The sequence below is a fragment of the Aristolochia californica genome, unplaced genomic scaffold (genome assembly GCF_029961685.1).
Source record: "Aristolochia californica isolate CCGP_79_NKW_82.1479 unplaced genomic scaffold, dmAriCali1.0.hap1 SCAF_9, whole genome shotgun sequence".
NCBI classification, from domain to species: domain Eukaryota; kingdom Viridiplantae; phylum Streptophyta; class Magnoliopsida; order Piperales; family Aristolochiaceae; genus Aristolochia; species Aristolochia californica.
In genome coordinates, this window is record NW_027182290.1 from 29,446,671 (window position 1) to 29,561,054 (window position 114,384).

A 114,384-nucleotide genomic window follows, 5' to 3' on the forward strand; every position below is an offset into this window, starting at 1 on the left:
TGCTGCCAATTTCGGGCCATGTATATCATTTATAACCCTTTCGCTTGACCCATGTCTGATTAACTTCATCATTAAATTGATAAATCTTTCTACGCATGTTTTGCAGGTCCTCCTGAAGCTTAAAAGGATGGATGGTCGGGCCAGTGGGAAGAATAAGTTTAAGCAACTAAGAAAATGTTAGTGTCCTCGAGTATAATCTGTAGTGAGTGCAACGCTTGGTTTCGTCTTGTTAGTTGGCAGAACGGAACCATGGAAAGATTTCCATGAATTGTAGTCTGATAACTGAAGTGGGGGAGTTGCAGATTGTCGTGTATTCAACTCCTTTGGCAAGAATAAAATTGCACCCCTAAAGCTGTGTCACATCGTCAGCCTGTTCACTTATGCTACTTTCTGGCCATTTAAAACTCAATTTAGCCGAGTCTGTTGCTTACCATTGGACATTGCTAATCACAAATTTGTAGTTGAAGACTAGCTAAGCAAGCTACAGTTGAGGAGGTTGGGCCAAGGATGCAGACATAGTGGGGATTGATTGGATTTCCAAACCTTTCAATCGATTTGCAAGTCGGATTTACAACGTGGGCTCAGGTTTTAAAAAACCTAGCCAAACCTGATCCGTGCCTCGCCTTTTAAATGCACATGATAGATCACTCCAAGTAGCAAAATGTTTGCACATATGACTTATGAGCACTTAAATCTCTTCTAGATGAAGTCTGTGAAATGAACTAGAGAAGATTGAGAAACGAAAGGGAAAAAGAGAAGAAGTTGCTGGAAAGGAGAGTAAAAGAGGTCTCTCGTTAGGGATCAGAAATCGATCCCCATATCTCTTTTATACACTTAAGTGAGAGTTGAGTGTAAATGGCTAATATGCCCTTCATACACTTGACTGCTTGTAACTCTCTATCCACACCTCTAAATTACATGAAAATTTGACCATAAAGACATCTAAACATGCTGAGTTAGATAGATAGTACCCTCACTAGAAAATACAGATCATATAAAAGGATAAAATTGCCCCTTATACTATTTTCTACCACTCCCCCTTAAACTGCAACATAGATGTCTAGAAGCCCCAGCTTGTTACAAAATGCCCCAAATTTATATTTACCCAAAACTTCAATAAACATATCACAAACTTGATCACTAGACTAAAGATATGAGATAACAACTTTCTTCCTCATCACTGCAACTTGAATAAAGTGGCAATCATCTTATATATGTTTGGTCCTCTCATGAAATATTATACTTCCCATAATGAATATAGTTGTCTGATTATCACAATACATGGTCATAGGATTGGCAACTTGTAGATTGAACTCTTGAACAACTTATCTCACCCACATCAACTCACTAATAGGATGAACCATATCTCTATACTCAACCTCTGTATTAGAGTAGGCCATACCGTTTTGCTTCTTGCTCTTCCAACTTATCAAATTTCCTCCTAAGAATATACAATAGCCACTGGTGGATTTTCTATCAAGTTTAGATCCACCATTATGAATTGGCTAAGCACACTAATAAAAAAAACATATCAGAATGAGTAAGTGTGGCATAAATTAGTTTCCCCATATATTGCTTTGTACTCAAGTTCATAATTACTTTCATCATGGAGGTCATAACCAACTCCATGTCTCTCCACTAGTTTTTCACCTAAGAGGCTATATTCTTATAACATATTTGTAGTATACTTCTTTTGTGTAAATACAAGGTCTACCTTGCTTCTAGCAAACTTCAATTCCAAGGAAATATTTTAACGAACTTATATCTTTGATCTTAGAATGTTAACAAGGTACTCATTTACCTCATCAATGCCCATTATATCACTTCCTAATAAAACAATATCACCTACATACACTAGTAATACTACAATCTGGTATGTCAGCTTCATAACAAAGAGATTGATCATAATGGCTTCGGGAGAATCCAATACCTCATTGAACTTCTCAAACGAAGCCCTAGGGCTCTTTTTAAGGCCATATATAGACTTCTTAAGTCTACACACCTTTCTAGTCTCCCTTTGACTAACATGCCCAGTAGGTTGTTTCATATAGACCTCTTCTTTTAAGTCACCATACAAGAAATCAGTTTTAATATCTAGTTGAAAGAGTGAGCAACCATAGTTAGTTGCAATAGACACTAGAATACGAATCGATGTCAGACTAGCTACTGGTGAGAAAGTCTAAAAAACGTTAATGTCATAGGCTAGCGTGTATCCTTTGGCAACCAACTTAGCTTTATATTTCTAAATGGAACCATCTTCTCTATACTTCAATGTATACTTAGTGTCACCTAACAATTGTAGCTCTGGAAGGCATATCAAGAAAACCCTATGTACCTTTGTCACAAATACCCTCCATTTCAACATCCATACCTTGTTTCCGCTGAAGAGATAAGAGAACATCCTACACAAAAGAAGAAATAATGCAAGAAGACAAGGACAAAGGAAATTGTTTGTACAATTTAGATAAATAATCAAAAGATACATAATTAGACATAGATATTGAGTAGACTTACAAAATACTTTTTGAATAGCAAGTGTAGATCAGTTATCTTTGGATCTTCATGTGAAGAGGATTCTGTAGTGGGCAGGAGAGAAAGAAGTTGGGCTTGGTACTTAGTGGCACGCCTTCGTTGATACACTTGCAAGGGTTTTTCTGCATAAGTAGCCTATGAGGGACTATGAACATCCTCCACAAGAATAGGAGCAACAATTTTTGGACTTGTGAAATGCAGAATAACATCCGTAGGAAATGAAGAAAAGAAAAGAACATCTTCAAAAAATATCACATCAATAGATACAAATACATTTGATTGCACGAGGAGATAGACTATTTGAAGAAGAACCAAATACATAGGTAAAACAGACAGGCAAAACGTGAGGGGATAGAAAAAACAAAATAGTAGATGTAATCAACACTTGCATAGGAATTTTACCCCAAAAGCTAATGAGGGCATCATGTTGATAAGAAAACAAGTAGTGAGTCTACACACAAGCAGTGAGTACACTCACTCCAATACGACTTGGGAATATTCATAAGAATAAAAGTTGTTCATGAAACTTCTAAGAGATTACGGTTTTTATATTTAGCTACTCCATTATATTATGGAGTAAATACACATGACGACTAATGAATGATGCCACTACTCTAACAGAAATTATCAAAAATTTACTCATAAATTTTAAACCGTTGTCAATGCTAAAAGTACGAAAAAAAAAACATCAAACTAAGTTTTGATTTCATTGTAAAAGTTTTTAAATATATCAAATACTTTAGATTTCTCCCGTAGGAGATACATCCAGGTAGTAGGATTAAAGTTATCAATAAATGAAATATAATAAATATAACAAAAGATTTTGGAAACAAGACAAGGCTCCCATACTTTTGAATGAACAACCTCAAACAAACTACTACTCTTTGTTTGTCTTAAAAGAAACGTAGTTCGATGAATTTTGCCCAATTGACATGAGTCATATTAAAATGATAGACTTGAAGGAAAATCAAGAAATAGTTGAACCGACTTTGTAGGGGAAGGATGTCCTAACTATAGGTGCCACTAGAAGGTCAAAACTACAACATGAAAAGCATGTGAAGGAGGTTGTGAATGGTCTTCCAGGTGATATAATTTGCCTCTCTCATGCACAGAACTAATCATTCTCCTCTTCTTGGGATCCTAAAACACATAATGAAATGGATAAAATGTTAGTGAATAATTCATAGATTTTGTAAGTTGATTTATTAACTGTTGGAAGATAGGGCCCAAGCTCACATGACCAAGGAAGGCCTACATATCCAAGTGTGTTGGAAGATGGTCCTAAGCCCATAAGACCAAGTGTGTTGGAAGATAGGCTCAAGGCCGACATATCAAGGAGATGGCCCATAGGCCCACATACAATGATGGTAGGATGGTAAATAAAGTGTCATCTCATAAAGATGACATTGATATAATTAGATTAAAGTTCAAGGGTCAAAACCCTAAACCCTAAACCCTAAGTTTAGGGGTATTATTGTAATATAGTAGTATTATTAATCTATAAATATAGCTTATGGGGGAGGGTTAGGAGATCCAAGTTCATAACTTCTTCTTCCTTTGGTTTTCTCCCAATGGCTCTCTCTCCCTTTTTCTCCATGAGCTAAATCCATGGAGTCCTGAAAATCAACATGGTATTAGAGCTTTGATTTTCAAGACTTGGAGTATGGTTTTTCAAGATTCCAGAAATAAATTAGTTTTCTTAGTGAAATTCGTGTTTTTATTTTAATGGTACTGGTTTTCTTTCTTCAGTTTGTTTCCTACTAGAGCCTGATGAGATCGAGGTCAATTTTTTTCCCTCCTTAATCTGCCGTTAGTGTTTTTAAACTACTACTTCCTGATCATCACCTCGATAAACCGCTTCATGTTGGTTTGTCGTGGAATGCCTTACCCTCTATTTAGCTTCTAGAATGCAGACGTGGGGGAAGAAGATGACTTAGGTTCTGTTTCTCGTGCAGAGATGAAAAATTATTTTTTTGTTGTTGTCTGGAAGGTTGCCATCCGACGACTCTCCGTTTATTTTCAGAAGGTCCCGATTGCTCTCTGTCTGGTCCAAAGGAGAAAATGCACCGAAGCCAGAGAGCAGCCTTGAGCGAGTTTTGGCGTCTCAACTCTCTGTTGTTCTGTTGAGCAACATCTCCAAACAGAAGCCATCGTCTGGGAATGCCTTACCCTCTGTTTAGCTTCTAGAATGCAGACGTGGGGGAAGAAGATGACTTAGGTTCTGTTTCTCGTGCAGAGATGAAAAATTATTTTTTTGTTGTTGTCTGGAAGGTTGCCATCCGACGACACTCCGTTTATTTTCAGAAGGTCTCGATTGCTCTCTGTTTGGTCCAAAGGAGAAAATTCACCGAAGCCAGAGAGCAGCCTTGAGCGAGTTTTGGCGTCTCAACTCTCTGTTATTCTGTTGAGCAACATCTCCAAACAGAAGCCATCGTCTGGGACATGTATATTTTCCTCTAGTTGAAAGATTGTTGTCGCCAACCAGTTTTGCGATCGGTCTCCTTCTCTGTCAATAACAACTCTGACCAAGTTCCAAACAGAGTTGACGTCTTTCCAGCAACAGAGAACTAACTTTCTTCATTGTCGATTGTTGCCTTCAACAGCATGAAGGATCTTCTTCATTGGCGTCGACAACAGGATATCCTTGGTACACTCTCGAAAAGTTTCCTTCCTCTGCATTTCCATATTTGGACGTCGCTTCAACAGCAACACCAGCGCACTGTTCGACGCCGAGAGGAAGAAGAAGGAATTGTTGCCTTCTCCACTGTTGTTGCCTATTAAATCTGCTGGTTCATCCGAGTTATTTTGGCAGATCTTTTATTTTTGGATATTGTTGATCCTTCGCAGGTTATTTTTGAAAACTTTCTGATTACCGCGATTATACATATCTGCATCTCTGGTTTTCCAATCTCTTCGGTGCTAGGAAGAAGACACTGTAGAAAAATTATATGTTTCCTAAGTTAGGAAACCAGAATGAACCAGTGTGGGTTCAACGTAGCCCGCGCCCGATCCGGTCCAACTTAGACCGGTCGCGTTTCCATGTCAAACCAGCAACCAGTATTCCGAGTTAACTCGGACCATCTCAGACTGAGTCAACTCAATCCGGGTCAATCTGACTTAGCCCACTTATTTTTTGCCTCAGTATATGTGCCCAAGTTTTATACATATTTCGGCGCAACTCGGTAAATTTTTCTCTGGCTCGATTATTATTTTGAACAATTGATAGATTATTCCTTGGTCAACATATTATTTGCCTTAGATTATTTTATGGGTCAATTTTACAAAGATTATTTTGGTTCGTGTTATATAGGCCCAAGACCATTACAATTGCTGCTATTGTGTCTCTTTGGATGAGATGTTATTATTGAAGGTGAGGTGATTTCAATATCTTTCCTCATACCATAATTTATTTGACTCTCAAAAATATTGCAGTTGGGACACTATGAGAGTCGGTGCCCGGATTTGGACACCATCATTTATTTTTTACTTTAAAAAATATTATGGTTGGGACATCATTAGTGTTGGTACCCGAATTGGGACACCATGATGGATGAGTTTATTACAACATATCATTTTATTTCCCCCCATTAATGTCTTTTATTACTCCTCCCGCTTGAGAGATGTTGTCCTATGGAGGGACATAGTGATGGAGGAGTTTTTTTTTTACCCTTCAATGTATAGACCCACTACCTACATTAATAGGAGTAGCACTACCTACAGAAGATAGGAGTTTTTTTAACATCTAGCATAAATTATTTGACTGGATTAAAGAGCAATGTCATAAGACTTGAAGTGATGCTACTCTCATTTTTTTTTATGTCAGCTAGACCTCATGAACGAGAGCACCAGTGTAAGGGGGAGTGTTATAAGGTATGGAGGATTGGCATTTTATATAATAAAAAAAAAATTATACATCATTTACAGCAAGCTAGGAGTTCATAATGTTCTCTCACCCGCAGCTTGAGGGGGAGTGTTGTTAGATAGGGCCCAAGCCCACACAACCAAGGAAGGCCCACATATCCAAGTGTGTTGGAAGATGGGCTCAAGCTCACAGATCAAGGAGAAGACTCATAGGCCCACATACAATGATGGCAGGATGGTAAATAAAGTGTCATCTCATAGAAATTGCATTTATGTAATTAGATTAAAGTTTCAGGGTTAAAACTCTAAAGCTTAAACCCTAAGTTCAAGGGTATTATTTTAATACAGTAGTTTCATCAATCTATAAATAGAGTTTCAGGGAGAGGGTTAGGACATCAAATCCATAACCTCTTCTTCCTCTGGTTTTCTCCCAATGGGGTCTCTCTCCCTTTTTTTCCATAAGTTAAATCCATGGAGTCTCTAAAATCAACATTAACAATAAATTAAGCGGGAAGTTAGGTACAAAAAATACAAATTGAGGTGACATGAGTAGAGAGAGGAAAATATTGTCCACTCCCTAAACTAAAGACATTGACCAATCATTGAGTATCACTTGTTTAACAATTGAAGACTCCTTTGTTGATTTTCAGGACTTCATGGATTTAGCTCATGGAGAAAAAGAGAAACACCCATTGGGAGAAAACAAAAGGAAGAAAAAGGGTTATGGACTTGAGTCCTAACCTTCCCCTGAAGCTTAATTTATAAATTAATAAAACTATAATATTATAATTATACCCCTAAAACTCAAACTAATTATATCAATGTCATCTCTATAAGATGACTTTTTATTTACCATCCTACCATCACTATATGGACCTATGGGCATTCTCCATGATCTGTGGATCGTGAACCTATCTTCTAACACACTTGGATGTGTCGGTCTTTCTTGGTCATGTGGGTTTGGGCCCATCTTCCAACAAAAATTAGTAAATAAGGGTGATATGCCTAACATATTAGTGGATCCTAAGTCAAAAACCTAGGTGGATGAGGGTCGCATGTGTAAAGCTAACATACCAGAACTGGTAAGGGTAGCAATAAGAAGTGTAAGCTGAGTTACATATGTTGAGCAGAAGGATGTAGTGGTCAACTGAGCAACACGCTAGGCAAACTAGTGTAATTCATCAAGTGCACCAAGTAGAATACCTTCCACATAAACAATAGAGGCCCCAATGCTATCATAAACCAAGGAATTTGCGAACTTTAGGAACGTTGTCAGAAATCCTCTTTATTTGGCATTATCTTGGAAGGACTCGTCTATACCGCAATTTTAGCTTTGCAAACAAAGGAAAACGTTAAAGCAATTTTAAAAACGTAAAGAATGAAAAATCATGATAGAACAATGGGAAACAAGTTTTGGTATTAGATTGCAAAATTCAAAAGACAATTTACAGAAACTATGTCAACACTAGAGAAAGCTGTGGGAAACAAACACGAGATACATCAAGAAGAACAAGAAAGCCAACTAAAAGACTGCTTAAGCCCTCTCGCCACGGATCCTACGAGCAAGCTGGATATCTTTGGGCATTATTGTAACCCTCTTGGCATGGATTGCACACAAATTGGTGTCCTCAAATAGTCCAACGAGATAGGCTTCAGCGGCCTCCTGCAAAGCTGCCACTGCGCTACTTTGGAACCTCAGGTCAGTCTTGAAATCCTGAGCAATCTCACGAACCAGGCGCTGGAAGGGAAGCTTCCTGATGAGGAGCTCCGTGCTCTTCTGGTATTTCCTGATCTCCCTGAGAGCCACTGTACCGGGCCTGAAACGATGTGGCTTCTTAACACCGCCGGTCGCCGGAGCCGACTTACGAGCGGCCTTAGTCGCCAGCTGCTTCCGTGGAGCCTTACCTCCAGTCGACTTTCTCGCTGTCTGCTTAGTACGAGCCATCGGATCTCCTACAAAGGTGCTTTCAAGTTTCAAAGGCAAATGCTCTTGCGAACGGAGACGATCTTTCGCAATGCAATAGCGCCAGCTCTTGCGAACATTTATAAACAAAAGAAGGCGGGTTAATTTGAATTTCGTCAGGAGAGCGAATCTCGGGCCGCTCGATTAAAAACCGAGATCGAGATAGGAACGGTAGCGATGTGTAAAAGAAGACGGACGCGGATCGCTATCCGTGCAGAGGAGGTTTCCACCGACTTTTCGCGTTTTCCTCTCACAACACGCGAAGCGGAACTTGTGACTCTTGTTTCCTGGGTTCGGACTTATGTAATAACTTGAACATGTTTTTACCACAAAAAAGAAAAAGAAAAAAATTGTATACAAACATGTGGATTTAGCTTATGAAAAAGATGACAAAATAATCTTCAAAGGGTAAAAAACAAGAAAACATAGAGATGACATAGGAAATAAGAAATTGTAGTGGAGAATAATCAAAATGAAATGAAAATTAATAAACCCTCTTCAAATGACAAAGGTGGTTCTAGCTCTGATCTTCCAATTGATGACTACTTAGATGAGTTAGATCTCCTTGATGATTCCTTATTTGATTATATGTCTTTTGAATTTTCTAATTAGTTTGAGAATATGGACTATGATCACTTGGGTGAACTTTTTGAATTAGACAATCGAGTATTTAATATTCCTCAAAACTAGAATGTGAGTAGCTCAAATTTATTTTGACCTCACAATTGACATGGTCTAGATTGAGATACCCTTTCAAGGTTATTCTGATACATGAAGTCAAAAAGTTGGTATTTCAACTTAGAATCGTAAGTGGGAAAAGAGAGTCTTTCATAGCTACACAGAGAGAGAGTCCTCCCTCTCCTCTCCCTCTCGACCTTCGTGGCGGAGCACAGGAGGTCGAACATCTATTGTAGAGCTTCTCGGCCTCCCTCTCAGTGTACCGTCGGAGTGCCGCCTCTGTCGGCGTTGCCCGCTGGCTCGTCGCTGAGGAAGACGACGATGGTTTAATTTTTCTTAAGTTAGGAAAATTACTGGCTCGCTGCTGAGGAAGACGACGATGGTTTAATTTTTCTTAAGTTAGGAAAATTAAATTATCGTCATAAAAATCATTAATTTATAAAAATAATTATTTTTATTTATTTAATATATTTATTTTATAATTATTATATTAAAATAGTGATTTAATAGTCATAATTAAAATATTGTTAAAATAAATATTTGATAAATTATTTTGGCATAATTATCCGATTGCTATAGTTAATTAAACCAATGGTTTTAAATTTTTTGATAATATATTATTAATTAATAATACATAAAATATATTATGTACAAATATATAATGTGTTAAAGTTATGATTAGATCAATTTTTTCTCTTAAAATATTTATTTTTAGGTTAAAGTATATCATATGTTATTAATAAATTAATAACTCGACGTATTACTTTCATTTTTGTTATTTATAACGTTATTTATTTATTATTTATAATTAATCATGTGCATATTTCATTGGCTCATGTAATTATCATATTAATGCACAATAAAATATCTAATTCAATTAATATATATATATATATATATTAATATATTTAATTATACATTAAATAACTTATTCATGTAATAATGGTTGTTTTACCTAATTTGAGGTTTAAGGATTATGTTGTAATTAAGTGTATTGTAAGGGTTTAGGGATTCTCTTAATTGTTTATGTTTTTCTCATATTAGGGCACTAATATTGGAAACTGTTTTCCAGTGCACATGAAGTCGTCAACACTAACACTAAATGCGAAGATGATCTTCATGTACATGACTAACATAAGACATGAACTTGAACTTCAAAAATCCATTTGGGAGACTAACCCCCCCTAAATTTGCTTGGTACAAGCAAAATAAACTGACTTTCTCATTAGTTTCACCTAAATAGTGGAGACTAATGAGTCACTAAAACTTGGTGAAGCTCATGAAAGACATTTATGTTAAGCTAACCTACATTGTAGAATCAAGGCACTTATATTCCGGCTCTTTACTAAGATCTTCAGGATGACATCTCATGGCAATTGAATCAATCAAGGTTCATAAGGAGATACACTTGAGAATTTGATTTGACACCAAGCTAAGTTCTATGGTTTATTCATTCCCATCCTTGACTTTTGTTCTAGACATTAGAAATAAATGTCTAGTTGGCTATGGTAATTCAATGAGAGATTTGAATTCACTTAATACAATCCTAGTTTGTTTACCTATACAAAATTAGAACTTAGTATTTGCCCTTCATAGAAATACAAAACACGTGAAGGTACATAATTTAGCACAAAGCATTTGAGACTCTCAACCAAACTCAATATGAACAAACATGTAACACTTTGGCTAATCTACTTGATTTTTACCCATTTTCAGGTTCCAGTGGAAGGAGTAGGTCCAATCGAACCCGATTCAATTAGTTGGACCAGTCCAAATCCGATCATACTGGTTCTCGAACCCAAAAGCCATCAGCCAACAACTGTAGAAACAAGAACCTTTAAAACGGATATCTGTACATGAAATTGCTCCATGTGTTCTCATCGGCTGAAATCACTCAGACCCAGTTACTTCCCTGTGAAAACTCATGAAACCTGAAAGACATCTGCCCTGCAGTATCTCGGTCGAGTCTAGGCCTGCTTTCATCAACCACACCCCTGCCGACGGTTGAATATTCCGTTGTCTGAGCCATCGGTATTACACTCGTGGGCACAAGTGAAGGAGCCTGACTTCTCGTAATCACTTCGTTGTGGGCAGCGATACCCCTGTCCCACATGAGAATGTGGAGATGTATTGGCCGGAGAGCATGTCTGTGTAGCGAGAGCTTTTGGCTGAGGGAGACGGTGTCATAGCATCGTATGGCACCTGTGGGAGAAACCATCCATGGAAGAACCTTTTCGTTAGAGACTCGAGAGATTATCAAGAGCTTGGACGATCGTACTGCTTCTCTGTACAATTCACCCAGACCAGATCGAGATGAAGCAGCTTCATCGTCGTCGTCATCTTTTACAGAAGATATGTAGATAAACCCCTGAGGAATTCCAAAATGCATGCTAGAAAGTTATTTCAAATATGGTTATGATCTAATCTTGATAGTGGCCTCTTTATCATTTTTTTTCTTTCCGCATTTTAGATTGCCAGAAAATACCTCTTCGGTTCGACTAATGGCGAAACCAAGCCTTGAATCGCTTTCCTTTACTTTGATCTCTATGGGAATTTCTCCAGCAACGGGGGCGTACCAGAGACGAACAGCTCTCACAACTCCAATGTCAACTCCGTGATAATCTTCGAAGCCATAAAGACTTGCATTCGCCAGGTTGGAGAGATCAGACAGGGATCCTGCATTGACGGTCGCAGACGCTGTTTCTCCTGATATCTGCAACACAAAAATAAATTGTTCAAATGGTGATATATCTAAATGTTAGCAATGAGGCTAGTACTCCTCCAATCATACAGACCCATAATAAAATTAGGGGAAATTAGAATATTTAGTGAAATGAATCCATGAATCCACAGTTCAGTTATTTCCCAAGATTCACCCATGATATCTGAAAAGAAAAAGGAATTAACAAATCCAGTTACCTCCACATGTTTGAAGTAAATTTTAATTCTCATATTAAACCTAGACAAATTAATTTTAATCAAATGGAGAAATGTGTCGTATTCATCCTTTTCAAGTATTCATTCTCTCCGTGTGTTTTACCCTATACTAGAAGATGTGTACTTCCATTTTCTTTGAAATGTAAAGATTGAGACTTGAAAGGTTTATCAGTTTATATTATGAACAGCTCAGAGATTAGTCCAAAATCTATCCTCGAGGCATAAGAATGGAAACTTCTGGTTGATAAGGTAAGGGCCCAATGAGCTCACCTTGGTAAGTAGGGCGTCTGTCTGTATGTTCATGAAGATGATGGGCACGCCGGACGCTTGAGATGCATCAAGCCAAGCGTTTGCCCTTGCCAAAGTATCCTCCAGGTCATTATATCGGTAGGCAACTCCATGGGACGCCTTTGGAAGGAATAGCAGGGAAAGGAAGCAACTTGAGTTAGGGACGGGTAACATCTCCTTCATCTTCTTCTCCCATGGATATGATACGTAGCCATCGTGAAGCTGCGCTTTGCTAAGAGCGCAAACGACCCTGGAACTCCTTGAACCTATTATTTTCAATCCAAACAAAAAATGACTAAGTAGAATCCACATCATAACAAAAATAAGAAAAGTCTGTTTGATTAGCTTTTTACTGTATCATTACAGACGATACGATCAGGTGTGAAAGGTACACAGAAAAGATGATGGTAGTGATGTAGATGGACGGCGACGACAGAGGTAGTGGTGTAGATGGTAAGCCGCCCTTTCCCTTAGTCTACCGACAACCTCTTCATTCCAGAGCGCAGTAGCTCATCATGGCGTTGAGGCGGCCACCGACCCCTTGAGAGTCATGTCAACGGAGAGACCTGGCCCCCAAGAACGACCCCTTTTAGGTTGGAGCAATATTGGACTTTTTATAACAGCTAATCGAGCTTGCTTAACTCTGGAATCTTTTTGCAAAAAGCTTCTAGGAATAAATGCTCTCCACCAACAGCGAAAAAGACTATTATCTTACAAAATTACAGTCGAAGGGAGCCGTCCCCAAGGGACAGATCTTAGAACCTCAAGTCTAAACCCTAAACCTCATCCATGGTTTTACAAATTATTTTGATACTATAGAATCTTAGATTATCGACTGAATATATCTTGCCATTACCTAAAAAACGAAGAAGAACAGGTAGGAAACATTGAATAGCCCAAGCTCAAACTGTAAACGCTGCCGAGACACCAAATGCTAGCCAACGGGCCAGCAGAGGAATTGGGAGAAAAATCAAAATCTGGATTCAGATCGACACGCGGAAATGCTAAAAAGACTAGGGAGGAAGGGTCGTTGTACCTTGAAGAGCGACGCACTCGCCCTCAGTTCGGTCTACAAGACCAAAGGCGTAGTTGGGGTCGTGGATCGACCGCAAAGTATACTGTTTCCGGCCGGCGGATTCGTACGGCACGATGCAGGCCTGCAGCTCCACGAACTCATCTCGACCGCGTCGGACTCGAACCTTTATCGATGTCTCGTTTCTTCTGAAGGAACTGTGGAGTAGCTTCTGCACTCCGCTTTTCCCGTTCTTAAACGGTGATCGGATGTGTGGGGAATTGCCGATCTTGAGCTCCTCCACTATGTCACCTGTTTGGAGCATTTCGCCATTCCACTCGTCGGCTTTTGAGCTCCCAGTAAAACACTCGATGGCAACCACCGGAACTCCTTTTGATTCTCGAGCTTCTAAGGAATAGGATCGATCCATTGGCATGTTTGGAGAATTTCCCTCAGAGTTTTAACTTGAACATATATTTCATTGAGGTACGAGACCGCATAATTCTCCAAGAATCAAAATTATCAATCAATAGCTGTGAAATTCATGATTTCTCCTCTGCAAAACAGAACCCACATAAATTTAGGATCTAAAAAACAACGGCTAGCTGCTTCATGATTTCTAAGAGAAAAAGATAGATTACTTACGGACATAGTATTTGTCTTCATCCTCGTTTAGTTGAAGTTGTTTTTCTCTTAAAATCCTGCAGAATCTCTAGACGTGCTCCGCTGGCTATATTCCGGCAACTGCTTCTAGATGGAGGCAGTCAAGAAATAGACGAGAGAGGAAGTTTCCCTACTGGTGTCATGTTTACCGTGGGAACTAGGAAGTTTCCGGACTCGTAACTTCTCAAAAGTTTGGGGAGAGGACGAGATCTCCTTCGATATGTAACGAGTTGTGAAAAAAAGGGCGAGAGTCTCGGGCTGATCCCAGAAAGTCTCAAACTACTCTCCCACAAAGAAAAACACATAAGAGGTCAATCGTCGCACAACAAAATTTCAGCAAAAGGATTCTTTACTCCTTGCAACGGTTCAACACCAGACATCCAGAGCAGAGATTTGACAACAAAGACGATCGGGTCTGGTTTTATCGCAATCATGTAGGAGGAGAAAAGAGGAGGTGAAAGGAAAGGGCAATAGATTGAAGAAAAGGGGGAATTTAATAATACAAATGGGAGGGGATTGCAGGAAGAGTCGAGCTTTGAAAAGTTAACGAAACAGCACGCGCGTTCAAAGAAAACGAGAGAGATGAGAGCATCTCCTCCACACGCCAGCCTTGGGTTCCTTGAACAGTCCCAAAAGCCATGAACAGCCAATCAACCCACAACCAACATTAATCTTAAATTCCTTTTCCTCGACACCTGTTAGCAAAAACAAAAAAGTCTTCCCAGTGACTTTCGGCCTTCGTTGGCTTACGGAAGGGAGGAGAATATACTTGTCTTGTCGCGAAAACAATGGAAATGAGAAACTGAAAATTAAGAAATCGAAGAATCTGGAACGATCGATTTGAATAGTTGAAAAACCTGGGGACAAAAAAAACTAGATTCCTCCTTTCAATTGCGCAGCCACCATACCCTTACCTGGAACTCATTCGTGTTTTTTACAATTTCAAGTTCTTTGGTATGAAAACTCTATAGATATGAGGTGTGACAGAGCCATGTAACAAATTCCATCACGGAATATGTTGGGGAGGAAGGTCACAATACCACTCTCCAAGGTTAAAAGTCTAAGTATTATCGAGTTTAAACAAAGTGATGTCAAACCGTCTCAATCATTACCTTCAACTCGTACATAAGAAATATATAACCCCAATATATATCGACTTATGGCAAAAGTTGGGTGCAATTTTGTTGACGGTAAATTTTACGAAACAACCCCAATTAGCGGTTTGACATTAACACCAACTCTAAAGGAATTGAAAAGAAATGGTATATCATTTTGCATGATCGACATGGTATAGGATTTGAGGTACAAGAACCTATTTGAATTTATGGGAAAGTAGCGACTATACACCTAGCGTCTGTTAAAAGGCGCACACATAAAAAGAATGGCGATTCTTTTCACAAAATCTCGGGGTTTGACATTTGATCAAATTCGCATTTCATAAACATGTCTTTCAGTCTTTACACAACTAAGTGATGGGAGCTCACTCAAACAACTCTGCTGTCACAAAAATTGTGTTCCAAAGATTAGGAGATGTAAAAATTCTCGGCCACCGAGTGGCTGTGAAGAGAAGCAAAATGTTTCAACGACCCAAAAGGCCGTTTTTCAACGTTTGAAAAAAGGATAGTCAAGTTAAGAGCAAATAAAGCTAGCGATAAGAAAGACTATCTTCTAAAGACTAGGGAGCCCAAAAGACTTTGGCCTAGAGGAAGAAATAAACATGTGGAAGAAGAAGGGATCTCAAAGTTTGGTACCGTCAAGGATGAAGCAGAGGATCAAACTCAAAGTAAATGTAAGCAGCCATTGGTAGTCAAACCATGGATCTTGATTATCACCAATCTACCAAAAAAAAGGGAACAACCGAAGCAGTTGCATTGGTTAACCGCACTTCAGGGAAACAAAGACCAAAGTTGTCTTTAGAACCAAAATGCAAGCTTCAAAGAAACTTGGGAACAAATCTCCTTCATAACTTTTTTAAGCTTCAAGCATAACAAGGCAAAAAGTTCTCCTTAAATAAAAAATCCAAGTTTCAAGGAAACTTGGGGGAAAATCTCCTTTAAAAATTTCAAGTTTCTAGAAAATCTAGTGGTTTGTCCTTCAAACCTAAGATTCAAGCAACTTGCAAGGTGAAAAACCATCTTCAAAATTCTAAACTTCAAATGAGTAGGGGCAAAATTCTTCCAAGTATTGGAGTTCTTTGAGAACTTTGACCTCTGAATAAATTCATGGGCAAGAAATTACCTCACAATTGGAAAAGCTTGCAATAAGTTTCAACACAATTTGTCATGTTGTTCAATGGCACCATATCAAGTTTTGGCTAAACCTCCTCATAGTTAGAAAAAGCCATAATGAATTTGGCCTAAATCCATCACGTTTTTCTTTTACAATTTTTTTTTTTTTTTACGAAACCACATTACAACTAGAAAAGTTTCAATTGAACCACATCGATGTTAGAAAAAGCTTAAAATAAGTTTTCACATAATCTATCATACTACTCAGGGACAGCCAAAACCAGTTTTGGCTAAAAAACCTTGCAAGTGGAAACCTCACAACAAGTTTTAGCTAAATCTTTGTTTTCATCAGTGACACCAAAAATAAATTTCCACAAAACCTTCTCGTGATTGGAAAGGCGTCAACAAATTTTGGCAAAATTTATCATTCTGCTCAATAGTAATCTTGAACAAACTTGGCGTGAACAATATAGTTAAACTTTGACACAAATCAGTCTCCCAATAAGTGAGAGGCAAATAACAAGTTCCTCTAACATGGTGATCTCCAATCCAAGACAAGTTGAGCCAAGTTTTTGAAACTACGAACTTAGCAAAAATAGGCTTGAATCCAACAAGAACATCAAATAGTAATCAATGCTCAACGTTGAAACAAATCAGTGCCCCAATGACCTTCAATCCTAAATGGACTCAAGCACAAAAATCTCGAACAAGACTAGGCCGTAGAAGTAACAAAGGGTGGAGAACTCTCATGGACGCTTTCAATAACTTCAAACAGCATAGGGTGCAACAACCTCAACCAGACCAGTCATAACAATAACAATCTCAAAATGTAGCAAGAACATCAAACAATTCCCAGTGTGCAACCTCGAACAAGTTGTGTGAGCAATGCGGTCAAACCTTGATGCAAATTGGTGCCCCACCTACCTTCAATCCTGAATGAATTTAAAAATGATCACATTTTTTTGTCAGTCATTATCTGATGAAGCACAAAGAGTCTTCACGAATACATTCGATGAACCACAAGTTCAAAAAACTATTGACGTGAACAAGGATCAACAAAGAATTATAAATAACAACAAGTGTTGCAACCTTCAACAACTTCAAATGGTCTTGGATGCAATGACCTCAAACAGGCTTGAAACTTTCATCATAGTGAGTCAACAACATTCCATCCCTCCCATAAAATTAGCAGCACCCACGAAACTTGGCGACAATCGTGAACCAACAAGCAAGAAGTTACGATCTCGGTGAGGAACAATGAACAACAATAAGGGGTTCTTAAAGTAGCAATAGCCATGAATGAACAAGCAACACTCACAGTCTCTACAACGAACTATGAATAACAACAAATGGTTGTATGTAATACATAACTTCAGTGTGAATCGATAGTCATCTACTCTCTTCAGTAGCACCATCGAGCCAAACCAAGGTGATTGCTCACATTGGTACCAAAGTCGGAAGACCATCTATGTCAATGTTTGCAAGTTGAGGCACCAAAATATTGAACTAGTTGTACAACGACTCTAAAGGTGAAGAAATCATCTATTCTCTTCAATAGCATTATGAATGTCAACTTGTGTCAAGTCTCTAGTCCAAAGTTGAATCTTGATGGTTATGCATGTCACTTTAGATCCTTATTGACACCAAGAATCACTACAAAAAAAAAAAAAAAAAGATTGTCAAAATGCTAGCAGCTCTAGGAGGAATCCAACACCTTCAAGAAGCAAGTACTATTCAAGACTCAAAACATAGTTGAATCAGGAGTCTAAATCATAAAATCCAAGGGAAAACAAGGATATTAAAAAAATAAAAATAAAAAGCTCATCCTAGGAGGTGGCTTTGATAAAAAAAGTGGCAAGCCACTTCCCGAAAAATCCTCAAAAAGTACAGTTTCAAAGAAGACCAAGACTGGCGACCCAAAAAATAATGAAATACCCATCAATTAAGGAGAGGATTGAAGAGTTACTTGGCAATGTCTTTGCACCACAAAGCATCAATTGTAGACCGACAACTGCAACAAACCAAGCAGCAAAAACAATAGTGGGTCAAGAGTTCAGCAAGAGTCGCAAGCTCTTGAGTAAGTAGTAGATTGAAGAGGAATGATATTGGTGGCTCCATTGAAAGAAAAAAAGGCTCTAAGCTGAGGAAGAGACAAAGAAAGAAAAGGCTCTATGCTGAGGAAGAGACAAAGAAAAAAAGGTTCTATGCTGAGGAAGAGGCAAAGAATAAAGACAATGAAAGGGAGAGTTCAATTGATGCTGAAATTTAGTTTGCAACACAGATTATCCTCTTTAAATGACTTCAGACGATTACTATTTATGAGTACGAGTTCGAGCGTCCAAGAACTCTTTCTTAGCCCATCAAACAACGAAATAAAATGGGCCCATCAAACAACGAAATAAAATGGGCCCATCTATAGCGCAAGTTTCCCGCTCACTCAAAATTTAAATTTCGAAATTTGAAAACTGAGCCAAACGTCTCCCAGACTCTCACGCTACTCGACGTCTCACACAACACAAAATATTTCGGAGAAGGCCTCAGCCCTCCCAACTGTAGATCTCATTCTCTCCGATGCAAATGCATAATATGCTGCTGGAAACTCTCTCAGTTACCGGGGCACCTGAAGAAGCTCAAGATTGAGAAAGCTTCAATCTGATCAATCCGGAGAAAGACACAAATCCTTATCTCTTTCTTTGTCGTCTTCAAGTAGGGATCGTTTTCCTTCTCGTCCTCCCTCTTTTGGGTTTAGATATAATGCCGGAAGCGAGAGACAGACTGCCTGGACGTGGTGTCGTAGATTCACCTTCTGCTTTTGGGATTCGACCGGCTTATTATGTTGCCGACAGATCGAGGAACGAAAATGAAGTTTATCGATCTGTGTCGGACAATAAGGAGAACATTCCCCCGGAGAGTTCCAGATCGAGGCGTCGCAGAGCTCGGCACAAGAAAAGCCCATTGCCATCTTGGTACCCGCGTACTCCACTCCGTGATGTTACTGCTATTGTAGCTGTAATATTCTCCACCTCATTTACCTATTTTCTTAGTTTCTAATGTCTTTTGTCGGTTGGATAGACACCCTGCAAAAGAAAATACAGGTCACCAGTATTTATGTAAATTTCTTTGAGGTTTTCTTCGTTTTCCTGATGCAATTCGCTCCCTGTATTTGGACTTCCTTTTAGTCTTACTGGGTGGAGCTGTCTGGCATCAGTTTGGAGAGAATTACAAAGCTGTAAAGGTTTTTCAGATGTCACTGAGCCATTCTAATAGCCTCCAGTTGATTTTAAATTGAATTGTTCCCTCCTAATTTCCTATGTTTTGTGTTCCGCTGGTAGGACCTGTCATTTGGTCTTATTTGATCCTTTTCAGCAGGTAAATAGGAGATTCAGATAGCTGATTTAGTGCTCTGCTGTGGATGGTGTTCGGCTGATTGTGTCGTTTACTTTTTATTGAATCCGTTCTTCCTCTGTCTTCTTTTTTCGTTTCTTCGATTGGACATGATCATTCTCCAAGTGTATTTTTTTGGTGCTACTTTCGCTGTTTTAGTCCTCAATCATTGCTCATTCTTACCCAGCTGTGTTAACATCTTTGATGTCGTATAGTCAGTACTTTCATATTACCTTGACTGATGGCCAATCCACGCTTCAATCATGTTATAGGCCATGGAAAGGAGAAGAATTCGGCTGAGAAATGAAGCTAAGATGCGAAGGAGAACCCAAGAAGCACTGAATTCTCCTCGAACCCCTGCACGTGTTTCTAGTCCGTCAGCCGAGGTACCGATTGTTTCTGAAGATGCTCCACAAACCATTCAAGCAAACCAGGAACCGAGTGTTTTTGAAGAAACCCCACAAACCTTTCAAGCAGCCCAGGTACCGATTGTTTCTGAAGATGCTCCACAAACCATTCAAGCAAACCAGGAACCGAGTGTTTTTGAAGAAACCCCACAAACCTTTCAAGCAGCCCAGGAACCGAGTGTTTCTGAAGAAACCCCACAAACCATTCAAGCAACCCAGGAACCGAGTGTTTTTGAAGAAACCCCACAAACCTTTCAAGCAGCCCAGGAACCGAGTGTTTCTGAAGAAACCCCACAAACCATTCAGGATTCCGTATGTAACAACCTTGGAATCCTGGAAGACTCTATCCCTGCAGAGAGTTCCCCACAGCGCGTCAAGGATCCAAGAAACGAAGCCTCTCTTGTTTCCATAATTTCCACCAATGATGTAAGTCACATTTCCATTCAAAAGAAACAATCAGATTTCAAGGAAATTCAGATGGTTGTGAAGAATAGTTTGAAGGAGTCGAAGAAGACCCAAAATCAACGTAACAGACAATCCAAGAGAAACACTCTTATGTCAATGAGATGATAAAAACGGGTCAAGCCAGGTTCAGAAGAAGGATAAAGATAGAAGGCAGGCTTTTCAGAAAAGATTGCACCCTCTAATGACAACTTTTACTCCAATTGCTGGTTGCCGACTTGTTTACTCTGCAGGTGAGCTTCTTTGCTCTGGAATCTGTTGTTTCCCTTCCCCTATATGCCTTTTCCCTGCCTTTCAGTTTAGGTTAAGTGTACATTTTAGTATTTTTACTTTCTTCGAGTGTTTTGTTTTTTTTTTCCACCCAATATCCAAAAGGCAGCTAATCAATTGCAAACTAGGCTGTTTAATCTCTATCTTATCTTCCTATTCTTTCCAAACCTTTGGTCACTATGATCAACACTTCATTGCTATAACTCCAGCTCGAATATACTTGTCATAACTCATTTAAATTGGTTTCTTCCTTTCCTTGCAAATTGCTTCCTCAGGTTTCCAAGACTGGTTTCTGTATTAGCAAAACACCCATGGGCATCAAATTCATTCTCCAATTGGTAGGCATTAGTAAATGGTAGAATGGGTATTTTAGTCATATCATAGTGTATGATAACTTATAAAAGATTGTGTCATTATTTTAAGTTAATATGTACCTTATATAATGATGAATAATAAGGGAATGAGTGAGGTATTTGAGTTTTAATTAAACCTATCATATATATAATTTTGTCGATGATTTTTGGTTGCAAAAAGAATTAGATCACTTATAACTCATATTGAAAGTTTATGAATGATGTCACTAGAAAAAGGGATACCATGTTGGCTTATCAAACTTAATGTACAAAGATAACTATAAAAAGTGAACATATAAATTTCCGACAACATATTTCACAATTGAACAAAGATAACTATGAAAAGTGAGCATATAAATAAAGTTTTACTTATATTGCAAAAGATATGGGAGATAGTTAAGGATGGTTGAAGAACTAGCTAATTATCAAAGAAAGGGCACACCTATTAGTTCATGAGAAGAAAGCTTTAAATACTTTCCATAAGAAGGAGACTTTCTTGGATCCTTCAAGCAATTAAAAACATAAACTTTGAGAAAATTTCAAATGCCTAAATGTTTGTTGAATCGTAGGATTCCATTGATGCACCTTAAAGATCTTTTGATGGAAGAAAAGTAAAGAGAAGGAAAGAGCAGAAAGAGTTGAAAGAGAGAGAGATGAGGAGCACATGAGTGAAGATGTGGGGTGAAAGATGAGGGTTCGAAGTGAGACCCTAATCCTTCCCCTTAGAACTTTTATAGTTTTACTCAAAAGATAACAAATTACATGAATGCCCTTCATACTGACGGTTGATGATGAAGATTGAATTTAAAGGCAAATTACGACTATACTATCTTCCTTCTTGTCTTTTAACATTCTCCCTCAAGCCAGGGCAAAAACATCATGAAGTCTATATCTGCAACTTAACCTTGAGATGAAATATACTCAAAGCTTATGATACCAACTTGTAATTTTTCTTTGATAAAGTGAAGATCAACCTCAATGTGCTTTGTTCTTTTATGAAATACCGGATTGGATGCAATGTGAATTGTTGCTTGGTTGTCACAATGAAACTTTACCTAAGTATCCCTATCGAACCCCTATTCTGATAAAAGGGATTTGATCAATGTTCAGTTTACTTCTAACTTGTGCCACAACTTTGTATTTTGAAGTAGATTCCCTGCCATTTGGAGAGCTTGCCCAGTCAAAATATGCAAAACCGTCAATATTAATATGGCCATGACATTTGTATAGGAGAGGATGTCTAAGAGACTGCTTTAAGTACTGGAGGATTTGCTCCAAAGCTTGTGATTGAGAACTTTGAGGTTTATGCATATACTGACTCACGACACTAACTGTACAAGAGATATCAAGATTGGTAACTATAAGGTAAATCAATTTTTCCACCAACCTTTGATATTTTCCAACATCTACTTCATTTCCACTACCAATATTCTTCATAACTTCACATTAGTATCCATAGGAGTGTCTGCACGACAACACCCCAACATTCTTGTGTCACCGAGTAAATCAAGAATGTATTTGCAAGGTGATAAAACAATACCATGCCTTAATTGCAACACCCCAATCTCGAGAAAATATTTAAGGAGACCCAAGTCTTTGGTCTTGAATGCTAAACACAACTCTCCTTTAACTAGTTGATACTTTTTGAATCGCTTCATGTTAAATAATATCATGCACACATATAGCTAGGAGAACAATTCCATTGTTAGTATGTCTAACAAACGAAGTGATCTATCATACATCTACTGTGAACTTATCAAACCATGCTCACGATGATTGTTCAAACCATATAAAGATTTTTGTAATTTGCACAACCTCCCCCTCAACCATAAAACTAGGTGGTTGATCCTTATAAATCTCCTTTTTAATATCACCATTAAGAAAGACTTTTCTAACGTCAAGTTGATAAAGGGACCAATTTAAGTTGGTAGCAAGGGTTAAGATGATTTGTACCAAATTTAATTGAGCCATTGGGGAAAAAGTCTCATCATATTCAATATCATAACATTGTGTATATCCCTTACCTACCAGACAAGCTTTAATTATTGCCATTATGCCATCCCAAATTATGTCTGACTGTCAACACCCACTTGCATCCCGCTGATTTTCATAAAAGGTTGCCATATCTTTTTCCTTAGCTTCTCTACTTCGTGGATGCTAAAGGGTCTTCTCATAAGACCTAGGAAGAGGTGTTAAGGAAAGAAGCAAGAAAAATGCAATAACTAGAAGATAACCGATAGGTAGATATAAAATTAGAATTGGGATGAGATGTAGAAAGCTGAGTACAAGACCTAGGTTCCTTGTGGATAGCAATAGGCCTAGTATCAAAAGGAAGACCAAACACAATAGGAGAAGAGGGAGAGCTTACCTAGAGAGGATCAATCTCCGCGAGAGAGTGGTCAACCAATGCAGAAGGAGGCTATAGAGGAGGATAAGCAATGGTGGAACCTAGTGGATATTCCAATAGTACCATTGGTTTGGGAAAACTTGAGAAAGGTGAGAATCCTAAAGTGTAGTAAGGCTGCTCTTCAAGAAAAGTAATATCAACATATACAAATAATTTTTTCAAAGGGGAGTTGTAACAGGCATATCCTTTTTGGGTATGGGAGTATCTAAAAAATGCACTGAATAGAATGAGGGTCTAAGTTTTTAGAACAAGGAGATGTATCATTAAAAAATATGTGCAACCCAAAACTTTCAATAGAAGAGGAAAGGCATTATTATCAACAAAAACAACACGAAGAATGGGGACTTGTGGTTAAGGACCAATAAGGGCAAGCGATTAATAAGAAAACATGCAGTCAGATGGGCATGTGGCCAATGGAAATGAGAAATATGCATACACTGTAGTAGGGCTCTAGCAACTTCAACTAGATGTTTCAATTAAACGACTCCATTATGTTGTGGAGTGTAAATATATGAAGTTTGATGAATAGTCCCATATTTACTACAAAAAAATTGAAACTCAATAAAAATATATTCTTTGGCATTGTTAGAATGAATAATCTTCAATTGGGAACCAAACTGAGTAGACACCATAACACAAAAATATTTAAAAATAGAAGGCACCACCCAACCTCACCTTTTCACCACTTTAGCAACAAGGATAATCAACCAATCAGAAGAATTTATCTGATTTGAGCTATCTTAGCACCAACTTGTTGACTTATTCCTTGCAGCCTTTATATAAGATAAGCAAAAAAAAAAAAAAAAAAAAAAAAGAATTCTAAGACCTCTACTCTGATACCATGTTGAATCTTAGGATTCTATTAATGCACCTTAAAGCTCTTTAGAGGGAAAAAACGTAAAGAGGAGGGAAAGAGAGAGAGACAACTGAGTAGAAGGAGAGAAAGACTTAAGAAGGGAGAGAGAGATGAGGAGCACAAGAATGAAGATGAGGTTGTGAAAGATTAGGTTCGAAGTGAGACCCTAATCACCCCCCTTAGATCTTTTATAATTTTACTCGAAAGAAAACAAATCACATGAATACCCTTCATACTGAGGGATGAATATAAACATCTTCCTTCTTGTCTTCTAAGAAAGTCAAAACATAATTTGGAAAAAAATGATGGTGTATGAGATGAGCATGGTTCAATCCATCTTTCCAATGACAATAGTATGCCACTTGGAGGGTTTTTCCTCTAATCTACAAGGACTAAGGAGGAGGCAGAGAGCCCCGTCTATGTCTCCATTAGGATGATTATAGTATAAACCGTTCTCGACCCCGCCCGCACAAACCGTTGGTTCATTGCTCACGTGGCTACCTGCCAATGTCTTTGGAGCAAAGCCATGTCAAAAGCGCAGCTCATGCAATTCTTCCGTTTCTCCCAGCCTTCTTTCCTCTCTCACGTCTCTGACTTTTGAAGTTTGAATCCTTCGCCCAAGGAAAAGCGAAACGAGATTGAGAAAAGAAAGGAGGAAATTTCCCGTCTGTCTGCTTCTCCTCCTAACGTCAGGGAGGTAAACTCTTTGAGAGAGAGAGAGAGAGAGAGAGAAAACAAGAGAAACTTTGATCGGATGAGAGGTTTTCTCGTCTCTCATTTACCTCGACCCCCTTCTGGATTCAGATAATGTTTGATTCCACCTGATTCTATCTCTTTTTCCATGTCCTCGATTCTTTGAACCCGCGACTGTGTGTTTGAGGGCGGAAGTGGGGCACTTGGAGATTGGGGGATTTGTCAGGAGAAATGTCGAAGCTATACGGAGATTTCAATCAAAAAATTGATTATGTTTTCAAAGTAGTTTTGATTGGAGACTCTGCTGTTGGTAAATCACAGTTGCTTGCTCGCTTTGCCAGAAACGAGTTTAGTTTGGATTCTAAAGCCACGATTGGAGTTGAATTCCAGACAAGGACACTCGTCATCGATCACAAGACAGTCAAGGCACAGATATGGGATACGGCGGGACAAGAAAGGTTGAATTTGGTTAGATTTCATGCTGGGATCGTATTTATGTTTATATCTCTTAAGTCTGAAATATTGTCTGTTAGCTTCGGAGTTGTTTGCTTAGCTACGGATATATCTGGATCTGAAACTGTTAAAATAGTACTCCGGTATAATCACTTTCAATATCTATTTTAATAGAAACATTTTTTTTTTTTGGGTAAAAATATTAAGGCTTGACTGATTTTTGTCTTTCTTCATTTCTTTTACTGGGTTAACATTGCTAATACCTTTTCTGGAATCGATCCATTTTTGTGCCAATGAGAACCTTGACATCAGTTTTATTTTATTTTCTTTTCATTCATTTGAATCGTATTGTAAGGCAACCTGTCAATTTCTTCATGTGGTGTTGAATGTTGAGCTGGACTTAATCTTCGAATCTCGTCGTGACTACAGCTAGTTTCATTGGTAATGTGTGTGATCTCAGTTGGTTGGAACCACAAATCTATCACTTGTCATTGAGTGTTATAGTCTTTTAGCATAGTGTGAATTGGAATCCGGTCAATTGTCGTAATTTTCTAACCTGTTCATCCCTTTTTTCTAATTTTGCATAGACTACAAACTCTATAGGACTTTTCATTTTCGCTATCTGATGAGAAACCAAGAGAGTTAAATGCCTCATTCATTGAGCCTTTCACTATCAGGGATTTGGAAAGGTCGTATATATAGGATTCTGAATTAATGACTCAGCCCAAGGTATCTTTCCCTGCATGATTTCTTTGGTTGGTTTAATGGTGCTCCAAAAGAAGTCTTGCCTTTTGTTGGATGATACAGGAATACTCCAACCAGGTCAAAATCATTATGTCCAATCAGCAGCATCTAGATTTAAATTAGTCAGGCTAATTGATTAACTTTCAATTTGGAATTAGATTTTGGTGAAATATTTGTTGATTCTGTGTTGATTTTTCATTAGTTTCTGTGAAATGAACTTATATCTGTCAAAGGAATTGTAGGACTGACAAAATAGAGTGATATTTTACACTGGGAAAGTAACCTAACCAACATAACTCAAAAGAAAAGATCAACTTATTAATTTTTATTTTAGGTCAGAAAATTGAAGCTAAAATGGGGAAACAAACGAAGCACTGCTGACGCAACCCCGATTGCAAATTTCTTAGATCCATGCATCAAGCAATACAAGTTTAATGTTTCCAATAAAAGGTCAAAGTTTTTGTATAATAAACATTCTGAACTGCCTCGAGTGATAAAAGAAATTTTATTTTTAATCCTTCCTTACTCTGTCCACACATGGGAATGACTGATAACTGCCTGTTCTTAGATCCATGCATCAAGCAATACAAGTTTAATGTGTCCAATAAAAGGTCAAAGTTTTTGTATAATAAACATTCTGAACTGCCTCGAGTGATAAAAGAAATTTTATTTTTAATCCTTCCTTACTCTGTCCACACATGGGAATGACTGAAAACTGCCTGTAGTAATTATGCTGTTCTGCACTCAATGAGAAAACCATATTTTAAGCAGGGTTGCTTGTGATTTTTCTTTTATACCATTGAATCAGCTTCTAAAGTGACACAAAACAGTAGTCATGGAAGAGAGGAATTTCTTTTATGTGCTCAGTACAACTCTAAGTACCGGTATGTGTCTTTACAGTCAACACCAAAACAGCTCTTATTCTGCAAGCCTATTGCATATTGGCTATTGATGCTGGTATATTAGCATGGTGTCCTCCGAGCTCGTCAGCCCTTTGTTCCAACCTTAATAGAATCCAATAACTCGCCCAGGTCCTTAAGTGACAGCCATGCAAATGTGTTTTTATTACAGCATTTACTGGGCTCTTCCTTACTAGTTCTTTCTTTAGAAGTTGGTCTTTGTTGTCTTATGTGTTTTTGTTCTTTGGAGGGGTAGCTTTATATTGATGGATGTACACTTGGCAACCCAGGACCCGCAGGTTTCGGAGGTGTCTTTTGATAGCATGATGGAACCAGTCTTGCCACATGCACTGGACCTCTTGGTACTTCAGATTCCTCTGCAGCGGAGATTCAGGCCCTTCGGCATGATCTAGCCATCTTCAAGTGTGTTTTTTGGGGTCAGTTATGAATTGAAGGGGTTTCTGGTGTTGTTATTGGCTGGTGTTCTGAGTTAGCTGAAACCCCCTGGCATCATTGGGACATTTTCCACAGCAATATAGATATTTTTGGAATGTTTCTTTATATTTGGAGTCATGTTTCGAAATCAGCTAATCAACAAGCTGATTTTCTTGCTAAGCAAAGGGTATTGTCGAGTCTCTCATTGTAATGTTGCCCCCTTCCTAATTTTGTTCTAGCTTTTCGGCTTTAGAATAAAACTCACATTTGTCAAATAAAAAAAAAAAGTGTTCTGCAAGGAACCCATTGTCTTTTGGAGTCAATTGTGTTGTTCGTCGTTCTTCATGAAATATGAACTGAATATCATTTTCTTAAGTCTCAAGTTTTCTGCAGTGTCTTGTATAATACATGGCTTTGAATTTCGCAGGTCCACCCCATAATCTTGGCATTGACAACTATTCTATTCGTTATGCATCAAATTGGTCATGTCCATTTACTTTCTATGCACTTCAATTCATGTACTTTTTCTAGCTGAAACAATATAAATCTTAATTCAATTCTTAGATTCATATTTCATTTGACATTTATGGATAGCTGAGTGTACTTGTTTCAGGTACCGTGCAGTTACAAGTGCTTATTACAGGGGGGCAGTGGGGGCCATGCTAGTGTATGACATGACCAAGCGCCAGTCCTTTGACCATGTGGCAAGGTGGCTGGAGGAGCTTCGTGGCCATGCCGATAAGAACATAGTGATCATGCTAATTGGCAATAAGTCTGACTTAGGGACACTGCGAGCAGTTCCTACTGAAGATGCAAAGGAGTTTGCACAGAGGGAGAATCTTTTCTTCATGGAGACATCTGCTCTAGAGGCCACCAATGTTGAGACCGCATTTCTTACCGTCTTGACAGAGATTTACCGTATCATCAGTAAGAAGGCCTTGGTTGCCAATGAAGAAAATGAATCTGGGGGGAATTCAACTCTTTTAAAGGGAACAAAGATAGTTGTACCTGGCCAAGAAGGACCCACTGGGGGGAGGAACTGCTGCTCCTCTTAAGAGTGCTCTGAATACTATCTGTCGAGTGACATGTCTGTCTCTGTTACATTTCTTTTGCTTTCCGCCGGAACCCTACTCTTTATCTTTTTCTGGTTGTAAGGCCTTCCAGTTTTAGGGGGTAAAGTGTATGAGAGTTTTTCCTTTCTTCTGTGCTCTAATGAAAACCATTTGGATATTTTATGAGTTTTTAGGCATTATTGAGCCTTTGGTTATGTAATTCAGAGTTGTAATTCATAGAAACAGTGAATTGGCAGTTGTTCTGGACGATGAAATCTGCGGCGCCAACGCCTGGAGAATGGATAGGATGATCAAAGAATGATTGAATAAATTTGATAAAAGCGAAGGTAAATTTTGGGCAGTTCTTCTTCTAAATCCTCTCCAATAAACTATATTTTACATTCAATTTATGTAAAACTTTCCCTTACATAGCAAAACGTAAATTAGATACGAGATTCAACCAAAACCAAAGTTCGAACTGCCCTCCCTAGGAGCTTTAGAGGGGATACTAGATTAATTTTGTAAAAGCTGCAGATAAATTATTACCCAGATAACGATCTATTGCCATCTCTTGGATGGAGTGTTATCCTTAGGATTTGGAGCAACCCGCCTCCTATGCCTCTTAGGATCACCAGTCGCAGACACCGATTGCTTTGGTATAGAAACCATGGGACGATCAACAACATGGTTCATGTTTTTCTCTTTCAGAGGGCTCATGTTTCGCTGCTTGAGATTCCCATTTACATGTCCCGATACGGAGGAACCAGGAGGCTTCCCAGCATTTCTGCAGCTTCTTGTCACACAAGCATCATCTTGATGCATAAGGCTCGCCTCTTTGTCTCTGTCAGGGATGTTTGGCTTTCTGCGAACCAGTATTTTTGATCGATGCCCTCCAAGTTTCGCAGGGGCATCGGAATCTGAAGAAGACGGGCTGGTGCTGCTGTCCAAGTCGTAAAGAACATTGGGAGCCATTGCGGGTATCTTCATATCATTTGAACCGGAAGCTGAATAAGACGGCCTTCGAAGCCTGGTCAGCTGCTGCACCTACAGGCAAACGCATAAAACTAACATTTTAATTGCTTCGTCTCGGACTCAGCGAATCAATGCTAGGTAACCCTTTGCGATCTACCAAAGACTCACCTTCTGTTCGAGAACAATCATGTCCTTCTTCAATTTTGTAATGATCAAGTTTTTCCTCCTGATTACTTCTTCCAATTCCGCGATCCTCTGCGACCGAACTAACAATGGGTAAGAAAATGCTTCTGGGTTTTGCTAATCACTGAAAGTAGATAAAGAAGTACCTGTGAAGCAGCAGCATCAGATGCCTCGGCAACAGCTGCAAGCTCCTTTATACTGACATCCTTTTCTTCACATTCCTTCCGGAGGTTGTAGATATCCTGGTCCACAGCTGGTGAACTAAGCTGCATCAATTATAGAATTTGCAGAGTTTGTGAGACAGAAGAGATGTTCTTAGCTAATTCAAAAATAAATAGTTAGTAATATTCCTGTTGCTCAGTATTAGCTTTCCAATAATCTGAAGAAGAGGGTTACTCCACATCTAACCACTAAAAAATTGTTTTCCTTTTCTTACTTTATCGATTTCTAGAGGTGCCGGGCTAAGTGCTCAATGATTTTTTAAAGCAGAATTAACTATCACCCATCTCTGTTACTGTAATCGTAATGTCTACAAGTCCTTGAATTATCAACTGAACAAGCTTTGATAAAACTGAAATGCCCAAGGAACAATTGTTGTTGGAAATGAAAACTGTAACTTAAAAATCTCCATACCTGGATTTCAGCAGAAGAGGTGACACTCGAACACCAATCTGATAATTCAGACATGCGGCGTTCCTCTTGCTCTGCTCCCATCGGGCAGCCTTGCGGCTTCTTGAAAATATCGTCTTTATCAACTGCTCCCTTCTGGTCCAAGTCAATAAGGCGTTAAGCAACATAATCATCCTGTCAGGGATATGAAAGTGAATACCTTGAGATCAATTGAAGGTCGGCGTGATTCGCAAGTCGGGTTCTTTAAATTACACCTTCCATCGTTTTCACCAAAATATAAGGAAAACAAAGTTTCGGGGCAAGTTTCTGTTCTATCCTTCATCATGTTAATCTGTTCACACAAGTCATCGAGCTTTTGCTGCATGTTTGCAAGTATCTCGTCCTGGAAAGTACAGGGATGCATTAAACCAGAATAAAGAATTGGAAAATTGAATCAGGGAAGAAGAATCGACGTATGTTATAATGCGGATGAATAACCCATGAAAGGAAAAATTGTTCAGAATGTACGCTTCGTGATCAAGCATGCGGAAGACAGGAAGAGAACTTGTACTCTTCTTCAGCACCAAAAAGTCCAAAGATGTTAATAAATCTAGCAAATCAACAATTAGAAGAAAGCAAGAAAACAATCCCCTGTTGTCACAAATCTAAAATAGTCAAAAAATAAAAAATAAAATCAGTGACTAACCCTTATTTCCACCGAACGCTGTAGTTTCGCAACCTGACGAGATTTCTTCAAGTCGGCAACGGCAACGGCGACGACGGCGACGATGAGGACACGCTGCATGGGGGTAAAGACTTCCCATGCCACAGCTTCCTCCGGGCTCAAGCCGCCTCCTATAGCTTTAGCAGAGGTAGCCTCTGAGGCACCTACTAGCCGTCCCTGAAGCGACACCCAGGATAACCGCCGCGACGAGGAAACCGGGCGGCTGGGCTCGCAGAAACTGCTGGAGAGCCGGCGCGAAGAGGGAATAAATGGAGTTAGACTGACGAAAGGCGGAAGCGGCGTATCAGCCGCACTGAAGGCGAAATCAGGGGAAGCTTGGTCGCCCTGCATGGAGACGCAGCCGGCGCAGAGAGCAGCCTTCCGGCCGAATTTATGAACCGTAAAATCCCTTTTCAAATTTCAGATTGAGAGGGAACGCGTGAAACGTGGGGCAAGAGAGTTCCGTAAGCCCATTCGTAAAAAGACACGTGGCGAAGTGACCTGTATGAATTGGAACCTAGCCGTTAGATTTCCGTGGTAAATGACCGTAACGTCCTCACCTCAATGGTTATTTTACGGGTGATAAACAGATGAAGACAAGGTAATGGTGGAGTAATTTAGTGATTTCAAGTCCAGTTTGAATTTCGCAATTTGAACTGTTTTTTTGCTAACGTGTAATTTTGCGAAAATGGTAAAAATAGTAAAAAAGAACAGGAGAATGAATCAGGTTATTTTGGGAAGAAAATCCTCCAAAACAGGAAGACCCAAATTGTAAATAGAATGATTGAGTGAACCATGAGATGAACTAATTGAAGGTTAGTTTGGGAAGTGATTAGCGGTGGCATCGAGCGGGCTTGATTTGAATACTTTGAATTTTTAGCTTCCGATTTGAAATTTGAGGCAGTTTAATTAATGATTGTATATGTTATATTCGGCATTAGACCACGCACTAAAGAAATGTCACATTCTTATACCATACTATGTGTGTACATGCAATACCGGGGTATTAGACCACTCACTAAAGAAATGTCACATTCTTATACCATACTGGGGTATTGGACCACACACTAATGAAATGTCACGTTATTATAACATACTATGTGTGTACATGCAATAGTGGGCATTGGACTACACTTATGAAATGTCAAGTTACTATACCATACTATGTGTGTACAATAAATAGGACAATGACCACTTGATAGAGTAAATTGACCATTAGTTCTTCCTTTGATTTTAAAAATTAGCTTGATTTCTATAGTGGAAATAATTTTACAAAAATAAAGTACTCATCTTAAGGGTTAAATTATAATTTAAATTTTAAACTTTATAGGAATTGAGCTGTGGATCCCACTTATAGGTGTCATATTTAGAATCAAACTTAATGTCAAACGTATAACCAATACAATCCAAAAGACCAATCTGTTAAATACGAAAAACCAAGTACAGAATACTTAATATGTTAAAGGATGACGCATTTATTAAGATTTATGTCATTCATTTAAATTTAGTCTGTATATATTAAGTTGATTGAGCTATAAATAAAGAGAAGGGAAATGCTATACCTAATTGAGAAAGCACTTTACAACGTGCCCCCTACTCGCTTCTGTTTCAATCTTCTTTCTCCTTAGATTCATAGACCTCCATCACGACCATGACTGGCCTGTGCTGAACTTTTATGATTGCGGTGCTTCCATTTTCAATCTAGTTTAGAGTTCGACTGCTGCATAAGATTTTCTATTTCTTCCAGAAAAGCAAAGCGATGAAGACGCAAACCAGAAGACCGAGAGAGGCTGATCCAGGTCCGTAATTAATTGTGTGTGGAAACCAGAAAACCCCCATTAGTTGTGGTAGGATATTTGTAATGAGAAGGGGGATGAGTCAGATGGCAGTTGCTCCATCCATCATTGCCATCCCCGAGTCAAATCTGAACGGTTTCTGTTCTTTATCTCAACAGGGAAATCGCAACCACCATCGGATAAGTGTATTAAAGCTTGTCTATTCCATATTTAGTATCCCACACCAGCGGTTGGTACCTGGCGATTCCTCGTTGATCATCCCGACGGGAGTAGTTCCGTCTCTTACCCGGAAAAGCTCGACGACAGATTCTTCAGAAAGAGGAGAAGGAGAAGGAGAAGGAGAAGGAGAACCGGGTTCGAATCAAAATAAGAAGTTTTGACTGTGAGATACGGTCGCCGAATAAGAAGGCAAGTTAGATAAGGCCTAACCTGGTCGGTAATTCAGTGCCATAGATTCATGGCCCGTAAACCTCGCATGAGTTTACTGGAAGCAGTACAGGAGTAGAATCAAACGAAAGGCGGACCACATGGGGGAGAGATAATAATAATGATGGCGACCATTATGGATGCTCCATTTTCGTCTTGTTCGTGTGGCGTCTTGCGTAAGGGGGAGAAATTCGGAAGGCCGCAAACTGGAGACAGGCGGACCCCAGAAACCTCAAAGTGTTATCGTTCTCTTCTTCTCCATCGATGACGATGAGGCCTGCCGCACAAGCAACTCCATGCTTCAATCTTCTGGTTTTTCGTTTTTTCTCTTCTGATCGGTACTTTTAGTACACCATTTTAATCGGGACGGAAACCTCCCATCAATGCCTATCGTCTTCTTACGGCTTCTATGTCCCTGACATCATTACTGACGTGGGTGTCACTAGCTTCCGCTTTCCAATAGCCAGCACGAGCGCCCGTTTTGGAGGATGCGCAGCTCGTGATCGTGATCCCCTTTTGATTGGATCCAGCTGCCTCGTCACGTGAAAACTCTCTACCTCTCTTTCCCAAACTAACCCTCCCTTTTACACGGAAAGTGTCCCTTTTTGTCATTAAAAAAAAAAAAAGGACATGTTTGGCCGTTTTAGTCTAGAATCTTTTGGTCTGGCTTCCTCTTTCGTTCGCTCTGACTCTGAGGGTGAATGAACCCGACCGCAGAGAACACTAGCTAACTTCAAATGGTCGTCCAACTCATCAGATGATGATGATGATGATGAGAGAGTAAGGTAAAAATGATTTGCTTACGTGGTATCACAATAATTAAACAAAGCCTATATATTCCACATACAAAAAAGTAAATATTCTATACACTCGACCGCCTCGATGGGCCATGTCTGTTCAAAGGACAGGGGATCTTTTTCCCCGTTTCCCAGTGCCTTTCGTTTTTTTTTTTTCCCTCGGTCACCGGCCACCCTACACGCTTTTTCACCGTAGAAATCTCATCTTCTCAGGCCACGAAAAGAGAAATCACCTTTTTCTTTTCTTTTTCTTTTTTTGTTCTTTTCCCCCTGATTTATTGCCTGTACATTACGGCAAGTCACGCCGACGCGGGAGTTGGATGAGGCTTTGGCTTGTTCGAGCAGGTACAGCTTGCACGATTTTCTGATAGCATCTGCGGTTACAAATCTAATGATTTTAGCACAAAAACCAAAAGTTGGACGCGGAGACGATCGACGGCTAGGGGAAGAGGAACCTTACGGTTTTTAGCTTTTATATACCTTGACCTGTTTCTGGAGATCCTTGATGTAGTCCACTGCCAAATCCAGCATATCCGAAGTGTTGGTTTGCTGACAACAATTAACAGGTTTTTTTAAGTTTTCATCTTTTAAAAGCAACACAGAAAGACATCGATCTTCATTTGTGAGAGACATTAATTCACCTTATCCATGTTCGGAACAAGTTCTTGCAGTTTTCTCATCCGTTCGCTTATCTTTGTTCTTCTTACCTGAGAATCCCAACCAAATTAGTACTCTATAAACACTATTTCTCAGACTTTAGATTTCATCTTTTTACAAACCAACTTAAAAGAGCCCAGTACAGTTGGCATGAAACAAAGAGTCTCAGCGCCATGAACAGGAAAACCCAAATTAATCTCTTTAAGAACAGAACGACGATGTCTCACCCTCTCCGCTATGCTTCGGGGGTGGGTGGCGCAACCCCGCTTCGCTCTAATCTTGCAAGGCACCGAATCATGTAACTGCAGGAACTTTTCTACTGTTGTCATCTCGGAGGAAGTCTTTGGAAGACTGAACTGATGGCTCAGACCCCCCGCTTCTCCATTCTGATCGAAGGACAATACGAAAAACAGTTCAAGTCGAGAGACAACATGTGGCAGACAGCTTTATTCAGCTTGGAATAAAGCAAACCCTGTTAGGGTGCAGACATTACCTGAGAATCGCAAATCATTTTCGAATTAATATCTCTGACTCGCTTTAATCCGGAGAAATTTTCTGAAACGAGCGAAGTATCGTCCCAAGAAGACATCGGGAAGCTCGGCATATAGCATCGGCCACCGTTGTTACCACTCCCCAGGTTCCCATTTTCAGAATTGGGACCAAGGTTTTCGCCCCCCATCTCTGAAATTTGGGACTGGGACAAGAGACCAGGAGCAGAAACTTGCCTTGATGAATAGTTTATTTGACTCTTCAACCTGCTAGCTGAAATAGGTCCTTCGGCGTTCGCACCACTCCCACCTCTGTAATTGGGGACACTTCTCATTACTCCGTACCCTGTTATGACCAAAAATTTCAGCAACCCCGTTACTCTTCCCGCTAATTAAAATGAAAACCCAGCACTAGACAGCCAAAACGACATGAATAGGTATGAACTTTCGGATTAAAAAAAAAGGAGCTACAGCTACAAACTGCTGAAAATCCTGGCCCCAACCTCCGAAGGAAAGGAAAAAAACACAACTCCTTCAGGGGATGAGAAGCTTTCAATCCAAGAAAGTACATAGACGTAATATGCTACAAGCTACAATCTCCTCGGAAAAGAAAATATATCCACCGACAATTCTATTATTAGGGAAGGAAAATCAGCAATTGATAGGAAAGTACAGGAGACAGAGTATACCAATCGCGCCCTGAGTTGTCTGCTAAGTAGTTTTTTTTTTAGCTTGCGGTAATCGTGTTTTTCAGACGAACAAGGCGGGCTAACTTTCATTGATTCCTGTACCACTATTAAACGTAATCCTTAACTTCCCACGAAAAGGAATTTTTGAAAAAAAAATTCTGAGAGTAACTAGTAAGCGTCTGGGTAAAAGAAAAAAACAGCTGAAACCACGATCTGTTTTCCCCAAAAAGATAACCAGAGAGAATTGGAATAACTGATGCAGAGAGAGAAGCCATACCGTCCATTACGTTTGAGAAAAGTCCAGCCGGAGAGCTACTGTGCCTGATCAGATTAGAGCAATTCCCACTACTCTTCACCGGCGAGGAGTCGATCGCCATCGAATTCATTCCCCCAAATGAATTATCCATTCCCGAACTATGAGTGGGCATCGGAGCTGGCGGCGGATAAATCATATGTTGAGCAGTCTGATGAAATCCGTTCTGTTGCGTTACTTCTGGTTCCATGTACTGAGAACTTCTTTGATTGGCCGAAGGTTTGTCAGCGATTTCGTGAAGATCTGGTGAAGCCGAGGTCGACATGAACCTTTCAATAATGGCATCCGTCTCTGGGGAGGAAGACCTCGGGAGGAAATCCTTGCATCCCTCCTCCAAAAACTCCGCCAGGAGAGAGCTAGGCGCCGACCGGAACCTCGTAAGCTGATTATGTCGATGAAGCTCGGAATCCATGGTTTGTCTGCTTTTCTCGAACTCGTCCTTTGCTTGCTTCAAAGGTGAATGAAATGAGTGGTTCAGATCATGCACCGTAACTTGAGAATTATACATATCAACTTACTACGTTTGCTTTATCTCACTTTTTCTCCCTTTTCTATAGTTCTCGGCGGGATCAAACTCAATCCTCTAAACAAGCTATCAAGCAGCGGGAGGTAAGCACCAGAAAGCACCGAGAAATTCTATTTCCACACTGCCGACTGAAGAGCACTCGAAAAATCCAAGCGGTTCCACGGTATTCGCTACTCTTAAATCACCGTTTTCAGCTCCCAGAAGCAGATCGATCGAAGCAGAACAGAACAAAGACCGCAGCTACACATCAACCGAAGACCCCGTTTGATTGCTTCCGTTTCCCATTTAAAACGATTCTCCCAATTGCAGAAGCTCCAACGACAGACTTCTCCGACTAGGATGAAATTCTCCCGATTTTATGGATCTACGGATGAAATTCGTGTCCAACCGAACGATACCGTTGAATTCCTCCAGAGACCTCAGAAAACAGGAGAAGAGATATGGCTACAAGCCTACAACTCGATGTTGAATAAGAAAAATCAACAGAAACGAACCCGAGCGGGATTTTCTCTTTTTTTCCCTTGATAAAAAAACACAAAAAAAAAACTAAAGGGGGAAAGCACCAAAATCAAGAAGCGATTTGGCTTTAATATAGGTGGAAGCTACGGGTGCTGGAGCTGTTGAGGCACTGAGAAGGAGCGATCGGTCCTCGAAGTGGAAGAGAACGAGAGAGAGGAGTGGAGAGAGCAGGGGCTGAAGCATTCCCCGGGCTTTCTTCTCTTCGTGAATTTATTTTCCCCTAGGCAACGAACATACCCACGGTTCGCGTCAATACTTCCAAAACTGCCATTGAACGGAGAGAAATGGCTCGAGGATGTCGGCTACCACAATGCCCTCGCAGACTTTGACGTAATCCCAGAGTCGCACCAAGTGGGCACCCTGTTTCGGATTTCGGCTACGCTTCGTGGTCAAGCTAGTTTCAGTAATCCGCACCGTGGTCCTCTACGCTTTGATGTCACGACTCGCCAGTGTCTTAATCAGGATTACTGAAGAAATCACGGCTTTAACGCATCTGATCGGAGTGGCGCAATTGTGACGTCACTGATTCAAACCTCAACCTGAAAATAATAAGGAGAAGGAAAAAAAAAAGAGGGACGGGTGGGTGTGCAGGATAATAACTTTATTTATTAATTAATTAATTTAATTAATTAATAAAGGAGATTTTCACCAAAAGAAGACACAAGGACGCCGAAATACCTATCTTATCTAATCGAGTGGTGGAAAATGGAGGATTTGCCACGCAGACCCGGGGTGGGCCCCCCATGTATCGGAGAAAGGGAAGCCAGGGACGTCGGCAGCATGCGGGTTTCCAGTCTCTTCCATACCACGGAAGACGTGGCGAGACATTTCGGTAATTTGGAAGGATTATTAAGGTTGGAGTAAGGAATTTAAGTGGTGATGGCTGACGCAAGGCTCCACGGCGAATCGGATCCCGTTACCCGATTTTTCGAGGCCACTCTCAGGGGAGTATCCGATTCGGTGGCTTTCCGTTAACGGAGCATTTTATTCACGGAAAAGGTACAAAAAAGTATTGGGAGAAAAAAAAACTACGAAAATGCCACGTGTGTATTAATTTATTCATTATCTCAAATCTGATCTTTGCAAATATGGACGGACCAAATGGAGGCAGTGGGCTCCACCCAGACAAGAGGAAAAGTCCACCCTGGGTGATGCCAAAAACGGAAATATTAGGCTCCAACTGTAGGCCTTTTGGAGCCCTAAGTACGGCAAAGGCAGTAAATTATACGGGTCCAAAAGTATGCAGTGGGCCTGGAGTGGGCTAGTCCAAATCGAATTTTTGGTGAAAAAGGCTTTGTATTTTTAAAAGGCAGAAATTCAAGCAAAAAGAAAAACTCTTCTGTGGTTGTAGATCAGAATGGGCTCATGGAATCTTCAAATTACAGCGAAGAAAGGTATATTCTCTATACCGGATAAGCACAAAATAGATCCTGATGCCAGAATCACAACGGAATTATTGACATTGTAAATATTTGATCATCATTCCCCCCCCCCCCCCCCCCCCCCCTACTGTATTTTATTCTGATTCTAATTGTGTCCACTTTGATAGAAATTCGAAAATCTGTTCGAATAACCAGTCATGAATTCTCTGGTTGGATTTATGGAGATAGTTGAATGGGAGAGTAGGTGAAGGAAGGGGGGTGCAGAGACGTGCAGTCCAGATTCCAGAAAAAAAAAACAAGAAAGGGTCATTAAAGGGATGTCGACTTCGTACAGAGTTGGTGTGGTTTTTACTCGCATCGGATAAAGAAAAAAAACTTGATGCAGAGTATGCGCCCGGTGTTTATGGTGATGGCGGCCGTCAGCCTTGACGGACAACGGTTCTGGTCCCTACCCGTCTCTTATTTTTTTCTGATCGTCAACCCAGGGAGGATGGAGGAAGTGGGAAAAACAGGGCTCTTGACTTCTTGCTGTCCGTGCGCTCTCAACGCATCGTCGACATGAATTTGGCCAGCCATCCGTGATCCGACCAAACTAACAGCTGCAACATAAGATATTCGATTCCTGTTTTTGGACGCTAACCAGACAAATTCTGTTGATTTTCTTTCTCCTTCTGATTGGGACTGCTTTAGCCTCTCACACACTTACAGCATAAAGGAAGTTTAGAAAGAGAATTTCATCAAACTTCCCAAGATAAGACTCTGTAAGTCTGTAATCGTAAATAAATCTGCGAATTACCCTTTATTCCTGCAGCTGCTGTTGCTGCTAAAGATTAAATAAAAAGAAGATACGTTTTTACGATTGAAGTGAATTAGTATTTATTGGTGTTTTGAAAACTATTCGGTCAACAACAGAGAGAAAGAGAAAATCGCTACGAAGATTGTGCGATTGATATAATATTTTATATTATCAAATTCTAAATTTCTTCAAACGACGCCATGGATAGACGAGTCAATGGGACACGTTCAGTCGAATTTGAAGAGGAGAAGTTATCAGACCTCTTCTTCTGGGAGAATGATATTGGATTAAAAAATTTTAAATAAATAAAATCTCAAGCAATAATGAAGCTTAACCAATTCAGTAACGAATTGAAGAAGAAAAATCACCCCCTCATTATGGCCTGGGGTAGGTAGGGGGTGTCAATGATTTGGATTTATCCAAATATTAGTTAGCTTATTTGATGGATTATTAGATCCTTGTTGGGTATCCAATAAACTTAAATGAAAAATTTTAAATTACAGAAAATTATAAAAAATATTTAAACAATAACAAATATTTAAACTTAATGAAAGGACCGATTTATGATGCATAGCTGGGGTTAGCATGTTCGGAACTCCAAAGTTGGGTTGCTCACTAAAATTACAAAAAATAAAAGGCAAACCAGTAAGGCTAACACCTCTTCCTTTCTCTCCTCTATCCACTTCAATTATGCTAACCCTTCTTCCATAAGATATTCCAGCAGGAGGGTTGTCGCTCCCCTCTTACCAAAAACACAGGGATGTCACCCCTTCCTTTTGGTCTATTCAGAGGGAGTAATGCCTCTCCGTTCTCTCATTTCTTCTCAAAGAAAGCAGGTTTTTGCACTCAGGAATGGGGTCAAATAGCAACTCCATCCCCGCATTTAGCAACCCTGCCTGACCCTTATTGCAAAATTGATTTTCTTTTATTTCTTCTCCATTTATATTGAGCCCTAAAAGGCAAGACTGTGCTTTCAAAAAATATTCAATACCATGCCTATATATCTAGAACCACCTCATCTGTATGGAAGATTTCATGCAACATCATCTATCTTTTCCTTCATATGTTCTGCTCATCTTTTGAAGGTTTCAGCAGTTGAGTCACTAGCTGCTGCGGAGAATCAATGAAAAGCTTTTTTGTCTTCACACAGAGAGTTCGGATTACAAGGTCATCATGACTACTTACTTTTCAGTACGAGAGAGAGACGACACCAGAACAAATTTAACCAACTCGCCATTAAAATCCACTTGCATTACTACACAAGTTCTTAAACCTCTTCTCTTACAAGATGACGTAATTTTAATCCTTTTTGGGATCCCATGATACCGTCTACTTTTTCATGTTTCACCTTTACCATTTGGAGACGCCCTCAACAGCGTACCTCTCAATAATAAGCTTTTCTGGGATTGTTCTGCAAAAATGATACACAGCATTACAGAGTGAGCGTCAAATTTTCTACAAGTCACTACAACTTGAGATACCAGAGATGCACGTAACGGGACAACTACAACAACAAAAAAACATCATAATGCAGGATGCTGTATGTGAGGGGACAAACAGTTCATACCAGCGGATTTGGTCTGTGGCGGTAACCAAGCATCATGCGCTTCTTATACTGCTCATAGATGTCATCTTCTGGAGTAACTTCACCAGGGACTTCAGCTCCCACTCCTAAATTATTCAACTTCACATTTCCAGCCATGACTGGATCAGCACGACCACTTCTGGAACTCCCAAGACCCTCACCTAATAGAAAATAATTTTAGGGAAGGATTTCGACAAAAATATATTTGGGGATATATAAGATAATTCAACAATGTGTGGTGTCTGTAGTCAGTACATCAGGGCTATGAAACTACACTAATTCACAAAAGATTGAAACCAACCATAATCTTTACAAAGTACAGGAGAATTAAAAAATCCATCATATATTTCTAGGCGATGTTCTAACTCATTAACCGAGAAAGAGGTCTCGTCCAGTATGGCCAATTCAACTGCAAAAAAACTGGCACTTCAACTGGTTGATATCGTGATGATGTCACAAATAGAATTTAAATAAAAATTAAAAAAATAGAGGTTGTATAAGAGGGGATTGGCCACCCTTCCCTTTTCTGTCTGCAGGTAGAACAGAAAGACCAGGGATGTAGGGGTCTCCACCCCACCCAGCCCCCATTTCCTTGGTACTGGTCAGACAGAAAGGAAAGGGCCCCTCCCCTTCCTCTCTTAGTGATGGGGAGGCTGGTCCCTCCCTGTCTCCATGTAATAAAAAAGGAAGGAAAACAGTTTTAGGGTTCAGGGGAAAGGAGAAACGGGAATAGGGAAGACTGGCCAGACCAAGCCAGGTTGCACAGTTCAGCAGTCAAACCAAATCAGTCAGTTTTATCCCCTCCATGGGTCTTTCAATTTTAGACCAGAACAGGGGTCCAGCTCCAATTTAACCCAACACAACTGACCAGTACTGTCTGGACCCAACGAAACTGTTCCTATGATAGTGACAAGAAAATTATCCATAAATAATACTTAAAATACACTTTTTAACAAAAAAACACTATATATCTATATATAACGTATGTATGTATAAAAGTTACCCTCTTTCCAGCCCATTTTTGAGAGAAGCTTGTGCCCAACATTATCAGCTTGGATTTTAGCCTTTTCAGCAGCCTCCCTAGCAGCTTTCTGTGCAGCTGCATCATTGCAGGTAGATAAGAACTTCTCAAGCTCCTCCTGGGGTATATAGTCACCCATATGATGGCCCCTCTTAACAGAAGCTGCAAAGACACAAGAAAATTAGAATTATCCCCTCAGTAAGACAAAATAAACAAGAAAATTCTTAGCAGAAAACAGGTTCTCCTCAACATCAGAGTAAACCCTGTTTGTTTTTCGTCCAAAATACATTTTTATCTTAAATTCTAATATGGTAATAAGAAAAGTCAAAAACTAAATATCCATAAAAGACAAAAACAGAACCAAAACCATGAAGAGAAGCAGGAGGTGGCATTTCATCTTTGGACTGTTTAGGCTGCCTTCTTCGCTCTTCATGAGCAGCTTTTTTCATGTAGAATTCCATCATGGCTAAAGAATCTGCTGCTGAAGGAGCTTTTGATTCACCTTTCAAGAAAATGAAATAACCTTCAGAACTAAAGTCAATTTGGTAATTCAAAAAAAAAAAAAAAAAAAAGCCAGTCCAGCTAAAGAAATAAAGAAGCACAATGAAACTGTTTAAGGAGGTCCTACTTGCTGTACTATTGACTGAATTCAAAGAAGATCCGCCTTCGTCACCAGTCTCGTATAAAGCAGATGCTGGTGTCTGATAGTTGGAGTTTTGTGTAGGACCCCTTTGAGAACCACTTGATGTTCTAGAATATGAAGTGCTGGCAGATGCTGAAACAAAGATATTTTTAGGTCAGTCCCCTGAAACCCAAAGAAAGCCAAGGTAATTAAGATCATAATAGTTCAAGAGCAATCAGGTTCTTCTTTAATTCTAAGAAACAATTATTCTTGAGGAGCTAAGATTTACAAGCTCTGTTGAGATTTAGGGTAATGTAATTGCTAAGATAGTGGGCACAGACATTTCAAAAAAAAAAAAAAAAAAAAAGATAGTGGGCACAGTAAAGATGGTTACACAAGAGACGATCCCCTGGCCCTTGTAAGTGGTTCAAACTTAATATTAAATGAACACCTACCTTGAGTTGCCTTCTCATCTTGCTTCTTCCTATGTAACTCCAAAAGATTTCACCCCAGAAGTATTCAAAAGATGAATTAGAAGCCATTGCATGGCATTTATCTTTAGAACGTTTTGGAAGTTTCAAGAAATAGAAGATAAAATCATATAACTTGCCTTGGAGACTATAGATTGAAATGAATGGTAGGAGCACAACTACTGCAAAGACGGCTGAAAACATTATGCAGCAGGTCATTAGGTGGACATGCAGTCTACCAGTATACAACAATGTCACTGGCGATTCATAAGGAATAGCTAGAAATTCATGGCCAATCACTATGCCTCTAAACAGCCTAGCATCAGGGCCTGTCTCCCCCCAGCACCCCCCCTCCCCAAGGGAAATATCAAATTTAACTGCGGTTACTGTTTGGTTGAATGGACCTTTAGCTCACAGGGGTTTAGTGTGAGGTCTTGGGTTATCTCACCACAGGTATCGGGGTGTAGTGTGTGTCTTATTATACATTTAAAAAAACAAAAAAAAGAAGAAAGAAAGAAAAAGAAAACGTCTATTGTCCTGGTGAATCTCTATGCCTCTAAACAGCCTAGCATCAGGGCCTGTCTCCCCCCAGAACCCCCCTCCCCAAGGGAAATATCAAATTTAACTGAGTGACTGTTTGGTTGAATGGACCTTTAGCTCACAGGGGTTTAAGTGTGAGGTCTTGGGTTATCTCACCACAGGTATTGGGGTATAGTGTGTGTCTTGTTAAACATTAAAAAAAATAAAAGAAAGAAAGAAAAAGAAAAGATCTATAGGCCTGGGGAATTCAGGTCCAATAGGGTCTGGAGGTGCTTGCAGATGGCATGATAGGTCAGCAGCCCTTACTTTCTCAGGACCCTTGAGCCAAATGGACTCAATGTCCACTGAAATCAGTGCAGTCCTCAAAGAGGGTTGAAGCTCTATCACACTCACTTCTCAGCTCCATTGGAAGTTGAAGGCAACTCAAGTGCAGCTATCAGTTGGTGTAAAAAATTTCTGATCTTTTATGAAATTTGTAATCTAATAAAACATATATTATGCAAATGGTCTCATTTAAGTGCCAATGGTTTGGCAGACAGGCTCTCCAAAGAGAGGGTTGATCATCAATCTCTCACTGTGTTGATCAACACTTGTTTAGCATGGACTTGTGTTTCGTTTACCCTGGCCTCTTGGCCATCACTTGAATTCAAGTTTTTCACCATGTATATACTCACACACACAACTTGCTTCTACAAGGAGGGATAATATACATACCAGTGCGAGACAACTGAGAATCCTTTGTTTCTGCCAGCATCTTTTCCTCTTCAATAAGATGATATTCATAGTACTTATAATCTGAACAGCCAGCATCAAATAAAAACCTACAAAATATAGATTCCTATTAAAAGCAATTCAGGATAGCTAGCAATTCATATTGCACCAAGCTTATACAAAATACAGAGTCAAAAAGAATCCAAGAGACCCATGATGAAGAAAAAAGAACCAGGCGCCAGAGAGTTTTTTTAAGCTCTTCTTTGGATATGAATAAATGCTTGTCTGTCACCCAAAAAAAAACACACACACATACCCAAGCAACAGTGTCTTTATGACTACAACTTTTGGATTTCTTAGAGTACGACATGAATGGCAACCAACTTGTATGGTAACCAGTGGAAAGAATTTCTTTTTTGAGGAAAAAAATAAAGCTGAGATCAATAAAAGGGAATAGCAACTCACTGGATAAAAATTAAAAATGTAACAGCATTTGTCAACAATCCACAAGAGGCAGTGGCTCTGGTACAATAGATTCCAAGAATTAACACCAACCAACAAAAGCAGTGCTTTGATTCATTTTGTCAATCTGCTCTTCTAATTTTGGAAGCAAAAATCTGTCTTTGCACTTTCTTAGCACTAAAAGAATTTTTCAAGGGAATAAGTAGCAAACAGGTTCCAAAAACAGAAAATAATTCTATCGAAAGTAAAAGGAGCTTTCAAATATCAATTCAATCAAGCCTTATACAGCCAAATAACATATTTCAAGAAGCAATAAAAGAATGATTCACAGATGGTATCTCCACACCTTGACAATCAACAAGCAACCAACATAGTTTTAAATTAACAAAACTAAAAACTAGATAAATCATGATGAATAAAAACATACATACTTGAAAGGTGTATCTCCAGGGTTTCTTTGGCGAGTGATATGCTCAAACTGCCTTCCATTTTTAGCCACAAAATTTGCTAATTTGTCTGCAACTTTCTTCACAGCAGGATCAGTGGGGGTAGGAGGTGCTGCATGTCACTTAAATAACTGATTAATACCAAGAGCATGAACTAACGGAATGCAAATTTACTCTTTGTAGCAGGCTTTGCCACATTTTTCGATGTCTTTCATTCAACATCTTTTTTCCACCAAGGTTGAGAGAGACTTAAGACATTAGCTGCATTCATGAGACAAAAAACTTTCAAGAAACTCTTATTTCATAGCATTTTAAAAGAGGAGAGAAGATTCCTTGTGAATTTTATGACTTATAAAGATACATAAGGTCTCCTGACCAGGTCATTCCCATGGAAGATGATGACTCTTAACACACCATAAAAGAAAAATGTTTTACAGTCAGAACCTTCAACCTCAACAGAAATTGATTTTGCCTGAGATTGTTTAACTGCTAATCTTAATATATGGTTTTCAATGGACTGCAAAAACACAAGTAATGGAAAGAAAATAAACAATAAAGGAGTTTTTAGGAGGCATATTCTCGAATAGGCTAATCCACCACAAATTGAGCAGAAAAAATATGTTCACCATCTTCTGAGGTTAGTTTGGTTTAAGAAAAAAAGAACTGATTGGCTGGTTAACAAATATTATCTGCTTTTTGGTTCTCAAAATAAATAATCTTTTACCTCTTTTTCTGTTTCATTATCGACAGGGTACACTATCTTGTTATCAGTGAAATCCAGAAGTTCATAGAAAAGGCGCAAAATAAAACTCAGAACACGTAGATAAAGCACCATTCATAGTGTATTAACAGTAAAGCAATATCAATAGAAAAAATATGACAGAGAAGTTCCATCTAGATTTTATACTTAAACCAACCAGCCCAATCAAAGGATATTCACACAAGCAGTAATTACCATCAACCAGTTGTTCTGATGATTGCTCGGATGCATCAGATTGATCCAATTTCTGCCGTTTTACGGGTGCATCAGTAGCCACAGTTCCTCCATCTCCTTCATTCTCATCTTCCTCTGCTGCTAACTTGACAGGGGCTACTGCAAGCTTCGACTTTTGTTTCAAACTGAACGCAAGCTTTCCATTCGAGGCCGACGGTGTAGACTTCAAAGAATCACTTGTTTTTGGGCTCACCACTGCTTTGCTAATGGTAGCATTGGGCCTTAAAAAGCGAGATGAATTAATATGATCGCCAGATTTGGACTCTTCTGCTGCCGCTTCCTTCTGTTGCTTCTCTTCTTGAAGCTGCTTAAATCTTTCCATGAATGAGCCATCATTAACAAAAAGAGTAGAATCAATTCTTTTATCCATCGGAGAACCAATACAGGGATCCGGAAGTCAATTAGCGTGATACGTGCTGGCCACGACTCTTCTACAAAGCTTGCTGCTGAACGAAACAACTTTCTGAACACCACCGCCTTGAAGTGAGCTACTCATCACCAAGACATTGATATTGCTGCATTTCTTTAAGGCCCAAATCAGGAAAAAGCAGAAGAAAAAAAGGCTAACAAGGAGGATAACCCTAGACAAGAATAAAGAGAAGAAACCATGATAGAACAAATAAACACGAATCCGTACAGGAAAACAGAAAAATAAAATCCCTCAAACCCTGATAACACACACACACAAAAAAAAAAAAAGGTAATTTGGACTCGTGCTTCAGAAATTCGGCAAGACGATACCCAAAATTTCCGCATCCTATAGATCTCTAAACATAAACGATCCAACAAAATCCACACACAACATGTAAGCAAGAAAACTTGTCCAAAGTCTTTCTCATACCTCGTTTTGATGGGCAAATTGTATCCTAATTCACCTCCTCGAGTTGTTCAAACAGAACACTTGAGAACGGTCGGGAAACTCTTCAACCAGATGCCCGTAATGACGGAAACACGGGAACACCAAGCAAACCCTAGTTATTTATCGCTCGACGATAGATGGAACGGGATCGAAGTCCTAGACTTGTGAGGATTGAGACGGGAAAAGTAACAAGAAAGTGTAACGAGCTAACGACAGGGCAGATAAAATGGATCATAAAAACCTCAATTTGCTACCCGGTTATCCGACGGTTGGTGATCATGGCGCCAACCGCGTTACCGCGACCAATTTGGCTCTCCTTTCATCTCAGCCGTTTCAAAGACGAGAGTGCCAGGCAACGACAGAGCTTCAATCCGAACCGTTCAGAAAGTATGCACGTGACGTATGACGACACCAAGCCACTAAGTAGATCTAATATCGTATTAGTGATTGTTAAGGCCGGCACTTTTACTAAATTAATTTAAATGCAGGAATACGCTGAGAAGAGAACAGAAGAGGAAAAGAGTAAGAGGAATCAACCAAAAGCCCACCAGCCCAGGTGAGGCCTAAATCAAATAATCCGTTTAATTACAGCTTCCACGAACAACTGCCTTAACTTACAATCCAAGAAAATAGAGAAGGGTCTTCTACCTTAGAGTGCCCATTTGGCAATTGTAACATTAGGATGGAAAACAAAGATGTTACAAATACAAAATGGGCACCACTCAATCGCACCCGACCCGACCTAGACAATCAGACACGGCCCTCATCCTCGGCCTCATCTCTGGGTCCGCTTCGGTACAGCCAAGGGCTATATGAAACACTGCGAGCACTTGCTTCTTTGCATAAACCTCGTGCAGCAGTGATCGATCTACGATCTCGGATAATGGCCGTTCTTCCTTAAAAGCTTGCCTCACGAAGACCTCCAGCTCCTTCTCGTTAGATTCCGCCGGACGGCCTGTTAGGATCTCCAGCAGCACAACTCCGAATGCGTAGACGTCACACTTCTGTGTGGGTCGCAGTCCTTCGCCCCGAGCCTCAGGAGCAAGATAGCAGGCGGAGGAGACGAACTGGGTAGCGTTTTGCTTTCTGGAGAAGGAATCGGAACCTTTGCTGGTACTGGAGACCAATCGGCCGATGCCCAAACCGGAAATGTAAGGCTGAAAGTCCTCGTCCAGAAGAATTTTTGAGGATTTTACGTTTCCATGGACACACTTCCGAGGGCCACACTCGTGGATGTAAGCAAGACCCCTAGCTGCACCCTGCGCGATATTTAATCTCACAGCCCAGGACAAAGCGGTTGATGATGACTTCACAGCATCTGCATTACAAAACCAAATGAAATGAACAACTACTAGCTCTAACAAAAACAGTAGCTGGGTATTAGACTCGATAAAAAATATGTCCTTGATCGTGTAAAATTGCTAAGAGGTTTGAATTGTCCAGTTTCGAGAACAGGATTCAGAAAACGGAAATGAAATTCAGGCCTCAGGTGCTCTGTATTTACTTTACGTGCATGAAGAAATCCCCCACTGTAAAGGGTCGCAGACATCACAAGCCAAAGACAAAACGAGTAAATGACAGAAGATCAAGGATGGGGGCCAGAAGACAGACGACGAAAGCATTCTTGACTCTTTGCACAAACACAATCAATCGAAAAGAGCTTCCAAGCCGAATCGCCATCATCAAAATAGACAAATTAGAAGCGCCAAAAAGACCAATAAAAGAAGGGTAAGAACAACGCAAACGAAACAAATTTCTGTCCAAAGAATGGTCCATCGTTAGTGTGAACAGTCCCAAGTTTGGAAAAAAAAATACTGAACTTTTTATACTTGGTTCGATTACACTGTTCCAGTCAAGTGTGTCGTCAGCCGCCACTCGTGGTTTTGATTTTGTATCTATCTTCAAATGAAGACACAGTTCTGAATTATATGCTGGTTTTAATTATGTCAGCATAAATTCGACCACAGCCACTCTGCGAAATGGCCAATCCTACCCGATAAGCTCTGTAGATCATTAAGTGGGAGGAAGAATTACGGGATATGACCGGAGACCCTTCATCGCGTGCGGTGATGAAACCGCAAATACTAAGCAAAACCCGCAATGAAATGAAAAATTTAGGAGAGTGCGACAGGGGATAAAGAGATTGAGAATCACGTTACCGTGCAATGCGGAATACAAAGTGCCATTACAGATGTAATCGGAGACGAGCAGCTTTTCGTCGCAGGCGTAATAGTACGCCCTCAAGCGAACGATATTGGGGTGGTTCACCCTGGCGATTGCTTCCACCTCCGCTTCGAACTCTTTTAACCTCCGGGACAACCCTCCGGAGCCTTCGCTCAGCCTTCTCACCGCCACCGAAATGCCTTTTCTGACTACCACCTTGTAAACAATGCCATTACGGCTTTTCCCAACTACATAAGCCGAGGCCCTCAGAAGCTCCTCCAGCTCTAACTTGAAACCCTCATCAAACACATGAAATTCCCCGCTCATCCCCTCCTCTCTCTCGCATCCGATGCCGATGCTGTTTCTCTCTTTTTCAGTTTTGCACTGTGTAAAGGCCCATTTCTTTCGGAAGATCCAGACGAAAACAATGAGCAACCCCGCGATGAAGATAACTCCACAGAGTATCGGGATCGACAGCGCCTTCTTTGAATCCTTTTGGTGGCTTGCAGTGGAATTATTAAAGCTAGGGTTCACAGTTCCCGGGTCTTTGGGGTCTAAAGGGTTTAGAGAGTTCAGGGGGTCTTTAGTGTTTACAGGGCTTGGGCATGGGTTCTGTAAGGGGAAGCCGCAGAGGTAAGGGTTTCCGGTGAAAGCAGTTGGCCCCTGGTTTAACAAGGAACCTATTTGCGGAATCGGACCACTAAGGTTGTTGTGTCGGAGATCGAGACTCACGGAAACCTTAAACATGCCAAAAGACTCGGGGACTTGACCACTGAACTGGTTGTAGGAGAGATTCAGTGATCCAGAAAGCGAGGTTAGCTCCATTAAAGCATCAGGAAGGGAGCCATTCAGCAGATTGGAAGACAGGTCGAGATGTATTAGGTGTTTTAGAACTTTGATATCAGGCGGGATTTTTCCGGAAAGAAAGTTAAGAGACAAATCTAGTGAGATGAGAGAAGAGGCACTAAAGAGGCCAGAAGGTATAGGATTTGAAAAGTTGTTGTTTCGGAGAGAAAGGTACTGTAATGAAAGCAGGAAACCGAGCTCGGAGGGGATGTAGCCAGCAAGACCCTTGTCTGGGAGGGAGATCTCAGATACTCGGCCTGAACTACAGGAGATACCAGCCCAGCTGCAAGGGGTTTCGTCAGACTCTTTCCAGGAGGAAAGAGAGTGGTGTGGATCGAAAACGATGGCTTCTTTGAGGGCGAGAAGTGAGAAGCCATCGGAGTTCAAGGAAGAGACAGAATAGGAGAGAGAGAAGAAGAGAATGGAGCAGGCAATGTGTAGAAAAAACTCCATATTGTTGCCTTTAATTTCTCTCTCCCTCTCCCTCTCTCCCTCTCTCACACTTCTTATCCACGATTCTGGGTAAATTTGCTAACTAGTCACCATTGTCGCAACGAGGAGTTGCAGACAGTAGTCACACCCCTAGTGAGGAAGCGCGAGGAAGACGGATTCATCGGAGTTAGAAGTGGAGGCGTGGCATCTTGAGGCGGGCATTTTCATTTTCTCAAGAGAAGTACCAGAGTTAAAAATTGAGAAAAGATAAAAAAGAAAACACCTTCCTCTGTCCTCAGTCAGTCGGTCAGTCCTCACGCCTCACGATCAAAATGCCTAAAGTAACCCTGTTCTTTTCGCTAGCTTTCACTTCAGGACAAACTTTGTGGGCCCGCTACTTTTGTGTGAAAGCGGTTGTTTAAATTATTCTTTTTTATATTTTAATTTTTTATATTAAATATAAAAAATATTATTTATTATCAATTTCTATATTCAAGATATATTTTAGTACAAAAAACAAAGAACGAGACTTACTTTCACTTTTTGTTGTGGTCCTTTCTGCGCATCCTGTCATGAAAGCTGAAACCGCACCGAGATTATATAGTAGTGAGTGGGCTCGACGCAGTGGTCAGAAAACAGAGCGGAGATCTCAAATCTTTCGCATCAGATCTTGGAGACCAAATTCCTTCTCATTAATCGGAAAGGAAAATATGAATAGGATATGACAATGCAGCCACGGACTCGATCTTGCAGTTCAACCAGATACCATTTACCCGAATTGAAGGACGAGAGGTGCAATCATGCGGAGGTCAATTTGAATCCAGCCTGGTTTTTCAAGTTTTCAACTTCGTTTCGAAATTAGAGAATTTGTCTGGTACTATCACTGTCCTGTAATAAATTACTATTCCTCGAAGCTGTTGAATGCGTCTATAGATCTGTTACAATTAATGGCGTTCAATTCTTACCTCTTTTAGCGCGTTGCTTTGAACACCTGCAGATTTCACAGAAAAGAATCAACGTTAAATAATTCAAATCCAAGGCTGGATGTGTGGATCATAGATTAATGAAGTTTCGCTGAGGAGATCAACCAGAAGTAAAGACAATTGCAAACAATGGATGAAAAGCATCGGCAGCAACAACAAAGCTTATTGGCTGGCTGATATGGCAACAATACAAGGTTTGAAAATTTAAAATTGAAACAATGCAATGATTCGTTCAGTAGTTTGTCCCGCCGAATCTGTACCTGTTAGCAGAAACATCCCATCAAGCATGACTCTTGTTTGATCTCTCTTCGAACTTGAATTGATTACTGTTGTTGTCTTCAGAGGGGATGTCCCTCCCAATACCATGCTGGAATAAACAATCTATTTGAATTGAATTTAGAGGATCGTTCCCTCGTCTTATGGTTCAGTGAAAACGTCTAGTCGCCAGATTTTTTGAGGTAAACGCAAACAACTGATGTAAATCTTTTCTGCCACTGTAAGACACGGATCTGGTGGATTATTTGGGTTTTAAAGCAGATGCGACCCTACTTCCATGACAACGTATGGATCTCCATACATTGTAAACGAGTAAAACAGCAAAGAATAAAGAAGTTGTCAGACTCTGTATCTTGCTGGATTCTATTGGTTCTCTTCTATGTGTGACAGAATCGAGCATTGTAGTTATTGCTATTGTCATCACTAGGTATCCCATTGGTGTACATACAGGCATATCACTTCAGCTTTCTACTCCATTTGCACAGTCAATTGCATGCATTTTTTCACCTCTGTTTGATGTGGATCTTCCACCATGTCAATCTCCAATCTATAGGATAGCGCAGTGGAGTCACCATAAAGCCAAGTTTCATAGATCCGTGTGACATAAACTTCAGCTGATATCACAATTCCATGCTCAACTTGGATGCAAAACGGGTGATTTACTTCACTTACCTGGCATCTTGTTTCCGCATTTGCATGAAGGGAATCGACAACAATTCAATCACCTGTTGATAAGCTTAAATAGTTGAAAGGCCAGCTAAGAATTTCCATGAACGAGGAAGATATTACTTTGGTCATTTGAATTTGCAGGGACATATAGCAGAACAGAAACAAGAAAACCAATTTCAAAGACAACAACCACAGGCAACTGCGCTAAACGACTTCTGTGTATTGCTTCAACAGCCACAGTACCATATAAAGCCGAGTTCCCAAAAGAAGTTTCTCACTCAATTCAAGCAATCTAAAGAATAGCATTCATTCAGCATAGAAAAAGAATTCAAATGTATCACTTCAACAGTCAAACCATCAAAGCCAAGTTCCCAAAAATAATTTCTCGCTCTAAGAATTCATGCTATCTAGTGAATGGCATTCATTCCATATAGACAATTACTTAAATTTTGACTTCACCTTGATAAATTTGATCCCCAATCATGCAGTCACTCAGATTTGGACACAACTACACACACACAAGGGAAAGAGAATATTCAAATCAACCATTCAACAAGTGGGATCCCCTAAACATGAGCCAACTCTAATGGAGTCTCACTTGATTTTTTCTGCATCAGTGGGCTCAAACTCCACAGTTTACAGTTATCCGTGTGGTTAATAGTATTTACAGAAATTAGCTTTTGTGTAAGCTTTTCTCTAAAACCAATGAGAATTTCACTTTACCCGAACACAACATCCGCTGCCAACCATGGGTGAAGATGCAATGAATGCCTCCAAGTGAATCCTGAAATTGAATTAAACAACCTCTACAGAAAGCATCATACCCACCAACTCATTTTCTAGCTTTTGTTTTAAGCTAGAGTCTCGATTTTCGACCCTTCTTCCCAGGAATCTGCAATGCTTCATAGTGGCCAAAGCCATGATAGAGAACTGTAATGGGGTTGTCCTTCTCATATTCTTGGCCATACTCTGCAATGATTATCAACCCTCCAGAACTCTCATCATGCATAAAAACTGTGATTGGCATCCTGTAAAAATCTAAATTAGTGTCCACAGGCTTTCTTATCTTTTCTATACTTTTAGTTCTTAAAACTTTCACATTTAGAAGTCAGTAAGAATGTTCCTTTTCCCCTGAGAAGGACATTACGAAAAAAACTAAACTAACTAAAAACAATATAACAGAGGACTAAAATAAACAACTAAAAAAATATAATAATGGAAAAGACGTAACTGGAGTACATGTGATGCCATGAACAATTCTGGTTCTCCTCCCCATACATGTGGCTTCCTTATTTGTTCAACATAAGTATCAAAGTCACCCTCAACAAACCTGTAGGGAATACAAACCCTATCAGTTAATGCCTCAGTGAAGCTTACAAATCAAGCATCTAACTGCTAATCATAATCAAGGATTCATTTTAGCTCATGGTTGTCAAACCTTCGTTTGACATTATTAGTTTGTTAAGAACTCACCATTCTGTTTCTTCTCGTCTCTTTACAAACTCATCCGCTACCTGCAAATTTTAAAAAGAAGTCTAAATCAGATTCGACAAATTTGGAACCCTGAACAATTTGAAAGTTACAAAAACACTACTAAAGAAGGAAAAAAATTTCAAAATAAATAAAAACAGCCAAATCAGTAAGTAAGAAAAATGAGGACACTCATTTTAATGCAAACAAAGTCAGCAATCATTTTTGTAAACATCAGAAAGTGGATAAAAAACATACTCTAGCCCGCAACTCATCTGCTAATTGTCTTTGAAGGATTTCATCTGGAGCTGGCTTCCCTGTTCTTAAGCAAGCACCATGAGCCACTGATCGAAACAAGCACCTTCCATCTCCAGGAATTCCTGCTGGCCCACTCTAAGGCAATTAAACTACTCTGCTTTTCATCCTTTTCTTTCTAACAGATTTCAAATATAAAAAAGAGAAGAAGCTTAATGGAGTTCAAATCCACATGGCATAAGATGTTTCGACCATGGCAGTAGTTCTCACCGGTTATAGAATAATCTGTATAAACCTTCTTCCCACATGAAGGGCTTGCAGGGGGTGAACTGTTTTTCTCGTTGTTAGTTTCTACAGCTTTGGCATAAACAGGCTGGAAACTTGAGATGCCAAGACATACTCCAAAAACCATTCCAGCTGAGGAACCACCTTTTACCCAATTTTTTGAACCAACTTTCCAACTCATTTTTGCAATACTTCCGTGTTTTGGCAGAGAAAGCCGCAAAGTCAAGTTTCGACACCGTGATAACAAGCTGAGATGGGAGATGTGCTGGTGTCCTGAAGAGCTCAGACTGTTCATAATTAGAGGGTTCCTGCTTCTTCCCTTCATTGAAGAATCCGAGCAAAAAGAGCTCAGCACTGAGACTTGAGCGAGAAAGGAAGAACATGAAAAACTCCTGCAGAAAGTTACAGATGCATATCTTTGTCGAAACTGCTCGCAATGGAAAAGAGAAGAACATGACTTAGAAGGCAACCTGGTTCTTGCATATATATTGCTTAACATTTGCTTTCGATTAATATCACAACGATAAGCAATACCTCTCCCACAAGTAGTGAAAGAGAAAGACACTACCATATTAACCTACTCAGCAACATGTAGAGCTCTGTGTGCCTGTTCACATGAGGTAAAAATTAACACATGTGGCATAAAAGGTAATTGGAGTTCTAGCACTACTCTAAACACATCAAACATTTCAATCTCCAAGTAAATACATATTTTTTAACTTCGAGTCTATATCGGACATCCTCAATTAAGATTCCAGAAGAGGAAGAAGAAATAGACACGCAGATCCAACGTACCCTTTGTTAGGGAGATTTCAAATGTTTGATAAGGTTTTCCTAGGGCTCGGATATCTGGCTGGTAACTACAGCACATTATCTGCGAAGGAGTTCATTTTTCAATAAAAAAACAAACAGTCCATCGAAAATTTCTATACATAGATGCTGCATTTATATAAAATTACTAGTATCTTCCCAAAGGCGCGCTAGAAAATCCAGCTTTAAAAAATATGAACTTCATTCGACCTTGGACACAATGGACACAATAACGCCGAATCAATCAAGCCTGGACAACGTAGACTGGAACATCTCTCGCTCCAATCAGCAGGGTCAACCAGACATATAATCTATAACTAATTTTTCTCTCTTCCTAAAAGTTGAACATCTCGATTTGTTTTTTTAGCCGGAACAACAACAACAAAGAGGAAAGAAAAGAGGGCACCGACGAGATGATAAAGCTGACTCAATCAAGGAACAAAAAGAAAAAACGCAAACGCATGAAAACAGAAAAGAACAGTATCCAAGTGAGCAATAAACTAAGGAAAGAATACCTGCAAAAGGGAAATCACTCGCCGGAAGCTAGAGAATAACGTCTCCCCCTGCTGTCATCCATTCACATTTACGATTCTGGCTTTCGTCGGAGGGAAAGATACAAAATTATTGATTGATGCTCAGTGAACAAGGGCTCCAAGTTTGTATCCGAGGATAGCTGCTTCAGGATTCTACTGGCAATTTCAGAGGATTGAATCAAATATTACGAGATCGCCATTCGGGAACGAGAACTCCTGTGCACGGCGTCCGGGCTCCAGCGCGGGGCGCGGGCAGTAACAACTAACGAATGGGTTTTCTAATATGAAATGGTAAAGTTAGAAGCGATTTTTCATTTTTCCTTTGGATATTATTATTCTCAACCTCCCAAACGAAAGCAGATAATAGAGATTAGTAAAACCCTACAATATGTTAGAGTTAAGATAATTAATAGTTAATCTTTTAATAATTTTTTTATAATTAAAAATTAGATCAATCTTTACACCCAAATGTACAAAACATATAATTAAGTTTTCAACATTTACAAATCATGTCTTAACCCTAGCGAACTTAAAAATTGTAGATACTCGTGTAACACAAATTTACTTAATTATATTTACAATAATGCTATTATCTCAATTTTATCGTTTAAAATTCGTACAAATATCAACATTAATAGGATAATAAATACATGTAAAATAAGAAGAAAATTATATTTAAGTAGTCCAATTTTAATAAAATCACTTAAGTTTAAATGGACTTAGATTCATACTATTTTTTTCAAAATGGCCCATTGGGATTCTAAAGGTACCTAGCTTTTAGAAAGATATCTTTGTCCTCTTTTTTTTTTTTATCTTAGAAGTAAGATAATTAATAGTTAATCTTTTAAAATTATTTTTATAATTAATAATTAGATCAATCTTTATACCAAAATTTGTCAACATTTACAAATCATGTCTTAATCCTAGCGAACTTAAAAATTGTTGATACTCGTGTAATACAAATTGCAGGAAGGGGCTGTTAGTGCTCACATAGGTCAAGTGAAAGTGAATTTTATTACATTGTCACTTGACCCAGATACGTTAGTGCATGCACTGGGCGCTAATTCAAGTGGATGAGAACTCATCCACGAGTAAAGTGGGTGAATCAGGATTCACACCAAAATCTTGGTTCAACCACTTGTACTTGCATCCTGGCTCGCTCTCCCTTCTCCCCTTCGCTCTAGCTCTTGACCCGCAACAACTCTACGTCTCCCCCTTCGACCTTCCTCTCCGACTTTCTTGTGTTAGGCCGAGGAGGAGGATGACTTGTGGAATTTCGGCGACACTCACACCGAGTTCAAAATTTTGATACCAAGTTCTCAAATCGACAACGATGATCACACATTGGCGTCATCATTGCCTATTAATTGATAAAAATAAAGAAGATAAGAATAAGAGAAGTTGAGATTGTCTCAACTTGTAACTCTATAGTCATGTAAACTCTCATAGAGATAATCGTTATCATGTAAAACCTTATCATTTTGTAACCTATAAACAACAGTATCAATGAATGTAAAGAATCGAGTTATTTATTTATCTCTTTGTATGTGGTATCAGAGCTTTAGATCTCTCTGATTTATTCTCTCTGCTACCGCCATCGCCGACGATTCACATCTGAGCCTCAACCTCTCGACACTGAGTTCAGCCTCTGCAGATCCCCGCAACTTTGTTTGTTCTAAGGTCTCTACAACGTCTACCCTCTGCAAACCATCGACAACGGACTTCTTCTTCCCTTTGTTAACCTCGTTGCCGTCAAGAACCATCGCCCGTCGAGCCTCTACAACCCGTCGACAACGCCTTCGTTGCCGTCACTCTACTAACATTGCGGGACGTCCTACAATTTCCAGAGCCGGCAGCACCATGCCACTACGCCACCTCGTGCCCTCCCGCTACCGCCGCAGGTATTTCTCCTCCCTCTCCTTCTTCCAGTATTTTTATTCTTCCCTCAACCTTCGATTTAATCAGAGGTCTAATTTAAATCCGGGAAGAAGAAGAGCATACATGTATGTATGGAAAAAAATGAGTTTATATTCATGGTTTTTTAAGATTCTTGAATCACTATTCCCAATACTCATGACCCAAGCACACCGCGGATGGTACTCCACATCTACAACTCGATCAAACTCACCTCCACAAATTATTTTAGCTGGAAAGCTCAGATGGAGGTTATTCTTTATGGTTATGATTTTCTCAAGTTCGTTGATAGTTCTTATTCTTTGCCTTCTGCCACAAAGATGATCAATAATCTTGTTGTTCCAAATCCCTAACACACTACGTGGCTTCGTCAAGATAAAATAATTTTTTGTGCTCTTATCGGTACTCTCATGCCATCCATTATTCCTCTTATTACTCACTCAAGCACCTCTCATGAAGCCTGGAATATTTTGGCTAGTACATATGCTCAACCCTCACGTGGTCACATCAAACAGATTAAGGAACAACTAAATCATACCACTAAGGGGTCTTAATCTATTTCCGAGTATATGCAGTATATTAAAGCGCGGGTTGATGAACTTGCGGCCCTAGAAAAACCCATGGATCAAGAGGATCTCACTGAGGTAATTGTGGATGGGCTCGACAATGAGTACAAACCACTTATTGATACTATCAATGGTCGTGACACGCCAATTTCTTTTAATGAGCTGCATGAAAAACTCATCAACAAAGAAGTCTAGGTACATGTCCAACAAACTCACTCCTCTCCACCTCCAGCCTCTGCAAATACTGCCATTGCTCGCTCCAATTCCGACAAGTCCTATAATCGTAATCAACTACAGCAAGGGGCACCCTTATCCTGCCCATAGCCAAGTACTACCTCAGGTCTCCACAACATCTTCACTCTGGATGGTCGATCTCAACCTCGACCCTATCTCGGTCGTTGCCAGTTGTGCTGGGAAAAAGGACACAACGTTACATTGTGTCCTGTCTTTTACCAGATGCAATAGTCTTTGCCGCCTTCCTAGGCTCTTTGCACCCCCTCTCATTGGTAACCTCGCCCTTAGACGTCATGACAACCACAAACTCATCTTACAACCACCACCACTCTTACTGGTTCTCCTTGGCTTCTGGATAGTGGAGCATCACACCATGTCACCACCGACTTAAGTAATCTCTCTCTTCATACTCCTTATGATGGTACTGACGACATTATGATTGGTGATGACACAAGTCTTCCTATTACTCACATTGGTTACAAATCTCTCCCTATACCCTCTTGCACATTTTTATTAAATAATGTTCTTTGTGTTCCCACCATGTAAAAGAATCTTATTTCTATTTCTAAATTTTTTCAAACTAATCATACTTCCATTGAATTCTTACCTACTTCTTTTCGTGTGAAGGATCTTCATACGGGGGTAGCACTTTTGCGAGGTCGAACTAAGGATGGTGTGTATGGATGGCCATCACTCCCAAGTCTAGTCTCCACCAATAATTGTTTTCTCTAGTGTCAATACCACTTTGTCTGCATGACATCATCGTCTAAGCCGTCCATTGTCTCCAATTTTTTGACACATCGTATCCACTTTTCAATTAGATTTATCACACCCTCCAAATTTTAATTTTACTTGCAATCCTTGTTAATGCAATAACAACCACAAATTACCGTTTTCCCAATCCACACTTGTCTCTTCTTCCCCTCTTGATATTATATTCTCAGATGTCTGGACCTCTCCAATTTATTCTATCGATAATTTTAAGTATTATGTTATTTTTTTATCATTTTACAAAGTATATATGGTTTTACCCACTAAAAAAAATCACACGTACTTGAAAACTTTATCCGATTTAAATCTATAGTTGAAATTTTTTTTGGTAAACGGATTAAGACACTTTATTCTGATAATTGGGGGGGGATTACGAAGCAATGTCCTTTTTTTTGCGATAAATGGTATCTCTCATCTTACGTCTCTTCTTCATACACCCGAACACAACAAGTATTCTGAATGACGACGTCGTCATATTGTTGAAACTGGTTTTTTTCTTCTTTATCATGTCTCCGTACCTCTCTCTTACTGGTCATATGCCTTCTCCACTGCTGTCTATCTCATCAACCGGCTTCCAACATCCACGCTCAATCTTCTTTCACCCTATGCCAAACTTTTTGGCAACCCTCCTAACTATTCTAAATTACTCAATTTTGGTTGTCTTAGGCTTCGACCGTACTCCTCTCACAAACTCACTCCACGTTCCTCTCCGTGTGTTTTTTTAAGGTATTCTACTACTCAAAGTGCCTATCTATGTCTTGACCCCAATACCTCTCGTTTTATGTGTCGCGTCATATTCAATTCGTTGAGCCTATCTTCCCCTTCACTTCACTTTAGCCTCATCTTGACCGCCGCTCGTCTGACACATTCTCCCACTGGTGTTCATCTGTATCCTTCCTCTCGGCTACTGGCACATCATTTGTTGCTTTAATCCCTGCGCCCTCTACCAGCCTCGTTCACAATCCCACACCTCACCCCTCTCCATGACCAAAACCCACTCCAAACCACATTCCCACATCGACCAAGCCACTCCCATCATCCCTACCTACTTCCTCACTTCCCCGTGTTATTGTCACCTTATCCAAGAACAACATTTACAAACCTATCCAAAAGCTAAACCTCACATCCCAAGTTCCTGCATCTGCCAGCCTATAATTGTAACTCAAACTCTCACCAATCCCAAATGGCATCAGGCTATGTCTAATGAGTATGGTGCTCTTGTTCGGAATGGTACATGGAAACTTATTCCCTCGAATCCCTCGCAGAATTTAGTTGACTGCAAATGGATTTTTCTTACTAAATATATTTTTGATGGCTCCATTGACAGGTTTAAGGCTCGTTTAGTTGCCAAAAGGTTTCACTAGCGCCCTGGAGTTGATTATCTTGAAACATTTAGTCTTATTATCAAGCCTACCACCATTCACATTGTTCTTAGCTTTGCAGTAAGTTGTAGCTGGTTGCTTCGACAACTTGATGTTAATAATACTTTCTCCAAGACACTCTATCTAAGGATGTCTTTATGACACAACCACTGTGTTTTATTGATTGTGATCATCCGAATTATGTCTACAAACTTCGTAAGGCCCTCTATGGTCTCAAACAAGTACCTCGTGCTTGGTAGCATGAGTTGCACCAGTTTTTCATTACCTTAGGTTTTACCAACTCTCGTGTAGACTCGTCTCTATTTATCTCTCACACAAGTTCAGTTGTATTGTATATTCTAGTCTATGTTGATGACATTATTATTACATGAAATAATGATCAAACTATGACGACGTTCATCCATCTACTTGCTCAGAGATTTTCAATTAAGGATTTTGGCCCCTTGGCTTATTTTCTCGGTATTAAAGTTGTTCCTCATTCTCAAGGCCTACTTTTGTCTCAACGCCGGTATATCTCTGATCTCATTGCTCACACATGCATGACCAATGCAAAATTTGTCGCTACACCGCTTGCCACATCATCTACACTCACACTTCAGTTTGGCACAACACTCTCCGATGCATCTGAATATCGAACTATTGTTGGGAGTCTGCAATATTTGTTTCTTACTCGCCCAGACATTTGCTTATTTGGTAAATAAGTTATCTCAGTTTATGCATTGCTCCACTACTAATCACCGGGATACTGTTAAGTGTTTGTTACGATATCTTTGTGAGACTCTGGATCATGGTATTGTCTTACATCGATAATCTTCCTTGACCCTTCATGCGTTCTCTTATGCTGATTGGGCAGGTAACAAGGATGATTTCACTTCAACCGGTGCCTATATTGTTTACCTAGGTCATAATCCTATATCTTGGAGTTCTAAGAAGCAAAGACTGTGGCTCAATCCTCTACCGAGGCGAAATATCGATCTGTGCAACCACTGTAGCTGAGATCCGTTGGATTTGCTCTCTTCTCAATGACCTTGGTATTTTTCTTCTGCAACAACCAGTCTTTTATTGTGACAATATCGGTGCTATAAATTTATGCTCCAATCAGTCTTTCACTCACTCATGAAACATATAGCTTTGGATTACCACTTCATTCGAGAACACGTCAGAGTGGTGCTCTTTGGGTGATTCATGTCTCATCTGTTGATCAATTAGCAAATGCTCTCATCAAACCGCTTCCCCAAACACGCTTCCTCTTCTTGGAGACTAAGATTAGAATCTCCTCTTGGAGCTTCATTTTGCGGGGAGATGATAGAGATAAAGAAGATAAGGATAAGATAAGCTGATATTGTCTCAACTTGTAACTCTACATGAAGATTACAAAGACTCCAAAACTAGTAATTTGGACCTAGTGGGTGATGACGATGTGGGAGACGGAAATGATGCGTGTCTCCCGCCTCACGAGTTTTTGGCAAAGCAATTCGCCAGGACCCGAATAACCTCTTTTTTTGTTCACGAAGGGAAGGGAAGACGTGGAAAGGCAGGGATTTGAGACGCATGAGGAATGCGATTTGGGAGAAAACTGGTTTTGAGGATTAACAGAGTCATAGTTTGTGTGAGAGGATGGGGAGAGGAAATTTTTTAAAATTTCATTTTGACAACTCTACCATATTCCTTTTTTGTTGTTTCTAAGAATGGTTTTCTTCTGTTTCCTCTAGCCGATTCAGAGGAGATGATTCGTGGTTGTAATTCTAACTGAAAAAAGATGAATGTCTTTTAATTCTCATAAATATAGTATTTTTGTTTTTTTTCCTGATTTTGTTCTCAACTAGAACCTATTATCTCTCACAAATCAATGCAAAAATGAAAAGAAACGAACGATTCTTATAATTTTTTAACGGTTCATCCTAAAGGGCATTTTGTATTGATTGTATTATCTGTAGCCTACGTGAAACTAGAGATTGAAGTGGTTGGTATACAACGAAAAATTGCAAAAGCTATTGATTCAAAGACACTCTTTTCAGTCAAATCGAAGTTTAGAACTTTTGATTGCCAATTGCCAAATTGCCCCCTAGTTATAACCAACCAACTCTGGTTTTAAGTTTTCCTCCTTAACACATTTTTCATTTTAGGTACTAACATATGAAAGTGTTTTTCAATGACCACACTAACACCAACAAGTCATTCACTTAAATTTTGGGTATTAATATATGAAAGTAAAAATTTAAGTGAATTATATTTGTAATTTACTTTCCCTTCTAACTTACAGAGTGCACTAACAGGTTTTTGTACACTTTACGTAATGTAAGAGAAATAAACTTCACTTACAGAGTACACTTTATTTTAAATAGGTGATTGAATTATATTTGTATTATTTTTATTTTTATTATTACAATGTTTGCATAATATGCTGGATAATGAATTTAAACAAATATAACTGCGTGTATATACACGTTAGTTTAATAGTGAGAATTTAAATACTTTTAATATAATAATTGTATTAAGTTTTTGGATATTATAAACGTAAGTATTTGTGTAAATATTTTATAATATCCTTTTTATATAATTATTTCATATTTAGATATTACAAAATTATAATTTGATTATAATTTTAATAGTATAAAAGCACGTATTTGTTTAAACATTATATTTAATAGATTTTATTTATTAAATAATATTAATTTAATTTTTTAAAAGTTATATATATATCAATATTAATGAATAATTTTCACGTTCACTTTCACTGGGGAGAGTATTTTACTTTGCCCCTTTCTTTCCCCGGCACTTACAATTAGTTACAAAGGACTGACCCCCTGTCGAAAACCGTGAATGTACGAGTACGTCCATTTTCCAAATCTCGGGAGTTATTCTGCTGCAAGCTCCCCATGGCTGTTGTTACTGATACCCTCCAGAGAACATTTTCCTAAGTAGAGAGTGAAATCATCAAATAAGTGGCAAGCGAAAGTTCCGCTACCTTAAACCCTTGGCGCTTTTCCGCCAGAATTTACAGATCCCAGTGAGTACTTCCAGCGAGCTGATGTTGTTTGGATGATTTCCCGCTTTGGTGAGCTTGAACGGCGTTGTATCTGTTTTGACTGTCGATCATGGCTTGGGAAGTTCTTCTATGGCTAATCTCCTTTTTCTCTGTCATCGCACTTCTCGCATTGACCGTCTATCAGGTATTCCGAGTGCTAGATTCCACAAATCGTGCCCTCCTAACTTCATTTGTGTTCTCTCGGTTTTTTTTCTTCAAAATTGTTTGTATTTTTGTTTATGGCAATCCCTTTTAGAATGAAGAGATTATATTTATTGGATTGGCTGGCCGTTTCTTTCCCGAAAGGAAGGATGTAAAGAACTTCTAAATTTTACATTCCTCCTTTTTGCATCCGCCTTATCAACGTATTTTGCGTTTCCTAGTGGGTTTCTCCCCAAATATTGAATTCCATAACGTTTTGTGAGCTTTTTCTGTTGTTACATTTATGTGAGAGTTGACTTCACATCTTCCAGAAGCTCTTCAGCCATCTTACGTCAATTAGTATTTTACAGGTTTCGTTAGTACACACTTTACTGATGAATAATGTCTCTTGCAGTTAATGTAATTGTTTTGGTTTTGCATTTTATTTCGTGATTTTAGTTTATTATTTTGTCTGAAATCTCTGGAGAAAATTTCAAGTTATCTTGACTTTTGATTCTTGTTATTTGGACTTCAACCAGCATCACTACTGCTTGAAGTTTACTTACCTGTGGTCGATAGTGTGGAACTGGTGTGCAGTAGTTGTTCATTATAGGACGTGTAAACATATGTTAAGTTCTCTTGCATTGATGCTGATGCTGGTTCTTCAACTTGTGTTTCTGACATCTTACTTTGAACTGTTTGTTTCAGCTTATCTGCTTGTCAGACTTGGAATTTGACTACATTAACCCTTATGATTCATCCGCTCGTATCAATACAGTGGTCATTCCGGAATTCATAGTTCAAGGAGCTCTATCAACTATTTACCTCCTTACATGGCACTGGTTCATGTTTATGCTAATGGCACCTCTTACTTACTACCATATCAAGTTGTACGTATTACCCCTTTTGTACTCTGTCATTGTAACGTGGTGCTTTTTACTTATTTCTTTTAGTTAACATTTAGCTCTCATGTTTTTTTATGGTAATGGTTTATTTGTTATGAAGTATCCTTGTCAATCGTCAGTTAAATTTATCAAAAAGGATTTAAATGAGATGGACTTTTCCAACTAAAATTTCTAAACTTATTCGATAATTTTCTGGTAAATGATTGGCACTGGTTATATTCCCAGTAATGTTTTGGTTGAGCAGGGAAACATAATAAGTAAAATGATGGGTTTTCACCTTTTTATTAAATGTTTTTAAGGGGCAAGACAAGGTGTTCTAACAGATGATGGAATGATGAACTTGGAATTCTAGTTGATTTGAGCCATCATGCTGTGTCGATTTTGAGTAATGATTTTATTGCTCTAAATAACTCGTTCTCATTAGTACTAAATATTTGTAGGTTGGGAGGGGGGGCGGGTGGCTGTTGTCTTCGAGACACCAGGGTATGGGGTTCAACATTTGAACAAAATATTACTAAAGATTTAGACATTAGTTGTCTTCATCCTGAAAAATAGTCATGCTTTTATTGCAATCTCTATTGATTAGAGTTCTCTAAATTATTGAAACTCTTAGGCAGATTTTCTATATTTTTATAATTTACAGTTTCAGCTCTAGAATTTTTGATGTTTCTTTCTCAGCAAAAATCAATGATGGAGATATTTCTTCACAACCTTATTTAGGTAGCAGTCTTTTACATTATTTGAACTGATTCCATAGAGATGTTGCTTGACGGCCTTATTTTGGTTATGACGTTTCACAATGTTTCAACTGATTCTTGAATCTTGTAATTTTATGGTGCCTCACAAGTATCATATGTGCTAAATACTTGTTTTTAAATTTCTTGTCTTTCTTGTTTGAAGAGCATAATTACTAATTTTTAATTCTACCCTGCTATCTACTTCTTATGCTCATGTTTCATCAATCAATAAAAAAGCATGTTAAATCTATTCCAATTGACATACCTTGGAGGAATCCCACATCTTGTTTTTTCCCTTCAGCTTGAGAATGTGGATTACTGTAGGAAACAATATTGTTGTGCACTGTTTCCATGGAATAGCTGTATAAGGCGCAAGGATTTTCATCTAAGCAAAGAAAAGGAGAAGGAAAACAGTGTGGATATAAATGTGTTATTTGGATTACGTTCATGTAAGACAGCTATGACAAACTTGTACATTTTTTAAGTGTGGTATGAGGACAGTTCTGTAGGAAAAATGACCTGGTTATCTCATTTTGAATGAGTTGCTCTGGGTTTATGGAATTCCCTGATTGCCTTGTTTAATGGAATGGCTGGCGGGTCTTTACTTATACTACATAGAGCCTCTAATGTCTGTATCATAAGAACTGTATCCAATATTTGAGAATGGAAATTTGAGGAGATTGAGTGTATCCAATATTTGAGAATGGAAATGTGAGGAGATTTGAGTGTCAACTTTAGGGTGGTTGTGACTGTTTGATATTTCCAAGATCCATGTCTCTCTCCTCTGATGTTCCTTGTTAAGTTGAATTCAAATTGAATGTTTGAGTTTCTCTATTTTTCTTCATATTCTGCACAGAGGCAGTTGGGAACTGCTTAGGCTCAGGTTTCTCATTCTTGTACTTCTGAATTGACGGTCTCCTAATCCTTCATGTCCTATTCACTTGGTGATGAATTGAAAGAACTGCCATTAAAGAAAAAAATAAGTGATTTGAAATAATTTAAAGCCTGGAAATTTGTAAGTTTGACAGCTACATAGAATAACTGAAAAGTCATACAATCAACTGAAGTTCATGTGATTAATTTGAGAAATTCTGCAGTGTGCTCATGTCCAAATCACATCTAATACTCCCTGGCATTTTCTATTATTACTGGTCGAGTTCACACTCACATGGGAGGTCACAGTTAATTGTGTTGATCTTTCTCAGCTTTATATCAGTTTGTCTGAAATTCCTGATCTGTAATTCCATGTTTTCACTTGCATTTTAAAATACTCTATGAATGCATTATATGTATATGTTTTTTGTACAATTCAGGTACATGCAAAGGAAGCATCACATAGATGTTACAGAGATCTTTAGCTTACTTAATGGGGAGAAGAAGTATCGTATGGTCAAGCTTGTTTTCTATATGATTCTGTTTTTCATAGTTATATACAGGTGTGTTTATACTCCATGATATATTTCTAGCTCATATTCACATATATCAATATGTTTTGGATCTTGAGATCTTATGTTGTGTATTTCTTCTTTCCACATGCATGCTTTGATAAAGTTGTTGAATGTTTTATACTGTTGCTACCTGATTGATGTTATGTGAACGCCACATGTGACTATGTGCTTATTGATGACATCAAGATCCTCTCTCCATGCCTTAAAAAATTCCTGTTTGTCATTATGTACATTTAGTAAAGCAACATTTTTTTTTTTTTGAATGGCGGAATTTTTAACTCATAAACTGAAAATACAGCCCTATGGTCAAGGTGGCAAATAGTAAATATAATAAGTAAAATTAAAAATTTGAGTTATATATTACAAATTACAAATAGTACACTTGGTATGGAAACTTTAGAGTTATACTATGGATTGAACCTTTTGTATCAATTGTCAAATAGGGGTTTCTGGTGTGAGGTCTTGGTTAAAGTCTCACTGGGAGAAAGGGACATCATATGTGTTTGTATAATCAACATTTTACGAATGATATTTTGAAGTCATAATTTCTAATGCATGAGGTGTGATTCAAGGTGTTCAATCTTGTTATGAGGTGTGATTCAAGGTGTTCAATCCTGTTATGAGGTGATGCAGTGCGAGAAATATCTAAGGATAAAGTTACTCATATTTATGAAAGAAGAAGGAAGAAAAGGATTCAATTAAAAAAGGATTGAATTTTATATTTTAGGACAAGTTCAATTGAAAAATTTCTCTAAGTTGCAATTTCCTATTTTAAGCATTTTGAGATTAGAAGTTTTAACAACGCAAGTAACTTGCTGTTTTAGTTAAAGCTTTCCGTTAGAAAGTCTTACCAAATAATAGTTTCCTATTTTATGTTTAGGTTCTTGTTTCCAAATTAGTGTAGCCTAAAGTAAGCAAGTCTTTAAGTTAGAAACTATTTCCTGCTTTGATTTTCTTTTCCGGCAAGTAGAACCAGATTTCGTAAGTCATGATAGGAGTTTTCTGTTTTATTGATTTATATGCCTATGAAAACCTTCATACGTATCACAGAAATCACTTTTTTGCTATTGAATAAGGTTCTAGTTTTTGCTCTCTTGGATAAACTTATTCTGTGTTTTTTTATCTGTTTGCTATTTTTCTTGATAGCTGTAGAAACTCAGTTTCTGTCCTTCAAGTTTTAACCATCAAACTTGAATTTCAGATTGTAAATTTTTTTAGTTGTTACTGAAATCTAGGTTACCCATACTCTAGAGGAAACATTCAACTTTGTTATTCCTTGAATCTAGACCACCGTGCTATGTCAGGAGGCTAGGCATAAATTGGTGATATATAAGGCATTTTCTTTTGTTCTTCAACCTATATGTTTTCTTCAAATGAGAACAAAATTAATTTTGAGGACACTCCAAAAAAAAAAAACATAATGTACAACTATCCTTAAAAAGGACTAATTATTGTGCTGTTGACAATCGAAGTCCCCAAAACCCTTGTTATCTCCAGGAACATTGAGAATAAGGGCTTGTTAGTGCGCCTCTGGGTCAAGTATTAGATTACATTGTCACTTGACCAGGATGCTTTAGTGCACACACCGGGCACCAGTTCAAGTGGATGAACCCGTTCATCGACTTGAACTCGCGTCTTAGCTCACGAAAGTGGATCTCGCTCTCCTCTTGGCGCTCTCGCTCATTATTAATTTGGTTCATTATCATGCATTTTTTTTCAATTATTTTATTTTTTATATTGAATTAAACTAATAATTTTTAAATTTGTGGAGATATATTATTAATTTATACTACGTAAAAATCTATCTTATGTTATTAATAAAAATTTATATTTATTTATTTATTTATTCTATTCATTATTTTTATTACTATATTAAATTAGTGATTTAAGAGTGGTAATTAAAATATTTTTAAAGTCAGCATTTGATCAAGTATTTTTAATAATTATTCTCTTTTATAATAATTAATTAAACTAATGATTTTTAATTTTGTGGAAATATTTTATTAATTTATACTACGTAAAAATCTATCTTATGTTATTAATAAAATAAAATATTATATTATATTTATTTATTATATTAATTATTTTTATTACTATATTAAATTAGTGATTTAAGAGTGGTAGTTAAAATATTGTTAAAGTAAGCAATTGATAAAGTATTTTTTAAATTATTATATTTTTATCATTAATTAAACTAATGATTTTTAATTTTGTGGAAATATATTATTAATTTATACTACTAAATATCTATCTTATTTTATTATTAAAATATTATATTATATTTATTATATTCATTATTTTTATTACTATATTAAATTAGTGATTTAAGAGTGGTAATTCAAATATTGTTAAAATAAGCAGTTTATCAAGTATTTTTATTTAATTATTCTATTTTTATCATTAATTAAACTAATGATTTTTTATTTTTTGAAAATATGTTATTAATTTATACTACATAAAATATATTTTATGTTATTAATAAAATATTAAATTATATTTATTTATTATATTCATTATTTTTTTAGTTTTTATTTATCTCTTTTTTATAATTAATTAGTGCCGCAGTTAATTGTCACACGTAATTATTGTATTAATTTAGTCTAAACGGTAATTTATCATAATTTATTAATGAAGTATCTTATTTAATTAATTAGTATATTAATATATTTTAATACTACATTAAATTACTTATTAGGGTTGTAACCATGTTTGTGCAGGTTAATTATCTATTTTGGTATATGATCTATTTAGGATTATTATAAAAAATAATTTATTCTCTTGTTTACACTATATTTTTCATTTGGGCACTAAAACACAGGAAAGTGTTTTCCAGTGCACTTTACATCTACCACACTAACACCAACAAGTGATTCACTTTCACTTACACTAGGTTATTCACTTTCACTTACACTAGGTAAGTGCACTTACTCCTAAATGTCAATCAAATAATTGCATGTTGCTTCTCAATGAATTGTATACTGGCAAATTCATTGATTTGGACCCAGATGAACTATCAGAAACTAATGCAGTTGTTATGTCTAAAATGGGTTATGGGTGTGTATGGATAGTTAATATGTTTTTTATACAGGTAATGTTCTGTATGTTAGTCCTTTTAAGAGGAGCATGTATCAAATTCATGCAATCCTTACTGACCCAAACCTATGAATTAAATGCAATGGGGTGTCCCACATCAAATTGATATTATTTGCTCTATTTATGTTTATTGTTGAGTATATTTCTGATTCGGGCCTGATCTGATGTTTATTTTGAGGATTGGTCCTGTTTCAAATGAACTGCAGAAGAATAATTTTGATGTTAATTGAATTCAGCTAGTCTCCTTTGTCAGTCAACACTTTTACTTTCCAAGTGTTTGGTAGCAATGCGCAATGACTCTCCATGCTTGTATGAAGAGCACTGACTTGCCTAGGGTGAGGTTATTCTTGGTCCTGGTTTCTCAGATATGCTCGAGGTAGTGAATGTTACTCTTTGAGTAGCGATCCCTATGATAAATTTGGTAGAAACAATGCAAAAGTTGTAAGTGAGAGGTAGTAAAATAGAGAAGTAACTAATGGGGTAGTACGTTGTTAGTTGGATATAATCTCCCATAAATTGATGTCAAGAAAACTCTGTGGTTATTAGTTGGGAAAAAATGCCTTTTAAATTTAGCTAATTATTTTGGATGGACCTAGACCCAACTTTAACATGGCATAAGAGTAGGGCTTTTAATAGTTTATACCTGTTTATGTTGTCTAAATCTCAGGCCTGTTATCCATTTGTGAAGTTTGGATGTGAGAGAGGGTATGAGTGGGAATAATCCCACATATAATAATATTTAGAAAAATCTTGTGGTTATTAGTTGGAAAAAACCTTTTAACTTTGGTAGTCATTTTGGGAGGGACTTGGACCTAACATTAACATATGTAATGAAATTGGGTTTATGAGTGCCTAATTGTAGGAAAAAATTTGGAGGCTATGAGATATTAATTATGAAAAAATTCAATTGGTTTAAAAGAGATTACACATGATAACGTAAACTGTGATTCAAATTTAAATACTGCATGAAAAGTAAATCATTTTGAGAGAGGGAGGCTACCTGAGAGACATAGAAGTTAGTGAGTAAATTGTGGGTTGAACTTAAAAAAGTGCAAGCAACACAAATCATTTTCACAGAGGGAACATAGAAAGGAGAGATACAAGTTAGAGAGTGATGAGGGAAACCTTTCGTCCTCAAGGTATGGAATTCCTTTCCCAGACAATTTGGGTTATGTTCTTACCTACCAGACATTATCGGATTTAGTTATTGGCACTTCTATATGCCTAAATGAAAATGGGACTTGTTCTTTGGAGGATCTCACAAGCTGCTAGTTAATCAAGTTCCATTGATGCTGTGATTGAAAGTCTCTGTGATATTGCAGTGATCAAAGCTAGTTTAGGACTATGAGGAAATCCCAGGTGCTGTTATGAGAGAAAATTGGAAATCATTCACTTTCAGCAGTCAACAGAGGTCTGCCTCCCCCTCACACGGTCAATTAAAGCTTAACATTGATAGTAGGTCTTGTGGGAACCCGAGACCTACAGGTTTTGGGGAGTTATTTGTAATTAGACTGGAAGCACCCTACTTCTATGGGCCTCTTGGAGAAGATGATTCAACTAGTGCAGAAGTTCATGTTTTTTTAACAGATATAATCTATAATAGCCCATCTCTGTCCCACTAATTGCAGGGGAGCTTGACAATTGTATTTGGATGGGTGAAGGGGGAACTTAACTTCCCGCAAAGAGTTGATCAACAGTAGCCTCATCAAGTTGTGTGGCCTCAGTGCTGGCATTTGCATTCAGGAATTTGGTAAATGACATACCTTACTCACATCCCATGGGAGCTTTGGCTGGAAAGGAATGGTAGGCAGACACATTGGACGTTGTCATCGAGAAAATCTTGAGTTTCATTCTGGCTGGATCAATATGCTACCTAAGTTTGGAAGCCTTCAAGAGGGGCTTCTCCGAGATAATTGGAGTTTGGTGGCCCAAATATCAGCCCTCGAACAATAAAGATTTCAAAGTGGATCCCTCCCCAGCTGACACAATTAAGCTTAACTTTGATGATTGTGCATTGGGCAATCCGAGTCCCACAGGCTTTTGTGGAGTCTTCCATTCTCATGAAGGGACTGTCCTTGCCTCCTATTGTGGACCCCTGGGAATTGCGGACTCCAATACTGTTAAAATCCAGGCCCTTTGGCACGGCCTTCTCATTTTCAGGTCATTCTTTAGTGGAAAACTATGAATTGAAGAGGATTCCAAGGAAGAAAAATAAAGGGTAACTCTCAGAAAATGTAACATCAGCAGATATACAAGTCTCTCTAGCTCGAGGGTCATAACATCTATACCCTTTCTGATTATGAGAATACCCAATAAAGACACCAAACAGAATATCACGATAACTTATCAATAATAGGACCATACAATGAACTAAACACATAAGAGGCAAATTCCCAGGGAGGTAACTGAACAACTTTCAATTTTGCTGCTAAATATGCATCGGAATGCACCCTCAACACAGTGCATGACTGGTGATTAATTAAATAACAAGAAGTGACAATTGCATCTCCCCAAAAAGCTTTAGAAACATGCATTTTGAATAGAATTGTAAGAGCTACCTCAAGATGATGTCTATTCTTCCTTGGGCAACCCCGTTCTAATGGGGAGTATACACGCAAAAAGTTTGCCGACTATTATCTAAATGAAAAATATGAATTGAAGAGGCATATTTTTGACGTTCAAATTATACAATCATCGTATATCTCTTTCCATGTGAAATTTAAAATTTATTTGCCTTGTCTTTATTTATTTTTGCATTTCAAATTTATGAAGTGTTTACATATGTTTCATTAACCTTTAGATTAATAGAAGTGTGAAGCTGAGTGAAAAAGAAGGAGAAAAGAGATGTGAAGAAGAAGTGGGAGAGAACTGTGTGAATGAGGCAGCATTTTGTTAACTCCCTTGGATCCCTAATCTGGCTTTGTTAATCACTTAAAGAGAAATTACACCAAAAAGACAAAAAAGCCCCTCAGTTCACTCATGTGTAATACAGCCAGAAAACACTCAAATGGTTGAACACCCCACAACCCTCCCCCCTCCCCCCTTCTCTATGTAGCACTACCACCAGTACTTTATACACTGAAATGTCCAACTATCCTTGCTCTCTAACAAGAAGTGTTCTAAATTTACAATTGTTGGATAACAAGATTTCCATGACTTATGAAGGTTTATGGGATTTGGCTACACAAACAATCTTTCATGTTTTTGTTGCATTCAATTTTTTGCTAAGATATGAGATAGACATACAGTAATATTGGATTATATAGAATTTGACTTACATTGGGTACGATTGATATAAAAAACTTGGGTGTATATATTTTAACAAATAAACATGTATATGCAAGCACTTTTGTATGTGAAAAATTGTAATATATTTTAGTTTATGATATTAATAAATATCTGTTTGTAATATATGCTGGTTGAACCAATGGGTCAACTGGTTGAACCTCCTCAAGCAGAAACTGTACCCTAGCTGGTTGGACATATCAGTTGGGTTAAAACATTGCTATCTCCTTTTGATATATAAAGTGATTGAGTACAACTACACACATACCCTTATGACTAGAAACATAAAGAGAGCTTTGAGTGAGAGGACAGAACTGCCCTTTCACTACTGGCTGCTGTAAAATACATTAATCTTGTGATACTTAGTAGAACACAGGTCTCTGTAAAACTCAATAGTATATGAGTGGAGCAGACAGTTAAGAGGGTGAGTTCTATGACATTTAAGAGATCCATCTACTCAGACCTTCACCTTTAGAGCTAACATGCAGCCAACAATTTCTTGCTGTAAGCTAAATACTATGCAAGTGTCTGAAAGAAAGAAAATTACTTTTCTTTGGTCTTTTCAGGTGAAAGTAAATCCTATACTTATTGGAAAGAATTTAACTCCTCCATAGCTTTCTTCTGGGAAGCATCATGACAAGTTCCCTAAATGAGTTAGACTCTTGAAAAGAGCAAGTAGGCGAAACAACAGCAGATAAGGCAAGGAATAACTAGTATGGAACTTTGTTGACTTGTAGCCATTGTCCACAAAATAAGTTAATTACTAGTACAGAAATTCAAAATATATGTATGTCATGCATATGAACTTGGAAACCCAATTAGTCCAAGTTTTTTTACTTTAAAAAGCAATTAGTCCAAAATTTCAAAATTGTCTATTTTGGAGCATTAGGAGCAGAATGCCATGGTTGGATATCACTTTACTACTGTGGCATCTGGCAGTATAGCAGGTTCAAAAGGAGGTTGAGATCAAACAAAAAAAGAATTAATTAGAGTGCAAATGTCAAATTTCTGCAACTAATCACATTCCTGGGTCCTCTGGCTGCGGTCATCTCTTTTGATCTCAAGAGGAGGTAATTCTTTAGTTCTTGGGCTCCTTGGTTACTTGTGAGATCATAGAAACTGAGTTTAGATCTCTTTTGTGTAACCTAAAGATTTTCAAATAAAAGTTCATGGGGCCCCTTGAAGTGGAGGGTGATTCTATGGTTGCTATAAACCTGTTTTTAAGAGGGCTGGGTCCTCGATGCCTGTGGAGATATTGTTTTGCTGAAGTTCAGTGTTACCATTTCCAATTTCCTGGTCACAGACTTATAGATCAGCCAATAACTTAGCTCACTCCTTTGCTAGGGAGAGGGTCGATAAATAACTGATTGTTGTATGGCAACTGGATCCCCTGGCCTAATCTTGTTTGTTTTGCTTGTTTTCTTCAGCTGTAGTTTGCTTTTTTTTCCTCTTTTTTTAACCAATAAATTTTTTTCTCAAAAGAATTTCAATTTCAACGACGAAAACTCAAAAGGCAAAAATTCTGACAGCCTTGGCATTATGCCATGAGGATTAATTTTAGTTCTCATAGGAGACTTGCACTATACTAGCACTTTTATTGTCCCCCTTTCAAGTATGGGGAGACTTATGTAGCAATTGGTGATGTCTGCTGTGCCGTGGTTTATTTGGCTGGAAAGGAATGGCCGCACATTCTCAGCTAAGACTGGGTCGGTGGGCAGGCTCATTGTGCTCTTGGTCCATGCCATTCTGCAATAGACTAATCTTTTTCATGAGTTGGAAGAGCTCCAAGCTGCCATCATGCGAGAGAATTGAAGATCGATGGCTCCCTTGAAACTTACAAATCTAAAAAGATCACTAAGTGGATCCCTCCCCCTCAAAGACATCTAAAGCTGAACTTTGACTGAACTCACTTTGGAATCCTGGCCCTGCTGGATATGGGGGTGTCATTCATTATCATGTTGGCAGCTCTCTCATACCATATTGTGGCCCCTTGGCATTACTAGGATAAAGTGGAGGTTCATGCCCTCCTAAGATGGTGTGAAGATATAGGTCAAGTATTTATGTTTTCCATCAATAATTGGAGGTGATTCAAAAAGCATAATTGGTTGGGCTAAAAGGGACTGCCCTTGCAGTTGGAAATTTGACTAGGAATTTATGCAGATTGAAGACCTTGCCACTCACATTGATTTCACTTGTAGGGGTGTCAATTTTATCCGCTTACTTGATTTTTCATCCACCGTTTATTAAACAGTACAAAACATCTTACCCGTATATGTAATTGGGTAATTTTACCCATTTATCATTTTACCGTTTATTAAACGGAACAGAAATGGATAATACCTATTCTATACTCGTTTACCCGTTACATATTATGTAAGGGTATTGTTATAATTTCCTTATATACCTATGTAGGGGGACCTTGTTATATATGTCGTTATATGACTTTTTACTTTCTTCAGATATTGTAAACATGTTATTTTTTTTCTAATTTTTAAGAAATTTATACATTTTTATTAATTTTTACTATTTTTTTCGTTTATTTACTTACCTGTTTACCCGTTTAACCGGGTAGATAAACGGAACCAGAATGCCTTCAAAATAATCGGATAGAATGGATACGGAAAACCGGAATGGTAATCAGAATAGTAGATGGAATAGCCTATTCCATTTTGTCCGTATTACCATTTACACCCCTAATTGCTTGGACCAATATTCTGAGGGAAGCTAATCCTATGGTGGATCAATTCGCTTCAGCTGGTCATAATCAGTTGGAGCTGCAGATCAATCTCAAATTTTCATGTTCTGTTGTTTAATTTATCTTAGTGTCTGTATTTTGGGACTTCTTGTGCCCTTTCCTTTTTCTTCTCAATAAAATTTCAACCCTTTAAAAAAAGAAAGAGAGAGAGACTTGCATTAGACTATGTTTGGTTGATTTGTTCTAGTCAACAATCTTATACCTTGTCCTAGGATCTAGTGAGTATTCACAGACTGAAGATAAAAAAAATGAAATTTGCAATAATAACTTTTATTATAATTATTACTGTCATTAAAAGATTAGCAGTAGAATGATGATTTCTTATGAGAAGTCTTGGGTTCAAGTCTCAACCGGGCAAAGGGGTCATGTACTGGTGTTGTGTGTGTTAGTTATCATCATTAAAATAAAAAGTGCAGTCCATGATGGTTGTTTACCCAGAGAAGGGGCTTATGCTTACCCAAATTTAGACACATGCTCTGTTAGTGGCTTTTGCTGCAATTTATGGGTTCAGATGATCCCTTGCCTTGATATTTTTTTGCATATGACTCTCTTTTATGTTTATTTTTTGCAGGTTGGTCTCCACTGCTGTTAACTCGCTTATTGATGAAGACGATACTTCAATGGAATCTAGGGTTTATTGAAGTGTCTGTGATCAGTTGAAATCTGCTTTTATTGTAAGTTTGTGTAAGCCAATGCAGATGTTGACTATAACATAGCAAATGATGTTTCTTTCCCTCTCTCTCTCGGGTACATACATTGAAGTTCTTTGTTGAATCAAGCATCCTGATTCATCCTCTTTTTTTTTTTTTGTTTGTCCCTTTTATTTTGATTTTTTTGTTTGATTTGTTTTCAGTGATTTTGCATTTTGATGTGCTTGTATGAAGAAAAGGCTAAGGATACTGTTTTGTTTCTTTCTTTCATATGGTTGAGGTTTGTTTTTTTTTTTATACAATCGTATGAAGATTTGTCTATGGTCGGAAAGGCCTGTAGTGGATAACAACATCTAGAAAAAACAGGAAAGCCTGAAGGAAAGGCGAAAGATTCTGCAAAATAAGATCAGTATGTAGTTCAAGATTTATGGTTCATCTCCATGCTCTCTTCCCATAGAGCATAAATTTCTTTATTTTTTTTGTCAAATATGGATTCTCCTATTAGATGGACCAGTCTTATCTGAAAGTTCAGCACGTTGAAATTCATATTTGAATAGTTCTAGTTATTTGTCAAATTAACCATCTTTTGGTTTCTTTCAAAATGATAGTTTTTTTGGTGCTAGCAAAAACTTATGTTTGACTGGAGATCCTATTATATGGCTCCCTGTCAGTGAGAAGTTTCTCAATCAAAGTCAATTATTCTCATGAATCAGTTATTAATCATGGTTGTTTTGATGCTATGTAACAAGCCTCAAGACGACTGGATTTTGGGTGGTTTAGGCTAATCATTTCTTATATGAAATACCAACAGGAGTTATTTGTGCTTGTATTGATGTCTTTGCAGGAAACGCAGTAAGAGTTTTATTGCCTTAACATTTTTTCAATTATATGTGTTTTGAACATATTATTGTCAATGGTGGTTTGTAACATCTTATTTGAACACGGGTGGTGGAAATTCTAAACGGATTCCGCGAGGACTGGCTGTTGCTTCCTGATATCTTTGCCAGTGGAAAGGGGAGCCAGCGAACTCTGACCACCACCAACTTCGAATTTCTACCCGTCAAATACAGATCGTCTTAGTGGTGGTAGAAGGCTACTAACAGAAAGGGGTCTCAAAAGATCAACTCTCGTCATTAATGAAGAAAAAGAAGCAATACCACCTTCCAGACTGAAGGGAAGGAGAGAAACCACTAGAAATTGGTCACGGGTTTTCACTCTAAGAGTGGAAATCTCTTATTTTGCCCGTCGGTAGAGTAGTTACCGCATTAGCTGGTGACAGCCCGTGCTTGTTACAATGAACATATAAATGGATCAGGTCCCATCCCATCGCTGTCTTAATGGATTTACGACGCTGCTTTCATGTGTCCTCCCTCTTGCGCTCTCTTGTCTTTTCATACCCAGATCCGCGTGTGAGGGACCCGAGAGGAATACGACTTGATCAAACCAATTATAAGCAGCCAAACCTCCCCAAGCACATCAGATCCAAATTAGAATGCTCTTCGAAAAAACGAAAAAGAAGCTAATTACGCCGCGGCTGATATTCACGTGTGGACTCCTACTTCTGCGCTGAAACCCATCCCATGTTCAGTGTCGGAAGTTGCTCCGTCATCGCCTTCCTTTTTGCGACACGTGGTACTCATGCATGTGGTCCGCCGACTATCTTTTGTTTCTTTCTTCGCCCTCCTTTTTATATTTTATTTTTTTAATCAAATCTAGCTTGGTTTAATGATTTGATATTTTACCCAATAATTTTCTACTTAAAATCATTCTGAAGAAAATGATTTTCTGCCGCCGCATGTTTTACTCAACCCCGGATCAACTCCCAGTCGGACCTCTCCCATTATCGCTCAAGAAATTTCCAGGAGCCCGATCCTCTTTTCAGGCTGTATCTGGGACAGGGTCTGTTATTCTTCAACCCCCTTTCCTCTTAACTGCTCCATTCTGCGGATCACGCCATGCCGACAATTTATGGTCATTCCAGTTAGAAATCTTATATCTTTCTCTTCTGATATGATGTTCGTTACTGGTTAGATTTCTACTCCAAAGACTGTTTAATGTGGTCGATCGAGCAGTGAATTAACCCTAGTGTGTTACTTTGGTAATATTGATAAACCATGGAGGCATTTTGCCTAACAAAAATGTATAAAACCGACGACGTTCTCAAGCTCTGGACTATCCCTTGTCTCAGACAGTGAGACTGAGGACCGCTCTTTCTTTTCACGTTGATCTTTTGTAGACAATGATGTCCACTCACCTCTTCGTCTCCCTTCTCCTGCTTCTGGCCGTCACGCCGCTGGTTGTACAGGCGTGTCCGCCGTCAGACCTCGCCGCGTTGCTAGCCTTCAAGTCGGTCCTCAAGGAGCCTTACCTTGGCATCTTTAACTCATGGACCGGTACTAACTGCTGCAAGAACTGGTACGGCGTCAGCTGTGATCCCACCAATGGCCGCGTCGCTGATATTAACCTCCGCGGCGAGTCTGAGGATCCAATTTTCGAACGCGCGCATCGCACCGGCGTCATGTACGGCTATATCTCCCCTCAAATCTGTAAGCTCGATCGTCTCACCAACATCGTCATCGCCGACTGGAAGAATATCACCGGTCCCATTCCTTCCTGCATCACCTCGCTCCCTAACCTCCGCATTCTTGACCTCGTTGGAAACAGGATCACCGGTCCCCTCCCTCGGGGCATCGGAAGACTGACTCATCTCAGCGTCTTGAACGTTGCTGACAACCAGATCTCCGGCACCATTCCTACCTCCCTGGCCAACATTGCCGGATTGATGCATCTCGACCTCAGCAGTAACAGGATCGTCGGGGAGATTCCTCAGAACTTTGGAAACCTGAAGATGCTCAGCCGAGCGCTTCTGAGTCGGAATCAGATCAGTGGACAGATCCCGAGCTCCATTTCCAAAATTTACCGCCTCGCCGACTTGGACCTCTCAATGAATCGGATCTCGGGATCGATTCCGGCGTCCCTGGGCCAAATGGCGGTGCTATCGTCGCTATATCTAGACGGCAATCAGATCTCCGGCAGCATCCCGCCGACTCTGCTTCATAATTCAGGTCTGAGCATCTTGAACCTGAGCAAGAACGCGATCGACGGGCACATTCCAGACGCCTTCGGTCCGAGATCATACTTCACGTTACTGGATCTCGCGTACAACCGATTGTCAGGAATTATTCCCAGCTCGATTACATCGGCTTCGTACATAGGACATCTGGATCTGAGTCATAATCATCTCTGCGGCAGGATTCCCAATGGATCCCCCTTCGATCACCTTGAGGCTTCCTCCTTCGTTAACAACGACTGTCTCTGCGGGTTGCCGCTTAGAGGGTGCTGATTTGTCAGCCAATACAGTCAAAGCGTCCCGCCTGGACCATAGAGCGAGTTCCGGCCACTCGAGCGTTCCGCCCTGCGTCTGTGTAGTAGAAAAAAATCCCTTTTTGTTTTTTTTAAATTTGCCGTCACTATATGCCTTTCCTTTTTTTTTTTTTTTCTGACTTTATCTGTGAAATGTGAAGTATATAATTATAAATCAGATTATGTCAACGTGATCGTCAAAGAGAAATAGTGTATGCTGCTCTATTTTCAAAAGATGGAGTTGTACTTGAGTTTATTTTGTCCGAGCACCATGAATTAGCCATCCAAAGCTCGTCTTCTTGATAGAAAAAACCCACGAACCCTTTTGTCCAGGATAAGACTTCTTTTCGAGTCCGAATATCCAAACATTAAAATGTCAAAAGTGGTGAGAGAAAAGGAGAGGAGATAAGCCAGCACGAGAGTCAGCAGTGACGAGGCAAGACCGGCCGTTGAACGTTAAACCCCACGAGTGCGCGATTTTATTATCAACGATTATGGACTCCAAAGACTACCCATGTGTGCATATCTCGGCCCTGATTTGGCGGCAAATTCCAGCTTGTATTGAACAAGACCTACCGGAGAAAAATGGGAGCCCGATGATTAGAATACGAAGATTAGAATCAAACGAGCTTCGTGTTGTTTTCTTTCTTTAATGAGTTTATTTGTCACTTCCATGTTTGACTGTTGCCATCTGGTTCTTACTGCGTTGAATGCACGGCGAACTTTTCCGTTTCCTGTTTTCTGCAGAGGAATCTGAATCGATTAATGGAGCTGTTCAGAGTCCTGGTCCCTTGAAGATAATGTAGTGGGTACAGAAGGAGACATTTTCATTACGCTCTATGCGTCTTGTACCCAACGCAAGTGCATATGCATTAATGGTCGGAGTTTGGAATCGTCTTCTCTCCTCCTCTTTCGGAAAGCCTCTACCACTCTTCAGTCAGGCATGTGCCCAACGGTGCCATTTTTTCTGAGGTTTTCGCCGTGAATCCGTTTCGATTGACCAAACGGTGCTTTGTAATAAAGGATGATCCAGCGGCCGGAGCTGGAAAGACCGATACATTGTTGCGAGGGCTGCATAAATGCACTGTACCAATCTGTTCCATCATGGGTCCCAATCGCCGTGTGGGCTCGAGGGAAGTTAATGTTAAAGGTCGTGACTCCAGAGGGGGCGGTGAGGTCAGAGACAAAGCATCGGAGTAATGGAAAAAGAGCTGGCTAAGCTCCAACTTTTCTGCCCCACACAAGAAGGTGTGTCTGTCCACAGTTACTTTTCTGCCCCCACACAACTCACCTCAAACTGACCATAGTTTGAGCTGTGGGAAGTTTGCCATAGATAAATTGATGACGACGAGACGACAATGGCTTAGTGGGAATAATTGCCAATTGATCTTCTCAATAGGATCATAGTTTGTAGCAGTCACTCTTCATGCTATCAAATCTTGAATAAAATGATAATATAACTCTATATACTTAGATCTATTGTTAAGGACAATATTCATAGTCATAGTTATGAGGGGGTGTAGACGAGTTCAAGTGCATTGGAAAACAACTTTCAGTGTTAGTGCCCCCAAATGAAAGTATGATATAAATAAGAGAATGAGTAACCTTTTATAATATACTTAAATAAAATATATACTTAAACAAATAATTAACCAAAATAAATATGGTTACTACACTTATAAGCGATATAACGTGTAGTATTAAAATATATTAATATTTTAATTAATAAAAACTATATTATATTACTTAATGATTATAGTTTATTATAAATTAATACAATAATTATGTGTGACTAGAATAAATTATTAAAAATAAATAAATAAAATTAAAAAATAATATAAGAAATATAATAAATAAATAAATTATTTTTTAATAACATAAAATATATTTAAACATTAAAAACCACTAATTTAATACAATAATAAAAAAATAATATAATAAATAAATATAAATATTATTTTATCAATAACATAATATATTTTATGTATTATTAATTAATAATATATTTTCAAAAAATTTAAAACCATTGGTTTAATTAATTATAGCAATGGGATAATTAAACCAAAACAATTTATCAAATATTTATTTTAACAATATTTTAATTATGACTATTAAATAACTAATTTAATACAATAATTATAAAATAAATATATTGAATAAATAAAAATAATTATTTTATAAATAAAAAATATAGATTATTATTTTTATGACGCTGTCTTCCTCACTGCGTGCATTGTCTTTATTAGCGCCAATAATGGCGGGAGACTACGGCGGGCCAGCGAACAACGGTGACGAAGGCGGCTCTCTGACGGTACGCCGAGGGGGAGAAGAGAGGCTCAGCCTCCCGTGCTCTGCGACGGAGGTCGAAAGGGAGAAGAGAAAAAAAAAATTTGGGGGAGGAATTTTTTTTCGGGGGGGGGGGGGGAGGAGGGGAGGAGGAGGAAAGGGAGAAACGTCCGTCCCGCACTTCATGTTAATGATTCGAAAAAAATGTTTGAATCAACTTTCCCCGATTTTTGCCTGATTCAATTACCTGACGTGATTCAAAAAAAATAAAATTCATTCAACTCTAATAGTTGTCAAACGCCTAGCCAAATTACCGAAAAGGTCAACCTATTAGGTGTGGAAAACATAGCCTACTTAACCCTGATAAGAGTGGACGGAACCACTCCGACACCCACCCCGCCCATTCTAGAGCCGTCTCTCACGGGATTCGAATGCGGGACGTGGCGTGCCTAGCTCTGATACCATGTCAAGCGCCTTGGCAATACACCGAAAAAGCCGACTTGTTAGGTGCGGAAAGCTACCACCTACAAGAGTAGACAAAACCACTCTGACACCCACCCCGCCCATTCTTGACCGCCTCTCACGGGATTCGAACGCGGGAGGTGGTGTGCCAAACTCTGATACCATGACAACGGCTAGCCAATACACCCCAAAGACTGATCTTTTAGGTGCGGAAAGCCAAGTACCTAACCCAGGTGGACCAGGGGTCTTGACCTCCTCTCATGAGATTCGAATGCGGGACGTGGAGTGCCCAACTCTAATACCATGACAACGGCTAGCCAATACACCCAACAGACCGATCTGTTAGGTGCGAAAAGCTACCGCCTACAAGAGGGAACGAAACCACTCTGACACCCACTTCGCCCATTCTTGACTGCCTCTCACGGGATTCGAAAGCGAGACGTGGTGTGCCCAGCTCTGATACCATGACAACGGCTAGCCAATATACCCAACAGACCGATCTGTTAGGTGCGGAAAACTACTGCCTATAAGAGTGGACAAAACCACTCTGACAATAGTTTAATCTAATGAACTAAGTAATGCAGGAGTAATTCATTCTGGTTCATTTTGGACTAACCCCCCCAGAGTAATACCATTGTCATGGATTCACAATCATTGATAGAGTGCGACTATTGTCATAGATTCACAGTCATACATAATGATGCGATTGTCATAAAGCAGTAAAGAAGAACATGAACATCTATAAACAAAATCTAAGAGATTCTGAGCCCGTACTACTTCTGTAGCAATGTATGACACGATATTTAGCCTTTGTACTAGATCTCATCATTGTTCATTGTTAATGGCTCCACCAAGAGATAAGATTCAAACTGAGAATACTGCTTAACCTAAAACCGATCTATGAGTTTCCTGATCTCTACCCCAATCCTAATCACTATAACCAACAATATTCGACAAAGTATAAGATTCCATAGACTTAATAAAAATACTTGTATGAGGAATCCCTTTGACATATTTCAATATCAATTTCAAAGCATCCATATAGCCCCAACAAGGAGAACAGATAAATTTGCATACTTGGTTAATGACAAAGGTAATAAACCATTTGATCAAAGTTAAGTACTCTAGTGCATTGGCCAGGCTAGGAAAAAAATTTATATTATCAATTGACTGATGCCTTGCAAAATGTCAAGTTACCAATAAGAGCTGCTAGAGTAGTAACTAGGGGTGGCATCGAGCAGAGCCGAGCCCGAACCTGCTTATGTTTGAGTCGAGTTTGATTTAAATATTTCGAGCCGAGCCTCGTCTCGAGCCTAAAATTGTTATCGAGCTCGAGCCCAACGAGTTCGAGCCGAGCTTTGAGCCGAGCTCGAGCCTCAACATACATTTAAAACTTTTCAAAAAATATATATCGAATAAAATGTATATAAAATTATGCATAAAATTATGCATACATTTTATATAAAATTGGGCATAACTTATATATATAATATATGTATAAGATTGGGCATAACCTCTACTTAAAATTGAGCATAATCTATATATATAATACTTGTATAAAATTCAGCATGACCTTTACTTAAAATTGGGCATAATCAATATACATAATACCTGCATAAACACTTCATAAACACTCCATAAAATTGTTTATACATTCCATAAACACTTCATAAAATTGTTTATACACTCCATAAAATAATTTAAACACTCCATACACTGCATAACATTATAAATAAACTCCATACAATAATTAAACGCAACAAAATTAAATAAAATATCACTATCAATTTACAATCACCCAAATAAAAATTATAAATCCTTTAAATAAAATCATATTACTATTACAGACTTACTAGAAAATTACAAGAAATATTTTAAATTTTTCTTAGGAAAATTAAATGGACCTCTTATTGCCTTTTCTAAGGAAATAAATAAAAATTAATAATTAATCTAATATATTATTATACTTATCGATAAATTTTTAATCACATAAAATGTCAAACACAAAATTACTATGAAAATTGCCTCATGCTCAAAGTATTATATCATCAACTGTCAAATACTTATTCAAAATTTTTCTATATGGTTTTCTAAGCCATCTTGGCAAGAAAATCTTACTTGAAAAATTATATGATTTTTTAAAAAGAATTTATAATTAGAAAAATATTTTTAGAAAATACGAGGCACTAATGGTCCCTATATTTCTATTAAAAATGTTTTTTTAACATTTATTGAAAAAACCGCTAATAGTATCTGAAAACGTATTTCTACTAAAATATCTTTTCAATTTATTTAAGAGCCATGAGGAAGGGACAAAGAGTTTTTTTTTTCCTTGTTTATGATCTCACACGTAGGGGTGGCTTTGAATAAATTATATATAAAATTATGCATACATTTTAAAAAAATATAATGATAGGGGAGGTTCAGGATTGAATTTCAATAATGGATTAAAATGCACCAATATTAATATTTTTTACTCCAATTGTTTTCTAGCTTGTTTTGTAATTTTTGAATTTAGCCATAATTTATTATGGTCTCCTTAGTGCCCTTAGATAAAAATTTATATTCTAGGAAAAACTAAAAATATTTTTCCTATGATACATATTCCCAAAAAAACCTTTAAATAAAATCTTATTACTATTAGTGACTTATTAGAAAATTACAGGAAATATTTTAAAATTTTCTTAGGAAAGTTAAATGGACCTTTTATTGTCTCTTCTAGGGAAATAAATAAAAATTAATAATCAATCTAATATATTATTATACTTATCGATAAATTTTTAATTAAATTAAATATCAAACACAAAATTGAAATAAAAATTGTTTCATGCTAAAAGTATTACAGCATTAACTGTTAAATACTTATTCAAAAATTTTCTATACAGTTTTCTACCCCATCTTGGTACGAAAAATCTTACCTTGAAAATTATATGATTTTTAATAAAAGATTTCAATTAGAAAAGTGTTTAAAAAAACACGAGACACTAATAGTTTATATAAAATTATTTCTATAAAATTTATTTTTAATTTTTTACAGAGGAAAAAGTTTTATTTTATTTTATGATCTCGCATGTGCGAAATCGCACATGCGAGATCATCTTCTCGCGAGGAAGGGGGAGATTATTTCTCCCCTGTTCTGGTTTTCCGTCGAGACGACGCGGAGGGAAGGGGCTTATGGCGCCGGGGAGGATTTATCGTCGAAGATGACGGCCACGACGGAGTCGGCGGCGACGGAGTCGGCGGCGACGGAATCGACGGTGACGGAAGCGGCGGTGACGGAAGCGGCATTGACGGATACAGATGCGATGGCGAGGAGAGGAAGAAATCGAACGGACGGCCACAGAGGCGGCCGACGAGCAGCTGCGACGGCGGTATAGACGCCGACGAACAGCTACGACTGCGGTAGAGGCGGCGACAACAACCGATGGGAGGGGTCGGCGGTAGAGGCGGCGACAACAACCGATGGGAGGGGTCGGCGGTGACGAGGGGGGAGGAAAAATTTTTCCCCCCCTCGCTCTCGCTCCCGCTCCCGCTCCCCCGCTCGCTCGCGATCCCGTACCGATTCATGCCGATCCGACTCATTTCGAGCCGGCTCGCGAGGCGACGAACTGAACCTAGCTTCGGTCGAGCTTGGCTCGTTAAGGTAAACGAGCCGATTTCGGTGCTCGAGCTCGGCTCGAGCTCGAAAAATGACGAATCGACCCGAGCCGAACCGAGCCGAACCGAGCCGGCTCGGTTCGAAGCCACCCCTAGTAGTAACTGTTGGACAATTGGTATAATCATGTTAATCTCAATTACTTTGATGATAATAAAATAGAGAGCTTGAAAGTGTGCTACTAAAGGAGTTATCATTGTATTTTAAACACAAGTCTTCCAAAACATATATTACGAGGTCTATGGGAAAAGTTCAAGATAAAAGAATGCTCAATCAAGTTGCTAAGTCAAGACCCGAAGTAAAAAAATATTGAAGAATGTTGCTACGAATAACTTACACAAAAGAGGTGAATAAAGATTTGAAGACTAAGCTCGTGCATCATTAGAAAATCTCAAAAACTCTAGCTATATAAGTAGATAGGCAACAAAACTTTGATTTCTTAAACATATCTATATTATGGAGCTTTAGAGCATGAAATATATCAAAACCATGTTTAATCAAATGTGTATAAATTTTTTACAATGGTAAATCCCTTAGAATAATCTATATCATGCTTAAATCTCAAAATTCTATATTGGCATATGACATGATCGATCAATCTACATGGGCTTGATCGATCATCTAGAATGCATATGACATTACTTATAAAGCATGATAGGTCATTGAATCAAGCATGACCAATTATATAGAATGTTGTCAAATAGATCCTATAAAGCATGATTGATTATCTCCTGTTGCATGATTGATTATAGAGAAATCTGTATAACCAGTTCTATAAAGCATGATTAGTCAATTGAATTGGGTTGATCGATTAAAGAGTTTTCTATAAGGTTGAAAACTCAGGAGGAGCTCAGAAATGTATAATGTCGAATTGAGGAGTCTTAGCATCGTGTTGAGGAGTATGAGTGTCATGTTGAAAAGTAGTTGAATACTCTACACGATGACTACTAAAATAAGATGGAGACCATAAAGGAAGAGATGCATTAGTTCTTTTAGAATACACAGACTTAGAGTCATCGACCTCTAGATACTCCCGTAGATGGTGTATAATTTTTATTATTTTGTATAATTTTTAAAATTGTATAATTTATTAATTTTTATGATTTATAAAAATTTTAGGGATTATATATATATATTGTTATACGCTATTCATTTAATGAATTTATTATATTAAACAAGGAAAATATCAACTTTAAAAAAATAAAAAATAAAAAATAAATATATTTTACCCTCTTCCAACGAATTTCAAATTTTGTTGGCAGAGAGAAAATTTTCTACTAGCAAAATCGTGTTCTTTGCATTTCATTAGCAAAGATCAATTCTCGACTATTTTTTTTTTTTTTTTGTATTTCATTAGCAAAGACCAATTCTTTGCCAACGAATTTCACCAATTTGTTGGCTTCACTGCTAACAAATTTTCAATTTCACAGCCAGAGGTTTAATTCCGTGCCAGTGAATTAAAAATTCCTTGGCAGAGATTTTGACTTCTTCCAATGAATTCATAAATTTGGTTGTAGATGTTCTCCAAACGGCAATGGGCAAGCAAATTGTGCCAATGATTTTTTTGCAAGAAGATTTTTTCTCAACGATTTTTTGACTTATCCTAGTGAAAATTTTGTTAGCAGAAGTCTAATTTCTTGTAGTGGCAACTGTATAGTTGGGACTTGCTAATTCTTTTTTTACATCAATGCACCTCTCTTTTACTTCGATTTTTTTTACCTTGCCGACCACCTCTATTTCCTGGTCTTCCTCTCAAACCCCTATTGATAGATCCATGACATTTGCTAGAAGTGTTCTAAGGATAATTATTTTGATAACGGGTAACAAAGGTCTTTGACTATGGATCCATCTGAAGAACATTTCCTTAACCAAGTATTGCTCTTGTTGCAATAACATAGAAAATAATACCTCAAAGTTTGGAAGTGGCCATATCAATAAGGATTGCACAAAGACTTGGTATTCATATTTCAATCCTTGTAAGAGATACATGACTTAATCCTTGGAAGAAATGTGTTTACCAACAAAAGCCATCTTAAGATACAACTCTTTGACATAATTTAAAATTTTAGTCACCGTTTTATCTCCTAGCTTGGCATTATTTAACTAGTTCTTAAGATAAAATATTTTTACATCTGTTTGAATAGAGAAGGAATTCTCTAGTCCCATAGCTCATAAGCATTGAGCACCCGTTGCACTTGTAACAAAATTTTGAGGGACAATATGACTTTAATCCAATTAACTACCTTAATGTTTCAAATTTCCTAGTTTTATATTCTGGATTTTATTCTTGAGTTAAGATTGACAGATCTCAAAATCAACTTTCTTTTTAAAGCCCTCAACAACAATAGAAATAGTTTTTTCTTTTTTTTTTTGCACTATTTGATGTGTTTGAAAGTGTGCCTTTCTTAGGAATAGAAAGATATCATTTAGGTGAAATGCAAAATACCCTCACTTATACATGATGATATTTAAATTCTTCCACAAAAATACTTTCAAAAATCTAATTTCACGACATCCAAATTGTTTATTTTTGGATTGATATTAAAAAGAAGAAAAGAAAAATACACATATAGTAGGCTATCAAGTTGACTTGATGTGTCAAACAACGACTTGTATAAGCGGCAAATCGTTGACAAGTATAATATTTGATGGAGTTGACTCAATGCAATATCCGCTTGACTCGATTTCTCGTCTTCAACCTTTAGATGATGATCTTGAGTTGGGAATCTGGAAAATTTGAGTGGAATCAACCTCTTATTGCTTGTAATGACCACCAGTTTGCTTCCTCACAATTGTAGATGAAAAAACTTGTCACTAGATGGAAGAATCTTGATTCAACCCCAAGCAATGGAAAACAAATTGATCTTCTCTTGCAAATAGAGGATTCTTTGTGGAACATGAATACAACACTAATCAAAAACATGAATCCTTTGACATGAATTATTTTGGATCATTTTGCTCTAATGCCATGTAATTAATCTATTGAGGATTAATTACCTTGTACAATAATCACAATCAAATAACATATATTTATGTGGTTTAGTATCTTTATGTTATGCAAAAGCCATATTTCACGAGAATGACAATTATCAAGACACACAGGGATAGTCTAGGTTTGCTTTTATTTATATAAAAAAAGTACAAGAATACCCTTTTAGGGTTGATTCATTATATGGCGATTGCCACATTTGCAAATATCATCGTGAGACATATCTTCACACGTATCTTTAACATGAATTATGATTGAAGCATTAAGCTTCCACCTTAATAATATCAGGAGGACAAATACCAAGTAGGTGATGGGCATCAAGTTGGGTTTCATGGAAAACTCGACTTGACCTGACCTACAAACCCTAGGTTCATGTTTCACAAGTTAGGTCTGGAATTGGGTGACAACAAAATCCACTACATTTTAGGTCGAGAACAGGTTTCCCCAAACCTGGTTCATAGAGACAAGACAGGGATATAAAACGGGGTAGGGATAGGTGGGGGATGTATTGGGTTTACGGAGATAGGATGAGATGGGTTCGGCTTAAGTCGGGTTTACTGGGATGGGGTGAGGATGTGTCGGGTTTATAAGACAAGTTGGAGACGAGATTGCGGGGATAGTGATAGGGTTTGAGTCAGGTTTGACATTTTGGGTTTTCTTGGGGTTCGGGTTTCATAGTCGGGGTTTAGGTTTTAGGAATCCGACCTTGACCGCTCTTGCCCATCCCTACTCCTCATTCTCCCAAGTTTCAAAAACTAAAATGAAAAACTAGAGCTGCATGCCCTAAATCTGTCTTTCTCGAACCTAACCTTCTTCTCCAAAATCAACCATCCTCCTTGAAGCTTCAACCTCAAAAAGAACAACTCATCTCCATGTAATAGATTTTCCTTTCATTCATTCTCCTTCTCAGTAGCTCTTTTTGGTCATCTTTCTCTGTTCACATTCTTTCTTTTTTAATCCCTCTCATTTCTCTTCCAAGTCTTTTCTCTTAGGCTATGTTCGAATATAGAAAGTGGAGAGAAAAGAAAAGTAAGAGAACGAGAAGATAAAGAGAAAAAGGAAAGAAAAGAAAATGAGGTTTCTTTTCACTTGTTTACATGCCCATGGAAAATGAGAGAGAAAATAGAGGATAGATGTAGTTTCTCTTGTTTGGATACACGGGAAAAATAAAAATAAGATAAAATTAGTAATATTTTAAAATTTTGATGATTAAAATTTCTTTCAAGTTTCTATTTTTTTTTTCCAATTCTATCATTTTGTGAGAGGGAATTGATTAAATAAGAGATAAATTGATTTTTCTCTTATTTTATTTTCTCTCAACGATTCTCTGCTGTCCAACAACAGAAAATACCTTTTTTCTTCTTTTCCGTGGGTTCCAAACAAGCTCTTACAGGAAGCCAGGGAAACAAAATAAGTGGGTTTTCATATTTAAATGGCATAAGGTTGTTTAATTGGTTTTTTTCCCTCTTTTTTCTTTGTGATATCCTGATGCATGTCATAAGGTAGATTTAAAAAATTTTTGTGACTCTCAAATGTTTGCTGTTGCAAGATCTTGGTCTTTCTAACTTTATGTCAGGAATTTTGACCTCCTTGAGTCCAGGTTTCTAACTTTAAAACTGTCGTCTTGTGTCTAAAGTGTATATACCAATCTTGGTATGCTTCATGCTATACAGATGGGGGTTTAATATTCATCATGTCATTGCATGTTTTACTTGAAGGAAACATTCGGGTTTTAGGCACAAAACCGCATTTGGGTTTTCCTTTTGTCTTGTTTCCTTCTTTGCTATAAGCATTGTTGACGTTGAGGGTGAGGGAAAAATGAATAAAAGAGCCTAGTATATGGATGCCCATACATTGGGAAAAGTAGTTTATGATGGGTTCTTATTTTTACTCTTGTGTCTCCATATTGTTTCTCTGGTTCCCGCAAAGGATTGAGTTCCAGCAGTCATTCAGCCAAATGGTCTTTTGAGTGTGTTTTCGTGCCTTTTCCTTGCAAATGTTTTCTGCTCATGAGCTTATTTAACACTTTAGAGTCAAATCCCGCTCAAACATGGAGTCTTCTCTGTTGGAAAATTTAGAGGAGCAAATGGGCTTGGATTCCATTCAAAGATTTGAATAATTATTCATTTTGGTCAAAATCAGTTCAACGTTTCCTAATTACAAGGGACTTGGTTGAGAACTTAACTCAGTCACCTTTTACTAAAGATGACTCTTCGTATCACAAGTGGTTGAAGGAAGACACTTTGGCTATGAGTTAGTTGATAAACAATATGGAAGAGTCAGTTGCAAATAACTTTCTATACTTGGATACAACCACGGTTATATAAGAGATCTGTTTTAAACTGCATTCAACTCTTGATAGTCTAAAAATTATTTATGATATTTTTCAGGAGATGTATATGACAAAGGAAGGTGATAATCTCCACGAATACTTTGCAAGGTGGTTCTGAGTCTTTTACGAGAATGGGAAGTTGCTCAACCTTATTCAACTAATATAATAACTTAAGAAAAACTCTAGAGTACAACTTCACACAAGTATCCCATATCTGTTTAGTTGTCTCAAGGTAGACTACATTATTAGCCACATGCTCCTCCATCATATTTATCAACCAACTGATTACTAATGTATCGTTCTTTGACCACTTAATAGAGGAATTGTCCTCCTTATCAATAGGTGGAACTAGTAGTGAAGTTGGGTATAAGGTCCATCCCAAAATGACTAGTTAGCTTAAGATGCCTATTTCTCAACTAATAAACTCGATATCTTTGTACTCACTAATCCATGTGGGACTATTCCTTAACACCCCTTTAGGTGTAAGCCCTCTTTTGTGACTCTACAAGTGGATAATTTGGGTGAAGGCCCACATATGAATACCTACTCTGATACCATGTGAAGTTGGGTATAAGGTCTATCCCAAAATGATTAGCCAGTTTAGAAAACCTATTTTTCAACTAATAAACTCAAGATCTTTATACTCACTAATCAACCACCAAAGAAGTCTTGTGAAAAGAACTTATAAGTCTACTATGAGTAATAGTAGCACATTGAATCAAGCCAATAAGGCAAGCACAAAGAATATGAGCCAACCCAATAGGAGGGAGACCAAGGCCAACTTGGAAAGAAAGAGCTAACCAGCTCGGGTTGGAATCACTTGGGAAAATGAGGAAGATATATCCTAAAAAATCAAGAAAATCTTTGTAATAACTAATCATGCACTAAAGAAGGAGAGTGCATGCTAGCTGAAATCAACAAATAGATAAGGAATGTGATGTTTTTTTTTTCACTTAGGAAAGAATATCAACCAAGAAATTAAATCAAAGAAGATTTTTCTTCAATCAGCTAATTTCCAAAAATAAATTAGGAAACCTTTCCTTTAGTGTTATAGGAACCACTTCAACAAATCAATCTCAATCTTTGACTTGCCTTAATTATTTCAGGTAAGGGGATAATTATGGGAGGTAATCAGTAATCATAACAAGGAAAGAAAATCTTGGAGATCCTTTAAAGAAGGAACCTTTCCTTCTAGTTGTTTGGCGCCAACCACTAACCAACAAAACCAACCATTTGTTGCCTTTTTTTTTCCGTAAGGCTTTATAATCTTGTCTCAAGTGGGATACTCCAATGATAAGATCAAGGTATGTAAAATTATACAAAAAATAATAGATCTCAATCAATCTTGTGGATCTTATAGTGTCAACTAATCATGTAATTCTAGACTTTTCTTTGCTTTTTTTTTCTTTTAAATTTTTAGGAAAGAGGACCAAGAGAAACTTAATGATAGACTCCCTTCCAAAATCAGAGAACTACATGTATTTTTTCAAAAAAAAATTGTGCACTAATGCAAGCACCTTCACTAGTTCAAAAAAGACAATTGAAATATGATATCAACTTCAATCTACAACATATGTAAATATAGCCTTTAAATTATAAAACACTATGGAACCATCAATGGGATAGCTAGAATTTATTCATCAAACAAGAACTAGAAATCCACAAGTTGTATTAGACTAAAAAACTGATCTCTTCAACCGAAGATAGCATAGATTAAACACACCGAAAATAACCAAATTGAAGCTAATATATAAGATGTAGAAACTCAATATTTTCTAATAAAAAATGTTTAATAAACCTTCATCTTTCTGAGATATACAACAACATTTATCTGAAGGAATAAAAGAAAAGAAAAACTTATTTTTGTGACCAAAAGAGGTTCAAAATCAAACCTTGATCAATACCCCTACTTCCACTGAGAGAACTGATAAAAAAATGATTAACCAATATTATAATTTTGGGATCCCAAACTTAATGCTTTGATACCATATTATATTTAGGATCCTATGATAGATACACGACCTAGAGGGTGAGAGAGGAGAGAAAGAAGAAGAAGAGAAGAAGACAAGGACAAGAAGAAGGAAGAAGGAAGAGAAGAGAGGGAGGGCTAGAGAGAAGGAGAGAGAGAGAGAGAGAGAGAGAGAGAGAGAGAGAGAGAGAGAAGTGTAAGGAAAAAATTGACAAAGAAGAGGGGAGACTTAATGATCTATCCTTTGCCTTAAGCCTTTATTTATAGTTTATGAAGGGAGGTTACAATGACTACATAGCCCTTAGGGCTACAAGTTGTCAAAAAGAAAAAAACATTAGTAGACATACATCTTCTCCGTTTACACCCTTGTGCCATCATTATGAGAAGGACACTAATTTACACCCTATCCCATCTATTTGATGTGGGGAATATATTTACCTTAATGCCCCTTTCAGATGTCTTCGAACAAACTACTTTTAGCCTCATAAGTTGAATACCTTCCTCTATATTCATAATGAGGTTCCTATCATGGTTCTTCAAACAAACCTACCTGTGTTTTGTCTACCACTCAAAAATTTTGGGTATACATGTTTTAATCATAATCTTGGTCCTCATACTAATAAAATCTCTCTTTGATCTATCTGGTGAATTTTTTTGGGTTATCCTAGTATTGAGAAAGGGTATATAAGTGTTGACTGAATCAATCACAAAGGTGTATTTTTCTACTAATGTCACCTTCTTTGAATCTTTGTTTTATTTTTCTTTTGTCTATAGATCAAGTGACGGATGAGTTGGCGACCACTTCTCCTCTTCCAATTTCTATTGAGGATGAACCATGTAGGGATAAAGACAATTCAAAATCAATGACTTGGATCAAGCAACCCTCTCAAGAAAGGGCTACACCACTGCTAAGCAGGTCTCTGCCATTAATTGACTTAGAAGGAAGCCTTCCTCTAACTAATCTTCATCTTTTCATTGTTCTTTGAAAGGGGTAAGATTGTGTCCCAAACTAATTTTTTCTGTATTTGTTACTTTTTGATTGCTTGTTTCCTTTGTTTAAATCTTTTGTTGTCCTACAAATATAGAGACATTGGCTATTCTATAGTGGAAGGTTGCAATGGCAGCTGAAATGCAGACCTTGATTTCTAGAGAAACTTGGACAATAAGTGTCTCTCTACAAGGGATAGATGTTGTTAGTTGTCATTGGTGTTTTTACTATCAAACAAAACCCAATAGGATTGACAAGACAAGTATAACTGCTAAAACTTGAACACAAAAATATGGTGTGGTTTTCTTATGTTTAACCTCCTCAATTTTTTAACTCATTTTCAATTTGGTATGCACATCCCTTCATAATACAACTTGGGATTCTAAATATAACATAGTACGAATATAGTATAAATTCTTTGAATTCTCAACTCCATATATCCATGTTTTTTATAGAAATCCCAAACTCCTACCCATATACTATGACAAAAATGCTTTCTCATATAAACAAGTAACTTTTTATTAGGTTTTTTATATCCTATTTATATATTTTAAAATTTTATTATTATGTCAAATATAAATTATATTACAAACCGCCCTCTCTTGCATTGACCCAATGTTATGTTTTTTCGATAAACCCATTGCAGCCTAACAATGCTTGTGATGAAACCTAACCAAGTTGGGTTAGGGAAGATTCCTGGTAAGTTGCCTTCATATTAACCTCACTTGACCAGATCTGATAAAAAACATGGTCCTTTGAAAAAAAATCCTAATCATAGCCCTTGTTGGTGAAGTCAAGTTCAAGAGAGAAGATTGGGTCTCTTCTATTTGGTGGCGCTCATGGTTCTCTTCTATTCTTTACTACCAAAAGCTTGAGAATTGAAAAAAGTCAAACCATAGAAATTTTTACTTTAAAAAAAATCTTTTCCTTGGTCATTTAAGAACAAAACAAGATAGCCTCCAACAGTATCTGTTGAATTTATGGAAAAGAGAAATACTTTTTTGACTTTATTAAATTATTATAATCAAAGTACATGAACCTCTATTTATAATAGAAGAAGGTAGTAGAGTTTAATTACAATAAAACTACCTTTGTCCCCAACTACACCCAAACTCTAACACTTAAAGATAAGTCCTAGCATAATTAAAAAACTCAATATAGATAAAAGACTAACATAACTCAAACTAGAACTCTTCTTGGATGTGACCATAAGATAAAGATGCCTTTGTGAGGCCTTCTTGATCTTCCAACTTATGTGATAAAAATGTCGGCTCGTGGTAATTATTATGGGTCCTACTTTTTATGGGCTTGGACCCATCTTGTGGGTCTTCTCTTGGTCATGTGGCCCATCTTATAATACTCTTAGATATGTGGGCTTTCCTTGGTCGTGTGGGCTTAGGCCTATTTTCCAACACTCCCCCTCAAGCTGGGGGTGAGAGAACAACATGAACTCCTAACTTGCTGCAAATGATGTATAAAATCTTTTTGTATACAATGGCACATATTCCTATATGCTTTCATCTTCCAACACCCCCCTCACGCTGTTGCGTCCTTCCATGAGGCCCTGCTGTCATAATCTAAGTGAGAGTAAAAATCACTCCTAGCCGGTAAGACATTGCTCCATACTCTAATCCTAATGCTAGATGTATGGCACACTCTGTCTTTTGTAGGTAGTGTGTCTATCGGCTTTGCTCTGAAGTGTCCACCACCGTGTCGCTCCACAGGACAACGACTCTCAAGTGGTAGGAGTAATAAAAGCCATTACAAGGGGGGGGGGGGGGGGGGGGGGGGGGGGGGGGTAGTGGGTTTGTTTATAATGGTGTCCCAATCCGAACACCGAATCTCATGGTATCCCAATCATGATATTTTTAAGAGTTAAATTTATCATGGTGTCCCAATCCAGGCGTCGACTCTCATGGTGTCCCAACCATGATATTTTTTAGAGTAAAATAAATTATGGTATGAGAAAAGGTACTGTAGAATTTAGGATCTCATGAAAGGAACTTTAGATCAACAAGAAAGAAGAAGAAGAAGAAGAGAGAAGGAGAAGAGAAGAAGAAGAAAGTGGAAGAAGAGAGTTTAGATTAAGGGAGAAGAGGGTTGCGTCAAAAAGAAAAATGAGGGCTGGACGAATTTGTAGTTAGAGAGGAGAGTGCTTCAATGCCCTACCTCTTAGCCAATGCCTTTATTTATAGTTTTACAATACCCTTAGGGCTACAACTTGATAAAACAAAAGACATAAAAGGAACACATATTTACACTTCTATGCCATCTTTATGGAAAGTACCATATTTTACACATATGCCACTCCTTTGACGTGTGGGCTTCTTGTCTTGAACTCGTGGGCTTGAGCCCATCTTCCAACACTCCCCCTCAAGCTGGAGGAGAAAAGACATCATAAATACCCAACTTGCCACATATAAACGATAGGATTTTAGATGTAACGGGTTTAGTGAGAATATAAGCTACTTACTCTTGAGATGACACATGTTTGAGAGAGATTATTCCTGCTTGAAACTTCTCCCATATAAAATGACAATCCACCTCAATATGTTTAGTTCTTTCATGAAAAACTGGATTTGAAGTGATATGAATGGCTGCTTGATTATCACAATGTAGATTCATGGACCCCTTTTTATAAAAACCTAGTTCGGTAAGAAGGGTCCTAATCCATAAAAGTTCACTAACGGTATGGGCCATAGCTCTGTATTCTGCTTCGGCGCTAGATCTTGCAACCACATTTTGCTTCTTACTTTTCCATGTAACCAAGTTTCCCCCAACCAGAGTACAATATCCTGATGTAGATTTTCTATCATCAGGAGATCCTGCCCAATCTGCATATGAGAAGCCTTCTATGTTGAAGTGCCCATGTTTTTTATACAACAATCCTCTTCCTGGAGCTCCTTTTAGATAACGTAATATTCTCTCTAAAACCTGCCAGTGGGTAATTTTTGGTTTGTGCATGAATTGACTTACCACACTTACAACATAAGATATGTCTGGCCTAGTTACCGTGAGATAAAATCAGTTTTTCCACGAGTCTTTGATATTTACCAATATCAATATCTTCTTCATTTGTGGATATAATTTTATATTTGTATCCATAGGTGTGTCAACTGGTCTACAACCCTTCATTCCTGTTTCTTCAAGGAGATCCAAGACATATTTCCTTTGAGACAATATTATCCCATGTTTGGATTGAAGAACTTCTATACCCAAAAAATATTTAAGCATACCAAGGTTTTTAGTCTTGAATTTTTGACATATCATCTGTTTCACCTCTTGTATGCTCAAAGCATCATCACCGGTTAAGATAATATCATCCACGTATACGGCCAATAATATTTTCCCTTTGACCGTATCTTTATAATATACGGAATGATCAACTGAGCACCGATGAAAACCAAACCGTAGGAGTGTTTGACTAAATTTATCAAACCAAGCCCGAGAGGACTGCTTAAGCCCATATAAAGACTTTTTTAACTGACTCCCCCTCAACCACATAACCAGGTGGTTGAACCATATAAATTTTCTCACTGATATCACTATTTAAAAAAGTATTTTTAACATCCAACTGATAGACGGGCCATGAGAAGTTAGCAGCAATAGATAAAATGATGCGTACTGAATTCAATTTTGCAACAGGAGAGAATGTCTCCTCATAATCTATCCCATAGCACTACGTATAGCCCTTAGCAACCAGTCGAGCTTTAAGACGAGCAACCGATCCATCCGGATTATGTTTCACCAAAAAAACCCATCGACAACCAACTGGTCTTTAACCTTTCGGGAGTGATGTTAAGTACCAGGTTTGGTTTTCGTATAAGCCGTGTATTTCTTCATCCATAGCCGCCTTCCATCCTGGATGTCTTAGGACCTCCTGATACGACTGCGGAATGGAAGTAGAAGAAAGGGATGCAAGAAACTGAAAACACTTGGAAGACAAGTGATGGTGAGACATAAAATTTGAGATAGGATGCGAAGTAGTACATGAACGACGTTCTTTTCTTAAAGAAATAGGCCGAGTATCAAATTCAGACCCATACATAGGAGGAGAAGGACTTACCTCAGATGGATCCGACAACTCCACAGGTGAAGGTACGGTCGGTGCATCAGGGGATGGATCCACTTTAAGATTGAACGACACAAACGGACAAGGAGTAGTAGAAGGACAAGTCCATCCTGGAGGAGCATCATGGGAGGAGTAGAAGGGAGTGTCCTCAAAGAAAGTCACATCCCTAGAGATAAATATCCTCTGAAGGGTAGGATTATAACAGGTGCGAGAGTATCCCAAAAAAATGCACTTCATAGACCGAGGATCAAGTTTATTTTTATGTGGAGATGTAACATGAACAAAACACATACATCCAAACACTTTCAAAGGAAGAGAAAAATGATCTTCACCATTAAATAACACAGAGTAAGGAGTTTTATGATGAAGGACTGATGAAGGTAACCTATTAATGAGAAAGCATGCTGTAAGTATAGCATGAGGCCAATAGAAATAGGGTACCTTCATGGAATAGAGGAGGCCGCGAGCAACTTCAAGAAGATGACGATTTTTTCTTTTAGCAACACCATTTTGTTGAGGAGTATAGACACATGATGTTTGATGAATAAGCCCATTACTCTCACAAAATGATTTGAAGTCATGAGACATGTATTCCTTAGCATTATCAGATCTAAGGGTTTGAATTTTCTTCCCAAATTGTGTCAAGACCATAGCATGAAAATTTTTAAACAAAGGAAGAATTTTGGAACGCTCTTTAAATAGATATAACTAAGTCACTCGAGTAAAATCATCAACAAAAATGACAAAATATTTAACTTGGGAAATATTTGAGACACATAAAGGCCCCCATACATCAGAATGTATTAGCTCAAACGTATTAGCTCAAACAGAGCAGTACTTGTAGTTGTAAGACGAGAAGAATATGTACTCTTGATATGTTTACTTAATTAACAAACCTCATAACTGATATTAGAAAGTCCTTTTAAAGATGGAACCAAAGAACGAAGTGAAGGGGTAGACGGATGACCGAGTCGGTTGTGCCAAAGTTGGGCCTCAGATGTAGTGGATGATAATGCAGCTAATGGTGGAAGAGTGAAATAGTACAAACCCCCTTTTTCATGGCCGCCATCAATCACCAGCTCCGTAGTGAGACCCTAAAAGACACAAGAAGATGGTGAGAAGGTTATAGAGCAATTTAATTGTTTAGTCAATTGGCTAACCGAGAGAAAATTTAAAGAAAATTGAGGAACAAACAAAACATCTTGAAGGGGAATAGATGAAGTAAGAGATGATGAACCTTTGCCAAGGACCTTGGTTTGGGTACCATCAGCAATAGTAACGAATTTATGAGGATAACAAGGAGATAAGGACTGCAACAAGTGTTTGTTAGCTGATAGATGTTCGGAGGCTTCGGAGTCGATGATCCAAGAGGAAGAGGAAGAAGAGGAAGAAAGCATACCTGAGGCAATAGTAGTGGCAGCAGTAGATGATGAGGGAATAGATGATTCAATGAAGGACTTCATTTTCTGAAATACAGCATAGTCCTCAGCCGTAAGAGTCACATTTTCGGATGATGATTCAACCTTATCTTCATTTTTCTCAACGTTAATTGAGACTGGGTTAGTTGTGGCCCAATCAGGCTTGCCATGAAGTTTCCAACATGATGCCACAAGGTGGTTCTGACGGCCACAATAAGCGCAAAGTTGAGGCTCAGTACGGAAAGAATTCTGACCCGTTCTACCACCTCTATTTTCTACCCCTCTCATAGTTCGACCCCCTCTCATATTTCTACCCCGTCCTCGGGATGAGGAAGATGCTCCCCGTTTGCCAGAGAACATTGCTGATGGAGCATCAATAGGAGGAGGGGATGGATCCTGTATCCTAAGTAATGTAGCACTAATATCATCGAAGGATGGAAGAGCAGAAGAACTTAGAAGTTGAGTTTTGGCCACCTCAAGGTATGGTTTAATATTCGATAAGCAAATGGCTGCTGCCAAAGCTTCTCTTTGTCGTTCTTAAACAACAATATCAATGGAATATGGCTGAGCTAGTTGCCATTCTTGAAGAAGACCTTGAAATCGTGCCAAAAATTCGTGAATATTATCTCTGTGTTTCGTATGCAGCATGTTTTGTAAGACATCATATATTTTTTGTAATGAAGCAGTGCTTGAGTAAAGCTTGGCACAAGTGTCCCATATGTTCTTGGCAGTTTCCAAGTGGACCACATTGTTGGCCACCTGCTCTTCCATGCTATTAATGAGCCAACTTATCACCATGTTATCATCCTTAACCTACTTGTGGTAGGACGCATCTTTTTCATCAATCGGAGGAGGAAAGTTAACAACGTGGCTCAAGAGGTCACGAGTAATAAGAACCCTCTGAACCGATTGTGACCAACTCATGTAATTGGAGAGACCTCTAAGTGGAATTTTAATAATATGGAGTATATCACTCTTATTACTATTGTATCCAATCTCCATGATCAAGCAAGTAAAATATGGAGGTCAAGGGAAAAGGCCTTCTTCAAAGAACAATTACTCTATGTAATTTGAAGAACCCGTAGACCAAATCAATCACCAACAAAAGAGAACACGAACCAATTTCTTTCACAAGGGCAAGCACCAAATTATCAACAAATTTGTGCCTTTAGAAAGTGATAATAACATCCAACCATCACTCAACTTCTCTTGTATTCATAAGAACAAAGAGAAGAAAGTAGATGCAACTAATTAGGCCTTAATCCAAACTCCAACACAAACGAGCAATAGAAAAAAATGTAGAGAAGATTTAACGACAAACCAAGACACTTGGAAGAGATTTATCTTCAGCTCATGGGAGATTTCAACGTAAGAAAAAATTCAATTGTTGAAGTTAAAAAAAAACGGAACTAGAAAGGGTAAATGGCTGTTGGCATTTCATCAAACATATAATGGGCATCCAACAACATAACGCAAACCGATGAGCAACCTAAAGTAGGAGAAAATACAAAAACATGTGCTGGAATTCTACCTCAAATGAGATGAATCCAAATTACATAAAGGGAATTGAATTTCACCCATCAATCTTAATAAGATGCAAACAGCAAATGATCTTGATCACTCTTGTAATTGATTTACAAGGAGTCAAGATTATAACATCAATTTAGTCATATAAATAAATCTTTACAACATATAAAGATTTATCTTGACTTGATGTGACTCAAAATTCAAGAAGTAAAAAAAACAGTAAAAAGGAGTATGTAAATAAGAAAAGGAAACAAAAAAAACGTAAATATGAAGATGATGAACTTATCTCTTTATGACTGAACTCCTTTTACAACTTCTTGAACGTATTTCATAATAACTCCATGAAGAGATCCTAAACTCCTTGCTATGATACCATGTAGAATTTAGGATCTCATGAAAGAAACTTTAGATCAACAAGAAAGAAGAAGAAGAAGAAGAGAGAAGGAGAAGAGAAGAAGAAGAATGTGGAAGAAGAGAGTTTGGATTAAGGGAGAAGAGGGTTGCGTCAAAAAGAAAAATGAGGGCTGGACAAATTTGTGGAAAGAGAGGAGAGTGTTTCAATGCCTTACCTCTTAGCCAATACCTTTATTTATAGTTTTACAATACCCTTAGGGCTACAACTTGATAAAACAAAAGACATAAAATGAACATATATTTACACTTCTATGCCATCTTTATGGAAAATACCATATTTTACACATATGCCACTCCTTTGACGTGTGGGCTTCTTGTCTTGAACTCGTGGGCTTGAGCCCATCTTCCAACAGGTACTGAAGCCACTTCCTCTTCAATAATAATGTCTCATCCAAATAGACATAATAGCAGCAGATGTAATGTAACACGACCATCTTCTAATACATATAACACGAACCAAAATAATAAATCTCTTGTAGAAGGAGCCATGAAATAATCATAATCTGATATAAATAGTTTTTCTTAGTGCATAAGCTTCATCTTTTGTGTTCCCCCTTTCTTGAATATTTTGGTCACATAAACTTATCCATGACATATGGAATAAAATACTTCTTTCTTGTACTTATTTTACTTCTCCCCTCAAGCTGGGAGGTAATGACAATGATCCCAGCTTAAACAACATATCATAGATGCACCAATAAGCCAAAATAACACAGATGTAATAATAATCCCTTAATCCAGGGAGAAGTGAGATATTTTCCTGATATAACAACTCAAATAGTGACGCAAAACAAATGGCATAAATTCGGATTTTCCATACAATAGAATACCAGTATGACTTTTGATTATTCCAATGCGAATATATTTTTAAATATAGATCAGATTGACATGAAATTTTCTCCTTCTGAAACTAAACTTAAATATCTTTCATCCAAGTATAACTTCTCTTCATAAAATATAATTATCAGAAGATAAAAAATCTGATAGATTTCGGTCCCTGTCATTTGGCCAAACTAAGCATTGTTTCTCCTTTTTATCAGCATGACCATTGACTCTACCAAGATCAATATCTCCCTATAAAAAACTCAGATCGAGAATTGGTTGAATAGGTAAGATAATAGACTTACATATATTTATTTTGATATATAATTCTCCATATAAAGTCTTGTTCTTGATAGAATAAAATACCTCAGAAGTTGAAGCTTTCTGTTGCTTCTTGAACCTTTTTTTCAATCTTCCATTCGCTGCTTCAAATATCGATTTCACTTTGTAGATAAATCCGATTGTAAATTGGTTGAATATGTAGGAGAATAGACTTATAGATCATTCTTTTGATATATATATCTCCATATATAGTCTACTTCTTGATAGAATATAATACCTCTGAAGTTGAAGCTTGCTGCTGTTGCTTGAACCTTTTTGTAATTTGACCTTTGCTCATTCAAATATCGATATCTCTCTGTATATAACTCTGATTAGAAAAAGAATCATTTTTCTTTGGAAAGTAGACTCAAATATCTTTCCATCAATATATAATTTGAAATATTAAAAGCTCATTATAAAGGTTTAAACGTAAAGAAAACTAACGGGTATAGGTACTAAAAAAGAAATAAGAACCTAGACTTAGGGTATAGAGAAAATGATCACATTACCTTTGTGGGTTGACCTCGACAATTCACAGAACTTGCTCTAATACCATGTTGAATTTATGAAAAAGAAAAATACTTTATTGACTTCATTAACTTATTATAATCAGAGTACATGAACCTCTATTTATAATAGAGGAAGGTAGTTGAGTCCAATTACAATTAAACTACCTTTGTCCCAATTACACCTAAACTCTAACACTTAAAGATAAGTCCTAGCATAATTAAAAGACTCAATATAGATAAAATAAAAATAAACATAACTCCAACTAGAACTCTTCTCTGACGTGACCATAAGATAAAGATGCCTTTGTGAGTCCTTTTTTTTATCTTCCAACTTATGTGATAAGGATGCCAGCTCGTGGTAATCATGGTGGGTCTTACTTCTTATGGGCTTGGACCTATCTTGTAGGCCTTCTTTTGGTCTTGTGGCTCATCTTATAATACTCTTAGATATGTGAGTCTTCCTTAGTCGTGTGGGGTTGGGCCTATCTTCCAACAGTATCACTTTGAGAGGGAGATGGAATTGGAGGGAATGAGGTGCTCGTGCAGTTGGGTGACCTTTCTCCCCCCTTCCCCTCCTCCCCTATTCAAGTCTTCCTAGCCATCTCTATAGGGTAAGGTGGGCCAACCTTACAATCATCACCCCAAAATAGGTAGGTTTTTCGGTTAATCTTGATCTTACCCCATATGGTGTGTTGGCATCCTAGTTACCTCTTTAAGAGATATAGGTTAGGTTAGGTTCCACATCTAAGAATGGTTTTTTTACTTAAGACTTAGGATTCGACTCAGACACATGAAAGTCTATTTCAGATTGTTAGAGTTAGATCATGACTTGTTAGTCCAATGGCCATAATCGAGGCCAGTTGGAGGGGACTTGAGCGGGTCAGAAGGTTGAGTCCCACCCCTTGACTTGGTTCACCCACTCCCAAATCCCACTCAACCAACGCAAGTTGCAAGTCGACTCTGCTAGTACAAAAATCATGCACCTAAGTACTTAATTGTCATTCCTACTATCACCTACACCTCTATTTATAATAGTTTAAAATTTTTAATGTGTAAATAAATAATTAGTGTAAATTAAATAATTGATTAATGAAATTCATTAATTAAAATGTATAATAATTAGTAAAATAAAATATGAGAAAATAATTATGTTATATAAATAAAATAAAATAAATTATTATTATTATTTTAAATATTAAAATAATTTATTAATTAACATATGAAAATAATGATCGTACTATACTTACTTTATGCACAAATTATTAATCCGTAAAATAAACTGTAATCTTTAGTTCTTTGGTAAAATAATTAATGGAAATTCATGTATTTTAATACTTTTAATATTAAATAATCTAGATTTCAATATAATCATTTTAATATTTTTATATTCAATTTTAAAATTATAATATATATTTTTAAAAATGTTATGTAGTTTAAAAATTTTACTTATTTTTAAGTTCATAAATATTATCTTATATTAAAATTTTATTTTATAGCGTATACATAAAATAACATCTACCAGAGAAAGTTATGAAAGATGGCCTCTAGAAGATTAAATCCTAGAGCTTATCCCTTCTCTTGTGGCGCTTCCTTTTTGAGTGGAACATAGACACATGAGACATAAAAAGTATGAGGGATGGAACACTTAATAGGTCAGAGTTGTGACTCTTGTCGGTTCACCCAATTCATGAGCTTATTCAACACGGGTTCAGCCTACAGGTCTCAATCTCACCTTGTAGAGTCACTTTATCGTATATCCCAGTGCCTATTAGATGATATAAAAGAATAGAATAATATATAAAAGAATCTATAGTTTATCAAAAAGCCGATGAGAGCACAGGCAGGAGACCTTAATTAATTAACTGAAATAAATGCATTTCTCCATCGGTCTTTGGATCTAAATAAAAAAAAAAAAATGCCAGCAAAAATGGATGAAAATTGACGGTTTTGGACCACCGGAGGAATTTGGCCCTAAATCGAGAGAATGCGACTGGTTTCTTTCATTTTCATGGGATGATCAGAGAATATGACAAGCATCCAACATATTGTCTCCTACTTATCCAATCTAATCGAGTCCAATCTCTTCTCCTCAGATTGACTTAATGGATTCCCTCCCCTTCATTATTCAGTTGAGTCAACTACTTGGCCCTTAATTGTTTTGGAGGTTCAGACGTTCGTCTGCTTCGGAATCCGCCATTAGAACGCACGAAATTGAAGCAGGAAGCTCAACCAGGTAAGCAAAGATTTGATCGTAAGAAAGCCGAGTTAAGGTTAAGCGATCTTAAAACTAGTTGGCCGCCCCACATTGGCTGCGACCACATGGCATTATTGAGGCCCATGTCACAGAGAAGACAGAGTGGGGACTGGCAGGGAAAAATGGAAAGAACATGTTTGTATGGACGCCATTGATATTGAATGGATCACATGAACATGTTTGTGAGGCTCCCTCTCAAGTCGCCACCACCGTCACACCAAACTTTTAAGAAGATGTCCAATGATGTGGACATAAAGAACAAAATGCCATTGAAACAGCTGCAAGGAGGGATGATGAGAGCTTCCAACAGCAACTGCAAAGGAACACTACTGTACCCTCTGAGGATAAGAATTCCTACCAAGCATTGCCAGTAGTGAGTGAGAGTGATGGAAGTAGCGTACTGCACTGATCCCACGAGCCTCACTTTGCTTTCTACCGCTCAAATTCATGAAAATGTCGCTGTGATTCTTCTGCTTCTGCTTCTTTCCTTCTTAGGCTTAAGAACAAAGCTAAGGGGGGGGATTACAGCTTATAAAAGCTACACTTAACTGAACCCTGCGTCGACAAGTGGATACGGGGGAGTGACAACGTCGAATCGATCGGTCGCCATCGGGTGGCTGCACCCCATCTCTCCAGGACCCTATCCGTCTGATCAGAGCCGATCAGAGAAAGATCTTTGGTTGCATGCGTTGGTTGTTACTGTAAAGGTTCCATCTCAACCTGTCCATACTCCATCCGGGACCATCTCTCAATTCTCATAAAGACAAAACTCCTGCATACTCATGCCTTGCTTCTTTTGAGTTACTCCACGGAATGAACTGACTGCATATACGTGGAGCCAGCAACTGATATTTGGAAGCAAAACACTATTTCTCATCGATCCCGATTGGCTACGCAGGATTAGCTTCCATACCCACCTTTTAATTAATCGATCGGCAGAGTTTTCCTTTCTGGAAAACTGCTTCTAAATCGAAGACTCTTAATTGAGGACAGTGTTGGGTTTTCGCCGTCTCCTTGATGCTTTCAGCGAAAGTGTTAAGATGGTAAGGAAAACTGGATCGTGAAGTCGTCTCTTAGTAGCTATTAGGTTAACATCTGCAAACACAAGTGGAAGAAGCAGAGGTTGATTGGTGGTGGCTATAAGCAGGGCATTAATTCGTTACGATCGTCGCAAAATTAAGTTCCTCGGGCAGCGAGTAAGCTTTATTCAAGACAGCGTCAGCAGAGGTTGATTGGTGGCGACATGTTTTCGTTCAGACTCACAAATAAGGTATCTACTGTCGTCTTGCCGAACTCTTGTCGGGGGTCACGTCTTCTTAAATATTTCCTTCCTCTTTTACAGTCGCCAGTCCAATAAGGAAGAAGACGGACTCTTACTGTTTCACTGCGACGAGGGCTTGTGGATTAGTTTTCAGGCTGGACATCCAAATCGAGAAATTATGCCCGAGGGATTCGTAATATTCTGTTAATGTGTCGGGGCTTTGCTGGTTTTAGTAGTGTCAAAGAATCGACATAAATGGCTTCCATTAAGACGCACTTACGTAACTTTTACGTACTCGTTTTATTACTAATATAAGAGAGAACTGAGACTGAAATCTGAATCGTTTACGATAGAAATAAAAGAATGCAAACTTTAACATCTTAGGGGCAGGTGACGGAAAATGATTGATCTGTAATTCGAGCGGGTCTTATGGCCAAGAACTCAAATATGATCATCCTCAAGAAAATTATATTAAAAAATAATTCTCTTAAAATTAAAAAGAAAACAGTAAGAAACAAAGAAAATAATAAAGTTGAAATAGTAGGGTTCTTCCACCGTCCTCTTCTCCTCTTGAGGAATGAAAGAGTCTCTCCCTTATACTGGTAGAAACAAAGGGGAAGGCAGGTAGAGTACTATTAGGAGAGGGTGAGGGGCTTCTCCCCTAATGGCTCCAAAAAAGAGGAACATACCCTTGTCTCCTTACTGATAAGAGGTGGCTAGGGATCCTTGTTCCATTGGCATTGCTAAATTATAGAGACCCAATGTCCTTTTGCTGGTAGGAGAACGACCTTCACCCTCCCCTGTGTCATGTAGAACTTCTACATTGCTAGAAGGAATAGGAAAGATAGACTCCAATTTTGTTACTATCAGGCTCTCTTGCAAGCTACTCCATCAAGCACTCACCATCTAGCCATAAAGATAGACTCACTTCTGTCCTTAGAGATTCGGTCTTGTGCTAAGAAAGTGAGCAAATTGCCAAGTTTAACATGTGAAAAGTACAATTTGCCTGGCTGAGAGCCCCGTCGTCAGCGAGTATGAAGTGTTTGTATTTGTATACAGTAGAATCTCAATTGTGAAAGAAAGTGGAAGTGCAGCAGGAAGAGTAACGAAAGACATCTTCATCCGTATCGGGTACCTGAAATTCCACCCAAACCACGTTCTTCACAAGTCACAGGACTCAACTGAGAGAGCTTAGCTTCTGTTCGAAGGGAAAGGATCTGGAGGATGGTCCAGAGCGCCCACTACGGGGCTTTGCACATGCAATTTTGCTAATTGAGGTGCACACTCGGCAGTGCGGAATCGAGGCCAGTCAATCGAGCAAACAATCCGGAGCATTTGATTTGTGGGTTCGTTAATTGAAAGCTGAAAGACAGTAGGCAATCCAAGGTCGCTGCCTACATTTGGAAGCAATAGCTTTCAGACGTTTAATCCGGTCATGGGCTCTTGGCCTAATCTTAGTCAAAGCAGCAAAATCTTAAACTATGGGGATCTTCAATTCCACTGAACGTGTGCCTACTTTGCTATTCATCGTAAACGAAGATTAGATCAAATATGTCACAAAATTGAAAAGGAAGATGAACAGTAGAATCCAATTACTCTAGTGGAGAGCATCTCCAATTTTAAATACATTTGAGGCTTTGAGGTCTCTTTTTCGAAAAATACAAGGAGAAGAGAATCTATTTCCGATCTCATCCTTGTATTTACCTGTGGGAATATGTTCCTCTTGCTTCAGGTCATCAGGGAAAATTATCGCCACCGCCTGAGGATTCAGTATTCGCAAGTTTCTCCACCCAGTGAAAGAGATTTCTTACTAGAAGACGAGACTTCATGGAAAAGGCAACAGAGGGGCCCAGTTCCCAGAAGACTTGAGCGAGGTAACTAAAAACAGAGCTTGGAAACTGGGTTTGGTTCAAGCCTCAATGATGATAGCCGGCGGTGGTGAGCCCCGTTGAGTAGCTGTCCCCTTCTGCAACTGGGCTACCAATGCGAAACTCAAGACGGAGGCGACAAAGACATTACTGTTTCATTATTCACTCTCTGTCGCAGATATTTCTTTTGTTGAGGCCCCTCCCCGTCCTGAATCCCAGCCCCACCCGAGATGCAACTGAGCAGTCTCTGTACCTGCCTTTCATCGTCTCACGGTACAGTTTACAGAATCAGCCACCCTTTTTCCTGGTTAATTTTATACAGGAACCGTATACCTAAACCAGGATGGTGCTAATCTTATCGATAATCTACTTCTGGGCGAGCAAAATAAAGTAGTCATTCGACATACATCAGTGAAAAAGCGCTCAGATCGTACTGCTACTCCAAATACCTTACTTCCATTTATCTTACTTTCTTGGTTTGGCAGCCGAATTGATGGTATAGTTAGAACTGTTCCTGTTGCGGCATGTTTAGGCGTACGTGTGCTTCTGTAGCTTTTTTTAAGGCAAAGTGGGGCGAGATCTGCTTCGGCTGCCGGAAGGTCAGCCTCTGCGCGGGAGTGGAAGTGCATTTGCTGGTTTGGTCATGAAGCCTTGCATGCTCCTTGGAGGGTAGCTAAGACTTGTACGAGTTATGATGGGTTATGTGTTATGTATTGGAGTAAAGGAAATTTAGATGATAATAATATTGAAATTTAATAATAATATACAAGTGTAATTTTTGTACAAAATGGAAATTTAGTATTTTGGGAGAAAAAATAACTCTATCCCTTTAAACAATGAGTTGTGAATTTAAAAAAAAAAAAAAAAACCCGACTCTTTCATTAGGAGAGCATAAGTATAAAAGTATAACAAATCTAAAGGAGTCAACCATGCGAGTAGGAGTCGACCACATTGAATTAGAGAACGTAATAAAAATGAGTCAACGTCTTAAAACAGTGGGATTTAAAAATAGAAAAGAGTCATCCCCTTTTGTACAAGCATAAAAATGCATGCAAAAAATATTTGACCACAGAAGATGAAGTCAAACATTTCAAAGGAGTCGAACCCTATCTATAGAAATTCAAATTACTAATATGTCAAGCTCAGGAGTGGAAATTGTAGTCACCAAACTGTTTAAGTGACCTTTCACTATGTTCAACAACATAAATAAGATTTATTGCATATTTTCTTATAATTTTTACTTGATTTGGCCCTATTTTTACTAAATAAAAATGTCATTTTTGAGCCATAACGACTAGTATTTGATTGATCATTATACTTACATATCGATTTTGCATCCATTACTTGTGCCTTTTATATTCAAAACATTCATCTTCTAAGCTATTGAATTGCTAGTAAATTGACCATAAGTAGAGTGGAATATTTTATTAATCTCTATTGTAGTATCAACCTTTCAAGAGGCATTAATGCAAAGAACCCTTGAGCTTGTAAACCGATCAAGACTTGAATAAGTTGATAGATAGTGTTGTTAAAAAATATTTTGCAGGTCTAGGTGTAGTTATTGACCGTAAGTCTCAATTGTTGGGTAGGTATTGTGATATATCCATTGGGGTCTGTTGATATAGTTATTGTTTAGCTTTTAGCTTCATGAATTTAACTCTGAGGTGCAAACACTTTCAAAGTGGATGTAACAATTCAAGATAAGGTTGTAAACTACTATAAAAAATATCGATATATTAGTGATTGTTTGTTTTGATTACTTTTTTTTATTGTTGTTTGAATTGGTTTTGATTTGAGATAGAATTTGAATTAGCCATTAAAAATTTGGTAAACCGATTCACCCCCTACCCCTCTAGGTTTATCTTTATAAGACCTAACAAGTAGTATCAGAGCAAGTATATTTTAAAGATTTAGTAAAAAATTCAAGTTGAATATAAAGATCCATCTATGACTAGTTCTACTACAGCACAAGAGTTTTGCCACCAACATGTTTGCCACAAAAGCACCCTTGTTTATAACTATTGCTAGTATAGGATAAAATGCTTCCTAAGAGGATATGACTTTGATCTTTAGGAGATCACTACCCAAGGGCCTTACATTCTCATGAAAAAAAGGGAAAAAGGAGGTGGAAAATTCTCAAAAGAATACACTGATGAGGAGAAAAAGAAAGTATCCCTGAACCACAAGGCTAATAATATGTTTTTTGTATTCTTTAAGTGGCATGGAACACTCTAGAGTAATTGGTCCACCGAATGTCAAGGAAATGTGGGATAAACTTGAATTATGAGGCTAAAGTAAACATACTTCTTATGAGAACTTCAAATGTAACCCTGTGAATCCATTAAGAGCGTGAGTAAAAGATTCAATGGATCTTAAGCAAGATAGCCTACTTGACATTACCTACACACACAAACAAAAAGTTGATAAAGGCCTTAGGAGCCCAAGGAATGGATGTCAAAAATCACAAATGTATATGAGACTAGGGAAGTAAATAGTGTTGCCATAGAAACATTGATGTGTAACCTTCTTACCCATGAAATGAGCTTCAAAATATGAGGAAAAAAAGTAAACTTAAAAGAAAAATAAATGCATTATTGGTGAATAATAAGGGTGACACCTTCTCATAAACTTGATTTGAATGATGATGAAATTGTTGTGGTTGTTAGAAAATTCTAAATACTCTTTAAGTACAAGAAAACAAGGAACAACCCATGAGAAGAGACTAAACAAGTAAAAGAGTGGGGAAGGACAATAATAAGTGCTTCAAGTGTCGAAGCGACAATCATTTAATTGTTGATTGTCCACTCAAGAAGGAAGAAGACAAGAAGCTAATGAAGAAAGGAATAAAGAAACTAAAGAAAAAGGCTTTGAGAGTTGAAACTTGGGATAAAGCTCTCACTTAGTCTAAAAGAGAAGGTGAAGGCTCAAAAAAGGAAGTAACTAACTTGGCACTTGCAACCTCAGAAAATAAGGTAATTGATGAATTTGAAAATGATGAATTTGAAATTAACAAATAAATAAATGTTGTCCACAAAGAAGTGGTATCAAGGTTGGTTATTTAGATTGATGAACATAAGAAATTGGTCAAAGAGCATGATCTAAGCTCTAGCAAAACGGAACATGTAGATCACTCTCACATGCATGAAAGTTGGATTAGTATTGATGAGAATGAAACTTTGAAGGCCAACTATGTCTCCCTAGAAGAAAAGAAAAATTAACTAAATAAGGATTTAAAAAAACACTCATTGAGTTAATCTAAAGTGGACACATTGATCCAATTGCATACTGTGGAATATGATATGAGTGGTTTAGTGTCTCTCCTTATGTCAGAAATTTTTAAGAGAATTCTGACCCATGTAGGGCAAATGAAAATGAATCAAGCAACACTATAAGCAAAAGAGTGGCTTCTCTTATGGCAAAAAGGACATGCCAACATGGATTATTGTTAATAAAAAAGAGAGTACTAACTCAACACACGTAGCAAAAGAAAATTGCTAACTTTAACACAACCAATCAAAGGGTATCATACTAACCTAAAATTTTGTTGAATACGTAGTCAAGGGGTAAAAAAATGTGCCTTGAGAACTACATGAAAGGAGGAACAAAGTTTTAAGATAGCTGTTGTTCAAGGCATACAAACAAGGATAAAGCCTATCTACCTACCCAAAGTTTATGGAAGGAGGTCAAGTTTAGAAATGAGAACATGCCTTATCAAAAGTATTGGGACTACAAGTATGCTCTCTCGCCCTATTATACTTCATGTTATTTTTATAAAAGTATCAATTGCAATCTCTTAAGCATTGGTTAATTGTATAACAAGGGATTCAAAGTTGAGTTCCAACAAAATAGGTGTAGGACTTTTGTCACAAAAAGGAAACATATATGAGCTAAAAATGAATAATCTTATTAAATGAAACATTGTATGTAACATGGCTGACAAAAAAATAGCATTTATGCCATAGAAGACCAAGAGATGTGGGCATGAAATTTTTGAAAAAAGATTTCAATGAAGGATTTTATCCAAGGTATTCCAAAGCTTAACTTTGAAAATCAAGGTTTTTTGTGATGCTTGCATGAAAGAAAATATTTGAAAAGCTCTTTCAAGCGCTAGAAAGTAATTTCTACCATCAATCCTCTATAACTCCATATGGATTTGAATGGGGATATTAGAGTAGCAAGTCGAGGTGAAAAATATTTTGTATTTGCAATTGTTGATGATTTCTCTAAATAAACATGAACACTGTGTCTTGCTCATAAGAGTGATGCATTTGGAGAATACATCAAATGGACCATTATGGTAGAAAATGGAAAGATTTACTAGATCATTAGGATTAGAAGTGATGACTTCATAGAAGATTTTGTCAAGTATTGTGAGAAGGGTTATAAATATTAGTCCTCAGAACACGTCAACAAAATGGAGTGGCTAAGAGGAAAAATAGGACCCTTCAAGAGATGTGGAGAAACATATTGACAAAGTTTAACTTGCTTAAATATTTTTGGTTTGAAGAGGTTAGCATTAGTTGCTACGTAATCAATGGAGTACTTAAGCACCCAACTTAGGCAAAACCTCAAATGAACTTTAGAATGGTAGAGCACCCAACATTAGCCACTTTAGTGTGTTAGGATGTAGGTGTTACATCCTAAATACAAAGGATCATTTAGACATACGTGACTCAAAATCTAATGAAGAAAAATTTCTAGGTTACTAAATAAAGAGTAAAGCTTATATAGTGTTCAATAGGAGAATTGCATCCATAGAATAGTCGATTTATATAAAATTTGATGAAAATTATCCTATGAAATATGTCCCATTCAAGAGAGTAATGATGAGGATGAAGAGGAGGTTCATGAAGTTCAGAAGATACTTCAAAAGGTCAGTCTTAACATAGATAGAGAGGAGATAAGGATCTAAAAATTAGGCCAAGCTTAGTCAAAAGGAGGTACGTTCATGATCAAATTGGTTATGAAATGATTTATCTCATGATCAACCCAAGTGAAGAACTAGAGAAGTGATTATTAAGTTGTGGAGCTTAATTAACGCCTTACATTGAGTTGGTCGCAGATCATTAAGGGTAGTTT

At 38.0% G+C, this 114,384-nt stretch overlaps 11 protein-coding genes across 25 annotated transcripts in view; 4 read left to right on the forward strand and 7 right to left on the reverse strand.

The window, feature by feature from the left end:
* LOC137942129 (uncharacterized) overlaps positions 1-408 on the forward strand; it is a 9,219-nt gene extending 8,811 nt beyond the window's left edge. For all 6 annotated transcript variants that reach the window (XM_068787815.1, XM_068787818.1, XM_068787820.1 and 3 more), the window contains 2 exons: positions 1-20; positions 107-408. The exon at positions 1-20 is cut by the window's left edge. In XM_068787815.1, the coding sequence (XP_068643916.1) occupies positions 1-20; positions 107-123 (37 nt within the window). In that variant the 3' untranslated portion in view covers positions 124-408. The remainder of the gene's footprint in view (positions 21-106) is intronic.
* A 7,377-nt stretch (positions 409-7,785) lies between these two features.
* LOC137941098 (histone H3.2) lies at positions 7,786-8,397 on the reverse strand. The gene has a single exon (XM_068786350.1). It carries the CDS (start codon positions 8,336-8,338, stop codon positions 7,928-7,930), a length of 411 nt encoding a protein of 136 aa, XP_068642451.1. The 5' UTR covers positions 8,339-8,397; the 3' UTR covers positions 7,786-7,927.
* A 2,199-nt stretch (positions 8,398-10,596) lies between these two features.
* Positions 10,597-14,654, reverse strand: LOC137942135 (uncharacterized). 2 transcript variants are annotated; one of them, XM_068787829.1, is made up of 5 exons: positions 13,921-14,654; positions 13,296-13,827; positions 12,242-12,525; positions 11,520-11,747; positions 10,597-11,402 (listed from the first exon to the last, which is right to left on the reverse strand). In XM_068787829.1, exons 2-5 carry the CDS (start codon positions 13,705-13,707, stop codon positions 10,929-10,931), a joined length of 1,398 nt encoding a protein of 465 aa, XP_068643930.1. In that variant the 5' UTR covers positions 13,708-13,827; positions 13,921-14,654; the 3' UTR covers positions 10,597-10,928. The 2 variants fall into 2 exon arrangements, with proteins under 2 accessions (XP_068643930.1, XP_068643929.1); XM_068787828.1 differs by having other exon boundaries at positions 13,917-14,654.
* A 4,041-nt stretch (positions 14,655-18,695) lies between these two features.
* On the forward strand, positions 18,696-28,875 carry LOC137940015 (ras-related protein RABA4c). Of its 3 annotated transcripts, none has more exons than XR_011110305.1 (3): positions 18,696-19,171; positions 19,819-20,648; positions 28,139-28,207. XR_011110305.1 is itself a non-coding variant. In XM_068784912.1 (2 exons), the coding sequence occupies exons 1-2, from the start codon at positions 25,226-25,228 to the stop codon at positions 28,578-28,580; spliced, it is 669 nt and encodes a 222-aa protein (XP_068641013.1). In that variant the 5' UTR covers positions 24,819-25,225; the 3' UTR covers positions 28,581-28,875. The 3 variants fall into 3 exon arrangements, 1 of the variants encoding a protein (XP_068641013.1); XR_011110306.1 differs by lacking the exon at positions 28,139-28,207 and adding an exon at positions 22,187-22,236; XM_068784912.1 differs by lacking the exons at positions 18,696-19,171; positions 19,819-20,648 and adding an exon at positions 24,819-25,452 and having other exon boundaries at positions 28,139-28,875.
* Positions 28,876-28,940: 65 nt separating this feature from the next.
* Positions 28,941-31,416, reverse strand: LOC137940734 (uncharacterized). The gene is made up of 6 exons (XM_068785869.1): positions 31,048-31,416; positions 30,562-30,744; positions 30,366-30,497; positions 29,879-29,998; positions 29,718-29,804; positions 28,941-29,621 (listed from the first exon to the last, which is right to left on the reverse strand). The coding sequence occupies exons 1-6, from the start codon at positions 31,414-31,416 to the stop codon at positions 29,136-29,138; spliced, it is 1,377 nt and encodes a 458-aa protein (XP_068641970.1). The 3' UTR covers positions 28,941-29,135.
* A 2,573-nt stretch (positions 31,417-33,989) lies between these two features.
* Positions 33,990-37,436, reverse strand: LOC137940478 (transcription factor bHLH130-like). 3 transcript variants are annotated; one of them, XM_068785570.1, is made up of 6 exons: positions 36,196-37,436; positions 35,235-35,575; positions 34,969-35,127; positions 34,726-34,791; positions 34,571-34,633; positions 33,990-34,458 (listed from the first exon to the last, which is right to left on the reverse strand). In XM_068785570.1, the coding sequence occupies exons 1-6, from the start codon at positions 36,737-36,739 to the stop codon at positions 34,384-34,386; spliced, it is 1,248 nt and encodes a 415-aa protein (XP_068641671.1). In that variant the 5' UTR covers positions 36,740-37,436; the 3' UTR covers positions 33,990-34,383. The 3 variants fall into 3 exon arrangements, with proteins under 3 accessions (XP_068641671.1, XP_068641670.1, XP_068641672.1); XM_068785569.1 differs by having other exon boundaries at positions 34,565-34,633; XM_068785571.1 differs by having other exon boundaries at positions 34,369-34,458; positions 34,545-34,633.
* A 3,049-nt stretch (positions 37,437-40,485) lies between these two features.
* LOC137942016 (SURP and G-patch domain-containing protein 1-like protein) lies at positions 40,486-47,379 on the reverse strand. 3 transcript variants are annotated; one of them, XM_068787680.1, is made up of 9 exons: positions 47,147-47,378; positions 46,267-46,820; positions 45,297-45,423; positions 44,407-44,513; positions 42,689-42,835; positions 42,422-42,562; positions 42,043-42,222; positions 41,022-41,200; positions 40,486-40,865 (listed from the first exon to the last, which is right to left on the reverse strand). In XM_068787680.1, exons 2-9 carry the CDS (start codon positions 46,673-46,675, stop codon positions 40,839-40,841), a joined length of 1,317 nt encoding a protein of 438 aa, XP_068643781.1. In that variant the 5' UTR covers positions 46,676-46,820; positions 47,147-47,378; the 3' UTR covers positions 40,486-40,838. The 3 variants fall into 3 exon arrangements, with proteins under 3 accessions (XP_068643781.1, XP_068643779.1, XP_068643780.1); XM_068787678.1 differs by having other exon boundaries at positions 42,428-42,835; positions 47,147-47,379; XM_068787679.1 differs by having other exon boundaries at positions 42,428-42,835; positions 46,267-46,828; positions 47,147-47,379.
* Positions 47,380-47,687: 308 nt separating this feature from the next.
* Positions 47,688-50,826, reverse strand: LOC137942015 (receptor protein kinase-like protein ZAR1). Its single transcript, XM_068787677.1, has 2 exons — positions 49,324-50,826; positions 47,688-48,482 (listed from the first exon to the last, which is right to left on the reverse strand). The coding sequence occupies exons 1-2, from the start codon at positions 50,624-50,626 to the stop codon at positions 47,887-47,889; spliced, it is 1,899 nt and encodes a 632-aa protein (XP_068643778.1). The 5' UTR covers positions 50,627-50,826; the 3' UTR covers positions 47,688-47,886.
* A 2,228-nt stretch (positions 50,827-53,054) lies between these two features.
* LOC137942017 (OVARIAN TUMOR DOMAIN-containing deubiquitinating enzyme 4-like) lies at positions 53,055-56,125 on the reverse strand. Of its 3 annotated transcripts, XM_068787683.1 has the most exons (7): positions 55,869-56,125; positions 55,339-55,417; positions 54,529-55,150; positions 54,262-54,386; positions 54,007-54,047; positions 53,765-53,863; positions 53,055-53,561 (listed from the first exon to the last, which is right to left on the reverse strand). In XM_068787683.1, exons 3-7 carry the CDS (start codon positions 55,112-55,114, stop codon positions 53,390-53,392), a joined length of 1,023 nt encoding a protein of 340 aa, XP_068643784.1. In that variant the 5' UTR covers positions 55,115-55,150; positions 55,339-55,417; positions 55,869-56,125; the 3' UTR covers positions 53,055-53,389. The 3 variants fall into 3 exon arrangements, with proteins under 3 accessions (XP_068643784.1, XP_068643785.1, XP_068643783.1); XM_068787684.1 differs by lacking the exon at positions 55,339-55,417 and having other exon boundaries at positions 54,262-54,383; XM_068787682.1 differs by lacking the exon at positions 55,339-55,417.
* A 7,433-nt stretch (positions 56,126-63,558) lies between these two features.
* Positions 63,559-76,951, forward strand: LOC137941662 (protein cornichon homolog 2-like). Its single transcript, XM_068787165.1, has 4 exons — positions 63,559-63,926; positions 64,631-64,812; positions 66,878-67,000; positions 76,717-76,951. The coding sequence occupies exons 1-4, from the start codon at positions 63,852-63,854 to the stop codon at positions 76,784-76,786; spliced, it is 450 nt and encodes a 149-aa protein (XP_068643266.1). The 5' UTR covers positions 63,559-63,851; the 3' UTR covers positions 76,787-76,951.
* Positions 76,952-78,961: 2,010 nt separating this feature from the next.
* On the forward strand, positions 78,962-80,414 carry LOC137941234 (DNA damage-repair/toleration protein DRT100-like). The gene has a single exon (XM_068786556.1). It carries the CDS (start codon positions 79,035-79,037, stop codon positions 80,136-80,138), a length of 1,104 nt encoding a protein of 367 aa, XP_068642657.1. The 5' UTR covers positions 78,962-79,034; the 3' UTR covers positions 80,139-80,414.
* The last annotated feature ends 33,970 nt before the right edge of the window (positions 80,415-114,384 follow it).

Coding starts and splice junctions, on each gene's coding strand:
- LOC137941662 (XM_068787165.1), top strand. CDS start 63,852: ATGGCTTGGGAAGTTCTTCTATGGCTAATCTCCTTTTTCTCTGTCATC. Junction 63,927..64,630: donor TCGCATTGACCGTCTATCAG/GTATTCCGAGTG, acceptor TGTTTGTTTCAG/CTTATCTGCTTGTCAGACTT. Junction 64,813..66,877: donor ACTTACTACCATATCAAGTT/GTACGTATTACC, acceptor TGTACAATTCAG/GTACATGCAAAGGAAGCATC.
- LOC137942016 (XM_068787678.1), bottom strand. CDS start 46,675: ATGGATAAAAGAATTGATTCTACTCTTTTTGTTAATGATGGCTCATTC. Junction 42,836..44,406: donor TTCTCAGTTGTCTCGCACTG/GTATGTATATTA, acceptor TCTTTGTTTCAG/CATCTGCCAGCACTTCATAT. Junction 40,866..41,021: donor GCCACAGACCAAATCCGCTG/GTATGAACTGTT, acceptor TCATTTTTGCAG/AACAATCCCAGAAAAGCTTA.
- LOC137942017 (XM_068787682.1), bottom strand. CDS start 55,114: ATGGTAGTGTCTTTCTCTTTCACTACTTGTGGGAGAGGTATTGCTTAT. Junction 54,387..54,528: donor TACAGATTATTCTATAACCG/GTGAGAACTACT, acceptor AGAGTGGGCCAG/CAGGAATTCCTGGAGATGGA. Junction 53,864..54,006: donor AGACGAGAAGAAACAGAATG/GTGAGTTCTTAA, acceptor TATTCCCTACAG/GTTTGTTGAGGGTGACTTTG.
- LOC137941098 (XM_068786350.1), bottom strand. CDS start 8,338: ATGGCTCGTACTAAGCAGACAGCGAGAAAGTCGACTGGAGGTAAGGCT.
- LOC137940734 (XM_068785869.1), bottom strand. CDS start 31,416: ATGCAGGGCGACCAAGCTTCCCCTGATTTCGCCTTCAGTGCGGCTGAT. Junction 30,498..30,561: donor GACCTTCAATTGATCTCAAG/GTATTCACTTTC, acceptor GACTTGGACCAG/AAGGGAGCAGTTGATAAAGA. Junction 29,622..29,717: donor TGATTGTTCTCGAACAGAAG/GTGAGTCTTTGG, acceptor GTTTGCCTGTAG/GTGCAGCAGCTGACCAGGCT.
- LOC137942135 (XM_068787829.1), bottom strand. CDS start 13,707: ATGCCAATGGATCGATCCTATTCCTTAGAAGCTCGAGAATCAAAAGGA. Junction 11,748..12,241: donor CAGACGCCCTACTTACCAAG/GTGAGCTCATTG, acceptor TTTGTGTTGCAG/ATATCAGGAGAAACAGCGTC. Junction 11,403..11,519: donor CCATTAGTCGAACCGAAGAG/GTATTTTCTGGC, acceptor GGAATTCCTCAG/GGGTTTATCTACATATCTTC.
- LOC137942015 (XM_068787677.1), bottom strand. CDS start 50,626: ATGGAGTTTTTTCTACACATTGCCTGCTCCATTCTCTTCTTCTCTCTC. Junction 48,483..49,323: donor TTTGTATTCCGCATTGCACG/GTAACGTGATTC, acceptor TTTGTAATGCAG/ATGCTGTGAAGTCATCATCA.
- LOC137941234 (XM_068786556.1), top strand. CDS start 79,035: ATGATGTCCACTCACCTCTTCGTCTCCCTTCTCCTGCTTCTGGCCGTC.
- LOC137940015 (XM_068784912.1), top strand. CDS start 25,226: ATGTCGAAGCTATACGGAGATTTCAATCAAAAAATTGATTATGTTTTC. Junction 25,453..28,138: donor GATACGGCGGGACAAGAAAG/GTTGAATTTGGT, acceptor TACTTGTTTCAG/GTACCGTGCAGTTACAAGTG.
- LOC137940478 (XM_068785569.1), bottom strand. CDS start 36,739: ATGTATAATTCTCAAGTTACGGTGCATGATCTGAACCACTCATTTCAT. Junction 35,128..35,234: donor AAATGATTTGCGATTCTCAG/GTAATGTCTGCA, acceptor TCCTTCGATCAG/AATGGAGAAGCGGGGGGTCT. Junction 34,634..34,725: donor TTGTTCCGAACATGGATAAG/GTGAATTAATGT, acceptor AATTGTTGTCAG/CAAACCAACACTTCGGATAT.